This window comes from Zalophus californianus, chromosome 6 (genome assembly GCF_009762305.2).
Source record: "Zalophus californianus isolate mZalCal1 chromosome 6, mZalCal1.pri.v2, whole genome shotgun sequence".
NCBI lineage: Eukaryota > Metazoa > Chordata > Mammalia > Carnivora > Otariidae > Zalophus > Zalophus californianus.
This window is the reverse complement of record NC_045600.1, coordinates 145,707,600-145,849,115: the sequence shown is the minus strand read 5'-3', so window position 1 is coordinate 145,849,115 and position 141,516 is coordinate 145,707,600. Positions and strand designations below refer to the sequence as shown.

The following is a 141,516-nucleotide window of genomic DNA, read 5'->3' as shown; positions in this document are numbered from 1 at the left end:
TGAGTCACATTTAACATTTATTTTGTCTTGTCTTAGCTTTGCTAAGAATTTTTAAAGTAATTTTGTGTTGTGAGGCTTTTTCTTTCTTTCCGTTTCCCCCCCTTACTCCCTGGCTTCTGGCAACTACTGATCTGCTTTTAAAAAGTGATTAATTACAGATAATTTGAAGGGAGAGAATAGTATAATAAATCCCCACTCAACTTCAACCTAAACTCTGCTGCACCTTCCTGCCTCTCCCTCGACACAGTATTGTGTGTGTGTCTGTTTGGTTCGTTCTAGATCATGTTAAAGCTGTGTTTCTCTAATGTTTTGTTTTCAGGACTCCTTTGCGATTTTAAAAAATATTAAGGATCCTAAACAGCTTTTGTTTGTGCGAGTTAAACTTGATACTTATCATATTAGATATTAAAACTGAGAAACTTTAAATTATTTACTTATTGATTCATTTAAAAATTATAACAAACCCATTACATGTTCACACAAATGATGTATATATATATATTTTTAAAGATTTTATTTATTTATTTGAGAGAGAGAGAGAGTCAGCACAAGCAAGGGGGTATGGGGAGAGGCAGAGGGAGAAGCAGACTCCCCACTGAGCAGGGAGCCCGATGCAGGACTTGATCCCAGGACCCTGGGATCATGACCTGAGCCAAAGGCAGACGCTTAATCAACTGAGCCACCCAGGCACCCCTGATGTATATATTTTTAATGAATAATAACTATATTAAAAAAAACAGCAAGAAGAGTGACATTGTTTTGCATTTTTACAATTCCTTTCAGTGTCTGGTTTAAGGCAATTGGACTCTCAATAAAAGACAGCTAGGTTCTCACATCAGCTTTTGCGTTCCATGGTTACATTATGTTGTTTGATGGGAATATGTAAAGGGAATCTGGCCTTGTACAGATTCACGTTTGGCAAAGGAAGGTATATTTTAACAGTCTTTTGGGATCTTTGTGGATATTCTTTTTTGATACTCTACTGAAACTTGATAAATACTAGTTTTTGGATGTTAGTTACAATGTGGAATGTGACATTATATCAACGCACTTTTTTGTGCTTTGTTACATTAAAATCCATTGTTCTCTCTTGCACTCTGAGTGCGTCTTCCCTCATACATAATTTTGTTTCATCACGCCTCTGTCATTTGGAAAGCATCGGTTACTAAGTTATGCAGATTTTCCAAATGTCGACCTATTTTATTACACAATATTGAAAAATTACATTTGTTAATATCATCACTAGTTTTTCCGAATATCCCTACATTCTGGCAAGCTGGCAGATACTTTTCCTAAATTCTAATTTTCACTTGAAAGCTCAAGTTTTATGATTGGCAACAAATTTGGTCCATTTTTTCACTTAAAGAGACACCTGACTTTGTTCATTTTGGGGAAAATGTCTGCCAAATACCCAAAAGGATCATATTTACCATAATTGAATGGACCATAATTTATCTGTTAGTTGGTTTTTCAAGTAAACATCATCATGCTCCATGGAAGAAGCAGCTAGTTCAGCTCAAAATGCAAATGATCCCACAGGTGCTTCTCCTTGAGACAATCATCCTCAGGTACAGGGCAGAAGGTGCTTGCTGGGTACTTGAAACTGAATAAAGGAAACCTCATTCAAAAGGAGCTGGAAGGCCAGCATGGGGAGCTCTGACACCTGTCACTCTGTAGCCCTTTGCAGAGCCAACCTAACTAACCCGGGCAGGAGGAAAGGTTTCCTGCCGACCCAGCAACAGCCCAGCCAATGAGAAGCCACTACACTTGGAGCTCCCAGTTTACTCCAATGGGATTTTCGTTTACATCAGGCCCTCCCAGCCCCGCCCCCTTCCTTCTATGAAGGAGCTTCTCTGCTCCGTTCTCCCAGTATCCTAGCACGGGGCATGGCTCGGTCCTTTCCGGGTGCTCTTCCCAACCAAACCCATTTTGCTGGTAAGATAACTGGCTCTTTTACTTTTAAAGTTGGTTGCACTTTGCATTTTATCACATAGAACATTAAAAAGATGTATTCTAAAAGGTCAAGATTTAACAAAATAGTTTTTATTGCTTCCTATAACAAGTTCTTCAGTGAAACAGCTTTTTAAAAATTTCTTGTTATGACTACGTGGCGGTAAAGAACACAGTGACTAGAAGAGTTTGGTGCCACTGCCTTGATTTGTGTCAAAGCACCATCACTTTGACCTACTGTTGCTTCTGCACATCCTGGATGAACCTCAGGGAACCCCTTCCGGGTCTGCCGACCTCACACTGAGAACTGCTGTTTTTAAGCAAATCCCAGACATTATATCATTCACCTGTAAGTAACATGTATCCCTAACAAATGCGGAGTTAAAAACACGTAATCTCAACATGGATACCATATGTGATACAGGTAATAACATGCTCTCAGTATCCCCTAAGATACTGTGTCCAGCCTGTGTCCAAATTTCCCCTAATGGTTTAACACTTTTTTTTTTTTTTAACAGTTGCTTTATTTGAACCAGGATCCAAGTTATGGCTGCACCTTGCATTTTTGGTTTTGTGTCTAAAAAGTTGACTTCAGTGTCCCTTCCTCCCTCCATTTTTATTCCATGTATTTGTTGAAGAAACGGGATGATTTGAGCTGTGGAATTTGCAGCATCCAGGCTTTGGCTGAGTCCATCCTCCTGGCCTCATTTTACTGTTTGGCCTTTGTTTCCTACAGGCAGGTTAGATCTACAGCAGGACCTCTCAGCGCTCCTCTGCTGACGTTTTGGACCAGATCGTTCTTGACTGTGTGGGGGCTGTCCTGGCGTGGTGGGGGCGTTCAGCAGCGTCTCTGGTCTCTACTCACTGGATGCGCCGAGCATCTTCTCCCCACTGTCCCTGCGGAACGAGGGACCCCCAGCTGAGAATCACTGCTCTCTAGAGGTTCAATCGGATTCTGCGTCAGCTTCTATTTTGGCAAGAATAAGTCAGAGGTGGTTTGGAGCGCTTCTCATTACATCTTCTCAGGAGGCACAGGGTGACTGCTTGTCCCACTTTTGGTTATGTGAAGATTGGCCCATGAGGTCAGGTGTCGCCCCCTCCTAACCCACCATCTTTAAAGCCCCCCAGCAGCCCTCCTAAAGTTTTCCCACCACTGATGGTCGCAGCCTGGATCAGCTGTTTCACTGGGGATGGAAAGTGGTGATTTTTTTTTTTTTCTAATTCAATCATCCGTTTCTGTCTTTACTAGCTGGAATCATTTTCTAAAGGAGAATTTTCCCTGATTAACTATTTACTACCCTGGAATACTGTCCCTATAGAATGAAGCTGGATGAGAGTCTAATTTTTTCTCTTTATTTACTAATTTTTGGAAAAATAAGTTCGTGCCTGTCATGTAATATAAAAATATATTTGGTCTTTGTCCCTGATGGTTCCTGAGGGACGGGAGTGTCTTTTGTTCATAGATCTCTGATCACATCAGAGTTGAGGTGAGTGAGGTGACCTGGGGGGGTCCTGTGCGAGGGTAGGGCTTGTGCCAGAAAGTGATTACAGGGGGGAGCTTTCAGCCCCCTGTAGGGCCCCCTGTACCCCCCCCACACCAGCCTGGGGCTAGAGATGGAGCTCTAGAAAAACTTTTGAACAGAGGTTCCAAGAGCTTCTGGGTAGCTGTGCAGGAGGGCGGGTGGGGAGGGTCTGAAGCTCTGGGCTTCCCCCCAAACCTGGCCCGGAGACCCTGGGGTCTCTTCTGTGGGGCTGTTGCTGAGTCACATCCTTTATAACACAGTGGCAATAGCAGATACAGTCCGGCCAGAATCCCCACGTCCCCCTCCCTGGGCTCGGGTCACTTTGCGTCCTCATGGGTAATCTGTGAGTGGTTTTCCACAGCCCTGCCATTAGCATCTGTTACTCAGCGTTTGTGTTTGCATGAATATAACAGGTAAGGGATATCATCTTAATGTAGATTTAATTAGGAATGTTCTTCCCTGCTGTGTCATTTCCTTCCTCCCTTCCTTCCTTCCGGGATTCATGGACCCGTCCCACACCACAGAGGTCGCATGCAAAGGCTGTTGCTATTGTCACGAAAGCCAGGTCTAGCTCCGAACAGGCAGGAAAGAGTCCTGCCACCTTGGCGCCGACTTCTGATGGGGAGAGACCATTAATGCACCGTCACTACGTGGTGAGCGGTACCCGGATGACAATTGAAAGGGTGAGTGACGGGTCAGTGGGTGACATCTGTTGGTGCATTTGCTGAGGCGCCAGGCGCTGGGTGAAGGCATGGCCAGAGTCTTTGGTGAAGATGGTGGGGTGAGTGTGTAGACTCCATTGGTCACGCAGAGCACTGAGCACCAGGGGATGCACGTGTCCTGGGCCCTGTGAACATGGCGAGGGTCCGATGTGGTCTCCGTTCATAGGCCAGCAGGACAGGAAGACAAGAAATCCAGCCATACCATAAGAAAAGTGCCCTCCTGGCCACACAGGGCTTCAGAAGCTGGGTGCTAGGCAAGAGGGCACCACCCTCAGGTGGAACCGTGGAGTGGCAAGGGTCTCCTCGGAGCAAGGCCCTCATCATCCTCCTGTTTGTCCATCAGCACAATCTCTCGGGCCTGGTGGCTTGTGATCTCGGGCACTTTACTTCTCTCTACACTGGTCACGGGCAGAATAATGGCCCCCAAATATGTCCACATCCTAAACCCTGAAGCCTGTGAAATGTGTGGCGTTCCACAGCAAGAGACTCTGCAGGTGGGATTAAGGATCCTGAGTTGGGAAGGGTATCCCAGGCTACCTGACCGCTGGAACTGGAAGGGTCCGTATGAAGGAACAGGGAGGCAGGGGGTCAGAGTGAGACAAACAGAGCCGCCAGGAGCCAGGGAGGGTGGGCAGCCCAGAGGGGCCGAGGCAGCAAGGGACCAGCTTTCCCTGGAGTCGCCACCAGGAACGCAGCCCCGCCGGTGCCCGGATTTTAGCCAAGGGAGGCCCATTTCTGCCCTCTGCCCTCTGGAACGGTAAGATAATAAATCCGTGTTGTTTTTAAGCCCCTAAATCTTGGTAATTTGTGACATATTGGAAACTAACACAACCCCTCGATAGGGATCACAGCAGTTCCCGTCTGTGGCGTTGCTGTGAGGAATCCCTGAGTGGTGCACGTGGGGTGCTCCCAGCTCAGCAATGACTCACGGGTACTATTCCCCGTGTCTTGTCTGGGGCCCTGGCTCGCGTCGGCAGGCGACGTCCTGACCACACACAGGCCCGTCTGGACGCTGCTGGAGACCACAGAAGGTCAGGTCCCTTGGGGACGAGGGGTGTCTGGGAGGCGAAGCCGTAGCCCCCGGCCCAGCCACCCAGTGGGCTTCAGGTAGTGTCCTCAGTCCTTTCAGTTTAGAAGTTTTGGGCCTCGTGTGGCCAGCTTGGCCGATCCTGTGCCCTTCCCTCCCCTTTGCTAGATCAGTGACGGATGGGGCCCAGCCCTGGTGCCCCTGCTGTGAGATAGCCACATCCCCGAGCCCGGCCTCGGCCCCTGCCCCCGGCCCTCTTGAGCCCCCTGCCAGGAGGGGCCTCTCTGACCAGGTGCAGGACACACAATTTTCCTCGCCTTTGGTGCGGCATGTTGCAGAGCTTCCCAGAGTGGGTTTTCCGGAACCCCTGCATCAGAACATCACCCCGGGCCTTGAACAGGATACAGAGTCCAAGTGTTTTGGTTGCAAAATGACGTTCTCAGTAAGTACCCAGCTTCTTCCCGAGCTCAGCAGAGTTTGAGCATCACTCCAAGGGTGGTCCTTGCACCAGCCTCCCCCAGCAACATGGTAGAAATGCAAGTTCTCAGGCCTCGGAGACACTTCCTGGATCAGGGTCTCGGGGGGTGGGCCCGACTGTGCCGGGATTCTGACACACGGCCCAGTGTCAGGACCCCTGGCTGAAGGCAAGGGCCCTCAACCGAGGCCGACTTTAGAAAACTCCTGAGGAGCTTAACATTCATAGGTTGCCCACTGCTCAGGCCCCAGAGACCCCCGTTTATTCAGTCTGGGGTGGAGTTCGCGTGATTGTAAGTGCATCCCTGGATGAGAACGCCCAGGACAGTGGTTATATCTGGGGGCACGTTTGCATCCATGGGAGGCTTGGCAAGGTCTGGAGACATTACTGGTTGTCACAACTGGGGAGGGGGTGTGGCTGGCATCTGGTGGGGACGGGCCAGGGACGATGCTAAGGTCCTGTGGTGCACAGGACGCCCCCCTATCCCTTACCCCCCAGCCTGCATGCCTCAGCCCTTCTCAGCCAAGCCTTTGCTCAAACATCAAGTCACTGAGAAGTAACCAGCTTTCCTGACCCACTTTCACTTGGCTTAAAAAAATACAGAGTATCCATGACCTTTCAGCATAACATACAATTTGCTTTCTTTTATCTCTTACCACTTGACTATGCTTCATGAGGGCATGAATTTTTGTCTGCTTTCCTTTTTTTCTCGTTGTTTCCCTAATGACAAGGTCTGGCATATAATAAGCCCGCAATAACTATTTGCCGAATGAATGAATGAATGAATATAATGTAAAGGTAACAGATTACAAGATAAAATTGCACCTGCAGAAGCACCTGGCTGGCTCAGTCGGTGGAGAGTGTGACTCTTGATCTCTTGGATGTACGTTTGAGCCCCACGTGGGGTGTATAGATTACTTAAAAATAAAATCTTTAAAAATAAAAATAAAATTGCACCTGTAATATAATTGTAGTTTTGTAAAAAATGTATGTAAAATATTTAGTTTTTTTTCCCTAAAAGCTGTTATGTGACAGGCATTTGCATATTTCATGATACTTTTATTGTTCCTCCCCTTGAACGTGAGGGAATATTCTGCCTTCCCCTCCCCCAACCTCTAGGGGAAGCAAGGGGTCCGCTAGCCCAGACTCTCTCCCCGGGAGAACTGGGCAGATGGGTAGAAAGAAAGGATGAACTGCACGTAGTGAAGCAAGTCCACCTAATTTAATGCTGGGAAGGGAGCAGGAGGAGAGACTCGGGGACACCTTGGTGTCGGGGTTGACAGACTGCTGGCCGTGGCTGGCCGGGGGTAGGGGACGCAGGGAGCTGCAGGTGTGCAGGTGTCCAGAGACTGGGAACGGGAAGGGAATGTCTAAGAAGTGCTTGTATGGATTATAAATTGGATTCCCTTTGTTTTTCTTTGAGGTTCTCCAGGGAAGATCTCAGTTGCTTTCAATTACTCTTGGAAAGTGACTTTCAAAACACATAACGGGGCTGGGACTGGACCGCAGGGAAAAAAATGTATGGCAATATTACAGATGCAGGTGGTTTGTTCAAGGTGGTGGTGTCAAGTGAGGGTTTAACTTCCTTCTTTATATACACTCCTGTACTTTCCACATTTCCTCACTATAAGTGTCTTCCTTTTATGATAAAGAAAAACATGCTTTAACAGTTTTCTTTTCCCTTGGTCCATTAAAGAGTGTCTGCTCCCGTAGCAGCTGGTAGCTGCCTGGGGCCTCCGTCCCCTCCTGCCTGTTGGGCGGCCCCGGGGTGGGACAGAGAGCAGGCCAGCTGCCGGGGGTCTCCTCACGACCATGGCTCGGCCCCTCTTCTGACTCCCACACGACTCCCCCTCGGGCTGGCCCAGCTGGGGCTCGCCTCAGCTCCCCAGTGCCCTCGGCAGCCCACTGCTCTGGGTGGGGCGCCTCATCTTAGCTCCGGAGCCAGGAAACTGCGGCTCCATCTACCCTGTCTCCCCCTAAAACGGGGGTTTGGTTAGTGGCTGTCCCCATCTGACTCATGTACATGTAAGCTCTGTTTGCTTATCTGTTTTAATTTTAGATTTTATAAAATTCCATCATGACACTCAGCGGAGGCTCCTTTTCCAGATCATAGGAGAGGGGGCTTTGGGCTGTCGCCCAGGGTGACCAGTGCTTCTGCTTTGCCCAGGACCCAGAGGGTTTTTGGGACACGGGCCTTTTCCGTGCTGGACCAGGAAGTCCTGACAGATGGGGCCGAGCTGGGTGCCGCCACCGCCACAGGCACCCACAGACGTTAAGGCTGCTGTCTTCACCCACTACGGCCTTTAGTGTGACAGGGACACCCCTCCCTCTGGTACAGGTGTGCTCTCCCACACCAGACGCAGAGCCACCCCTTGCTCTCCCGGATCACAGCAGGAACCAGGTTAAGACGCAGGAACTTCCCTCCGTATCCGTTGGCCTGAAGGCAGTGACAGGATGTCAGAGACAGACAAGGGGCCTGGGAGGAAAGGGGCGCAGCGTGCCTGCCCACCCCACGGCAGGGACGCAGCCCCAGGGAAACGTCGTGGAGGGGCTCCAAAGTGTCCTCTGCTCAGGGGCCGCCCCTGGCACAAGCAGTCCACATGCCGCTTCTCCGGGGTCTCCACGAACATGTCGCCGGGGCCCCCGTCCCGGAACCCTGCACGTGGGGAAGCTCCTCTAGGGGATGAGTAGGGTTCTGAGACCAAGAACCACCAGACAGCTTCTAACTAGGTTAGCTAAACCAGGACGCTCCTCGGAGGAACTGCGGCGCGCACTCTATTTTGGGCTCTTCAGAGGAACGCTGGTGATCATGACTTACACTGGATAGAGCGCCTATTTAGGGACATTCGTTTTGCTGAAATATTTGCTGAGTATTTTTGTAAAGTACTTCAAATCTGAAAAGATGAAAACAGTTTCCGCAGGAGGCTTCAGAGTGGGGTGGGGGGGAAGCTGGCGATCACAATGCTGTGGCCTCGTGTTGCAAGGACACTTTCAAGACGAGCTCTTCAGAGCGAGGTGATCAAGAGCAGAACAGAGGCGGCCGCAGGAGTCGGGCATAAAATGAAAACTGTGAGCTCGCTGCCTCTGCTGGTTTTCCCATTGCTTCCACTTTCCCGAAGGACGGGGTGGTGCTCATGACGTCCAGGGGTTCCTCACTCCTTCTGTCGGGAAAAATGTGGGCGGCGTCGGGAGCTGTGGGGGCGCCCACTTCCAGCCCCCCGGGCCACCATCCTGCATCACCTCCAGGTGCAGCCACCTTCTCCCTGCTTCTCAGAAAGACTTGGTGTCGGAGCCTCGGACGTCCACAGTGATGTTGTGGCTGGGGCGTCGTGGAGGGAATGTGGTGTACCCGAGCGTCTTAGTCCGGGTTCTGCCTTTAAAACCATCACCATGCTCGGGCTCTCTTCCATTCAGTTAAATAACTTCTGGGGATAGGACCCAGGTTACTCAGCATGCTTCCAACCTTCCTGTGTTTAGAAATCACCTGGAGGTTGTATTTCCCTGAGTCGGCAGGTCTGGGAGAGGCCTGAGATTTTGCGATGCTGGGAACTGGAGGGTGTCTCTGATGGTCACTACCTCTGCTCTCGGGTAACCCTAAGGCTGCCGTTTCTCCATCCACACAGACTGTGAGTGGACAGCGTGTCATGATTGAGGCCTCATCCAGCCCAGCGGTTCCCCGATTGCAAGGATGTGGGGCAGGGGTGCTGGAGTCTGCTTGTACCAGCTCACAAGAACTGGTTGTTGCATTTCCTAGCATTTTCCGAGCCTTTGTCAAACACAACTTTTACTAAAAATTAATATATAAACTTATAATTAAATTCCATTAAAAACAAACGTGATAAATACTCAAGATTCATCCCTTCCTAATTATTTAATACCTTTTACTATTATCCGTGCTTGTGAGGTTCTTCAGCTCTGTGGTGTCTGTATGGCGGGAATACTATATAAGGGTTTGTCTCTCTTCCCAACTCTGCACTCAGTGACAGCCTGATGGCCCCTTAGAATCGGCCTCGGTGCAAGGGTCTACACAACCTGACTGGCAGGTGTAACAAACCAACGCTTCATTTAAGATGGTCTACACTTAAGAAATCATATGGAGGAAATTATGTATATTACATACATAGTGGAGGAAAATTATAATACTGCAGACCAAACTTAAAGTTAGTGTGGAAACTGTGGCAGGTTTCTGTTTCATGAATGTAATTTGTATCGGGTGAGAAATAGTTGACAGTAGATCACATATGTGACGGGATGGTAGTACATTTTGGGGGGAAGGACTTGGAGGACTGGAGCACAGCTCCATTTGTGAAATCATGGTTGGCTTGCATTCATAGATTGGCTGGGGATATAAGAGTTTGTTAAAAAATCAACGAAACCATTCTATGAAAACCAACTGATTGTATGGAATTTACAAAAAAATATTGTATGTTTTATTATTATTTGTAAATAGCTTACCGCATGTCATTTGTGTTAATCCAGTTTAGAATAAACTTTTATACGTGTGTCTGTATATATGTGCATATACACATCTATATACATCTATACGTGTATATATTTATAAATATATACACCCATTTTCCCAGCAGGAAACCAGTCGCCTTTACTAGCACACCGTTAGATGTGAAGATGCCAGTTTTCCAAAATATTTTCCCAAGTTGCTTCCCAGGTGACAATACCTTTGAGCTCACAATTAGAGATAAGTTTTGAGAGGTAAAGTGCCTTAGAGTCTGGTCCCAAATTTCCACTGAGGTGTTTAGGGTTTGATGCCAGAGCCTTTTGATGACGTACACTACATAGAAATGTATATATATGCACATATATAGTGTGAGTGTATACGCACGTGCACACACGTACAAGCACGCGCACACACGTACATGCGCGTGCACACGCATATACACCTGTACTTTACACTTACACACACACATAAATCTATGAGTCCTCACTGGGTACCAACTTGAATCAATATTACTGCTTTACATAGGCTGGTGCCCAAAGTTTTGAGGGGTTTCAGGAGGGTCTCACTGCTTAGGAAGCCATGTGCCATGATGGTACCCCATGATGGTTGCTTTGAAGTATAATGTCCCCTAGGAGGGCTTATTGCCATCACCAGGTGGGGAATCCAACCAATCTTGCTAAGTGTTTCCATGCTTATAGCACAGACCTGAGGAAATAAAAAAGACTCTAGGAGTTACAGTCAGAAAATAGCTCTTGTTCTCCTAGGGGTCTCATCCAGAGAAATAAGCTATGAGCACTGTGGGGAGAGAATCATCAATGAACAGACTCAGGTGACTGAACTCAGAAAGCTTATGGCCAAGTTTGTGTAGATTGTCTTTTCTTGGGCTGCCATAACAAGATACCATAGATTGTGTGGCTCAAACAACAAATATTGATTTCTCACAGTTCTGGAGTCTGAGACCAAGACCAAGGTGCTGGCTGATTTGGTTCCTGGCGAGGGCCCCTTATCTTCTTGCGGAGTCCTGATATGGTGGAGAGAGAGAGGAAGCAAGGTCTGTCTCCTCTTATGAGGGCACTAATCCCATCATGAAGCCTCCGTCCCCATGACCTCATCTTACACTAACTACTTCCCAAAGGCCCACCTCCAAATACCATCACACTGGGGGTTAGGCATCGACATATGAATATTGGGGAGGGGGGAGACCCAATTCAACCCATTGCACAGAGTGAGCCTGGAGGCGTATAGGCTTCCCTGTGGAGGTCTGCAGCGTGGTTCCACACCAGACTGTGCCTGATGAGTCTAAGAAAGAATGGAAGCTTTTTCCCTGGAAATATGGAGCTTACATTTGTTTTCAGCAATAAGAAGATTGTTCAGGAGTGTCCTAATGATTAGGAAAAAAAACACTATTTGATAAAAAATGTAGTCTTTAGAATCTAGGATGATTCTAAAGTTAATCTGAAAGAGCAAACATCTAACTGTGAAACACCAAACCCAAAGAGCTTCAGTAGAAGCCTGTTTTTTTTTTTTAAAGATTTTATTTATTTATTTGACAGAGAGAGAGTGTGAGCACAAGCAGGGGGAGGGGGCAGAGGGAGAGGGAGAAGCAGGCTCCCCACTGAGCAGGGAGCCCAGGACTCTGGGATTGTGACCTGAGCCAAAGGCAGATGCTTAACTGACCGAGCCCCCCAGGAGCCCCAAGGCTGGGTTTTCATCATCTTCAGGTCAGAGCATTCTAAGCATGATGCCTTAAAGGCAAGACATTTAAAGGAAAATAAAGTTAGATTTAGACAATTTAAAAATTAAAAACTCATTTATGACACAACACAATAAAACTAAAATAAAAATAAAACACTGGAAAATATTTGTAATATGTATGACAGATTAAGAACATAAACAGAAAATATGGAGAACACTTCAAAAATTAATAAGACAAGTCAAAGAGAAAAATGGGAAAGGATATCAGCAATCAACTCACACACACACACACACACACACACACACAAAACACAAACTAATAAACACAAGTGAATCAACATGATTAGTAACTGAAGAAATGAAAAAAATAAGATTTTTTTTCTTATCAGATTGTTAGGGATTAAAAAGATTAATGCTATCCAGAACCTATGAGGGTATAAGACAATGGTTAGTCTCGTGCTCTGCTGGGGGTGTGTAAATTTTTATAATCTTTCTAGAAGACTGTCTGGAAATATTTATTAAAATGTTTAATATTTTCCCCATATTCACTCAGCTATTTCTTTTGTAGGTGTTTAAGAGGATAGCTGGGCAAATGTACTAAGGTATGATAGTTGTTTATCATGGTGAAAAATTAGAAATAACTTATAATGTGCATCTGTAGGTTGTTTGAATAAATGATAATATATTTATTTTTTAAGATTTATTTTTATTTATTTGAGAGGGGTGGGGGCAGAGGGAAAGGGAGAGAGAATTCCAAGCAGACTCCCTGCTGAGCATGGAGCAAGACACGGGGCTCAATCTCACAACCCTGAGAGCATGACCTGAGCCAAAATCAAGAGTTGGAGCCACGTGGGCGCCCCGATAATATATTTATTCAATGGACTCATTGAAAGCTATTATGTGTGTTACATTCATTAAGAGAAAAACATTTTCATTTTACAGTATATTGTTAAAAGTATGGTAGGACACCATTTGCACAAAATTTTTATATACATTTATAAAACAAATTTCTGGAAAGATGTTCCCCAAAATGTTAACAATAATTAACTCTGAAGTGTGGACTTTTCAAGTGATTTTCTGTGGGGTTTTTTGTACTTTTCTGTCTTCCTTAAAACTTCTAATATTATTAAAGTGTCATTTGTTTCAAAAAGTTATTTTCAGTTTGAAGAAAACAAAAGAGAGGGGGATTGACAAAGTCGTGCCCTGAGGATAATTTATATCCTTAAAAGAATTCAATTGTGTGTAGAGAAGAGTAAGGCAGAAATAACTAGGAATTCAACTCAAAAAGCTAAGAAACAAACAGCAAAAAATAAACAGGACAACCAATGGTAAGGACTTAATAGGAATAAAAGTAAAATGGTGAATTAAAAATAGAAAAATGCTACAATTCACTAATGTCAAAGATCTGTCTGTGGAAGAAAAGCAAGGAACTAGATCAGCCCTGATCAGGTCATACTAGGAAGAAAGAGAAAAGAGGTTCCAAATAGCCAACATTGGGAATACCAAAGGAAGATATGATCACAGAGAAAACTTAACAAGCTTGCCTCTCCAATTGGCAAATATTAAAAAAAAATAGTATTACTGTAGGGCTCATGAGGGGGTATCATGAATTTGATATATCTGTACCACATTTCAGGGAGCAATTTAACTATTATTTCTTAAAACCTAAACATTTTTGTTGTCTATGAACTCAGAAATCTGACTTTTGGGTATTTATCCAAAGGAAATAATCACAAGATACATAAGTAGATAGATGTGAGACATGAGAGAGAGAGACAGAGAAACAGAGAGAGATAGAGAACAGAGAGAGACAGAGAGACAGAGAAAGATAGAGACAGAGAGACAGAGACAGAGAGATGGAGAGACAGAGAGAGACAGAGACAGATGGAGAGGAATATATAACCCATGTGAGCTTGCATGACTGGTGAGTAATAGTGATCATCTGGGAAATAATGAACAACCTTAATTTACTTTTATGTCCATTTCCTACTCAAGTGTGAATCACCAACACCAAGAGAAAATTTAGAAGATACAAATGAGCAATTACAGAAAACTAGGCAATAAACATTTAAAAAAAATTCAACCTGACCGGTAATAAAAGGAAAACAATGACCTGATACATTTTTAATTATCATACTGGCAAATTTCTTTTAACGATGATATCTGGTTGAGGATGTGCTTAACCATGAGCAAGGGGTAATGAAAATTGGTACAATCTTCATGGAGGATACATTTGAAATCTGCATAAAAATGGTAAAATTTTACCTATCTTTTAGTCGAAAACCTCAAATATTTTGCTCTAAGGAAATAATTCTGAAATTTGAAGATTGACTAGAGGATCTTCACACAGTGTGATTTACAATGGAGAGAAATCATGTGAAATCTTTACATCTTCAACAGAGAATTGACTCGCACATGCCCCAAAATATACTGTAGCCATTAACAATGAAAGCAGAAAAATCGTGTGGGATGATGTGGAAATAACCACAGAACAAAAAAATATCTAACTTGATAGCTTGGTGGCTGATTTTTTAAGGAAAAAAGAAGGCATTACAAGATTAATACAAAGTACTCTATTGCTTAATTCTAGTTTTATAAGTTACACCTATATATGATAAATGTTATCGATCACTTCTTTTTCTTGCTCCTCTGCATTTCCCAAGTGTTTTTAACAAGCCTTGTGACACTCACATCATTCATTTCCTGTGTTTTCTTGCTAATGGAATTCCATTTCATCTGGGGTGGTATTAGACCAGACCAGAAAGGAATCATTTCTTGGTCTAAGCCAGTCACAGCAATCTGGCTTTCCATTCTCCCGATATCCCTCACACAGGTCCCATTTCACATAGATTCGAGGAGAATCTGGTTGTGCGATGTACTGCTGGGACAGGTTTGCTCTCCCGATGAAAGGGACAGAGGTGATCGGCTCTTCTCCTTCCTCGTCCTCTGTCTGGGGTATGGATGTCATGGCTTGAGCTGGTGGCAGCCTTCTGGAAAACTCCGGGGAAATGTCACAAGCCTGATTGCTGGCCCCGGAAGTTTTGAGCTTCTGTTCCATCATCAGCAATGGCCCACCTTCAGACATTCTGTTATGTAAGGTCAGTCCCTCTTTGTCTAAGATGGGTTGTTTCTTTAAGATTTTATTTATTTATTTGTCAGAGAGAGAGAGCACATGCAATCAGGGGCAGGAACAGAGAGAGAAGGAAGCAGGCTCCCCGCCGAGCAGGGAGCCCGACACGGGGCTTGATCCCAGGACTCTGGGATCATGACCTGAGCTGAAGGCGGATGCTTAACTGAGCCACCCAGGTGCCCCAAGATGGGTTTTCTAATACTCGCAGCTAAAACTTCTCTGATTTAAATGTGCAGTGAAAGCATGTGAAAAAAACTATTACTTAACATTAAGAAGTGTAATAAAAGGACAGGAAGAACACATCCACATCTTACCTGTATTTTCTAGATGATAACTGTAACACACTTATAATAACAATCTAGTAAAAGTTATTTAAAAATTTATAATAGTCTGGAACACATCCAAACCCACAATGCTGACCTCAAGAGGCCTGGTAGCCCTGGGATTGACTTGCTGTGTGATCTTGGGGGAGCACTTCATGGCTCTAGAACACAGCCTCCCAGTCTGTGTAAAGACCATGAATGCAGTGACTTCTGGCTCCTCGCTAAGAGCTCTAGTTAAGCCGCTCAGTAGTGACCCCTGAGTCTGTCTTCCCTACAGACAGCCTCTGCCTGGAAATATAGTCTGCTCAGGAGTGTGAGACAAACACCATCCCTCCCCTGGCTTAGAAGAGAGTGTATACCAATGAGACTGGTGATTAGCAGAGGCGGGAGGGAGGGGTGGGCGAAATGGGGGAAGGGGGCAACAAAGTATAAAGTACAAACTCCCAGCTATAAAATATATAAGTCACGGGCACGTAATGTATAGCATGGGGACTATGGTTAAGAATTGGTACTATACAGGGGGGCGGAGCAAGATGGCGGAGGAGTAGGAGACCTGGATTTCGTGTGGTCTCAGGAATTCAGCTGAAATGGGATCAAAGCATTCTGAGCACCGACGAACTCAACAGGAGATCGAAGAAGAGAGTAGCAACAACTCTCTGAACAGAGAAGCGACCACTTACTGGAAGGTAGGACGTGCGGAGATGTGAATCCGAGGCGATATTCGGGAGGATAGACGGCGGGGGAGGGGGCCTCCATCGGCCGCTTCTGGCAAGTGCTAGAGCCGCGGAGCACAAAATCGGACCTTTTAGAAGTCGGCTCCGCGGAGGGACGTCGCTGCAGTGGCTAAGCGAGGGGTGGAACCCTCGCGGGACAGTGTGGTCTCAGGACCCTTGGGGTCACAGAGAGACCGGGGGTGCCTGCGTGCGGCAGAGCTCCCAGGGATCGGAGCGGGGAAGCCGGCTGCAGAGACGGAGCCAAGGCTCGGGCTCTCAGCTCGGGGTGGCCATAAACTGTGATCCGCGGCCCAGTCGGGCCACTGCTCCTCCAACAGGGACCCAACAAGCGGCAGATCCGGGGAGACTCCCCTCCCTCCCCCAGGAGGAGCGGCGCGGGAGCGCACCGCAGGGATCTGCTGGGTTTGGAGACTCCACACGGGGTCGGGTGCTGAAAATAGAAACGCTCGGTCACAGGCTGGGTGAGCACGGAGTGCGGCCAGAGACCGGGGACACGGGAGTGACTGCTTTTCTCTGGGGGCGCACTGAGGAGCGGGGCCCCGAGTTCTCGGCTCCTCCGGGTGGAGATTGGGAGGCCACCCACCATTTTCACCCTGGTCCTCCAAAGCTGTACCGAGAGCTTGCAGGGAACAAAAGCTCCTGAGAGCAAACCCAAGCAGCTTGCTTAGCCTGGACGGACAAGGGCGGGGCAATTCTGCCTCCGGCAAAGACATTTGGGAACCACGGCAACAGGCCCCTCCCCCAGAAGATCAGCACGAACAGCCAGCCAAGACCAAGTTTACCGATCAAGGAGAACGGGAGAACTCCAGCGCTAGGGGAATACTGCACATAGAATTCATGGCTTTTTTTTACCATGATTCATTAGTTTTTCAAAGTTAATTTTTTTAACTGTTTTTTTTTTGAATTTTTCTTTTTCCCTTTTTCAACCAACATCTTATCAATCCCTTTTTTAAAAAAGCATTTTTTATTTTTCATTTTAGAGTCATATTTTATCCATTCATAGTAGTTACCCTTATTTTTGGCATATATATATATGTTCTTCTCTCTTTAAAATTTTGATATACAGTTTCTTTTAATGGATCAAAATACACCCTAAATCACTAGTGTATGGCTCTGTTCTAGTCTCCTGCCTGATCACATTCTCTCCCTTTTTTTTCCTTTTTTTAAATCTTCTTCTTTCTTCTTTCAAACAACTTCTTATCAATTCCGTTTATAAAAGCTTTTATAAGTTTCATCTTTACAGTCATCTTCCATCCCTTCATTGTTTCAACCCTTATTTTGTACATATATAAGTCTTTCTTCCTTTAAAATTTTAGGAGGCACTTTCTTCTAACAGACCAAAATACACCCAAAATCTAGTGTGTGGCACTGATCTATGCACTAGCCTGATCATATTTGATCATATTTTGGTTTTTTTGTTTTGTTTTCTTCTGATTTGGGTTGTTTTTATCTTTATCTTTTTCTTTTTTTTCCTCTTTCTTTTTTCTTTCTTTCCCTTTCTTTTCCCCTGGCTTCAGGTCTTTTCTGATTTGCATAGAGTATATTTGCTGGGGACGTTGTTAACCTGTTAGCATTTTGTTCTCTCATTTATCTGTTCTCCTCTGGACAAAATGACAAGATGAAAAAAATCACCTCAGCAAAAAGAACAAGAAGTAGTACCGTCTGCCAGGGACCTACTCGATACGGACATTAGTACGATGTCGGACCTAGAGTTCAGATTCATGACTTTAAAGATACTAGCTGGGCTTGAAAAAAGCATGGAAGTTATTACAGAAACCCTCTCTGGAGAAATAAAAGAACTAAAATCTAACCAAGTCGAAATCAAAAAGGCTATTAATGAGGTGCAATCAAAAATGAGGGCACTAACTGCTAGAATAAATGAGGCAGAAGAGAGAATCAACAATATAGAAGACCAAATGATGGAAAATAAAGAGGCTGAGAAAAAGAGAGATAAACAACTACAGGATCATGAGGGCAGAATTCGAGAGATAAGCGATACAATAAGATGAAACAACATTAGAATAATTGGGATCCCAGAAAAAGAAGAAAGAGAGAGAGGGGCAGAAGGTATATTGGACCAAATTATAGCAAAGAACTTCCCTAATGTGGGGAAGGAAACAGGCATCAAAATCCAGGAGGCACAGAGAACTCCTCTCAAAATCAATAATAATAGGTCAACACCCCGACATCTAAGAGTAAAACTTACGAGTCTCAGAGACAAAGAGAAAATCCTGAAAGCAGCTCGGGAGAAGAGATCTGTAACCTACAATGGTAGAAACATTAGATTGGCAACAGACCTATCCACAGAGACCTGGCAGGCCAGAAAGGACTGGCATGATATCTTTAGAGCACTAAACGAGAAAAATATGCAGCCAAGAATACTATATCCAGCAAGGCTGTCATTGAAAATAGAAGGAGAGGTAAAAAGCTTCCAGGACAAACAAAAACTAAGGGAATTTGCAAACACAAAACCAGCCCTGAAAGAAATACTGAAAGGGGTCCTCTAAGCAAAGAGAGAGCCTAAAAGCAGCATAGATCAGAAAGGAACACAGACAATATACAGTAAGAGTCACCTTACAGGCAATACAATGGCACTAAATTCCTATCTTTCAATAGGTACCCTGAATGTAAATGGGCTAAATGCCCCAATCAAAAGACACAGGCTATCAGATTGGATTAAAAAACAAAACCCATCAATATGCTGTCTGCAAGAGACTCATTTTAGACCCAAAGACACTCCCACATTGAAAGTGAGGGGGTGGAAAACCATTTACCATGCTAATGGACACCAAAAGAAAGCTGGGGTGGCAATTCTTATATCAGACAAATTAGATTTTAAAAGAAAGACTGTAATAAGAGATGAAGAAGGACACTATATCTTACTTAAAGGGTCTATCCAACAAGAAGATCTAACAATTGTAAATATCTATGCCCCTAACATGGGAGCAGCCACTTTTATAAGGCAATTAATAACAAAAGCAAAGAGACACATGACAACAATACAATAATAGTGGGGGACTTTAACACCCCCCTGACTGAAATGGACAGATCATCTCAGCAAAAGATCAACAAGGAAATAAAGACTTTAAATGACACACTGGACCAAATGGACTTCAAAGACATATTCAGAACATTCCATCCCAAAGCAATGGAATACACATTCTTCTCTAGTGCCCATGGAACATTCTCCAGAATTGATCACATCCTAGGTCACAAATCAGGTCTCAACCGATACCAAAAGATTGGGATTATTCCCTGAATATTTTCAGACCACAGTGCTTTGAAACTAGAACTCAATCACAAGAGGAAAGTCGGAAAGAACTCAAATACATGGAGGCTAAAGAGCATCCTACTAAAGAATGAATGGGTCAACCAGGAAATTAAAGAAGAATTAAAAAAATTCATGGAAACCAATGAAAATGAAAAGACAACTGTTCAAAATCTTTGGGATACAGCAAAGGCAGTCCTGAGAGGAAAGTATATAGCAATACAAGCCTTTCTCAAGAAACAAGAAAGGTCTCAAATACACAACCTAACCCTACACCTAAAGGAGCTAGAGAAAGAACAGCAAATAAAGCCTAAACCCAGCAGGAGAAGAGAAATCAAAGATCAGAGCAGAAATCAATGAAATAGAAACCAAAAGAACAGTAGAAAAGATCAACGAAACTAGGAGCTGGTTCTTTGAAAGAATTAACAAGATTGATAAACCCCTGGCCAGACTGATCAAAAAGAAAAGAGAAATGACCCAAATCAACAAAATCATGAATGAAAGAGGAGAGATCACAAACAACACCAAAGAAATACAAACAATTATAAGAACATATTATGAGCAACTCTATGCCAGCAAATTAGATAACCTGGAAGAAATGGGTGCATTCCTAGAGATGTATCAACTACCAAAACTGAACCAGGAAGAAATAGAAAACCTGAACAGACCTATAACCACTAAGGAAATTGAAGCAGTCATCAAAAATCTCCCAACAAACAACAGCCCAGGGCCAGATGGCTTCCCAGGGGAATTCTATCAAACATTTCAAGAAGAATTATTAGAATTATTAGAACCTATTTTTCTGAAACTGTTCCAAAAAATAGAAATGGAAGGAAAACTTCCAAACTCATTTTATGAGGCCAGCATTACCTTGATCCCCAAACCAGACAAAGACCCCATCAAAAAGGAGAATTACAGACCAATATCCTTGGTGAACATGGATGCAAAAATTCTCACCAAAATACTAGCCAATAGGATCCAACAGTCCATTAAAAGGATTATTCACCACAGCCAAGTGGGATTTATCCCTGGGCTGCAAGGTTGGTTCAACATCCGCAAATCAATCAACGTGATACAATACATTAACAAAAGAAAGAACAAGAACCATATGATCCTCTCAATAGATGCAGAAAAAGCATTTGACAAAGTACAGCATCCTTTCTTGATCAAAACTCTTCAGAGTATAGGGATAGAGGGTACATACCTCAATATCATAAAAGCCATCTATGAAAAACCCACAGCGAATATCATTCTCAATGGGGAAAAGCTGAGAGCTTTTCCCCTAAGGTCAGGAACGCGGCAGGGATGTCCACTCTCACCACTGCTATTCAATGTAGTATTAGAAGTCCTAGCCACAGCCATCAGACAACAAAAAGAAATCAAAGGCATCCAAATCGGCAAAGAAGAAGTCAAACTCTCACTCTTTGCAGATGATATGATACTGTATGTGGAAAACCCAAAAGACTCCACCCCAAAACTGCTAGAACTCATACAGGAATTCAGTAAAGTAGCAGGCTATAAAATCAATGCACAGAAATCAGGGGCATTCCTATACACCAACAACAAGACACAAGAGAGACAAATCAAGGAGTCGATCCCATTCACAATTGCACCCAAAACCATAAGATACCTAGGAATAAATTTAACCAAAGAGGCAAAGGATCTGTACTCAGAAAACTATAAAATACTCAGGAAAGAAATTGAAGAAGACACAAAGAAATGGAAAAACGTTCCATGCTCATGGATTGGGAGAACCAACATTGTGAAGATGTCAAAGCTACCTAGAGCAATCTACACATTCAGTGCAATCCCCATCAAAATACCATCCACTTTTTTCAAAGAAATGGAACAAATAATCCTAAAATTTGTATGGAACCAGAAGAGACCCCGAATAGCCAGAGGAATATTGAAAAAGAAAAGCAAAGCTGGCGGCATCACAATTCCGGACTTCCAGCTCTATTACAAAGCTGTCATCATCAAGACAGTATGGTACTGGCACAAAAACAGACACACAGATCAATGGAACAGAATCGAGAGCCCAGAAATGGACCCTCAACTCTATGGTCAACTCATCTTTGACAAAGCAGGAAAGAATGTCCAATGGAAAAAAGACAGTCTCTTCAACAAATGGTGTTGGGAAAACTGGACAGCCACATGCAGAAGAATGAAACTGGACCATTTCCTTACACCAAACACAAAAATAGACTCCAAATGGTTGAAAGACCTAAATGTGAGACAGGAGTCCATCAAAATCCTAAAGGAGAACACAGCCAGCAACCTCTTTGACCTCAGCTGCAGCAACTTCTTCCTAGAAACATCGCCAAAGGCAAGGGAAGCAAGGGCAAAAATGAACTATTGGGATTTCATTAAGATAAAAAGCTTTTGCACAGCAAAAGAAACAATCCACAAAACCAAAAGACAACTGACAGAATGGGAGAAAATATTTGCAAATGACATATCAGATAAAGGGCTAGTATCCAAAATCTATAAAGAACTTATCAAACTCAACACCCAAAGAACAAATAATCCAATCAAGAAATGGGCAGAAGACATGAACAGACATTTTTCCAAAGAAGACATCCAAATGGCCAACAGGCACATGAAAAAGTGCTCAACATCGCTCGGCATCAGGGAAATCCAAATCAAAACCTCAATGAGATACCACCTCACACCCGTCAGAATGGCTAAAATTAACAAGTCACGAAACGACACATGTTGGCGGGGATGTGGAGAAAGGGGAACCCTCCCACACTGTTTGTGGGAATGCAAGCTGGTGCAACTACTCTGGAAAACAGTATGGATGTTCCTCAAACAGTTGAAAATAGAGCTACCATACGATCCAGCAATTGCACTACTGGGTATTTACCCCAAAGATACAAATGTAGGGATCCGAAGGGGTACGTGCACCCCAATGTTTATAGCAGCAATGTCCACAATAGCCAAACTGTGGAAAGAGCCAAGATGTCCATCGACAGATGAATGGATAAAGAAGATGTGGTATATATACACAATGGAATATTATGTGCCATAAAAAGGAATGAGATCTTGCATTTGCAACGACGTGGATGGAACTGGAGGGTGTTATGCTGAGTGAAATAAGTCAATCAGAGAAAGACATGTATCATATGACCTCACTGACATGAGGAATTCTTAACCTCAGGAAACAAACTGGGGGTTGCTGGAGTGGTGGGTGGGAGGGATGGGGTGGCTTGGTGACAGACATTGGGTAGGGTATGTGCTATGGTGAGCGCTGTGAATTGTGCAAGACTGTTGAATCACAGATCTGTACTTCTGAAACAAATAATGCAATAGATGTTAAGAAAAAAAAAGAAGAAGAAGATAGCAGGAGGGGAAGAATGAAGGGGAGTAAGTCGGAGGGGGAGACGAACCATGAGAGACGATGGACTCCGAAAAAGAAACTGAGGTTTCTAGAGGGGAGGGGGTTGGGGGGATGGGTTAGCCTGGTGATGGGTATTAAAGAGGGCACGTTCTGCGTGGAGCACTGGGTGTTATGCACAAACAATGAATCATGGAACACTACATCAAAAACTAATGATGTATGGTGATTAACATAACAATAAAAAAGAAAAATATAAAAAAAAAGAATTGGTACTATACTGTATATTTAAAGTTGCTAATCTTAAAAGTTTTCATCATAGGAAAATAATTGTAGCTCTGTAAGGTGATGAATATTTTAGTATATGTGCTGCCGAAGCGAGCACTGTAAGATGATGGATATTAACCAGACTTATCATGGCAGTCATTTTGCAATATAGACTTACAAATATTGAATCATTATGTTGTGCATCTGAAACTAATATATGTCAATCATCTCAAAAAACGGAGTGCATGGGAAGCAGGGCACCAAGGATCACTTTATAATTTTCTTTGTGGTGTCAGAATACTATCTGATGTGATTCTCCTCTGTTAAGAGTGGACCAAACGCTCTCCCAAACCTCCCAACGAAAGCCTTAATTCTGTAACATGTTCTAACGCTTTTTTACTGAGATGCCCAGTGTTTTCCATGGTGTGCATTCTCCCTTGCTGCAACAAGTAATAAATCCAACTTGTTCAACTACAGGTGTGTTCCTACACGTCTCTGGGTGGAAGGTATTGACAACAGTAAGGATTCAAAGCTGTTTATTGCTACTATCAGTGATGGTTATTTTTGAAAATTATTGCTATTATTAATCAAGTGGGTCTGGCATATAGGGTACATCTCTGGGGAAGGGACTGAGATTCTACCAGAAGGCAGATTTGGAAGAGGTTGCAAAATGTTTACCTCATGTTCTCCTGCATGGAACGGGGGGCACGGAACAGCAGAACACTGGCTCATATACACACACTAACATACCCCAAGAGATGGGACAAATCAGGATTTTTAGAAGGTCCCTGCATGAAAGCAGAGAACTTGTCTTTCTTGTTCACAGTTGACTCTAGTGCATACCAGAAAAATGCAGGTCTGGTCACAATGCCCAAACTCAATACGTTTTTCTTGAATAAATGAATCCGGGCATCCTGAAACACCTTTACAGTTTACTATGAATGTTAATGGATCAGGTAGACAAACATAGTGCTTTCTCCTTACCAGGCAGCACACTAAACATTGTACATGTGTTAACTCAGCTGCCCCTCCTCTCTGGTCCCATGAAGTAGATCCTCGTTGACACACCATTGTTCCCCTAGTTTCAGGTGTATGACATAGTGATTCAACAAGTTTATAGTTATGTTATGCTCACCATAAATATAGCTACCACATCTGCAGTAGATACTATTATTAATTCAATTTTATGGAGGTAGAAACTGAGGTACAGACCGGTTTGAAGACTCACCAGAGATCCATGGCTGGTAAGTGGTTTAGTTGGGATTTAAATCCATGCCTGGGTGGCTCCGACAGTTGAGCGTCTGCCTTCAGCTCAGGTGGTGATCTCAGGGTCCTGGGATCGAGCCCCACACTCAGCTACCTGCTCAGCCGGGAGTCTGCTTCTCCCCTCCATCTGCCTCTCCCCCTGCTAGTGCTCTCTTTCACTTTCAGTTTCTCAAATAAATAAATAAAATCTTAAAAAAAAATAAATCCACGCAGTCTGACTTCAGACTCTGCTCTTAACCAATATACTAGTAAAGATGTAGAGGGTAATAACTATGCAGTTTACTTTAAAGGTGTATTTGTATGTTTGTATGCAAAAACACAGGATGCTCATTTTTTTCTTTCACTGAGTATGAGGAAAAATGGTTTTTGCGTTTAAATTGGTCATTGAATAGCTCACAGAATGGAAATTACATAGATCATATAATTCAACCAAAACAAAGTTAAGGGTACATATAAACACCAAAAATAATAGGGAGGAAACGCAACAAAATCAGGGATGAAAAGGGTATGATATAAGAACAGATTTAGAGGAGATGAAAACTTATAAGGTAATGCTAATTGTAACTTTGTGCCTGTGAATTTGAGATTGTAAATGAGATGGGCAATTTTCTAGGAAAATGTAAAGGATTAAAATCGACTCAAGAGGTAAGACCTTTTTCGTAGGAAAAATGGCACTCACGTGGGCATGTTTACCTAGACCAGTGCACCAGCAGGGCTGTGGTTTGTAAATGCAGGGCTACCTCCCTGGAGGTGGAAGGTCTCCGGAGGCTGGGGCGGGGGCTTCACTTTGTAAATATAATGCCTCGTGCTTTGCCCCGCATGCAGCAACCATGAATTACTTCGGTTATAAAGGAAACAGAACTGTTGGAGAGTGGCTGCTCGGGAAGTCCTGGGAATAAGGAGGAGGTGCGCGGAAGGAGCTGGGTTGGAGACCAGATAATCAGGACCCCACCACACCCCCAGAGCCTTACAGCCACAGTACCCCCCTTCCCTTCCTCTCCCTCCCACGCTGTGGGCGGACATTCTGGATCCGAGGGCGTTTGATGAAGGAAACCAGAGGAAGGCAGAGCCACGTGGAGGGGAAAGGCGACACGAGTTCAAATCCCTCCCCGGGGCCCCCAGGTGCAGCGTCGGAGTCGCGGAGCGCGCCCGTCCTTCTTCCGACCCCGGGAGTCCCCACCCGGCTCCGGCAGCGAGGCGGTCTGGCCAGTCTGACCGCGGCTCTCGGGGTGCGGGCTGGGCGGCGGGCGCCTCTCCCCGCCCCCGCTGCCCCCGCGGTGCTCGCTCCTCCCCGGCACACACACCCACACAGCCCGCCGGCATCGCGGCTGGAGACTCGCTCGGGGCGCGGGCGGGCAGCGCGCTAGCCAGCCGGCTGGGCCCCCGGACGGAGCGCAGGGCCGGGCTGCGCACGAGACCTGCAAGGCAGAACTGGGCGCAATTCTCAGCTTCTTCCACGCTTCCTTCTTTCTCTTAAAGAAAAACTCCCTTGCTCTCACTTGAACTTGGAGGAGCAAGGGGGTGATCAAAAGGCACTGACGCAGAGGTTTTATTTGTGAACCTTGACGAAGTTCTGGGCAAGTCACTCAACGGGACCGGCGAGGCCAGGGGTAATCCCAACTCCCCGGCGCGGTTCAGCCTGGCAGTGCCCTTTGGTAACCAGCCCGAAGCCAAGGGCGGGAGTGCCAGGCACCCCCAGACTTTGCTTTTGGAATAATGACCCTACAGGTGGCCTGCGCTCAGGTGGCCTTGTTTGGTGAGCGTCCCCACCAGGTAAGCGCACCCGCAGGGGTCTCCCCTGGTTCACCGGGTGGGAGGGATCTTGAGCTCCCTAGAAGTAAGTCCACGCGTTTAGCCAAGGCAGGAGTGGGAGGCTGGAAGGAGAGTCTGCTTTTATCACAGGAAATTGTGGGAGAAGGGTGTGGAAGATGGATTTACATTTTTCATTTTTGCATTGACGCGTGGGGGTGAGATGCGTAGGGGCCTGGATTTTTGTAGGAAATGGTTGCGGAGCGGGGCTGGGTGATAGGCGTCTGAATTTCTGCAGGGACTGGAAAGGGAGCAAAGCCTACATTTTTGCAGAAACCTGTGAGGATCGGGTGGTGAGAGGTTATGATCCTGAAAATGTTCGAGAAATTGTAAAGAGTTTGAACGTGAGCATTTCAGAGCAATGATGGAGAAGCACTTACCGCGCGGGTTGCACCTGACGCCGCCACGCTCGGCCTTCTGGAAGATGCCCAGGGACAGCGGCGGCCTTGGAGCGCGCGCCGCCGGCGTCCAGCACCTCGGACAGCGCCGGGCCGCGAGCCGAGCCGGGGCCCCATGCGCGCCGCCCGCTCTCTCTGCCCGGGCCGCTCCGCGTCGCCGCCTCCAGGGCCGGGAGAAGGGACTCGCGAATCGCAAGCGCTCAGCTCCTGATCTGCCTCTAACTGCTTCCCGTGCCTGCGGAAGGAAGAGGCGGAGTATAAAACATCCCCACGCTTCCGCGAACTCTACCGCCGAACGGTGTGGCCGCCTGGATTTTGAAAGGCGTACCCAAACTCCAACAAAATCTAGCATTTACTGAGCCCTCACATGTGCCAAGGCCCTCTGCTAAGCGCTCTCCATGCGTTCTGCTGTTGTTACGCACGCGGAGAGGTTGGGTGCTGTTATCCCTGTTCTGTGGATCTGAGAACCCGAGCAAGAGAGGCTCAGTAACCTGTCCACGTCTGTACAGCCGGCCGTGACGTACCGCCCCTGTCAACCCCGCCGCAGGGGGAAAGTGTGCCTGAGTGCGTGGAAGTCCCCCCTGAAAGCTCTGAACTTGGGTTCAGAGGGGCAGAGTTTGAATCAAAGCTGTACCACTTACAAACCTGTGCTTTTGGGCAAAATCACCCAACCTATCTGAACTTCAGGCTCTGTGTCTGTAAAATTAGGCTAATAATGCTTCCTTTGCAAAAGTGCAGGGGAAGATGGTCAAAGAGATCATGTATGCGGAAAAACTCTGCAAACTGCAGATTGTGGCCGGGAGGTGGGGGCCAGAAAGAGGGGAGCAGGTGACTGAGAGGAAGAGGGTAGGTGATGGATGGCAGTGGCACTGGGGTGGGGGCCGGGCACCCCAGAGCAGGGCTCAGAGGGACGATCCTGGATGAGTTTGATTCAACATAATTCCTTAGATATTCACAGGACTTTGTAGAGAGTGTTCCCATACGGCCTACGTTTGATCCTTATAGCAGTCTTGTAAGGCAGACTTGGAGTTCTTCTATTCAAACGATACTTGCCAGTAGTTACACAGCCACCTACCTAGTAGCAGGGCTGAGATGAGAATCCACGTCGCCCGACTCTCTCCTTTGTAATCTTCCTGCCACAACTGTACATCCACAGGAGCTTGGATCGTGCGACGATTACAGACCTAGAGTGCATTTAGAGAAGCGCTGTAAATATCAGGTAGAACCACGTGAAAATGATTTTGCAAACCACTGTTTGACCTACGGAAGCAGCAAGTTCATATAGATCAACTGAATACATGCTCATCGATTTCTATTTTATTTTGTTCCACAAAGACTTTAAGGCAATTTATAAAGATCCACAAGATGTCAGTTTGACACATATCAGAAGTAGTTGAGATTCATTAAGATATAATTTGTGCAAACTTACGTGTACAAACATAAGAACAGCCATATGCTTATCTCGCTGAAATTACACTGTGTAAAACATGTCCCTCAACAGCAACCGAAGAAGAAGAAGAAGGAGAAGGGGAAGTGGAGAAAGTAGGCAAGAAACAAGATTAAGGCCATAACCAGAAGTAAGATGAATACAAAACATGTGGATTACAGAGTCCGGGAAACTTCTCTGGGTCACTAAGTACAGTAATGTGTATGTCCAGTGCCTCTCTTGGGAACATAAGACACTTTGTGGACGTTTGCAGGAGTTTGTTGGCCCTCTTCCTTTTGCATAATTTTTCCACTAGGGTCAAATACAAGTAGTATTGAAACTAAATGCAGTGCCTCAACCCTCTGATTTACCTTGGTGCCAAACAAAGGAAGTTTAACTGGAAACTCGATGCCAAGGTGACTCAAGGAAGAGAGATAAAGCAGATGGTTTTTTTAGCTGCACTGAAGCAATTGTTGGTTACCTTATTGGTAATGGCCCACGGAAGCACACCCCACTTTAAAGTTTATGAAAAGGGCTTCTCCATCTATTAGCTCGTTGGATCCTCCTAACAAACCTGTAGAGGTGAGAAGCTAGGAAGTGATGGAAAGAACGAAAACACAGCATCCTGACTTGTATTCCAAGTATTTTTACTTTTATGCCTAGTGTCATAAACCCATATACCTACAGAGGCTAGGTAAGCAGCCTGAGTGTAGGCCTCAGGCCAGCTGTGGGACCAGAGAGGATGGCAAGGCCTTTGCCAAACTGAACAATGAATGATTCATCTTAAAACATTCACATTTAAAAAATTAAAACACTGTGCCAGTCAAGCAAGGTGGCCCCGTGGACCACATTTGGCCCTCGGCCCTTTACTGTGCAGCCTTGATCTACGCTGCTCAGGCTACGGACGTGGGGAGGCACAGGAGGGAGAGAGCCTGCATTCAGCAAGATGAAAGACTCAGTCTGTCTTTAAATTCCCTATGTCTAAACTGGGAGCGATTGGACAAGATGGCTCCTCACAGCTTCAAAAATCTTAGACTTTTATAATTTTGTGGACAGTAAAAGAATCCAAGGGTTTCTGGACAAAAAAGGCATCTATTTCCACCCACCCACCCCCTCCATCAGAGAAAGCATCATTTTATTTTTTCGGTGTTGGTGATGTTTTAGTTTTTGGCATTTCTCTTCCAGTCCCTGTGCCTTTATTATTTTTTTTTATTTTTTAAAGGTTTTATTTATTTATTTGACAGAGAGAGAGAGAGAGCACAAGTAGGCAGAGTGGCAGGCAGAGGGAGAGGGAGAAACAGGCTCTCCGCCGAGCAGCGAGACCGATGTGGGCCTCGATCCCAGGACCCCGGGATCAGCCACTTAACGAACTGAGCCACCCAGGCGCTCCGTCCCTGTGCCTTTAGAAGGTGTGTTCACCCCATTGTGGTGGGGTTGAGGGAGACAGAAAACAGCCCTGAGGAGTGAACGGGAGAAGGGTGGGTTGGAGGGGCACGGAGGGCAGACAACAGGGAAGGAACCAGGCAAATTTTGCTCACTTCTCAGATAACTCTGTTTCGGAAACACATGGAAAAAAAACACCCCACTTTGGGGTTGCTGATTTTAAAACATGGTGCCTAGCGCAGTCAAAGTGCTTGGGGTTTCAAAATTCTGGGCATGTGTCAGCCCCATTCGGTCAGGATTGCTTCCTTCCCTCTGACAAGCTAAGAAACCATGAAAGGCATCCGATCTTTCCTGCGTTAGCTGCTCCTAATATTCATTCTCTGCCAAGCACAACAGGAGATAAATTCCCAAATTCAAGTAAATTAGACCTTGGTTGACTCCCACCCTCCAGTGGATCACTATTCAGTTCTGCCTACAGAATGCCTTTCCAGCCTGATGCTCCTTAACCTCCCCCACGCTGGTGCTTCTGACCCTCTTCATCCCTCAGTGGCTCCTAGTGACCTCCAGCCTTCAGCCAGACCCTTCCATGCCCGACTTCTCCACTTTTCTCCATCCTCAATGCCTAGCATGCATATTGACACTCAGTATATATTTGATGGTGAATGAATGAATGAATCAATGGTCAGGGAATGCCAGTGTGTCAGCCGCGGTTTACTTTATTATAAGTAATATAAATTCATTCAAGTTTCATAAATAAAGACATGTCAATTTATCAGCACTTTATGGAGTGATAGCACCCTGGGGAGTAGGAGTGAGGGAATGAAACGCGGAGGGGGGAACGAGGAGGAGCAAATACAAGGGGGCCACGGAGCCAGCCGTAGCCTGACAGCAAGCTCAGTCTTGTGGAGGTCACATCACCTCCTGCATCTCCCCCAAATCCTTGAAACCCACCAACAAGAGGCTCTCGGGGGAAGAAAGGGAGAAGAGTGCCTGCCGTCTACCCCCCACCCCACCTCCTCTAGTCAGCATCCGGTCTACAAAGGGTCAATGCGCTCACACTTCCGCACCCAGTGGCTTCCTTGGGGAAACTGTTGGTCCTGGTCAGTTGAAAGCAGGGGTGGGGCTCGGGCCACCTGTCACCTGTAGCGCTGTCCTGACCTACGGCGGTGGGAAAGGTGCACACCTGCCAGGTCCCTCAGGCCGGAAAGCCAGGCGGGGGGCCAACACCCTGAGATGGGCAGCTCGGCCTGACCATGTCAGTCTGGGGGATGCAGAAGGCGGATGGCAAGGCTCTTGTCACCCAGTGTGAGGCTGAGCTAAGGGTCTGAGTCTGTCCTCACTCAAAGCTCTTGCATTTTTGTCATTCAGGGATGTCAGCTGGGAGGTGCACGGTGAAGAAAAAAATGGTTGTAGACAATATGAAAAGTCCTCCCTACATGCAGAGCATGTCATGCCCATGGACGTGTGTCTGTGGATACGTGTCCATACACGAATGCACACATCCATAGGCATGACAACCAGAACGCCTTGTCTCCGTTCTGTTCTCTCCTTAGGAGCTGGGATTCGGGACAAGGCCTGAGCTCGGGGGAGCAGGGAGCCACTGGTTCCAAGTGCAGGGAGAGAAGCATCTCCTAGACATCCCGTCCTGCCCCCTTCCCTCCCTTCCTGCCCCCTTCCCTCCCCACCCCGGACCTTCAAGGAGTCTGGAGGGATGTGATCTGCCCCACACGCGACACAGAGCCATAACCCGACGATCCACCCTCATGTGGCCTTCCCACTCTCCTATTCCTGTCTCTTTCTCCTTTCCTCTGACTCTTCCTTTACCCTCCTTCCGATTATGGTACAGCCAACGAGGGAGAAAAGACCCCGTGCCTGCCTCGGGGGCTCAGGGGGCTCAGGGGGCTCAGCGCGTGGAGGAGGAGGCTGACCCAGAAGATCAACGAGTCAGTGCTCAGCAGAGAAGGTTGCAAAGTACTAAGGAGCCCAGGGGAGAGGCAGTATCCAGTTTTTCTTGTGTTGTATTGTGTGCGTGAGTGCGACAGCGAGTGTGGGTCTGTGTGCCTCTGTGTTGTGTGTGTGGGGGGATGAGCGTCTGTGTGCCGTGTCTGAGTGTGAGAAAGAGAGAGAATGCAAAGATCGTGTAAAGCATTCCAGCATATGAATACACTACAGTTTCTTTATTTTCTTCTTGGTGGGCTGTTTCTAGTTTTTGCTTTTTATGAATAGTGCTGCTGGGAACATTTTTGTACATGTTTGGCTACACGGATTTACTGGTAATTTATTGATGCGAACGAACCATCCCAAAATGAGTGGCTTAGAACAATAACCACTTATTCGTTCCTGTTTCTGCAACTTGGACCAGGCTCCGGAAACTTCTGCCGGCCTCACCTGGGTTCCTTCCCACAGTTGTACCCAGCGGGGGGCCGGCTGGCTCACACCGCGGCGGTCAGCGGGGCTGGTCAGCTGGGGCTCCATGTGTTCTTGCCGGCAGGACAGCCCACATGTCTTTGCAAGGTAGGAAATCGGAAGCTGCAAGAAGCCTTGCCTCGCAAGTCACACACGGTTACTCTGGCTGTTTCCTTGGTCAAAGCAGGTCTTGACGGGAGGAGGGGCAGTAACTCTTTGCAGGCGCTCTGGGATGGGAGGACTTTGTGGCCACGCTTTTCCGTCTACCACAGATATAAGCCCGGGCACAGAATCACCGGGTCGGAGGGGGCTGGTTTGTGCCCCCACCAACAGGTTCCTGTTGCTCTGCGCCCTGATCCATCCCTGGTATTAGACCAGCCGGTCTAATTTCAGCCACGTTGAATTAGACACCATGTGTAGTGGTATCTCTCTGTGCTTTAATTTGATTTTCTCTGACTACTAATGAGACTGAGCACCTTTTTGTGTGCTTATTGGCCATTTGCGTATCTTCTTTTGGAGGAAGTGATTTGTGGGAGTTCTTTATATAGCCTGGGTATGAGTCAGTTGTAATCTCACTCCGCCCTGCTGCTTCGATCCTGAGTGATTCTCCTCTTGATTAAAAAGGAAGTAAGATTTGAGCTGAGGTTTGCAGGATGATGAATAATTAAAGAAGAGCAGGGGGCCTTGCAGTCAGAAACATGAAGAGTGCTAAAAGGGACAAAAAAGTCGGGCATTTGAGAAGCAGCCTGATTTGAGGTAGACGTGTGCAGGGGATGGGAGCAGCAGTGGGTGATGCTGGGGAGAGCTGAGCCGGAGGCGAGGGGCCTTCGATGGAGCAGGAGACAACGTCTTCACTGCTCATTCCCTCTCCCTTATTCACCACGTGGAAATCCTGCTTCAAATGGCCAGCGTGTGGGGACAGACACACCTAACACGCCAGACCTTCATGAAGTGCTCTTATTTATGTAGGACCAGAGAGGAGTGGGGATGGTGGAAACAGAAGAGAAAGGCCATACCTCACGCTCGCACACACACCCCCATACACACACCCACGTGCACACACACGTCAGTAGGAGCCTGAAGAAGGAAGCACAGAGATGGGGAGACAGTTGCCATGCAGTGTCCCTGGGTGGTAGCATTTCTAGAAAATATCCTGTGGGGACACAAACACAACTGCAACGTGATCGCACTGGGGTGTAGCTCTTAGGACAGTGGCTTGTGAGAAGCGGAGGGACACCCTGGACGGTTAACCACAGTCTCTTCTTCTGGAGAGAGTGGCTTCTTGGAGGCGTGTGCACACGTGTGTAAGGACACCTCTTCTTTACGTACTTAAGTGTGGTTTGGGCTTTCAAGAAAATCGCAAGTACCTATTAATGTGTTAAGAATTTATAAAGGATATGGATCCATCTCTCAACTTCAGCCAAGAGAGGCTTTTGACTTCCAGTGTAATAGAGGACTGTAAACTGATTACGGTTTACAGGGGTCAGGGGAGGAATGATGTGCCTCAGGTGAGGAGCCATGGCCATCTGCTCAGCAGGGGCCTGGAGGGACGGAGTCCCTGTGGAGGGGCTGTGCCGGCACAGATGTGGGCCAGGGAGGGGCCCCCGCCTCTCCTTATCCGCGGAAGGCCTCCCCAGCAGCACCGGGTCTGGGGGCTCCGGGTGCAGGAACTCAGGGACGGACCCGGGGACAACCAAACCAGAAAAGCCGGGTTTGGCAGAACTCAGCTGAGGGGGCTCCGGGGTGGGCAGGCGTGCGGTCCCGTCCATCCTCTGCCCCCTAGCTGTTCACGGGAAGGATGTGGTATGGCATCGTTCTGGAAGACCCTAGTCTTCCAGAAGTCCCTAGGACGGAGAGGATTCTGACATCTGCTGGAAAAGTAGAGACTGCAACCCGGAAGGGGGTAGCGAGGTTGATTTTGCTTTACAATGATTTTTTTTTCCCCTGATTTCTCCCCTATTACAATAGTAATGAATGCTTATTTCAGGAAGTACAGCAAAAATAAGAAGAGGAAAACCGTCCATAATTCTATTACCATTCTGCTGTGTTTCCCACTGGCAGAGCGATGCACCGAGCAATTATTTACGAGGTGACCCGTGAGGTGTGTATCGCTGCTCAGTGCTGGGGCTACGGCAGCGAACAAGGCAGACGCACACCTTTCCTCGTGGGGTGTGACGCTGGTGGTGCCCACAGGCATGAAGCATGGTCTGCCACACGACATTCCAGATAAGCATCAGGCAGGGACCCCAGCGATGGCTGTTTGTCTTGCTTACTCCGCGCTAGCCTCGGCTCAGCTGCTTTACTGTGGTGAGGGTTTTCTGTACATGCTCTCGTTCGAGCTCCACCCTGGCTGTATGAGGCACTGCCACCATCCCCCTGACACCCCCCCCCCCGACACACACACATCACAGATGAGGAAACGGATGCAGACAAGCCAGATCACCTGGCATCACTTGGGACCAGGTGGGATACGACTGCATCCAGCCGTGTACCAGCCACACCACTCAGGTCACCTACAGAGCACACGACATTCTTCTCTCTTCTTCCCTTGCTAGGTCTGATCGCCACGGTGGCTCGGAGGTGCCGAGGCCAGCATGATGGACGACGACACAGAGCTGAGGACCGATGGAAACTCACTCCTAAAGGCGGTGTGGCTAGGGAGGCTCAGGCTGACCAGGCTCCTCCTGGAAGGGGGCGCTTATATCAATGAAAGCAATGACAAAGGGGAGACAGCTCTCATGGTGGCGTGCATCACCAAGCATGTGGACCAGCAGAGCATCAGCAAGTCCAAGATGGTAAAGTACCTGCTGGACAACAGGGCAGACCCCAACATCCAGGACAAGTCTGGCAAGACGGCGCTCATCCACGCGTGCATCAGGAGGGCTGGGGGAGAAGTGGTGTCCCTACTCCTAGAGAACGGGGCGGACCCCAGCCTCGAGGACCGCACTGGGGCTTCAGCCCTGGTCTACGCAATCAACGCAGATGACAAAGACGCCCTGAAGCACCTGCTTGACGCCTGCAAAGCCAAAGGGAAGGAGGTGATCATTATAACAACAGATAAATCCTCATCAGGCACCAAAACCACCAAGCAGTATCTCAATGTCCCTCCTTCCCCCAGTGTGGAAGACCGGCGGTCACCACCACTGTGCCTGTCTCCTTCAGAGATTGAACTGAAGGCTCCAGGCCTGGGCTCTCCACCCAGTGAGAGGGAAGATGATCTCTTCAGCCTCCAAACAGGGCATCTGAGTGGTTGCAACACCGCCAAGTCTCTGAATGAGCCTGGGTCACCCACCAGGAAGGGAGGGAACCTCAAGAGGGCCCGCCTGCCCCAACTGAAAAGGCTCCAGTCTGAACCCTGGGGCCTGATTGCGCCGTCTGTGCTGGCTGCTAACATGCGTCAGGACGAGACCCATGGCCCCAGCCCGGACAGTGAGGTCATCAAGAGCATCAGCGACGTGTCCTTCCCCAAAAGGGGGCCGCTCTCCAGAACCAACAGTATCGATGGCAAAGACCCCACCCTCTTTCCCACAGTCACGGAGCAGGTTCTGAAGATCGCAGCCTCCCCGGCACCAGCATCCTGGAAGGCAGCCTATGAGAAGGGTCAGTCTTCCCACCCTCGTCTGGCCCGAAGGGGAACTCTCCCTGTCGACCAGGAGAAGGCGGGTGTCAGTCCAGCAAGCCCCCCTGCTCTCAAAGATTCAGTGTCCCTCAAATGGCTAGAGAGTGATCTCCATGATTTAGAGTTACAGGCAGGGGCTGAGCAGCTCAGCTCGGGTTCCCTGGAGTCAAGCAAAGGGCCCTCGGACAGGAAGAGGCTCAACGGCTCCCTCCTGGCTCTCTTCCATGGCCCGCGGGAGTCCCTGGACGCTGCGCCCAGCACGTCCCCCAGCTCGGCGCGCCGCAGGCCACCGCATCTCCTGGAAAGGCGAGGTTCTGGAACTCTGCTGCTGGACCGAATTTCTCACACCAGGCCCGGCTTCCTTCCGCCTTTAAATGTAAGTGTGAACCCACCTATCCCTGACATCAGATCTAGCAGCAAACCTGCTCCCCTTGCGAGCGGCTTAAAATCCATGGTTCCCATTGCTCCAAGTTCACCAAAGAGAGTTGACTTGAGAAGTAAAAGGAAGCTCCTCAGGAGGCACTCTATGCAAGTGGAGCAGATGATGCAGCTGTCGGACTTTGAAGAAGTCAGGACCTAGAAGCTTTCAGAGGGGTTTAAAAAAACCAGACTCTGTGTAGTTAACGAGAGGCACCACCATCTAGAGCAGCATAGCCGGGCAGACCCTGTGCATCCTGGGCGTCCCTCGGCCCTGGTGGCAGGGATGGAGCGGGGTGCAGCTTCCCTGCTGAAATGGTCTCTGGGTTTGTACAGCTTTACTTGAAAAGAGCTCAGGATAATTGGGTTCTAGACACAAAATCACCAAAACAAAATTCTCCAATGGAAGGAAGCCTTCGGGGTTTGGAGGGAACACAGCAAGTACAACGATCCAGGCCCCTGACACCAGCTCTTCTCCACCAGACGAATAAGAACGTAGATCCCAAGACAGTATTCAAAGCACGCCCTTTGTAGTAAATCTATAAAGTGCCTACAGAGAAGATGAAGCTTTCACGTGTGTCAGGATGTGCAGAAGCTCAACACCACCCCCTGAGCTCTGAAATCTGGTAGCTGTGTTCCGTTCGAAGGAGACAAGCAGACCTCCCCCATCAGAGAGGCTCTGGCGGGTGGAGCGCTGTCCAGCACGGTGCGCTCAGGGGCTTTCCCCACCCCAGCCACACCCTGCGTTCACGCGTACCCGTGGGTGTGCGGCGGGTCCCCAACTATTGTAACCATGTGTCCCCCGAATCCTGATGGGCCATACTCGGGGGCGCCTCAGAGACACAGCCTGTCTCCCTCCCCCCCGGACACTAGCTCTGTGCCAAAATCTTGTGAAAAAACAGTCAGGGGCTGTTAATTAATTTGGAGTTGAATGTGATACAGTTTCCAGAATCGACCCGTTTCTTGCTTGTTCTTAAGAAAACTTGACGAGATTCCCCCAAAGCCAGAATGGTAAATAATGATGGGACAGGCAGACGCAAAGAGCACAAGCGGGTGCTTCTCAGGCCGGAAGCTGTAGGACCGCACTGAATTCTGTAGCCTGAACATGTTAAGGGGCGCGGGACTGTCCTTTCAGCTACTCTTGTCTAGGTAATTCAAGGAAAATCCAGTTTCTGCTTTGCCTGAATTATCCACATGATGGGAGGTTTGTAGAAATGACCCGAACGACCCTTGCTAGCCACGTTGCACACACCCAAGAAGGGAAGCAGAGACTCAGCACATTTGGAGTGATGCAGGCACATTTCGGATAAAGACGTTCCCGGTTATCTCCCAGTTACTTTACCTTTCCTGTTGCTCAGATACGTTGGTTCTAGGGTTAGAAGAATTCGGTGGCCCCTGGGGGTTGTGTCCCTCAGAGGCATGAGTAAAGGCTCGGAGATTCGGGTTTGCATCCCTGTTTCATCATTCACCAACTTTCTACTCCCGCATTGGCAAAATGGGGCTGGCAGTGCTCCACCGTGAAACGGCGAGGGGGAATGAAGTGCCCGCTGCTGAGCCCGACGCGGACAAGTAACTGGATAGCAGGTAGCTAATTCTGATTCACATCTTCAGAACTCTGAAGCTTCCAAGTTTCAAATAATACATAATACCCCACACAAGGTGGAATTAAGTCCAGCTGAAAAATTCAAGGGTCTCCTTGAGATCTCCAGTCATGCCCAGTACTGAGCCCTAAGTACGTTGGTAGAGTAAACTACATTCTGCCACATCAGCTCTACACATTACAGCATTTCTATAATGACATCTGCTAGACGGTTATCTGAATATCCCAAACAAAAGTGCTGACGATGCTTACAAATAAACCGAATGTTTATTTTTTAATCATTCCTCCCGGGCAGGCCCATACTCAACCTGGGCACTTTTGAAATTTTAGGTGGATGAGTCTTTGTTATTGGGGGGCTGTCCTGTGTGTGGTAGGAGGCTCAGCAACATCCCTGGCCTCTACCCACCAGACGCCAGGAGCATCTTCCTCCTAGTTGCGACAACCAGAAATGTCTCCAGACATGCTGCTGGGAGCAACATCACCTCGGCTGATCACCGCTGCTCGAGGAGGATGACAGTGTACCTGGCAGAAATCTGTCAAGACCAACAAAGCTGCACGAAGGTGTGGGTCTGGCTGGGTCGGCCCTCCCACTGACTTGAAGCCAATTGAACTGTGCTTTAGTAGGATGACTAATCGATCCATAACTCGGGCCCTTGGGGTTCTTGGCCAGCACACATAGGGGAGTGCTGGTGGCCTTTTGTACTTTGCAGGGAGGGAAGCAAAGCACATAAGCTAGTGAAAACCTAGGACTCACGAACTTGGTTTAGGGTGGAAAATCCATATGCTTCTCGGGACCACTGAGTCACGAACGGTTCTTACCAAATGGACGTGATTGCAGGCAAGGAAACAACTCTCCAACGCATTAGAGAGAATCATACCGACAACAGTTGATCTCAGCAGCTCATTAAACACACACACGTACCCTCCAGCTGTTGTTGCTGCCCGCTAAAGCTAACCTCTGCTAGTAGATCTAACTGTGGGAATCTACTAGATCTCTGCTAGTAGATCTAATGCTACACACATGCATTTTTCCAAACCTTTAGCTAAGATTCGAAAGCCTAATTTATGCTAAGTAGTGAATGAGGCACATTCATAGCAATTAGCTCAGGCAGAACAAGAAACGTGATGGCTACTCATCCAGAATAACCTGTCGGTCCCACGAATGCCCACAGCAGGTGCTCCAGGGCCCTCATGCCTGCCTCCGTCACTTGTGACCTGTCCATTGGTCTTTCTCTGGACAGCCTCCAGGACAGTACCTTCATCCCTGTTTGACGTTGCATCAGCTGGATCAGATTGTCCCAGACTAGTACGACCATAACACTTTATCCCGCTCAATGCAGAAATAGGCGATTTTTGTCCACGTTAATGAACCTCACAAGGATGCTTCTTAAAAGCATATTTTAGATTCAACTATGTTTTCTAGATCAGAGATGAGCTTTTCTTTCCAGAACCCTAGTGTCACTACAGGAGTTAGCTGCAAACTGTAGTTAAGACTTTCTGGAATGTTTATCAAAATGTATTCTAGAACAGGAGTCTGAAGTTTAAAAGTCTGGAGCAGCAGTTTAATTTCTAGGCACCCCGAAGCTGGTTTTTGTTTGTTTGTTTAAACCCACTGTCTTGATTCTCTTAGAATTTCATCAAGTAAATGGTGTCCTGCAAAGTGCAGGCTGTGTCCGACCCTCCTCCTTTGTGCGTGTTGGTGCTTCGGACCTACTGTGTGTTGCTTGCACTGGTTCTCTGTGGCATTAGACTCTGGTCTCAAGTTGACGACGTGCTCAAAGATGCGTCCAAATCCAAGTAATGGAACTGTCTAGATATTTCTAACATGTCAATAAAGGATATATTGCAGTCCTTCAATAGCATGCCCCATTTTTGGTAGTGAAATCTCAATGACAAATATTACTTTTTCCTTATGATGGGGTTGACACGACTTCCTGGGAACATCAACCTTAGCAGACGCCTGATATTTTACGCATAATTTTAAAAATTAATTCTTACTTACACAAGTATTATAGTTTCTTCTTGGTGAAACCAAAGGCAAAGGACAAGATGGTGCATTTCCACGGTGAGAGGTGGGTGTCTCTTCTCTGCCCCCACTGCTTGGGGTCCCTGGGGGGCGGAGGGGGTTACCACACGCTGGCGTCGCTGGATCTCCCTCCTTGGGTCCTACGTCTAATGTCGATGAGTGTTAACATAAGCTCCTGCGCAAGGACAGGGCATAAGTGTCAAGTGTCTAGCCCTTGTCTCTTAGAGTCCGGGGTCTGAGGTTCACATTTCTTCTGCACTCCCTGATTCTCTGGACAGTTCAAACCTTACCTTTAGGTTCTCCCCTACTGAAATAACTTACGTTAACAAAAAGAAAAGAAAAAAGGACTAGTTTCAGTATGTCTGTTTCCCACGTCTGTCTTCAAGAAAGGCAGGCCCACGTCATTTCTAAACCCCTAGAGGAGAGATTATGAGGGACTCTACCGCGGGAGGGGAAACTGATGGGAATGGGACTGGTGGTGAGGGATGAGGCCACAGGGGTCCACCTGGAGGGAGAGGGGGCACTTCCAAGACCGACAGAAGGCTAGAAACTTGGGATCGCTTGAGTGGGACTTGTCTCCTTCCGGAGCAAAACCGCAGAGGGGAGAGGCTGCACGGTGCGTCCCGGGCAGCTGGGCGGGGGGTCAAGCTGGGCAGGAGGGCACGGGAGCTGCTTGCCCTGAAGGAGCGCTGCAGCCTGGACAGCGCACACGTCGGCACGACTGCTGAGCCCGAACACTGTGCACTGTTGAAGGCCGCCACAGAACGGGACTCCTCCATGGCCGAGAGGGACATTCTTATTGTCTTCGTTAAGGTGGGGGATGGGGGGCAAGATCCATTTTAATTTGATTTAGGAAAGTAAAGACGTGTGATGCTTCTTACATTCAATGGTAATGAAATGAAATTCACAGGAATCCGTGCTCTAGGGCCCATGGCATGCACAGCTGGGAAGGAAGAAACTTGTGTCACACTTGGAATTTGCCAGAGGGGGCGGAGTCCTCAGACTTCAGGGAACAAAAGGGAGGTAATTGTTCTGCGGCTGTAGTAATACTAGGTCAGGTCCACAGAGGGATTAGTGTTGACAGTTCTCACTGGGAATCCTTGGGTGTAGGTGGTTCTGGGATCGACTAAGTGTGGACAGGGGGTCCGAAGTCCTACAGTAGAAATGTAGCACTGCCCACTGGTGACAAAGGTCTGCATTATGAGGAAGGATGGGGAAGGAAGAGGAACAGAAGGGGAGAGGGAATATGAAAGGACCCAAGAGGTCAAGGTCCTGCCAGTGTGAACCAGCCCAAAGCAACAGCCCGTGGAGGAGTACCCCCTGGGATCTCCATTCTGGAGTCCTCTGCCTCACCCAGGATGATGGACCCAGAATCACAAACACTCCTGATCTAGAGCACAAAGGATTTCTCATATGGTGAGAGATAAGCGTCTGAATTAAATTTTTAGTTATCCCATTAGAATAAGGACTTAATCTTTTTTTTTTTTGCTGCCGTAGGCACTGTTGGTTGCCTATCTGGTTTGATTTCTCCCTTCTCCTCCTTTCTGTTAGATCCTGATTTTGTTCATGTAGTCACTCAATATCCTTGCCTCTCTTTTGACTGAAGCTAAGCTGCTCCATCCCCGGCTCCCTCCAAGGGAAGTCCTGATTGGCCTGAGTTAATCATGACATTCTCCTTATCAGCAATTGGCTAAAGGATCTAGCCTAAGCCAGCCACCATGCGGCTTTCCTCCTGTCAGTGCCTTAGATCCAGAGATGGATCCATGGCCTAATTGGGCGAAGTGGACTGAAGGAAAGGACATACGTCCCATGGTTGAAAGGTTTTCTCTTCCTTCCACGAGACATGACCAAATAAACATAGTGTCTCAAAGCTTATTTGTTTGGTTTGACAACCCTCTTTTGACAATGAGAGAATAGAGTCTAAGGATAAAGCCAACATGAAGAGGAGGGTAGAGCTGGGAGGAAAGTGGACCGGAGCCTTGATCGTGCTATGCCTGCAGCCTGCATCACATCTGAACTTTCTGTTACATGAAACAAGATATTCTTGTGTCATTTAATCTAGTTAGAGTTGGTTTTTCATTTACTTGGGACACCACGTGAATCGGTTGTTTATTCAGTCTCTGCTTGAATATTTTAATACGACAAATACATCAGTACCCCCTGTTCATTAATTTTTGGAAAGCCCTAATTGCCAGAAATTCCTTTCTTATGTTGAGTTGAAATGTACCTCACTGTCAGATTCATGCTTTGTCCCAAGTTACACAAGATGGGACATGCAGGACAGATGTACCCCAGGTACGGGCGGACACAGAGTGCTTGGTGGGAAGCATGCTATCTTCAGAGTCAGGCAGATCTGAGTTCAGTTGCTTCACCATTAATAAGCTGAGTTGAGTTTGGGCAATATGGCAGTTTGTTTAACGGCCACAAATTCCTGCCATCCCAGTACGCTCTTCCTCTGAATGTGACTTAGAGCTCCTCCCATCCAGAGATGGAGTCTAATTCTTTACCTTGAATCTGGGCTGGCCTCGGGACTTGCTTTGGCTGACAGAATGTGGCAAAAGTGATACTGGAGGGTAATTCTTGGGGGCGGGGCTTGCTGTTTCTGCCCTGGCTGTCTTGGGATGTTGCCCCCTGCCTGCCATATAAGGAAATCAGGTACACTGCAAGCAGCACAGGATGCATGGAGGGCTGAGCGCTCTAGCCAACAGCCCCCATCAGTTGGCACACATGTGAGTGGGACCGTCTTGGACCTCCAGCCCAGAAGACCCTCCAGCTGAAGGCAGCTGCGGGAATAAGCTCAAGCCAAACTAGCTGAAGAACCATCCAGCCAAGCGATGCAATCATGAGAAATTGTGAGTCATTGTCGGTTTAAGCCACGGGGTAGTTTGTCACACAGCAAAGGCCGACAGAAGCAGAAATGTGATTTCATTAAACATCTTCTGTGTCTTTATTGTCAAAGGAAAAAAAAATACTTCTTTTGCTGGTTGCTAGTGAGAATTAATTAATGCAAAATACGTAAAGTGCATATGTAGCTAGCATTGCGTGCTAAATAAGAGGTAGCTGTCATGATTGCTGTTAATGCAAACTGTTAATGCAAAGTTAACACTTTCTTCACCCTTAGATTTTTTATTCTTTGAGGTTCAATCCTGTTTCCTCTGACTTTACCTGGTTTGAGAAGTCTTCCTGGCAATTTACTATACTGGCCCCCTCCTAATTGCCACCCCCTCCCCATTTTATTGCTGTTCTTCCTAAAGTAGTACAACACAGGTGCTCTGATCATTACCTGTGACCGCCCAGCGGTCGCCTCCAGCAACAGCACCTTCCACGGAGCAGGTGCTGAAATAGTGCTGTTCCTTTATTAACCCCGCGCAAGTCAGGGCTCCTTTTCCAGTTCATCCATTTCCACCGTCTGACATTCTGCCACCTGTCGATGATCAGTCTTCCAATGCTTTGGCCTGAGCGACTGCCAAGTCAGGATTCCCGCCTCTGAACTTATGCAGGTGTTTTCTTGGAACTTAAACATGGGACTTAACATTAAACCCGGCAAAATTCCTTTTAGTTAGTCTTAGCTGAGCACTCCAGCTGGCCAAGCTCATTTTGCTCTTACATCTGTCATTTGTTTCCTCCCTTGGTGCGTCTTACATGTTTCCTTAAATCAGGAACTAAGAAATAATGTTCAACAGCACAGAGCCAGGGAAAGAGCCTCAAGGCACACCCCTCCACACCTTCTCTGAGTATGGTACAGAGTCAGTAAATATTAACAACGACATTATGAGTACGGATTGCTTTCACATCGCTTAGCACATTAATGCACAGTCCAGTGTGCCGGGTGGCAGCCCCTTCCCTCTCATCCACATGGAGGTCTATAAGGGCCGTACTGTTCTTGGCTGAAATCAAGACACCCGTCTGATACCGCTGTCCTGAAAACATTCTTAACTGAATAGCCAGACCACAATCGGTGTTTTTCTCTTTGTTTTACCTGATCATAGAATATAAAACCCTGTAGTAATGATCATACAAAATATCTTCTTGGGCCAATGGTAATGGATTAAGCAGTGAATCAATTTATCAGCTTTCGGGGCTTTTGAGAAGTCAAAGGGAAAGAAAGAGGGTTTTATCCCAGAAGAAGCTTCACCTTGTCTTGATCGTTGGACATCTGCGTCGCCGAGGGTAAGACCCTTGTTGGCATCCACCTGAGCGCAGGTGTGAGAGCGCGGGGTCAGCTCCCAGCACTGGCCACAGCCCCTGCACCGGGGAAGGAATGGTGTGTTCACTGGGCTCCCAAGCTTGGTTCCTGCAGCCTCCTGCGGTGCGGGCACGCCCACTTGCTGCACCCCGAGGCCGGTCCTCCCGGGTGGTGCGGGACCTCCGCGGCAGAGCCCCCCGCGTTTCCCGCGGCCGCTGTGGCTGGTGGGGCGGGGGGCGTGTGGCCCTGGTCCGAGCCCAGGGGACGCTGCACCCCGCGGAACCCGGAGGTGCGGACAGCGTCTGCTGGGCCCGCGCGCAGGGTGCTGGACTGCCCCCCCCACCCCGCGGCGGTCCCCCGTGCTTTGTGCCGCCACTGTGGCTCCTAGTGGTGGTGGGGGGGGCGTGGACCTGGGCCGACCCGGAGGGACGCTACCCCGCGAGGCCCCAGCCGAGGGCGCCCCCACGCCACTCCACCCACTGAGGCCCCCCGGCCTAGCAGGGCTCCGCTGGGGGGAAGGGGCGTGGCCTGCCAGCTCAGCCAGCGCGCACGCGCAGCGGGGAAGGGGCGGGGTGCCTCTCCACACGCGCGGCTGCGCACCAGGGCCCCCGTGCTCCCGGAAGCGCCGCTGCCGCGCCACGTCCGCGCCCCGCGTGCCCCGCCTCCCGCAGCCGCCGCCGGGCGGGGACCCTACGAGACCCGAGCGGAGCGCCATGGGCCGCGCGGCCTCGCACCCGGCCTCGGCGCCGCTGCTGCTGCTGCTCGTGCTGCTCCGGGCCGAGCGGCTGCCGGGCGCCGAGCTCACCTTCGAGCTGCCGGACAGCGCCAAGCAGTGCTTCCACGAGGATGTGGAGCGGGGCGCCAGGTTCTCCCTGGACTACCAGGTGAGGCCGGCCCCCGCGGCGCCCCGCTCGGTGGCCGGAGGGGCGCGGGCCCTGCATCCCGGGCAGCGACCACACTGGCCGCCGGCGCGCCCCGTCCCACGCGTCTGGGGTCCTTTGTCCCGTGTGTACTCACATGCGCCAGTGGGGAGGAAGTGGGTTCGGGTGTCGTTCCCACGCTGCTCCGCGTCTGCAGCTGGGCGTGGGGTGAGCAGAGCTGTGGTGTTGCCACACGCCGCTGCCAGCTTCTGCCCTCCGCTCCCCTCTCACAGACCTCAGGGCACGCGGTGGGGGCGGGCCCCGGGGGCGGGCAGACCTAGGGCTGGGGGCCGAGGGGGAAGGGTCCCCAGGGCAGCCCCCTGCTCGTGGACACTCCGGGCGTGAGGTGGCCTGGGCAGCAGGAGTGAGGGCAGGCCGTCCGTGGGTCCTCGCCGTCCAGAGCCGTCAGAAGAGGCGTGTACTTGGGACAGCGTGGTGTGGGATGGCCCCTGGGTTGCACGGCATATAAATTGTGGCTGGGTGAACCCCACCCCCACCCACCCAGGCACAGTCACTACAGAATGGTCATTATGAGACTAGCGGGGCCTGGGAGGTCGCCCGGTCACTGCTTGGTCAGGAATCCCCTGTAAAGAATGGTCAGCACGGTGTAAACACCTCCAGCAACAGGGCACTCACCACTTCACAAAGTAAATTCTCCTCCCATCTGCACAAAAAGGAACTTGTGAAGTTTGGAAGCAGATAGAGGCTGCTTTGGTTCAAGGGACTGTGTCCCTTGATGGACCTTGGTTATAGCCCTTGACCGCCTGTATGACCCTGCTGTATGACATCTTTCTTAGGTTTATAAAGCTCGTTTGAACTAGGTAATTCCCGAGGACCCTCTCAGCTCTGATTGCCACTGAGTCTATGAATGCTTTAATCTGTATTTGCCTTCTTGCATTCGATCGGTAATAATAGGAACGTTTACTAGACCCCCTCTGCAATCTACTTGAGCTTGGAGCCTCAGTCTCCTCTTCTGTAAAATGGGAAGGATCAAGCTCCTTGCACCCTTGCAGAGCAAAACCTTTGGGAGTCAGGCAGTCAGGGATTCAGATCTTAGCCCTGTTACTTTCAAGCAGTGTGACCATGGCCGATTTCCTGAATCTCTCTTAGCCTCAGTCTAGTCCGCAGTAAAACAGAGAGGGCCCTAGCACCTGCTTTAGAAAGTTGTGAAGATTACGTGGAAAAAACAAAAAAGTTCGTAAAGTCTGATCCCGGTGTCGGGCCGGCCGCCCCGCTGGTCGGGGCAGACTGAGAGTGTCTTTGTGGCTGCAGGTCATCACCGGAGGCCACTATGACGTGGATTGCTATGTGGAGGACCCCCTGGGGAACACCATCTACCAGGAGACCAAGAAGCAGTATGACAGCTTCACGCACCGGGCCGAGGTCAAGGGCGTTTATCAGTTTTGCTTCAGTAATGAGTTCTCCACCTTCTCTCACAAGACCGTCTATTTTGACTTTCAAGTGGGCGATGAGCCCCCCATTCTCCCAGACATGGGGAACAGGGTCACAGCTCTCACCCAGGTGAGTGGACGTGGGCCGGCCTGGGCCGGCTCAGCCTTCAGCCTGTTCCTCCTCTTCTCTTACCGTCTTGGCCCACGCTCAGCATCACCACCCCCTCCCCTCCCCCCAGCCGCCGGGCTGGGAGACTCAGGGTTGCTTCACCTCTTTGCACGTCCGGTCCTCAAGCACACCTTCCCCTTCTGAGCCCCCTGCACTGTTTTGCCGCATCCCTGCAGGACCTTCCTCTGGAATTCCTGGGTTCCGGCTTCGTCTTCCACACAGCACCGCTGTGGAAGGGTCTTGCCGTGCCCCCCTCTGCTTACACCATATGTCTGCGTCATTAAGACCAAAGGCCTGCTTCGTATGCTTGCTCAGGTAACGTGAGCCGCTACGCCCCAGGTGTTGATGGCCTAAGGGACTGACTCAAGAATTGGGGTTTCTCTTTCTTGTCATCTGTCTGCTGTCTGTCAGGGCTTCAGGCCCCTCTGCGTCTGGCCACCAGAAGAAGGGAGCAGTGAGAAAGCTCCAGCTGTTTCTTAAACACCCTGGCCCAGAAGTGATGCACAGCACGTGCACTCACGTCCCATTGCTGACAGATGGTGGTGTGGCACATCTGCATGCAGGGAGGCCTGGCAGATCATCATCTCTGTCATGTGTGGCTCTCGGGGTCAATGATAATCTGATCCCAGGCTCCTTCACCGGTCTCCCCCCTGCTAGTAAAGCTCCTGCCTCTCGTGTGCAGGCTCTCAGCTTCCCGAGGCTCGCATTCCGTGTCATGTCCCTGAGTCCCAGTGCTTGGAGCTTGGCACGGAGTTATTTGTCAAATCACTGAGAGGCAGGGCCCAGGGAATCCTGCAAGACAGGAAGGACTGTGGTGGCTGCACTGCTCTTGGACCAAAGGCAGAGTGTCTGAGTCTCCAGGCAGGGCCAGAGCACCTTCTGGGCTGCCTCCAGGGGCTCCCCACTCCGTTCCTCTGTGGCTCTGCCCGTGGGTTCGTCTGCCCTCCCCATGCATGGTGGAAGGTTAGTGCTGCACGCTCCAGTATCATGGTCTGGCTACATAAGGCTATTTTAACTTAAATGCATTAAAATTAAATCAAAAGCTCCCTTCCTTGCTGGCTCTATAGCAGCATTTCTGGTGCTCAGTATCGCAGGTGGCTAGTGGCCACACATGGACAGTCCTGCTGGGCAGCACTGGGTCTGAGCCTGGCCGTGTGACCTCTGGTGGAAGATCCAGCCCAGGCGGGTTCTGTGCGGGAGCTTTCACAACCTCTACTCGAGAGTTCTGTTGTCGCTGATGAAACAGCCTCCATGCTGGAGATTTTGAAGCTCTCTAGAAGCTGAGCTCAAGGGCTTCCCTCTTACCAGTGGAAAACAGAGCGGTAGAGAAAAGCCTGCATGGTTGGTCAGTGCAACAGAGAAATTCTTTCCTGGAGCCTTAGAATTAGATTTGGTTTTGTTGCAGAAAGACTGATGACATTTCCCCCCACTACGTCGCTGGACGTCATGTTTTCCCCTGCTCAGCCTCAGATGAGGGGTTTCCTTCCACTGTGTAACCCTGGACCCCTCTGCCTTGAATGGGAGTCTGTGCCCCCAAGAGTTCTCACCCCCCCGTGGTGGGCACTTGAGCCGTCTACGCGAGGTGCTGGCTGGGGACAGCCTGAGATGAACGGTCGTGTGTCTGGCGTGGGCAGCTCCGCGGGGAACACAGCCCTGAAAACCAGTTAGCCGCGGGGCACAGTGATCAGAGCTGTGGGTTATGGGAGGGCTCTCGGGAGGGGCCGGTTGATCCCAGGGAGTCAGGGACCAGCAGGTGCAAGTGTAGGGGTGTAACTTTCATTTTCTTCCCTGGTCCTTATTTTCCTTGCTCGGCGTGGGTCCCCCGTTGGCCACCGAATTCTCACTTGCCCCCAGACCTCTTCGAGCTCAGTGGTGGCTTAGGGGCCATGTTTTCTGGCCCCAGAATCCATACTAGGATGAAAAAGCAGGATCCAGAGTGACCACGGTCCAGGCTGGGGCTGTAGGCCGCGGGGACTTGTCTCCGGCTTGGGCTCCAGCATGACCAGGCTCCCAGGAGAGGCATGGGCTGGGAGGATGCCCCCAGGGCGGCCGAGCTTCCCGTGCTCAGGGCATCCTGAGGGTCTGGGCAGATCCTAGCAGAGGCCGAAGCTCTCCAACGGAGGTCAGAGGCCCGGGGCTGCCTCCGTGGTGGCCTGGGGAGGGGTCGGTGTTTCCCTATGTCTGCTCTGAGGTCAGCTCATGCTTGCCTGTCTCTGCGTTCTTGAAGTCTGTAAAGAACCAAGTTCTCCTGCCAGTGGAGGCCCTGAGGAGGCGAGGCCTGGGGGAGTTTGCTGGGGGTTGCATCGCCAGGTGGTAGGGACAGGGTGGGGTGGTGTGACAGTGGAGGAAGGGGACAGCCCCGGGAGGGGGACAGGTCATGGCGTCTCCAGGGACTGACTGTCCTGATGGAACAGTGACCAGAATCCCTGGGGGGGGGGGCTCGTAGACTCTGGAGAGCAGCCAGGGCTGGTGGTCTTGGCAGAGTGGAAGGCTGCGCCCCCGCCCACCGGGGCCCACGGCCCTGGGAAGGCAGGGCTCTTCCAGGGACAAGCGATTCTGCTGGCCTCCTGCCCGGTGGGAAGCAGGCTGGACGGGTTGCCGAACTGAAATGTTGTGGTAACAGGCCAAGGAGTGCCTTTCAGACAGTAGGTCCGGTGGAAGATCCCAGTGGGTGGGACGGAGCCCGCTCTTAACGGGAGCGGGACGCTGCCGGGGGTCTGTGAATCTCGTGACGTGTTGCTCTCGGGTCTCCTGTGGGGCCCGCGCCGGGAAGGCTGTGTGAGCACCTGTTGCCCTCTGGGAACTGGCCTCCTTCCCTGTCATGGATCTGATCTGAGACTTTAAAGTCGCCGCGGCTTGTCTTCCCAGAACCGTGGTGCGGGTCTCTGGCCTGTGACCTCTGACCCGGGCTTGAAGGTGGTGCCTTACATGGCATCTGGCGTGTCCTCTGCACCTGTGACTTGTGAGTCCTCCCTGTTCCTCTTCTTCGTCCCTCCCTCCGTTTGCAGTGATTCTGGACCCTGGGAGGAGGCTGGACATGCCGGCCTGCACTGCCAGGCCCCCAGGGTGCTCCCAGGTCAGGTGAGCCCAGCGTGCGCAGAGTTTCTGAATGAGCTTGGGACAGAAATAAACTTAGTGGATTTCTAGCCTGGAGACCCAAACGAGCCCTTTTCTTGTGTTTAAAAACAAAGTCTGTGTATTTATGCATACTAAGTGCATGTGCATGTCCATACGCTCACACACGAGCACATGCACATATGTGCGTGTGTGTCCCCATCCAACCCCCTATTTCAAGGATGACCTGCCTGTCGCTGGGTCCTCTCAGTGCCCAGGTCCGCTCTTCTGCCACCATAGAGCACAGCCCCCTCCAGACTGGCTCTCTCCGGCCCCTCTCAGTGTCCTGGCTACTGGGGGCCTCGTAAAGTGGGGTTCTGAACTTGCCATCCTGCTCACAGTACTTTGCAGTGAGGGGTCCATCCTGAGGCCTTTACTGTGAGCCCCTCCCCCATGCTTCTTCGCACACATCCCTGAGTCCGGCGGCCCTCCCTGTGCCTCACCTGTGCTTCTGTCGCTCGGCTGCCTTCTCTCCCCTGCCCGTCCACCAGGCGCAGCCTCGCCCGTCTTCCCCTTCCCTGCCCGTCCGCTGGGCGTAGCCTCGCCCCCCGACCTGGGCACTTTCCGTGGGAAGAGCGCCTCCCCCTCCTCCTGCAGGATTAGCAGCTGTCCCTGGGCGGTCCCACAGCTCTGGACGCCCTCCTGCTGGCTCCTTTCGGGATGCATCCAGTCTGTTCTCCTTTAAACTTGTTGACATTCAGGACTGTGTCTGTGACCCATTTGTCTCCTCGTTCCTCGGGCCCCGCACAGCGCCTGGGAGCTGAGGAGGGATTGCTGTGCATGTGAATGAACATGTCAATGGACGTTTCGGCCATGAGAGAAAACCCCGCGTCATCTGAAATTCCCGTCTCGTTCTTATAGGCGCTCCTGCGGAGCCCCCGGCCCCTGTCGGTGATTGTGGCCTTGCAGGGATGGGCAGGCTGATGTGAACACAGGACCAGTGTGACCCTCCACATCTCCCTGTGTCCTAGGTAGTGACCGCAAGTGAGCAGAAGGAGGCTTCCGGAGATGCCGTATCTAGATTTGGCCTGGACACAGGCTCACAGGGGTCAAGCCTGACCTCACACTGCAGCCGCTTCCCCGGTCCTTCCCGGGTTGGTCCCCCATTCCCTCTGTGATGGTGGCTGTGACTTCCTGAGCTCTGGAGGCGTCAGCGGAAGAGCTGGGGGAAGCGCGCCTCCAGCAGAGAGCTCTGTGCCCTGAGTGGTCCTGCTGGTGGCTGTCACTTGGAAGTCTCCTTCAGGGTCAAGTCTGTGATGTCAGGAACCCTTCTGGGATCGGCTGGCCATCTCTCAACATCAAACAACTATAGGTATGAGCTATCTACTAAACGTGGGGCAGGTAAAGATACCTGGCACCGACCAGTCTGGGTGTGAGCCCTGGCCCACGATCACAGGGCACGCAGGATGCCACCAAGAATGCAGGATAAAGGCACCCCTTGGGGGACCCACTGAAGCCCAAATGGGCCTGTTCTTTCCTGTGGATTCTGCCCTTCCACCCCCTGTCCCGTGGAGCCCCATGAATTCCATGTTCTGCACGGTGACCTTGTCACTGTTCCATCTGTGTGGCTTTTCCCCATGGGCCAGAAGGACAGTTCTGGCCCCTGTGTTTGGAGGGAACCCGTGGCCCTGGGAGGTGGGCCGCTCATCAGGCAGATGCAGGATGTGGCCTTGTAGGAAGCCCTCATCCTTCCTCACGTGGTCCAGAGTAGGGAGTGCCCAGCCGGGAGAATAAGCCAACAGGACTGCTTGGCCGGGGTCTCTCATTGGTCTCCTGGACACTGTTCAGTCTGTGAGAGAAACGGGGGTCTTAGGGTCGGTCAGGTGGTGGCGCAGTGACTCGGTCTCCCCTCCCTTCTCACGCTCACTGTATGGATAGGTCACCTCTGCAGTCTGGGGACCAAGGCAGGTATCTCCTGGACGCTTTGTGAGCTTGTCTAGCCTGAGAACGTGTTTTTGGCGCAGAACTTTGTAGGTTTTGCATGAACTCATGACCTCCCATGGGCGCATGGGTTAGTTCTTCGCTGACTAATGACGGCCTCAGACAACATCCCTGTATTGTCTCTCGCCTGGCAGGGTCCAGGCCGGGTCAGGGTGTGGCCAGTGGGATTTCCTCATGAGGCTCTGGGAGGGATCTGGTACCACACCCGCCGGGTTGTTGGCGGGTTCAGTTCCCTGCAGCAGAAGGTGCTGGGGTCCTGGGGTGCTGGGACGGTTTTGGCGTTCTGCCTGGCACGCGTGGTGTTGGACCAGGGAGAGGAGGTTGCAGGTTAGCATGTGTCCCGCGTGAGCATCTGTGTGTAAGCACGTTTGTAGGTATATATGCTTTGGTGTGTGTTCCTGTGTGTGTGTGCATATGTGTGTACGTGAAACTGTCCGCAGCAACTGTAGCGGAATGGGGCGTCCCGCACGATTGTGGTTTACTTCTCTGCTGTTAGCTGTGTGACCTGGGGCCAGTCCCACGGCATCTCTGAGCTCCAGTCCCCTCGTCAGCACGTGGGATGAGCGGGCTGTGGGGAGTCAGGAGTGTCAGCACGGGGCGGGCGTGAGAGGCGGTCAGGGCGGGTCCTGATGCTGCCACCTGCCATGGGACGCTGGGCAAGGGCCCTAAGCCCCCCGAGCCCCAGGTAGGCTGAGTGCAGAGGCTGAGCTGAACCGTGGCCTCCCTTAGCGCACACACACAGTGCTCGCTTCAGCATGGGCGCCGGGGGCCACGGGGGCTGCGCGTGGATTCCTCCCTTCCTGTCTAGCGGAGACTGGGACCGCCTCTCTCTTCCTGCCCAGATGGAGTCCGCCTGTGTGACCATCCACGAGGCCCTGAAGACGGTCATTGACTCCCAGACACATTACCGGCTCCGCGAGGCGCAGGACCGGGCCCGGGCCGAAGATCTCAGTAGCCGGGTCTCATGCTGGTCCATCGGCGAGGTGATCACCCTGCTGGTGGTCAGTTTCAGCCAGGTGCTGCTGCTGAAGGCCTTCTTCACGGAAAAGCGAGCCAGCCCCCGGGCGCTGCACTCCTAGGCCCCGGCTTCTGCCCCGGGGCCCCGCCCCCAGGCCCCTGCTGGGCCCGAGGGCCAACCTGGGGTGGGGCCGAGCCCCTGGGGGTGGCACCCAGCTGTTTTCTCCTCGAGCCCGGCCGCCGGCGATCTGGAGGCAGCTAGCCGCATTACGTGGGTCACACCGAGAAAAGCGTACAGTCAGGCCCTGACTGTGGTGGGGGGGGGGGGGTCTGGTTGTAGGGGAAGCCCAGGTGCCCCGGCCTCATGGGGCGGCTACCTCTGCTCCATGGTGCGTGGGTCGTCGGGCTCGGGTATGTCTCCCTCTCTGATTTCATCTTGTTTCATTTTTCCCTCCCTTCCCCTATGATCCTCTGTCTTGTTTCTCAAATTCCTCATATCAGTGAGATCATATGATACTTGTCTTTCTCTGACTGACTGACTTCACTTAGCATCGTACTCTCTAGTTCCGAAAACACTCAGATATTGAAAATAAAAGGATGAACGAGACTTGCCAGGAAAACATCGGCCAAATGAGAAATAAGGTAGTAAGCCTAGCATCGGACAAAGCATAGTTCTTGGGCACACTATCTCACTAAATGGGAGCATTACACGCTGTAGTCATGACACAGTAAGAAACACACGGACGTCTCCATCCCCAGGCCCTGGCATGGCTCCTGAAACTCTCACAACTCTCACAACGTCTAATGAGGCGACTTGGGGGGGCTCCTGGATGGGGAGCCGGTCACGGGAAAGACCCCCGCTGTGCTCAGAAGTTGGGAACTTTCAGCCCCATGCCCCATTCTCCAGAGGAGGGGGTTGGAAAAAGGTCACTCCAAGGATGGATCGTGCCTACGTGGAGAAGTCTCCATGAAAACCCCAACAGTAGAGGGTTCAGGGAGGTTCCGGGCTGGTGCACAGGCAGGGGTGCTGGAGAGGGGCGCCCCTGGGGAGGGCACGAGCTCCACCCCTCCCCACACCTCGCCCTATGCCTCTCCCCACTGCTCACCTGCCTCCTTTATCATATCCTTCCATAACAAACCGGTATGCAGTAACTAAACTGCTCTCCCGAGCTCCGGGAGGCACGAGCAAATCAGTGGAGCTTGACAAGGGGGTCGTGGGGACGTCCAAGCTGCAGCCGGGGGTCAGAAGCGCGGGGGTCAGAAGCACGGGTGACAGCCTGGCCTTGCGACTGGCGTGTGGCCCAGGGACGGTCTGGTGGGGCGGGGCCCGTGGCCTGTGGGATGTGGTGCTGTCTCTGGGTGGACGACAGGGGAGTGACGCCGTAGGACACCCCGCTGGTGCTGCGGAGTTGCTCGTGGGGAACCACCTGCCATCAGAATCTGAGTGTCTCATGTGCTAGAGCACAGCAGACGCGAGGGAAGACCGGGTGCCCATCATCAGCGGATGTGGCTGAAGAGCAGCATGCAAGCACCTGCAAGGACTCCCCTGCTCAGAAGGAGAAGATCTGGCCCTTTCCCGCCAGAGCCCCACACGCCCGAGGCCTCAGGCTCCAGAGGGACGGGTGCAGGAGCTCTCCTGCTGAAGCAACGGGGATGAGCTGGCGGGGGGGGGGGGGGGGGCCTCAGGGCACACGAAGCTCCTGTTTTACTAGAACCTTCCTCCCTTTAAAACTCTTGAAAAGGATCGATTTTCTCTTAAGGATGACAGTGCTCAGTTTTTATGCCCGGATACGGACAGCAATCACTGGATAGCTGATTGTCATCGGGAACGCACTGCCTTCGGAGAGGGTTGGCCACTGTTCTGGGGCGGGACGGGCAACTCCCCAGACAAGTCAAAGCCTGCGCCCCGTTCCTAGCTGTCACTGAGCTGCAAGGGGTCAGCGGTTGCCTCCTGTAGGCCCCGGGTCCCAAGGGTCCAGTCTCTGTCCTGGATGAGGTTCCAAGCAAAAGCCTCTGGTCTACTGTTTATGGTGTTTTATTCTGGGCTTTCACGGTGTATGATACGGAGCAGGGAGAAGCTTCATTTTCCTCACTGTCCGAGTTTCGGGTCCATCTGGCCATCGGGAGAACTGTGGATGATGTGGATGGAGCCCGTGGGCCTCCCGGTCTGCCGGGCTGCCACCGCACCTGGATGTGCTCCTTCTCAGCTTTAAACCCCGCATAGCCCCATCCTCTGTATTCTAGAGAGTCCTCAGCTCTGGAGAGCCGCGAGCCAGGGTGCACACATGCTAGGACTTCACCTGCAGCGCATCTGCGGGGAAAGCCACTCCCCTATGACATTTCTTTATGCAGAATTACAAGAATGCAGACAGAACGTTCTTGGCCAGACTCACACGCAAGCACAGTCTAACACAGGCGAACGACAGGTTACGGAACAGGTTTGGGGAGCATCTGCTTTTCCAGTTCTGGTGCAGTCTTGGGCTCAGCTCCTCCCTGTTCCCCTGGGACCCGCCCATTGGACCTTCTGGGTTACGTGGGACACAACCGTCTTTCGCTTCATGTAACTCTAGACATCAGCCTTTTTCACCCTCAGAACTGCTGAGCCGTTGCAGTTCCTAATTCTGACACAGCTTGATGCTGTTTTGCTTCTGCTGGTTTGTGTTTCTCAGTCCAATATTTGGCCACAGGAGAAAACAGGTTTCACATATGGCTTGCTTCTTCACATTCGCTATCACATCCTGGAGAAATCCTCCAAGAACTTGATCAGACTGTTTTCATCATTTGTAGGTCTATTTTTGGCTTTCGATAGCACATAGGAACCAATGCAGTCTCAGCTGAGCGTGTTCAAGCCAGACTCTGGTTTTTCTGAGGCTCCCAAACCTCTGGGTTTGAAACCTCGCTGAGCATAAGCAACGGCAATAGAACATTCTCAAATGAAGTGAAACAGGGTGGCGTCTCCTTCAAGCATGGTCCGGTTTGAAACCAGTCTGGTTAATCGATATGCACTCTCCTGAGCTCTAAGACACTGGAGAAAATATGTCCCGCTAAGCACTTGCGATTATCGCGAGTCAGGAGCAGGCTTGTAGATGACACACGAGTTTACCTAGTAAGCTCTTAGTAGAGGTCATGGCGTGAGAGTAACCGTGCTAAGAGAAGGGTCTTGGACTTCTGACGTAAGAAGGCGGACTCCTTCCTCTTCTCCCTCCCACCCCCTGTTGTGTGAGATAAACCCAAGCAGATGAGAGTAAAATAGAATTTAAATCCCTGAAACCAGAGAGAGGTCACAGTCCCAAATTACTAGCTGTCAAATTCGGTGATACACGAAAGGGTTGGGGGAGGGGGGAGATGCCTGGAGCGGTTGTAGCGGGTTGAGACTTTCCTAAGAGAAGGAGGCCTTATCCTGAATGGCTGAGCAGCAGAGCCTGGAATGGTATTTCTAGGGGCCGTGTGAGCGGCCGAGGTGGCCCCCACTCGAGTCCTCTCCTCCCAGGGGTGAGTGGGTGCGGTTGGAGGAGAAGCTGGTCAGACGGGTGGGCAGGAGACGGGGCAGGTGGAGGGTGGGGGCCCTGGGGGCAATCTGCTGTGTAGCCAGGATCACACCAAATCTGCCCCCCGGCAGGAAAAAGGCAACGGGGCTTTAGAGAAGAGTTACAAGAACTCGTAGACGAGGTTATACTACAGCGGAAAAGATGAGAAAGAGCTGTCAAGATTCAGGGAAAGACGTAGAAGAGGAAAAACCGTCACAGAAAGGGTCATCAGTTTGCAGATGCCAGGGGAACAGGTGTGGCTGGAATCTCAGGGAGGGAGGCTGGAGAAAAGCCTGGAAAGACTGCCCTGAATAAAGCGGACAGAGAACTCAGAGCTGGATGTTACTGGGGACAAACGGGGACAAACGGAGAGATTTGTACACCAGAGCGACTCCATCATGCAGGTCTGGGTGTCCCTGAAGAAGAAAACAGAACCACGACAGCAAAGACCAAAGAGCAGGTGATCCACGAGAAGAAGAAATCTGTGATTTCCAACGTTTCCAGGACATTTACTGGAGAAGACTGTGGAGTGGTGTCCAGGAAACTGCAGGAAAGAGTGCAGACCCAGGAAAATCGGAAACTGCTCACTGCCATCCAGATACAAAGGCAGCAGGTGATGATTTTAGAACTGGAAAGTCCGAGGGGGACAGCGCGCCTCTTCTGGAATAAACTGCCGGGGAGGAGCCCCTGCGAGCCAGCGCAGGAGAGAAGCAGCACACAAAGGGCACGCGCGTTTCTGCTAGCGCTTCGTCCATGATGACGCCCACCCGGGACCAGGGAGCCGGGGAAAGTCTGCTCAGAGTACATTGTATCAATCTCCATCACCGAACAGTGATTTAAAAATACAGCAAGTTGAGATTGAGAACTAGAGAGTGAGGGGAGATGGGCAGAGGTGCAGATGCTCACTTCCTTATTTTTCCTGCTGGGAATTTAAGAAATAATCCTCATTATGACAACCACAGAAGAAATTACACTGCACTCTTACTGTGGGCCAACCATCATTTGAAGCGCTTGAGCTCTCCAGACGGCTCCATGACATGGGGACTATTACCATTCCTGTTTTATAGTGGGGAAACTGAGGCACAAAGAATTTATTCAGCTTCCCCTGCAGCCATCTAGCTCATAAGAGTAAAATGAGGGATGCTCTTTAGTTTTCTCAAGAGTCCTTGAAAAAGAAGCTGGATTCATAAATGGATTGATAAAATCCATTCCTTTCTTCTTCTCTTTTTTTTAAACAGAGAGAGCTCCTGATTCTATCCTTTGTGAGTCTGGTTCCACTGAGGTGGGACATTTCTTGTAGACTGGCTCATGAGAAACAGAGAAATGGAAACAATAGGGTTCATTACAGGAGATTTCCTATAGGAATTGGCTCACACGGTCATGGAGGCAGAGAAGTCCCCGGACCTGCCAGATGCAAGCTGCAGTAGCAGGAAAGCGAGGGGTGTTGGTCAGTCTGAGGCCGAGGGGGCCGTGCTGCGAATCCCGATGTGAGCCCGAAAGCCTGAGAACAGGGAGCACCGTGTCTGAGGGCGGGGGCAGGCTGAGTGTCCCAGCTCAAGCAGAGAGCAAATTCACCCTCCCCCACGGCGGGGTGAGGGTGGTAAGTGTGGGGAGCAGAGTCAGACCCCTGTCTGACTCCACCACACCCCACGTGGCCGCGGGGTCATGCACCTCTGGGTTGAGTGTCTTACTTCTGCGGTGAGAATAAACTCTCCAAAGGGAAATTGCACAAATGCTCCCAGCAGACACTGTTCTAAGTACTGTATTTAGCACCTTGATTGTTTTTTTCCATAAATTCCAAGTGAATTTCACCTTTTTCTTAAAACTGCAACGATGTGAGAAGTGACCACAAGAGGACAGTATAGAAACACCAGTGAAGCTCCGTTTTCCTTTTAAGGGTCTGGCTGGTATAAACCGGTCCACTTCTGAGCAAGGAGAAATGTGTCTGCAGAGAAACTCAGTTGACGGGCATTATTCAGGGCTCTTCAGTGTATCACAGAATATCAGAGGATGTAAGGGTCGTTGAGCAACGTCTTGGCTGCAACTTCGTGGTTCTTCCTGAGCCAGAACCTCGCAGCTGAGTCAGCCTTGAACTCCTGACCCCTGGAAAGTGCGATAAGCACGTTTGTGTTTGCAGAATCGGAGATTAGTCTGTTAGGCGGTAGTAGGTGACCAATACACCGGGCATGCCGTCAACAATGAGCCAGCTGTGCAGGTGCTGCTGGGTACAAAGGAAGTCATTTTTCTAGGTTTTCCCTCATTAAGTGTGATCATTTTTCTCTATCTCAGTTTGACATAACTTGGAAGCGACATCATTCATTCATTCATTTTTCAGTAAGCACAACTGCTGGGAAGAACGGCATCAGTAAGAAAAGCCAACCATTCCTTCATGCCCCTGCTCACTACTTCATGCACCCGTGGATTCATTGAGGTCGGGGCTGGAGGCAGGGCAGGGCCCGCTGGGTGGAGGGCCAGAGAACCTCATTGGAGCAGGTGGCTCCTGGGCTGAGGCTGGGAAGCCAGCAGGGAAGGAAGAGAGCGGGAGGGAGCAAAGGCACAGGGGTGTCCTGCAGCCTGAGTGCTCCGGAAGCCAGGACTCCAGCTGCCCCGACCATGGGAGGGGAGAGGAATGGGTGTGCGAGCGGCAGTGGGGATGAGGGGTGGGCGAGGGCCAGCAGGGAGTGGGGCTTCATCCTCGGAGGGATTTTAGGGGCAGGCTTTGGGAAGTCCGCTGGCTGCCCCACAGAGAGGCTGGTGGAGGAGAGAGACGTGAGCAGAGTGGTAGCTTCCAGGCCCAGGAGGCTGGAGAAGCAGAGTGCGCGGGCACTCGCTCGCTCCCTCACCCTGGGCCGCCGGGGAAGGTCCTGCCTGACCTGAGCAGGGCTCATCCCCACGCAGGCGGAAGGCACCTTTCTTTCTCACAGATGAACAACAGAAGGCAGGAGCCCCCTATCCATGCTGGGGGGTTCTCAACAGGGAGGGGCTTTGCCCCTCAGGGGACATTTTGGCAAGGTCTGGAGATAGTGTTCGTTGTCAGAACTGAAGAAGAGGCTTCTAGTAGGTGGGGTCCCGGATGCTGCTGAACATCCGACGGGGCACAGGACGGCTCCCACAGCAAAGCCGTGGATGACCCAAGATGCCGGGGGTGCCTAGGTTGAGAAGCCCTGGTCTATCCAAAGATACAACGAGATAAAAAGGAAGGAAACCTGGAAAAACACATTGAAAATGGAAAACACCAAAAACGTTGGCAAGGGGCAGATAAAATTTATGGCCAAATATGTCATTATCAATTAAAAAATAATGAAGCAATTTCCTTTATAAAAGAAGAGTTTGAAGCAGAGATACAAGTGATAAAAGAACTAACCGCATCTATCTGACAAAGGTAAACGGGCTAAACTCATCTATTTGAAGACAAAAGGTTGGCTCACAAAGCAAACATCTCCTACAATTTACATTGTAGACAATGTGTGCTAGAAACACAGCTGGAACAAAGTTATCCTGCAAACTTGAGAATAGAAGGATTGCCAGAGGTGTACCATGTAAATAAAAAACAGGAAAATAAAGTGATGGTCCCAAGTTCAAGATCAGAAAAAGTTAATCTTTGCTTCCTACTTTATGCCAAACAATTTCCAGAGAGATGAAAAATTTAAACATTAAAAAGAAAAAAAATTAAAATAAGCTTGGCCTGGTGGGTGGGTGGGTGACATGACATTTTGCTTTTTAAATGTTTTTATTTTGAAATGATTATAAATTCACAGGACGTTTCAAAAGTACTACAGAACACCTATGAGAATAGCCGAATCCAGAACCCTGACGACACCAGACGCTGGTGAGGACGTGAAGCGTCGGGAACACTCGTTCGCAGCTGTTGGGAATGCAGCGTGGTGCGGCCACCTGGAAGACAGGGTGGTGCTTTCCCACGGAACTACACACACCATCCAGCATCTTCCCTCCTTGGCGTTTGCCCAAAGGAGTTGAAAACTTACATCCACATAAAACCCGGCACACGAACTTTATTCACAGTTGCCAAAACTGGGGAGCAGCCAAGATGCCCTTCACGGGCATGGAGAAAAAACTCTAGTGCACCCAGACAGTGGACTATGAGCCAGCACCGAAAGGAGATGAGCCAGGAGACCTTAAAACCGTGTTACCAGGTTAGAGCAGCTATTCTGAAAAGGCTGTGTATTGTATGATTGCAACCATAGGACATTCTGGGAAAGGCAAAACCGGAAATAATAAAATGACAAGTGGTTGCTGGGCTGGGAGGAGATGAACAGGCAGGGCATGGAGGATTTTTAGGGCAGCGGAAGTAGGGTAATGATGGATATAGGGCGTTCAATGTTTACCTGAACTCATAGAACACAGAGCACCAGGAGCGAACCCTGAGGGAAAATGTGGATTTGCGGTGATTACTAAGGGTCAGTGTAGGTTCATCCTGGGTAGAAATGTAATCATTCTGGTGAGTGATTTGATGATGTGGACGCCGTGCATGTATAGAGGTGGAGGGTCTGGGGGAAATCTCTGGATTTCCCTCTCAATTGGGTTGTGAACCTAAAATTGCACTAAAAAAAAAAGAAGTCTAGAAATATAGTTTTAGGAGAGATCTGGTATCCCCTTTGCTCAGTTTCTGTCGATCGTCGCATCCTGGGTAATTACAGGAGACTTTCAAAACCGGGCGTTGACGTCGGCGCCGCGTGTACAGCCCCAGCCCATCCTGTCACACACGCGGAACCACCACCATCACCTGGATCCAGAACTGTTCCCTCACCACGAAGACCTCCCCCCTGCCCCCCCACCATCTGTAACCCCCAGCAGCCACTTACCAGTTCTCCATTTCTGTAATCGTGTCATTTTGAAGATGCATCAGTGGAATCATGCAGTTTGTTGAGCTTGGCTTTTTTCACTCAGCAGAATGCCTTTGAGACCCAGCAAGGTTGGCAGGTGCCTTTACTGGTGCTTCCGTCTGACTCTGTGTAGTAAGTATCCCGTGGTGCGTGTGTACCACAGTTTAACAATTTACACACGGACAGACATTGGGCTTGTTTCCAGTGTGGGGCTTTTTCCAACAGAACTGCAGTGAACATTCCCATTTCAGTGGGATTATATTCCAAGGGGTCCCTCTGGTTGTGCTGTGGGTGGATGCGAGTTGGGGGGCTGAGGCCACCATATTAGTCTGGGCAGAGGTGGCAGTGGCCTCAGCAGGGTGGGGGTTAAGGGTCGGGCTCTTGGGTTGGGGGCACCAAAGCAGGAGAGGAGGGGTCAAGGACAACTTCACGACTTTGAACGACTGGGTGCAAAGTGGTCCCGGTTATGAGGTGGGCTTGCCCGTGGGAAGGAGAGTTTTCGGGTGGGAGGTGGTGGGGGCAGACCCAGGGTCTGGGGCCCCGTGAGCTACTGAGTGAGACGTCGACTTGACAGTGGTGCCAGGTGGCAGTCAGGCCAGAGGGAACTGCGGGACTCGTATACGTGTAGAAGACCGTGTGCCAACGCAGGCCATCGTGGGCGAGTGTGGAGGGAGAAGCAGGTCTGGAAGCTCCGGCCCTCCAGCTCCCAGGACCAGCTGCAGCGAGAGGGACACCCCCCGAGAAGTGGCAATCCATGACAGGCGCAGTTTTAGGACTGGTGGTCAATTCAGTATCTGCTTATTGAAAAGATGGAAAAAATCTATAATAACTAGGGCTTCACAATAGATTCTCTTCTCTTCCACTGAAGAAAATACTTCATAAAGTGAAATGGGAAAATTGATTTAAAAAAAAAACCCTTTTTGGCACAGACTGTTGGTCCCCCCCACCCCCCCCCGCCCGGAACAATCAGTAAACTTCCCCTAGGCCTGGCTTCACCCCCATTCCCAGACTCTCCAGAGGGCACCCCCGGAAGGCTGGCGTTCCCCTCGTGCTCTGATCCCCGGTGAACAGTCCGGCCTTGGCGCTCACCTGCTGCGAATCTGCGGCCATTTTTCAGGAGACAAATGCTGCCCGGCGCCGGAATGTAGGGTGTCCTGTGGTCAATCCCAAATCAATACGGTCTCAGATGCAGCCACGCTGGGGAACGCTTAAGACATTTACTACTGGGTCACATTCCTTTCAAGAACTGATTTTTCTTTCTGCACTCAAGCCCTCCAAAGAAAAGAAAAAAGTCATGATTTTAAGAGAAACAAAATAATCTTTATTTGTCACTGAGATGATTCTCGTTGTGGAAAACCCGTAGTAATTAACTAAAAATCTATTAGGACTAATAAGAACAAAGAGGCTGTTTAAAAATGTATACAAAATCAATATCTTCTTACAAATTACTAAGGATAGCTGGTTAGAAAACTTAATGGTAAAAAAAAAAAATCCCAATTGCTGTAACAACAAAAAATTATATCTATTCTACCACTAGAGGAAAAAGCTTTTTAAAATGTGCAGGAACTTTATGAAGAAAACAACTTTCTTGAGAGCCAAAAAGAAGGATATAAAACATGGTCCAGAGTGTGGTCCCAGTTGGGGTTCAAAGTGCACACATACACATTTTTTTTGCAGAGACAGAAGTCCAGAAAGAATATCCTCAAGACAGCACCATGTTTTGTTCCTCGATGGTAGATCACGTGTGATTTGCAGATTTTGTGTTGTGTTTTGCTCATCTAAGTTTTCTACTCTTTATAAAGTTTCTGCTCTTTATAAAGTGAACATGTTATTGTGTAATAGAATAGAATCTAAAAAAGGAAGAAACAAGATCGCTACCTTCAGCAAAGCCTGACAACTCCACTGTCTCATTTTGCTGGCCCCCAAATCCATGTGTTGTCACCTGCTTCTTCGGCCTCTCAGCGAGAAGCCAGTGACCCCGGCTTTCCCACGGATCCTCGCCTGGATGATCACGAATCCGATTTGGAAGCGTGTGTTTGGGATCCCAGAGATGGTGGGCGGCCCCTCCGTTTCCCCTGCACAAGCCCGAAGTGACAGCGAAGAACCCGACTTGCAGGAAAAGGACTTCCCCTGGACAGCTGGGGTGTGTTTTCTGAAATTTCAAGGATTGGGGCTCATAGCTGCTTGGACAGTAGGAATGTGTGTGAAACTCTTCGTGGGCCTATTCCAAAGGCCCCAGTGTTGCCGTTCATTTCTGTCCAGAAAATGAAAGTCAGGGTTTGGTGGTTCTTGGTTGGAGCAGGGTGGGGGAGGGGGAGGGGACAGGGAGAGAGATGACCAGAAGACCCTGTCCCCTGACCAGCAGCCTCCTCGAGTGCACTGACTGCAGCTAGACAGAGCCCAGGGAAGGTTTCTGCCCAGCGGGCAGGCCCAGGACATGCCCGTCCCCCTCCCACCCGACGCCTGGGCGTGACCCCCCCCACGGAAGCCCGACAGCCCATGGCGGGCCGTCGGCCTTTGCTAAGAGCGAGCCACCTGGACTCTTGGCCTCTTACTCATGCTTCACATTCCCTGGAAAACCGTTCCAGTGACAGGAAGAGAAAAGAAAGGAAAGGAGCACACAGGAGGGGGGCCTCGCCGTGCAGGTGCAGGGAGCCCCAGGCCCACCCCGCCGCCCGCCGCAGGGAGCAGGATGGAGGCAGAGAAACCCCATGCGGTGTCACCCTGCAGGGGCCAGAGCTCCATGTGTCAGTGGGCTCCGTAGCTTCATATTTGGCATATTCTGCTCTCTCTTTGGGAAGGACCTCTGCTGGGGCAGAGGCAACACCAGACATTTCATAAGCGCCCTCCACGAGTTATCTTTCCAAAGGCTGTGACGGATCTGCGGGGGGACCGGGTCGGTGTGGCTTCCCTTTGCGACCCCTGTCCCTGGGCCTGCGTCCCTACCTGGTCTCAGTGGTGCGGGAAGTAAGCCTCTGCCAGTATCCTGTTGCCGAGCACCCCAGGTCCTCTGAAATGAGCTGCAATCTTGGATCAATCAAGTCAACAATGTGCACGAGACCAGGAAGTCAGCTGTGACTTCAGAGCCCACCCGGTGGGACGATTCAGCTACCCTGCGATGCTGTGGCTCACTGGTACGGTGACGGCTGCCCGAAGGGCCCTGTGGACGTGTTTCCAAATCCGGAGGTGGTGGGGGTGGCCAGCACCGGGGGTCCAGTCGGAGGGTCCCCTGCAGCCCAGGATCCGGGTCGGGGGTAGGTGGCCAGCCCGGCTGGAGGCATGAATGCCACGCCAGCCTATGCCAGCCAGAAAGAAGGTTCTCAGAGTCCCAGAAAACCAGTCTGCCATCAAAAGCAGGACTCCAGTCCCCAGGGGTGCTGGCAGTTCAGACCTGCCGCAACCAGTTTTCTGCCCGCTGGACCTCTCCAGCGTCTGACCCTGGCCTGGAAGCACACGTGGAGCCCTGCCGAAGACACGGCAGGTGTGAGAGCAGGAGAGACGGTGGTCATCGCCCCATGGTCTGCCCCTGGCTCAGGGTCTGGGGTGGGGGGGGCGCCGGCCCGTACGCGCCACCCGGGAGAGTCCGCTTCAGCGAGCCGGCCTCGGCCCTCACCTGCCCGGCTCGTCGTCCCCTTCCCCGAGCCCGTCCTTTACTTGCCCAGCTGTGGTTTTCAGGATGGCATCTGCTGCCCACATCCCAGCTGGGTTTGTTTTTTTTTTTTTACGAATTCACTGAGTGTTTGGGAACGTGCCATTTACTTTTTACATTTTAAGTGTGAGGTTTAACAGTCTTCTCAGCCCGCTCTTCCTCGTTGTCGGGAGCGGTGGCCTTCATGGAACATTCTGGTGACCTGAGACAGCCCGAGCATCCGCCGCTGAGTTCAGTAAGGGAGGGCATGGCAACACTGTGGATTTCCGTGTAGACGTCACGGAAGAGGGCATCCATACTGCCGACAGGCGGCCGAGCCTGCGTGCAGACTAAAGCAAACTGCGGAGTGGAACGTGTCCTCTGAGCCCCGTTGTAGGAAAACCACGTGTACACATTTATAAACACACCCCCGCTCTGTGTATGTGTGCGTACGTATGAAATGTCTGACAGGACGCAGCGCCTATTGGTGGGGACCCCGGCAGGGGCGGTCGATGTCCCGTGTTACACGCTTCCACACTTGAAAAAATAACAAGTGTGTTATTAGTTTTAGAACTTGACACATTTTTTAAGCAAAAAAAAAAAAATTCACAAAACATGCTCTTCTTGAATTCACGTCCTTATTTGCCTTTGTCCTTTGGGGTCCTGCTGTCTGTGAGGGTACCCTCAGCCCCTCCCAGGGGGCTGTCATGCTGGGCACTCACGGTCCCCTCGATGTCCCAGGCAGTTGGAAGGACACTGGCCTGGACATCAGGAACCGTGGGATCCACTTCTTAATGATTGCAGAGCATTGCAGAAATCCCTTCTGCTTTCTGAGCCTCAGCTTCCCCATCTGGGAAGTGGGTGTGTTGGTCTGTCTGTGGTGTCACTGAGGTCCCTTCATGCGGTCACACCCCAGGATTCTGAGTCTTTGACTGTCCTCTTTGAAAATTTTGCATCCATGTCCTTCTTGGGAGACACAGTGTTTTATTAGAGCCCTTGTCCCAGCTTCCACAGAAGCACAGGTTTGCTTATCAACCATACAGCAGACCCCAAGGGATCAGACACTGAAGGGTGCCTGTTTCTATGGACGGGGTGGGGGAAAGACTGGGGTGCGGGGGAAACCCCGGGGGAACAGGCCTGTGCTCTGTCCTCCACCACAGGCCCAGAGCACAGGCCTGTGGGTCTGGGCTCCCTCTGAACAGCCAGGAGAGGCAGCGTGGCCTGATGGACAGGGCCCAGGGCTAGGAGCCACGACGAGTGGGTGGGACGCTCATTTCGTCCCTCCCAAGCACAAACCTTTAGGTGTGTCCCTCTATTTCTGGGGTAATAGGGACCAGACCTACAGGATGTGAACAGGCAAATGACCCACAGATGGGGGAGTGGGGGCTGGAATCCATCTTTCATGACTGTCACCTGTGGCATTCAGCTTCAAGGTCAGGAGGTCAAGGACAAAGTCATCCCCAGCTGGGCCCAGAAGGAGATCGTGGGTCTACCCCAGAGCCTCTGACCACTGCCCCCCCCCCAATATTTCTATCGGTGGGAGATACATTACTTGCAAAGATCACAACATTGACTTCTCTCTGCTATACCAAGAAGGTAGCCCCATGCAGCCTCCCCTGGGTGGAGGGGCTAGGTCTGTGAGTGGGGCAGCTCGTTCTCATGCTGGAAGGAGGGGTGGCAGAGGGAGGGTCTCCCCTGTGCACACGCGCCCGGCCCCTCTGTACTCCTCCACGGGTGAGGACAGTGCAGGGGACTGCGTGCCTCATCACACGGGCTTGTGTGGTTTCCCCAACAGAACCCGTGCCTTACACTCATCCCAGGGTCAGGTTCTCCACGAGTGGACCCTCGTCCTGCAGATTTCCTCCACTCCAGAGCAGGTGTGGCAGCCCGACATGCAGAATGGACTCAGTGCTCGAGTGATTAGCCTCTTCTGTGCACAGGGACCATGCTTGCTGAAAGCCGTGAGCAGTTCTTGGTCCTTGAGAAGGAAATAGGGAGTGTCTTCATGAATATTAATGATATCTAGTAACGAGCAAATGACATTATTGCTTTCATTTCTGTGTTTGTCACAAAAAGGACAAAAATAAAACCTTCCATGTTGTCAAGTTCCTAGACAAATAATTTGGTCTAGGTGGCTGAGACGGCGATTTTAATATTGCGATATGTCTAGGGGAAAACACCCCTCATCCGTCCTCAACTTCCCAGGGTTATCCTGCGGTTCTGGAGTTCTTTACCTTGTTCTGAATGATAAGCCCAAATACCAAACATTCAAAAATAAAATATGCAAATATAGAGAGAGCCAGACCCGACAGTCACCTGTTACCCTGGGAGGGGCATGGTGGCAACCGCATTTTGGAATCCGTCAATGACCATGACAGAGCTGGGTCGGCGCTGAGGCTGGGGACAGTGACCAGTAGAAACGTGGCGGTGGCGTGGGAGGGTCTGCCCTGGCGTGAGCGGTGGCAGGAGGCCTAAGACAGGAACACCCAGCCGGGCACCCAGTGTCGGCCTGCTAACAGCAGCCGCCGTGAAGGGGGCTCTGGAGGACACACGATGTTCCAGGAGAGCTGGTGTCAGGCTCCGCCTTCACCCCCTGGGCTTCTGGGTCCCGGAGCTGCCAACCTTCCCCGGGTGGAGGACATGGCTGGGGACCTAGAGGCATCTCTCGCCAAGTAGGTCTCACCTGGCACCTGGCAGAGTCCTATAGGATGCAGGTGCCGCAACAGGGCTAGGCAGGAGGTCACACAGCTGAATTAGTGAAGCAGAAATTCAGCACTCAGATGGCGAGGACAGAGGAGACACGCGGAAACGTGGTGAGGCGGAGGACCATCCCGGCGAGTTACAGCTACCCTGGTAACGCGGAGATAGCGGGCTGGCCAGTCAGCCACCCTGGTTCCCATCTGGTGCTTGTCAGGTGTCCCGGGCTGGGTCCGATAGCTGGTCACCGTGCCCCCACTGGCAGCAGGCCCGAGACCACCAGGCACTCCCCTGGGGTTGGCCAGCTCCATTAGTACCTGGCTCGGGGCGGGGATGGCACACGATGGCAACGCGGGCGTCTCAGCAAGGCGGTGTTGGAGAGAACCCACGGCAGGGACTGGGCTTGTGGCAGGTGGTTCTGGGGCGAGTCTAAGGGGCTTTCTCTGGGGTGGGTGCTGCCAGGAAGCAGGGGTAATTCTGTGATTGGGGTGTGTGAACGAGTCTGTTCTGGGAGGAGAGCACGTGAGGCCACAACCATCCCAGGTAACGGTGTCGGCCAGCACGGGGGGTGGCCAGGCAGTCTGTGGCTTGGGCCGTGCTCAGGGTTGGTCCGTGTTCACACCTGCTCACGGAGTGGCTTGCTTTTGTCCTGCCCCAGCCTGGCCCAGGTGAGTGGCCTTGTCTGATGTGGGTGTTCTGTGAATGGCTCGCGTTCAAGGGCAAGCTGTGAGTGCCAGGCCTGCATGCCGCGTCAGGAGCTCCTGCTCTCCTTCTCAAAAGGAAGGGAGAGGCCCCCGCCTGCGCCCCTCTCTCCCCCTGCGTCTGAAGTCACGTCCAGCAGGTGGCAACAGCCGCTTGCAGGCCCAGCAGGGTGGCGTCTGGCTACCAGGCTCCCAGGCACCCCCAGCTTCCAAGGGAGCGCACATTCCTGGCATTCTGCAAACGGCCTGGCTGTCTTGGGGGCTCCACCAGCCTCACTGCTCTGGCGGGTCTGGGGGGACTCCCTTTGCCCCTGCAACCCTTCTCACACCCCGATTTCCCTTTATAACCAGCCCTGCTATTCGATGTCAAGTGCATGCCCCTACGTTTGTGACCTCGTTCATGACGGAATTTAATAATCAAGGCAGTGTGTTGCGGGTCGAGGCCGTGGATCTGGAGGAACCCATAGGCATCCTCTGGGGTTGGTCCAGCCCTCTGGCTCATGTGACACCGTGCAGGCCACCATCCTCACAAGCATCTACCTGTGCACTCAGCTGGGCATGGACACGTCGCCTCCGCTCCTTTGGGCTTCTCCTGCAACCCCTGAATGTGCGTGCAGCCCCCCACTGATCAGAGCTCGGTCACAGGGATGGGAGAGGCATCTGACCCCCCCTAGAGAGGCAGGTGGACTGTTAATGGTTAGGTGGTAATCAGATTTAATCAATATCCACTGGGCTCTCTCAAAGCCACCTTACATTTTACTCTAAAACAGTGGAGACGGTATCTTTTAATTTGCCAAGTTGGCCCTACTTCCAGAAAACCAAACATGCCAAAATGTGTGTCCTTAAGGGGATCAGTTAGGCTGCATGTTTCACCACTGAGCTCCCTGGGTAGGGTCCGAAGATGGGATGATGTGTACAAACGTATTTCACATCTGAGTCTTGGGGCTGCAGCGTGTCGTGCAGATCCATATGAAATGCCGTCTGTTGGTGATAGTTGGGGACTGGGGGCTTTTGGGGTAATGCTGGGACATGGAGGAGATGCCGCATCGGGGCCCCAGGTGGGGAAGGGAGCCATGGGGAACGGATGGCTTACTGGCCCCGAGGAAAAGGGGCAGCAGGTGGGGTAGAGAATCTGCGATACAGGCTCCATTGAGTGTGGGGTACAGACACGTTGAATTGAATGACGTTCTCTTCCTGTCCCGGAAGCTGTTCCCTCCCCTCCAGAGCACCGTCCACACCCCAGCACTCCTGCCCCTTCCCTCCCCATCCCTGCCTCCGGGATTTTATCCTCACTTCCAGCTGGGTGACTAGAGTTCAGTAGAATCCTTCCAAATCCCTTGTTCTCATCACCGCCCCGGCTGTACCCGTGATGTGTGCCGTTTTGAGTGAAATTGCCGGGTAAGTCTGAACAAGGAGCTTTCTTCCGGTTTGATCTGTTTGAAAGGACACATCCACCCTTTCTTGATTCCTTCATCTGGGATTCTTCAGGACCCAGCTCTGGGCCAGTCGTGGACCCGTAAAGGAGAGGGGGATGGCGGAGAATGGAGCTCATGTGTTGCCCACGTTCCATCTGCACACAAGCTTGCACCAGACATTCCCTGGCTACACAAGGCATGTGTGTTTTGTAAACACCACTAATCAGGCAGAAAAGACCAGTCCTGGGCTGTTTTCTCTTTTATCCATAGATTCTCCTGGTAAAGAGAAGGAAAGGGTTGCATTTTCAACGAGATTGTACCAGTCTGGGAGCATAGTCAAGAACCTTCCATCAAGGCATCTTAAATCTCTTCGGTTTCCCTCTTGGGCTATTTTCTTTGGCTGTTCAATTGTCCTCAACTGCAAAAGGTTATAAATACGGTTTAATGTGAGCAAGCCCATCTTCCAGTGAATTTAGCATGCCTCCCCATGGTACTTAATCATCCGTCCCTCTCATTGCTGCAAACGGACACGAGATGAAGTGCCTGCATGAGGACAAAGTCTGCTCCCAGAGCCATGGCAGGCGACCTTCAGCTGTGCTCCCGCGGGTTCCGTGGCCTCTGCGGTTGGTCTGAGGCTTTTCCTGCCTAAAGCAAGAATCTGTTGGGCAGCTGGACAATGCATCAGGGTTAGGTGGATCCAGTTAAAGACTCCCCCAGGGAAAACAGAGTCAGAGCATGCTTTGAGATGCAAATGCACGCTTTCCTGTCCCCGGCCTCTTTCTGCTGCGCACCTGCCCAATCCCCTGCCTGATTAACAAGGGTCTGGGGGCTCAAAAAGGATGAAATACCTCAGTGTGAAACAGGAATCCATCAAAATCCTTGAGGAGAACACAGGCAGCAACCTCTTCGACCTCAGCCGCAGCAACTTCTTCCTAGAATCATCGCCAAAGGCAAGGGAAGCAAGGGCAAAAATGAACTATTGGGACTTCATCAAGATAAAAAGCTTCTGCACAACAAAGGGAACAGTCAACAAAACCAAGAGACAACCGACAGAATGTGAGAAGATATTTGCAAATAACATATCAGATAAAGGGCTAGCATCCAAGATCTATAAAGAACTTAAACTCAACACCCAAAAGAACAAAGAATCCAGTCAAGAAATGGGCAGAAGACATGAACAGACATTTCTGCAAAGAAGACATTCAAATGGCCAACAGACACATGAAAAAGTGCTCAACATCGCTTGGCATCAGGGAAATCCAAATCAAAACCTCAATGAGTTACCACCTCACACCAGTCAGAATGGCTAAAATTAACAAGCCAGGAAACGACAGATGTTGGCGGGGATGTGGAGAAAGGGGAACCCTCCTACACTGTTGGTGGGAATGCAAGCTGGTGCAACCCCTCTGGAAAACAGTGTGGAGGTTCCTCAAACAGTTAAATATAGAGCTACCCTATGACCCAGCAACTGTACTGCTGGGTGTTTACCCCAAAGATACAAATATAGTGATCCGAAGGGGCACCTGCACCCCAATGTTTATAGCAGCAATGTCCACAATAGCCAAACTGTGGAAAGAGCCAAGATGTCCATCGACAGATGAATGGATAAAGAAGCAGTGGTATATATACACAATGGAATATTATGCAGCCATCAAAAAAATGAAATCTTATCAATTGCAACAACGTGGATGGAACTAGAGGGTATTATGCTAAGCGAAATAAGTCGATCAGAGAAAGACAAGTATCATATGATCTCACTGACATGTGGAATTTGAGAAACAAGGCAGAGGATCATAGGAGAAGGGAGGGAAAAATGAAATAAGACAAAACCAGAGGGCGCCTGGGTGGCTCAGTTGGTTAAGCGACTGCCTTTGGCTCAGGTCATGATCCTGGGATTCTGGGATCGAGTCCCACATTGGGCTCCCGGCTCACCGGGGAGCCTGCTTCTCCCTCTGACCCTCTCCCCTCTCATGCCGTTTCTCGCTCGCTCGCTCTCTAATAAATAAATAAAATCTTAAAAAAAAAAAAAGACAAAAGCAGAGAGGGAGACAAACCGTAAGAGACTCTTAATCTTAGGAAACTGAGGGTTGCTGGAGTGGAGGGGGGTGGGAGGGATGGGGCGGCTGGGTGATGGACATTGGGGAGGGTATGTACTATGGTGAGCGCTGTGAATTGTGTAAGACTGATGAATCACAAACCTGTACCCCTGAAACAAATAATACATTATATGTTAATAAAAAAATTAAAAAAATCACCAGGGTCTGGGGGCTTAGGGATGTTTTTGAAACAAGTATGGCTGATTTTGAGGACCTTCTTGTTTAGGCTGATTTGCACATGGACCAGGTTGAACAGGTAGATCAGACCATCCCGGCTTTGGGCCCTGCCTCCTTGTCAGGTTGCCAACCCGGCTACTGAGCCTCAAGAAACAGGGTCTAGGGGAAGCTTCAAACAGACCAGTGCCCTCTGTTCCTGGAGGGAGCATCTTCTCCAAGCCCTGCCCTGGTTGCTGAGGTCTCATGAAGGGGTCCTCTCCATAAGCCTTCCCAGAGAACCAGGAGTTTACAGTTGGGGATATCTAACCCCACCAGACGCCCTCCTACCATAAATCCTGTACTTACCTCTTCCAAATTAGGGGGACTCACTGTTGTAAAACTTTATTTACTTAACAAAAGGTGTTGTCTTACATTAAATGAAAATACAGCAGCCTGTAATTCCTGTAGACCATGCTGTGAAGACCAGGACCTTATGTGTGATCACTTTTGGGGTTCTTGGGTAACAAATCAGAATAGCAGAGACAGAGGCCTTTTAGAGCTAGGTTTTATGGTCGTTTTTCATGTTGTGTTTCAGGGGAGTTACACAGTGTCAGAAGTTCTTGTGAAACCCCAGCATTGGAATAATGTGCCCGGCTACCCATGTGCTGGAGTGGGGTCGTGGAGGGAATTTGTCAGGGTTGCGCACAGAGTGTGTCACCCAGAACAGAGGTGATCTGACCAGCACAGGAGGATCAAAAGCAGCCCCTCTTCAGATTCGGAATGAAGACTTTCCTTACGGTCTCTGAAATTGCATTGATCTTCCGGCAGGCTCCTCGAGATGCTGGTGTACTGAGTTAAACACCAGCCATAATCTCGAAATATTTTCCGTTTAGCCCCTTTTGTTACTGTTTGTTGGTTTTGCTGTTTTTAGTGGGGGCTCAGACTTCTCCCCGCTTCCTGGCCTCATCGAGCTGGCCGAGATCGGATCAGTTGTATAGTTCTGCAGAACTCCAAGCCCGCCATCCAGAAAAACCTCAGGCCACCTGGCTAGGCCACGTGTGAATTGTTTTCAGTGGCTCAGGGGGAGTTGGGGTGGAGGCTGTGACTGCAGCCACTAGGGGTCTTCATGAAGCCGAGGAGCCTGGGATGGGCCACTGGCTTCACCACTTTGGGGAGAACTGGAGAGATACAGGGGACTCGGGATCACAGCTATGAGGACAAAGCATAGGATGTCCAGACGAACAAGGCAGCTCTTTTAACGATTTTGAGTCGGGCCATTTGCTTGTTTCCATAGGCCCATTTTCTGGGAAGGAGTGGATGTGCCTTCTTACTTATTCAAAATGATGACCTCCAAATGGATAAAAGACTTAAGTGTAAGACCTAAAGCCATGAAACCCCTAGAACAAAACAGAGGGAAAAGCTCTTTGACTTTGGTCTTGGCGATGATTTTTTTCTGGTTATGACACCAGACACAGAGGCCACCCAAGCAAAAATAAACGAGTGGGATCATATCAAGTTAAACAGCTCCACATGGCAACAGAAACTTTAAGACAACTTTTAAAGGCAACCCACTGAATGGCAGAAGGTATTTTCAAATCACATATACAATAAGGGGTTAATATCTGAAATATATAAGGAACTCTTACAGCTTAATAGCAAATAAATAAATAACCTTTAAAAATGAGTAAAGGACCTGAATAGATGTTTTTCCAAGGAAGACGTACAGATGGGCAATAGTTACATGAAAAGATGCTCAACATCACTCATCATCAGGGAAATGCAAATCAAAACCACAATGAGACACTCACCTCACACCCGTCAGAATGGCTAGAATCAACAACACAAGAAACAATAGATGTTGGCGAGGATATGGAGAAAGGGGAACCTCGTGCACTGTTGGTGGGAATGCAAGCTGCTGCAGCCACTCTGGAAAACAGTATGGAGGTGCCTCGGAATGTTACACGTAGAGCTACCCTATGATCCAGCAATTGCACTTTTGGGGATTTATCTGAGGGAAATGAAATCACAATCTGAAGGAGATAGCTGCACTCCCGTGTCCATTGCAGTGTAATTCACAACAGCCAAGACATGGAAACAGCCTAAGTGTTCACTGATGGGTGAATGTAAAGAAGGTGGGAGATATATGTATATATATATCTCATATACATGAATATTATTCAGCCATAGAAGAGAAGGAACATTTGCAGCAACACGTGTGAACCTGAAGGACATTGTGTTAAGGTAAATAAGCCAGACGGGAAAAGACAGATATTGTGTGATCTCACTTACATGGAATCTAAAAACGTCAACCTCATAGAACCAGGGAGTAGAATGGTGGTTGCCAGGGCCTGGGCTGGGGAGATGTTAGCCAAAGGGTATAAACTTTCAGGTAGAAGATGAGTAAGTTCTAGAGATGCAGGGTACAGCATGGTGATTATAGTTAATGGTATTGTATTGTATGCTTGAAATTTGCTGAGAGAGGAGGTCTTCAGTATTCCCACCACACACACAGATGGTAACTACACGAGGCGATGAATGTATTAGTTAGCTTGATTGTGGTGATCATTTCACAATATAGACATACATCAAATCATCATGTTCTATACCTCAAAAATCATGTTGTACAACCCAAAAAAAATACAGTTTGTATTTGTCAAACCCACCTTGATAAATCTGCAAAAAAAAATAAGAACATAAAACAAAATAGGGGCGACTGGGTGGCTCAGTTGGTTAAGCATCTGCCTTCGGCTCAGGTCACGATCCCAGGGTCCTGGGATTGAGTCCCGCATCGGGCTCCCTGCTCGGCGGGGAGCCTGCTTCTCCCTCTGCTGCTCCCCCTGCTTGTGCTCTATCTCCATCAAATAAATAAATAAAATAAAATAAAAATAGCAAACTCTAAACGTGTGTGTGTGTGAGAGAGAGAGGGAGAGAGAGAGAATGCGTGGGGTATTTCCGAGTGTCGGTGTTAACTCTTACCTTTGTGCCTTTACAAACCTCTAACACAGATTCATGCACATAGAGAGTAATCGATGAGTGCATGTGTAGTGAATCATTGTAAAGGTATCCCAGCTCCAGACATAGATTCACCACTTACTAATTCACGCTTTCATAACATTTTGTGTCTTTACTACAGTACGTAGATTTTTAAAGTATTGAACAATTTTAAGGAAGCTGTAGAGGCGATTCTGGTAGTAAGTCAAGGCAAGCCACCATCGGTTAAAAATTGCATATGAACAAACTCTTTTTTAACATTAGGATATCTTATATCATCCTTTTATCTTCTCAAATTCATTCTGCTAGTTCCCTTTCATTGCACGATTTTATTTTATTTATTTATTTTTTAAAAAGATTTTATTTATTTACTTGACAGGGAGAGAGAGAGCACAAGTAGGCAGAGTGACAGACCGAGGGAGAGGGAGAAGCAGACTTCCCGCCAAGCAGGGAGTCCAACGTAGGGCTTGATCCCAGGACCCCAGTATCATGACCTGAGCCGAAGGCAGACGCTTAACCGACTGAGCCACCCAGGTGCCCCATCATTGCACAATTTTAGCCTAATATATTTTTTATTTGTTGGTCAGTCCAGCCAAATTCTCTATATTAAGATTATGAATATAAATGGTAATTGAATTTTTAAATGATTTCCCATGACCACAAGGCTCTATGTGGTCCAAAATCTCTCTGGACTGAGTTTTCAATATAATTCATTATTAACACACATTTAAAAAAAAAAGCACAGATGTATGACGAATACGATAAATAATGATTAAATATAAGTGGTGATGGCTGCTTAACCAAATCCCGGAATTCCAGTGGCCCGACACCACGGAAGTTTGTCTTTTGCTCACCTGCCAGGCTCAGGTGGATATTCTGGTCTGTGTGCACCGTCTGTTCAATGATTCGGAGAGCCCAGCTTTGCTCCGTTCTGGGGCTCCTCTTTCCTCGAGGGGCCGAGCCAGCAGGGGGAAGTGATGGGGACGTGTAGGGGACACACACCCCCTTTTCTGAAGCCTTGGCCTGGAAGTGACAGGCCCCAGGACCCCTTGCTTCCCATAGTCCAGCACTCCGTGCACGGGTCCGTGGTGAGCCGCGCTTCCCAGGGACAGCCCCATGCTGAAGGACGGGGCACGCGGGGGACACATTTTGGCTGCACACACAAAGCAACACACATACAAAGTACAAAATACAAAGCAAAGTGTGTTGAAAACACATCTCTTAATGTGATGGTTGGCTTTTATAAAAAATTAGGTCCTATTCCACTGACGAGTTTACTTGTTGCTGAAATGTGACATGATTTGGCACCTCTTCTGTTCCTGTTTTCCATTTCTACAGACCCAAACGCTGAGAAACCTTGGTCTCAGAAATCACATCCTAGAGCTGCCACGTGATTCTTGGAACTCCGTCTGAGTCACATCAAAAATGGCGCCCTTGTTTTGTTGACCGACGTTTTCTGTTCAATTCAGAGCCGGCTGGAGACGTCCTTAGGCCCGCCTGCAATACTGTTTCAGTCCAACTCACTGGAGCCCCCTTTTTTTGCATGTGAATGTCACCCATTGATTAAAGTTATTCCTTATTTAAGCTTCTGGAAGTATAACCAAAAACACCTTTGTAATACGCAGGAAGTGACCGTTTGTGACAACTGTTAGCTCTTCACTCAGAGGCACCTTGTTGAATCAGGAACAGGTGGGAGAATTTCAATTCCTGTTTCAATATAACTTTTCAGTACAATATTATTTTATGAGATGTTTTCTTCGCTTTGCCTGCTTTATAACTATTTTTATTTTGGGTGAAATGTTGGAAGGGCGCATTTAACTTTATCAAGCTCATGGAGAGTATCTGCCGCGTGATGTAATCAGCAAAGCCAGTCCTCGCTGGCCCACCAGTCCGTCCCATCAGCCTTGCTTTCTTTCTTTAATAAAATTAGAAAGAACCAACTTTATTTTCCATGTGTTATAAAGAATATTATTTTAAAAAGAACCATTAAGAAATCCCTCAGAGCGCATCTTGTAGGATATATTACTAAAAGCCGTCAATAGCCAAGAACATATATGGAGTAAAATTTTTCCCCTTTATCTAGTAAAGTGCAGTGTGAAGTGTAGTTTCCATACTGTGATTTACGAAGCCGGGCATATGAAGCATGGTCTTCGGGAGATGCGTACGTGCTTGTGGATCAAACACTGGCATCTGGCTTCTTAAGATCATTAAATAAGAATCACGTATAAGAATCAGAAGTGATCAATCACATTAGAGACCACAGTCAAATTTTTCCTACGTACTTAATTAAAGTGTGAAAACGAATCAGCCTGACAACTAGCACATAGTTGTTTTTTTGTTAAAAGGAGACAGAAGAGTATCAAACATTTTCTGAAGTGAAATAAGAGGATGTCAGACTCTAATTGGAATAAATATCTCGTGAGACTATGTATTAAACAGGCTGTAACTCCCACTGAATGAGGCACACCAAACTGGAAAGATCGCAGAAGGTTTTCATCAGCGTCTGCTGAAGACCCCCATGCTGGGAGAGTGTCCTGGCTGCGCCGAGGGAGGCCAGTGCCGCTAGGCCGCAGAGGCCCTTGGACCCAAACGTCTCAGAAAAGATCGGCTTACCTGAAACGTGGAGAGCGGACGCACCCTCTGTTCTGGGGTTCTCCGTCACGTTTGGGGATGGAAGAGATGAAAGCCTTCTCGCTACCTAGCTCTACAATACATCCTGCCCGGCGACAAGCAGGTGCCAACGGCACGAGTCACCCTCAGCCGGGCGCCTCCGGGCCCCATGGATGCCGGCCAGCCCCAGGCCCGGGCAGGCCCACGGCACCTCCGTCTGTCATCAGAGGAACTGCCTCCACAGACAGGTCCGTAAGATGTCTCTTTGCTCCGCACCTGCAGGTTTTCACAGCTCAGAGCAAGGAGCAGTAGTAAGACTCAGGAGGCGAGTGAGTGCCTTTCTCTTTTGTCAGAAAAGCCCCTTGTGCACGGCGTGGGGGGGGTGGAGGGGGTGGGGGGGTGGGGGTGGGAAGGAGCTACGTGAGCATTCTGACCTGTCCTCGGGCAGGTGCACACGGCAGCGGACACGTTAAACTCTCTGTGCAAGGGGTACCCCCTCCCCTTCCCTTGCTTCTCCTCCTCCTTCCTGGACCAGGGGAGAGTCTCATCAGGACATAAAGGTCCACACCCTTGAGGAGGCAACTTCTGGGGCATTTGAACATGGTTTGCATACCTATCAAGTTGAATTCCTTAAGTTTAACAGACAAGTTAAAACTTTTAAAAACACTTTCTGTAAAATAGAACTTCTAAATTCCAGTATCACGCAGAGAAATGCTTTAATTAAAAGATCTATTTTGCTTGATCAAGGATACCTGAATTTTCAGATCTTCAAGAATATGTCCTTACAATTCCCTTTTCAATCACGATAAGGAATGAATGCCCTAGTCAAAGGAAGAGGAGAAATCTGTACCATATACTAAGCTTTTGCTTTTCTTGGCCAAATAAGCATCACACGAATGTGCTTTCACCGCATCTGCCTGACTTTGCCGACTCACTGTTTTGTTCACTCTTGTTCTGGGAATTTTATGTTTTATTTTTCTTTTATCACATTTTGATGCTCAGGGGCCAATTTCCACCCACGCAGTTCCCACCGCCGAGGGGCGGCATTCTCCGGGTGTTGGTGAGTTTTAAGCAGGAGGAGAAACCGGTAGGTCTGTAATCTCCGCAGCCTTGAACGCGTGGGCCAGAGCCCAGCTGAAGTGCACTCAGTCCCCCCGAACCAGGAGGAGAGACCCCAGCACAGACGGGAGCCGAGGTGAACGCATCTGGGTCTCACTTTCTGCTCAGCTCAGCTCTCACTTTCTGGCTCAGGAGGTGCACACATAGCAGAATGGGATGAAGGTTAAGTTAAGGTTCTCTGAGCAATGGGGAGGGAGCCGGTGATCTGCAGGAACAGTCTTAATTCTTCTTGTGGGCAAGCTCTGCACCTCGAGCACATTACTGACTCACTTGGGCTCCTTCTATCCAGGACAACTGCTCAGTGTCACCGAGGTCTGTTCCGTGGCACCGGGGTGCCCAGGCTGCGGGGCCAGATGTGGTCTTCGTCATCGGAGGGTTGGGAGAGAAAAGAGCAGACAAATGAGGCCACAGCCACGCCCCCCGCCCCCCCTCGGGGCTGCTTGCTAACCCTTGGGGGTGACAAATGCTTCTTTGGCTGCTTGAAAGTCTGCCTGAGCTGTGTTGCTGCAGAGTCAGCCCAGACTCCCTGACCTGCCATCCCACAGCACCTCCCCTTGCTCCCAGAGCCCACCCGGCTTGCCATGCTAAGAGCGGGAGCTCTGGAGCCAAAACACTGCCACTCACTGGGACGTGATTCAAGTTTCCCATGCCTCAGTTTCCCCACCTGCAAAACTATCCGCACTGTATCCAAGGAGAGCTTTCATCCTCTTCGCTAGGATGGAGGCTTGGATTCCTTTGGACGTTACCAGAAGGAATGTCCTCCCTCCCTGGTTTTGTGTCCTGCAGCTGGTGATGTGAAAATCACCGGAACGCCTGGCCACCCTCAGCGATACGAACGGCAGGCCTGCCCAGGAAAGGCAGAAGGCACGGCTGTGGGGTCGCGGCGCTGCTGGGTTCTGACTCTTCACTCAGGAGCCGGAATGAAACGAGCAGCCCAGTGGGCAGAGCTCCTGGGGGGAACTTCTTTCTAGGAAGGCAGGCCCCCCCAGCCATGGATATGTGGTCCACACGGGCCAGACCTCCCCGACGGGGGTCTGCAGGCCCTCCCCAAGCTTGCAGAGGCTGCTGTGGTCTGTCATCTTTGCACACTTCCTCTTGGTACTCAGCTGAGAAGGAGACTCTCCACACCACTCCCCTCCCCTCCCCAATGTCCCCCACCTCACTCTGAATGTCTACCGGCATCGCTCACGGCTTTGCCAGCCTCCTGTGCCGCCTGCCACCCCAGGCCTGGAATTGTGGTGGGATCTTCTGCTTAACGAGTAGTGTTTTCAGACCCCACGGCAGGGAACTAGCTGATCTTTCATGGGTGCTTCCTGCACTCGTTCCTACCAAGAGAGGATGTTCTTCCTTCCCATGGACCGAAGTCAGCCACGAAGGTATCAATATGGTCCATTTCCTCTCCAAGGGCCCCCCGGTTTTGCCAATGCCGAGACCACCACAGGGGGTTCTGCTGCAATCATCATTGGGGTTTCCCTGTTCTGGCTGCCCGTTGAGCTCCTGTATGTGCTCCTCCGGGCACGGCCTCTAGGAATTAGGTCTCTAGTCAGTGACAGCTTTAGGCCATGGTGTCCCCATAAATGAAGCTTCCGTACGTTTCGACATTCGGGAGACCTGTCCTCTGTTGTTCTTCCAGGGTGTTTGGCTGTCCTTGGCCCTTTGCATTTCCACCTATAGGTTGAGCTGGCCAAATGAAAAACGAAAACCTAAAACCAATGTAACCCTGTTGGGATTTTCACTGGGAGTGCCCCGAGTCTACAGGTGGATCAGGCAGAAACACATGTTGGTGAAATAGAGTTTCCTGATCTGTTCCTTTCCCGTGTATTTGAATCCTCCTTCAGTTTGTCTCAGTGAAGTTCTATATTTCTCTCCATATAGGTTTTATACATTTTTTTTCATTCTCTGTTATTTCTAGAAACTTGATATTTCTTGGTGCTATTATAAGTATTATTTTTGAAAATATTCATTTTCTGTTTGTTGCTGGCATATGGAAATAAAATAGATTTTATTTCCTAAATTTTTTTTTTTTACTCATCTTACTAGTTTTAGTAATTTATCTGTAGAACTTCTGGAAATTTCATAATCATGACCGCTGAAATTATAGACATTTCATTTTTCCCATTGCAATCTTTATATATTTTATTTCTCTCTCTTAACCATTTTGGGCTGGCCAGGCCCCCAGCAAGATGTTGAATAAAAGTGGTGATAGTGGGTATTCTTGTCTTTTTCCTAATTTCAGAAGGTAGACTTCAGTAATTTATCATTATGGAGTACAATGTTCTCTGTGGCCTTTTCTGGTTTTTCTTTTTTTCTTTGTAAATCTATCACGTAAAGGAAGTCCCTTTCTCTTCCTAGTAAAACTTTGGAAGGCTGGGCCCCAGTGATCTCGTCTGCAATTACCAGAATTGGAAGCTCTTAGTAATTCTAAGCCTGGATTCCGTGCTGGCCCTGCCCCGCGCGGGCACCTCCGCTCAGCGCCGGGGGACGGGGCAGGAGAGGACCAGAGTGCCGTCCGCAGGGCACACTGCAAGTGGGGGCCCGAGGGACACTGTGGACACGGGAGCACAATGCCACACAGGAAGCGAGGCATTCTCAACAATTTACGTATTTATGTAGGCCAGGTTGTCTGGAACTCACTTCTGCCGGGCGGTGTCTGGGAAGGCTCCAAGCGGAAGTAGTATTTGAGCTGGGTCTCAAAGGATAGATTGGGTGGGTGTACTCAAGATTGGAGAAACAGGGAGAGCAAGTGAGGAAGGCCTGGGGGGCACAGCGGAGCTGTTGGGTTCAGTGACGTATTTCAGTCTCCCGCCTTCTCTCTGCTTTGATTTACTCACAGTGGCAAATGTAGGTCTGGTGCCTAAGGGGAGCTCACTGCAAAGAATGCTTAATCGTGCTCTTGAAAGCTCGCAAGCCGGAGAGGGGTGACTAAGTCAGGGTTCTTAACATATGCACTCGGAAGCGTATGGAGGCGATCTGGAGGAGCCCCACAAACTGGCGTCCACAGGCCAGAGACCCGGGAAGGTTCAGCTCAAGTCCGAAGGCCTGAGAACTAAGCTGTGCACGTGGGGCCCTGTCCCCAGGACAGCGGGGCTCCCTTCTCCTGGTCTGCCCTGTTTGCTTCTCTCTTCCTTTGCTCTGCCTTCTGTTGGCTTGATCACATTTTCTGTTTCTTTTTTTGTTTTCAGTTTCTTTTGGTGTGGAAACTGAAAACTTTCTGTGCATTCAGCACCTACTCTCAGTTTTTTAAAAAATGCCTATTTAATTACACTTAAAAAAAAAAACCAACAAACCATATTTCCACTCTTCCCCCTGATCATGGGTTTGGGATTTGTGTGTTCCAATACCCATGGAACACCTCCACTGTTTGCTGCTATTATTTAGAATTCTGCTTTTATTACTTTTTAAAATAAAAATATCAGATATTGAAAGTAGATGTTGAGTCAAACTTACCAACATCTTTACCAGGATATTCACCATTGTTTCCCCCATGGCCTGCTTTCCCATGTGTTTAAATATTTTATTTATTTACTTGAGAGAGAGAGAGAGAGCACATGAGAGGGAAGAGGGTCAGAGGGAGAAGTAGACTCCCTGCTGAGCAGGGAGCCCGATGCGGGACTCGATCCTGGGACGCCAGGATCATGACCTGAGCTGAAGGCAGTCGCTTAACCAACTGAGCCACCCAGGCGCCCTTCTCATGTGTTTAAATATGTCCTTCAATAGGCTTTTTTTTTTCAATGCAATCTATTTTTTTTAAGATTTTATTTATTTATTTGAGAGACAGTGAGAAAGAGAGAGCACATGAGAGGGGGGAAGGTCAGAGGGAGAAGCAGACTCCCCGCGGAGCGGGGAGCCCGATGCGGGACTCGATCCAGGGACTCCAGGATCATGACCTGAGCCGAAGGCAGTCGCTTAACCAACTGAGCCACCCAGGCGCCCTTCTCATGTGTTTAAATATGTCCTTCAATAGGCTTTTTTTTTTCAATGCAATCTATTTTTTTTAAGATTTTATTTATTTATTTGAGAGACAGTGAGAAAGAGAGAGCACATGAGAGGGGGGAAGGTCAGAGGGAGAAGCAGACTCCCCGCGGAGCGGGGAGCCCGATGCGGGACTCGATCCAGGGACTCCAGGATCATGACCTGAACCGAAGGCAGTCGCTTAACCAACTGAGCCACCCAGGCGCCCTCAATAGGCTTTTAATGAAAGTCTGCGTATGATAGTCTTTGAGTGTTTAAACATGTCTTTGCTTTGCCCTTTCTCCTGAAGAAAACTATGGTGAAGAATGACATTTTAGGCGCGCACTTGGAACACACCACTGGGTTTTCTTCTGGCTCAGTTGTCATTGATGAGAAGTCGGTGGCCCGTCCAAATGTCAGTCGGCTGCTGGGGAAGTCCTTCCCCCAGGGCTCCGCTAACGTTGCTTCGATCCAGACCCGCGTCACGGCGCCAAAAGCCAGGTGTCTCTTCACCTTCTGACTTTATATCTAACATCTTCCTATAGCTCATCTCTTTCGTTTTCTCGGAATTCCAGAAGCTGTTGTGAGATCTGGGGGAAGCGGGACTGGCCCTGCAGGAGGGCCGTGAGTCCCTGCGTCCACACCCAGCTTGTAATGAAGGGCTTTAAGCCAGGGAGAGGCACAGTCTGACTTGCATGTGCGAAAGGTCTCCGACCTGCCTCCCGTCGTGGGCAGAACACTCGTGGTATTCATTACTCAAATGCCAACCTAAACGGGCTCTGGAAAGGCTCAAGAAGAATGGCATCTGCACAAATTGTTGAATGTAATCCTGCTCTTACCGACAGAGACAGCTGAAGCGGGGGGCGGGGGTGTGTGACTCCAAGCCAGTGGGGCTGGTGCGCGCTCTGGGCCCCCCTGAGGGCAGGGCCTCCCCTGCTTCTCCAGCTCTATTTATGCCCATGACCCCTCTCCACCAGCACAAGGCAGGCGGCAGTCCAGGGGAGCCTTGCTGCATTCCCGGTAGAATTCCCTTCCCTGCTGGGAGTCGCCGCTGATGGCCCAGCAGGACCGAGAGTGATGTGGATGCAGGAAGCACACATTTTATAAGAAAGTCACTGGGGATGGTGGTGAGATCAGTGTTGCTTCTGCCTCCTGGTTCCTGAACGTGCCCGTTCTAGATCCTGGGGATACGGCAGTGGGGTGGGGGTGGGGGGCTGTCCAGGGCATATAGTGCCCTCTGGAGGGAGGAGTCCCAGTTCTGCAGGCCGTCTCCACTGTGGCACTTCGGTCTTCTGGCATGTCACTGGCACCTTCCAAGAATGTGGCATATATCACGTGTGCATGCACCTCCTTCGTCCTAAGTGTATCCCTTGGTCTGAAGCAGTGAATGTTCAAGATCTTATGCAGGGGGTCTGTCCTCATGTGGGGAGCCGGCAGGGGCACCCTGGGCAGGAGAGTCAAAGCCCTACATGGCCTCGGTGGCAGTTCCTGTAAGGTCACATCACTGCCCCCACGAGGGTGCCTCGTTCTCTGCCCGCCACTGTGGGGCTGGTTGGTCTTCTGGAGGAACGGTGCCATAGCAGAGGCTCAGTGTCGGCCTTTGCTGGTGACAGGACAGACATTCAGTGGCAGCCGTGGTTAGACTCATGCGGGTGACAGGGGCCCAAGAAGCCTGCCCCCCGCTTCTGCAATGTCTCCGTCCATGGCCCATGTGGCCCCCACAGGACCATGCCACTGGATGCCTCCTGTGCTGCATGCTTACGGGGGGGGCCCGGATGGGAGGTGTCTGTCCACCCCTCCTGTCCCCAGGCCTCCTCCTCAATCTTTCTGCTCTCTGGTCTCCCAATCCTGCTCCCTCCGGACCCCTGGCCACTAACCAGCACCGTTTGCCACCACCCAGAAGTTCATGTCCATTCTTCCTTCGGCTGACTTCTCCCTCTGTGCAAAGTTGACCAGCAAGCGTGGTGTGCACAGGTCTGCTCACTAAGATTCCCTATGCAGATGTCCTTCAGACCAGCCCTGAGTGGGGTGTGGACAGGAGCATTCCTGCCTTGGTTAGCACCAACATAAGGGGGCCGGCCCATTCATGAACGAGGCTGAGCATTTCCTGCTCTGTCAGCCAAGCAGGTAAGCTTCCTCTGCTCCCTGCGGCAGCCCGTGGGTACAAGTCCAGAAGGAGGCACTGGTGCTTCAAAAGTGAGAGATTTGGGGTTTGGGCTTCCCATCGAGGCCACCGCTGAACCAACTTGGACCCAATTCTGAATCTGTGACTTCCGCTATGACTTTGTGCAGCCGAAAAACCAGCTCGTGATTGCTCAGGCATGCCCGGCAGTGTGCCAGAAGGTGCTTTCCAAGGGCAGTGGTCCCCTGCTGCAGACAGTGTGACCTTGAGCTAGAGTTGTAGGGGTGTCAGCGGCAGCTCTCCTGTAGGGCTTGCCAGGTATCCACAGAGTATCCTTCCCCAGATCCTTCCAGCCCCATCTGATCCTCCAGTCATACAGCCCGAGTGATAGGAGCTCAGTGCAAATTGGTGTCAATGCACCCTCGGATCTGCTAGAGAATCCTCTCTTGCTCTCGCCTTGCTCAAAACTGGAAGCCTCCCAGTATGCCTGATAAATTGGTTGGAGTAATTCCTAAGGGCTGTATATGCTGCTTTCAAAATCCAAAGAAGCCTGCAAAACATCTATGTCGGTGGAGGGGATGCAAGATGCACCTTAGCGGGGATATCCTGGCAAGCCTCAGACCACTGAGTGCCTGGAAACGGCACCAACGTGACCAGACTCTGAATTGCCATGGATTTTTCTCTTTTGGCAGCACACGTCGGTGGAGAATCTAAAATAGCTCCATTCCCTGCTCGTTGGGTCCCGATAGCGTGATGTCCTCTGTACAGGGCGCCATCCTGACATTTTGTGAATGCCAGGATGATCAAGATCTCCAGGTTCTTTTGAGACAGGAGAGCCCCCCAGCCCGAGGGCGAGGCAGTGTGCACGGACTCCTGTCCTTCCCACGTGAAGGGGAGCTGCTTTTCATTCTCGTTACTGAAGGGGCTTGAGAAGAACGTGTTTGCCGGGTCTCTGGCAGCCTTCCTGGTTGCTGAGGCTGTGTGTCTCTCTCCCAGGAAAGACCTCCCCTGGCAGGCTATGGTCTGGCTCCGGTCATAATAGTCTGCCCCCAACCACTGAAGCCGTCCAACTCTCGCAGAAGCCACTCGGATGGATTGAAGAGCAGACGTGATGAGGACCACCGCCCTTGCACTTCTGAAATCTGTCGAAGGGGAACTAAGATTTACCATCTCACCCCGGAGGCGGTCAGCTTGTCACTCACTATCTTGGTTGGGGCGAGGGGCTATTTAGGGGCTCCTGCGGCGGGCCAGGTGCCGCCCCAGGTCCTGGAACGTTTGAGTACGTACATGGCTTCTTCCCAGAGGAGGAAGCCTGTTTTCCTGTCCTGGCCACATGCCGGGGGTCTGGAGGCAAGGAGCGGAGCTGGGGGCAGGTCTTGAAGAAAACACGGCCTCACAGGGGTTTGTGCCCGGGATTGGCAGACGACAGTCTGCAGACCCAACCTGGCTCACCCCCTGGTTTTGTAAATAAAGTTTTATTGGAACGCATCTCTGCTCATTTGTGTAGGTATTGCCTAGAGCCACTTTCAGGCCAAAACAACAGAGCTGAACCGTTGTGAGAGACTCTCCAGCTCACAGAGCCTCAAAGATCTACTATCCGGCCCTTTACAGAGAGTTTGCCGGCACCCACCTTTTCCTACAGCCGATGCGTAGTCCATTCTGGATTTCTGACACCTGCCCGACCCAACAACTCGGGAGTTATTAGGCGGGCCGGGGTAGAGAACCAGACCCGGCACTGCCGTTTTCCGTGAGGTCTCGGGCAAGACCGAAGACGACCATGGATACAACATCCGCTGACGAGCTGCCATAAAAATGGGAAGCATCAGTGTATGCTCCGTGGCGTGGAGACCTCGGTGGGCCCTGTTCCCATGTGAACATTTGTGTGCGAAGTCCTGTGTGCCCACATCACCCCACTGGGGCCCTGCTCGTGCAGGTTTGGTCTGCAGGCCCTCATGGGGGATTCGGAGCACCCGGTTCCCGGCCAGCCCTGGCCTCACCTGCTTCTGCTGGCTCCCATCGGAAACCTGTTCAGAGACCCCCCCCACCCGCAGTGTCTGGGATAGGGGCACAGAGGAGGGCTCTAAGCTTCAGACACAGGCTTGGGGCCGTGGGAGGGACCGGGCATCTGCAAAGAGCTGCTATCTGACATTGCAGAAGGAACTGACAACAGCATTGGAGGAGAGAAAACAGAAGTGAGCCAGGAGAGGAAGTTCAAGGATGCCTGCATTTCAGCGAGTGTAAGGAAGACAGGATTGTGCCAAGCAGCAGGAGAAGGGTGGGAAATGCAGGGGGACTCAGAAGGGACGGTACCTGGAAGCTGGAAACCCTGGCTCTGATTCTGGGATTGTCATTCCTTTGCTGTGTGGCTTTGGATAAGTCACTTGACTTCTCTATGCTTCAGTGTTTCTCACCCTTACAATGGAAGTGGTGGAAATTCCTGCCTCCCAGGTTTGTCATGAGATTCAAAAAGGAAAGGACGTAGTCTTGCCACAGGCAGGGTTTTGAAGCTCAGATCATTCCCGGGGCAGGGGAGGGAGGGTGCATGGCCTCACCGGGTTTGCGTTCTCATCTGGCTGCCAAGCTCCCTGTTGGTCTCTGGAATTACATTGTTGTCACACGACCTAAGTTAGAAAGATAGGAGAGAACTTGACATTGTATAGATTTCTTTGTGAGTGCATCGCTTCTCTTGATTCTGTGATTGCATTTTCCTGAAGCCTCTACCTTGCATTACTCAGAAGGCAACAAGATGTCCCTAATGCCTAGCAACCCGATTCCAACTCGGTGATGCATCCTGTGATAAGGATGGGTCAAGGTGTTGTTACAGGCTGCAGGTGCAGAAGAAGGCTTTCCTTGAGGGGCAAAGGTTTATTTGTTCACGGTTGGGAGGTACCACTCTGGAACATCCCATTTCCCTCAAGGTTTTCAGATACTCCACGCCAAATCTTGTAGCCAAAAGATGTCCTCACAAGTTTCTATAGATAAAACCATTATAGGAAATCAATGTGTTCCTGCAGCTTCCATTATAACTCAGCCGCAATGCCCCAGATATGGCCTGGTGAACCGAGGGGTGGCCGCCGGGCTGGGGCAAGGGCAAGCTGCAGTGTTCGCAAGGTTGGGAGCACTGTGAGGAGCACCTGCCCGAGGGTCTGCTCAGGTCGGTTTCCCAAGTGAGCCTCGGCTCCCTCGTCTGTAAACCACACCGTTGCAATAAATGGAACGGACATCCTGCAGCTTTTACTGAACGTTCAGCCAAATGAAAGCACTTCGAATGTTGCCGTCAGCTTTCTGTTTCATGAGAAAGTTTTGGTTTGCATTTTAGGAAGCGAATGTGTTTCGTTTGCCTGGGGCTTGCTGACGAGCCCGTACTATGGGGGAAGACGTGGTCCGGCGGAGGGGAGGAGCCCGGGTCCTAGTCCAGCAGCAGCAAACAACTTGCCCTGGGACTTTGGATTGATCATTTTGCTGTTCTTAGCTGGATAAGCTCTGGGTTACACAAGAAATCGGTAACTTTAGTTGCCCTTGGAGAGAGAAACTAAGTAGCTGGTGACCAGTTTTAGGACTGAACTTGGATAAGAGCTATACTCAGTCGGCTTTGTACTTTTCACTGCACCCTATGCATTTTACACACATACACCCCCTGCTCCTTAAAGACATAAATGCCTAAAATTAAATTAGCCCCCAGACCTCGGAAGCTTATATATTTCCTTCCAGAAACAAAAACATACCATTGTATCTCTCGCCCGTGATTCTGTAGGCTCTCAATGGTCTATAGCTTTCTCCTCCTTGATGGCCCGCGTGGTGTTATAAACAAGACTTTAACCATTCTGGCTCTGCCAACCTAAGCGAAATGACAAAGGACCACCCCGTTCCGATTCAGGTCGTTCTCGAGTGTGCAAAGGCCCAGGTCTGTCTGTCAGAAGCAGGCGCGGCCCTTCTCGCTGGCTCCCACAGGGACAACCCGCACGCCACACAGAGTCCGTCCCGCACTCGCATGGAAACTGGTTCAGTTGATGTAATAAATTCCATCACCAACCTAATTTAACAGGAAATGCTTGCTGTGTGGGACATATGAAACGATGCTTGATGATTCCCCATAGACTTCAGCTTCAGGATGTGGGGAACACGTCGGATGTCTGTGGGACCTATGTGTGTCCTCACAGATGAGCACGTGTGGGTGACGGTACGAAGCATGAGGGAGGGACGAAACCGTGAAGATCGGCAGCGCCAGCTCGGAAGCGATGATTGGCAAGAGAGCCGATCTAAATTGTGATTTCCTGAGTCCATCACAATAACTATCCAGAAACACGTCCTGCCTTTTTCATGCAGAATGTGTTGACAGGAAGATGGTACCTGAGGTGTTTTCTGTGAGTCTTTCTGGCCCCTGACCCTGAAGCATCCTCTGTGTATTTGTCTTTTGGATGTGAGACCTGAGTGCTGCTGGTTGTTCAAGCAAAGGGATCTGCAGGACTCCAGAGCTCATACTTCTGTCTAATCACCTCCTGTGTGCAGAAACAATCTCAGAGAGGTTGGCTAACTCACCTGGGGTCACCCAGCCAGCAGAGGCAAAGCAGGACTAAGGACCTGTTCAATATACTTTATGGTCGCCTAGAGCGCCCCACCTCTGGCAGGTGGGTATGCATCCTTCCCAGCCAGGGGCGGCTAATCTGGGCCACCACTGAGGGTGAGTTCTTCCTCGAAGAAGCTGGGCAGCCAATAGAAATGCAGCATGTAAGTCGAGGGCTTTATCCTGGGCTGTTCATGGTTCTGAATTTCATTGTTTGAATCCTTTCATCCTTTCTGACAATTCTGGGACTCAGGGAAGGGCCGTAGCTGTAGACCCCAGCTCACTGGCAAGTCAATCGTGTGCATGCAAGACAGCCTAAGTCAGCGTCTGCGATTGCACAAGGAGCCCTGACATACACGTTAAGATCCCTGTGCACCGAATCCACGCCCAGCAGCAGCTCGACCTCTCTGCATGCCTCTGATGTTGCTGTCTGCACCCCTCTGGAGCATGGTGCCCGTTCAACAATTCTGTTGGAGGGACGGTAAGTGCAGGGAGGGGAGGACGCGTCCAGGCATGTGTGGGGACGGGCACCGCACAGGCGGAGGGACAGGACAGAAGGCCGTGGGCGAGAGACACACCGGGGACACGTCCAGCAGGGAGGGCCTTTGTGTGGAGTTTGGGTGGGACATGGTTTGGAGTAGGGCAGAGGGACAGTAAGGCAGGGGATGAGAAAGAGGGTGGGGGGCTGTGGAGTGGGGGATCCTGGCGAGGCTGGAGATGCAGCATGGTCTCCTAGGACCTGCCATCTTCAAGCTCACAGACACTTGTTGAGGACCTACTGTGTGGCCATGGGTCCCCGTGGGGGCACTGTGGGTTCAGGGGTTGAGTGAGACCCAATCAGATTGGGTGGGATGGGAGATTACACGGAGGACACCAATCATCATAGCTCCTGGCAGAGCACAGTGGGTCAGTGGGTTCTTTTTTTTTTTTTAATATAACTAAAGAACATTTATTCATTTTTCACTAAGACTTTATCTTGAGCACGTAACTAAACTGTCACTACCCCCCCACCCCAACCTGAAGGGTCAGTACAGCGAATGTTATAAAGCAGATATGGACAGTTTGAAGGACTGGAACCAAGATTAACTGACAAACAACTTCCGTCTAAATTATCATAAAAATGTTTAAGTAAAAAAAAGGGGGGGAGGGGAAGGGGGCAATGGGGGCTTCAGATTGAACAAGATCCTCACATTTCATCTAATACCTTCCATCCTGGCTAGAGTACACCAAGATGGAGACAGGATTACTATAATACAGAGCCGCCACTGCAGCACGCTGTACACACCTGTGTTCCAAGCCCACCCCCAGCCCCCACTGCTTCTAACTCAGCTATTTCCCGGCCTGTTGGGCCTGCCGACGAAGCAGCACGTAGATCTTCTCTTTAATCCAGTCTTTGTTATAGGGCTGGTATGTCTGGGTATCAGCTCGGTAAACAAGGCAGCTGAGGTCTGCCAGATCGTCACTAAAATCAAACAGCTGGCTGATATCATATGTGATAGAGGGGCTGTTGGGATTCATTCTCTTCAGATGTTCTTCATACATTTTACAAACACCTTCCATGCATTCATTCACAGATTCATAGTCAGCATAAGTTCTGCCTGCTGGCCTCTTGGTAGGCTGTACCAGCAAAATGGTGTGAGACATCGCGCCAAAGTCTCTCGCTGCAGCCTCTGCCGACACCGCCACCGCGCACGAGCTTAGCCCGGGTCAGTGGGTTCTTAAGAGGGGTGCAGGCCAGCACACTGGGGTGACACTGGGGTCCAGAGCTTGAGCCGGTCCCATCCAGGCTAAAAGGCAGAGCTTTCCAGCAAGTCTAAGAAAATTAAGTCACAAATTTCAGCCCTGGGCCTGAGAACGTAGATGGAGTCTTCGAGGTTGCTCATGTCAGGATGGGGACTCAACGGAGAATCAGTGTTTGGTCCAGTGAGGTTTCAGGAGGGGCCTTTCAGGACGGCGGGACAAGGGCAGGCAGAGCAGAGTGGGCAGAGGGTGGGAAGACAGGGTTCATGTGAGGAGCGAGTCTCCTGTGGCCGGAATGGGGGTGGGCACGGCCAGAGACCAGCAGGCTCCCACGGGGGGCGCCCTGACTGGGGGCTGCAGGCCCTGACACCGTCAGCGGTGGGAGCCACGGACGCGCTTCCGGCCGGTCGGTGCCTTGACCAGACTCGTGTCATTTTTAATAAAGCAGCAAATGTAGCTCCTCACCATTATGCACCAAAGCATGAGGAGCCTGCCTGCTGGGCTCTGGCCCCTTGTTACTAGCAATTTCCCGGTCACATTTGTCATAACGATTTGGGGATGGATTTAATTACTTACTATTATTCTACCTTCGGTGGTGGAATTCTTCCAAAGTCACAAACCCAAATCATTAGCAGTGGTAGAAAAGCTTTGCCCAGTGCGCCTGGTTCTAGAAGATTCTGTGATGGATTTGGGTAAGGTCTGTGCTCGATTGGGCTGCAGACGAGGGGACAAGGCAGTGCAGGCCTGCTCAGACCCGGCTCCGGGGCCGGGGCCTTCCCTCCACGCTGCTCCGCGGTCTCTCGTCCGCGTGTCAGAGCCGTAGGAAAAGGAGGAGAGGAAGAAAAAGTCGGAAAGCCATAGGAGAAGCTCCCACAAAGGTCAAGAGACACGAAACACACATTTTAATTACAGTCCTGGAGACAGCTCCTGGGATTTAATAAACGGAGGCACAGTGACATGGCAGGAAAATGTCTTTTTTTGTTGTTGTTCCCTTTCGCCCCCCTGTGGTAAGGTCATACTCTTAAAGAGGTTTTTTTTTGTTTTTTTTTTTTTACAATACCTATATTTTTTCTATTAGTCTCAGAGGTAGAGGTCAGCGATTCCTCAGTCTTATGTAACACCTAGTGCTCCTTCCTTTCTGGGCCTCCTTGATGCCCATCCCCCGGTGACCCCATCCCCCCACCCCCATCATGGAAAAAAACTGACAACTTCTATCCTCCGCTCCCCACCTTCCAATTCTTGTCCATACACAGAGGTGTCTTTTCTGCGGCAATGGTAATATGCAGGGTTCCTTCCGTGGTTTTTAAATAGAACATATGACAGTCTTGTTTCTCTTTCAGATTTCTTGTTAATTTTATTTTAGTGGCTGAAGGACACACCCGGTAAGCAGGCGTACCACTCTTCCCAAACGCCTCCCCTTAACCCTGGAGACTTGTTCCTGTTGTAGATGAAGCTACCACGGCATCATTATGGACAGCTTTTGGGAACTGTCTCTCTTGGCTTCCTCCTCTGACGTTTTATAAATCAGTCTTAGGATTCTCAGCTGAGCCCAGAATCTGGCAGGGGGGAGTGAAATCTCCAGCCTCTGGCCCGTTTCTTGCCTGCACATCTGGGAAGAAGGGCCTCATCTGTGACGGGACAGACTTCTTGGCCAAAAGTCCTGGCCAGCCAGGGTCGGCTGCCTGTCCCTGGACGTCCCCAGCATGCCAGATGGGCACCCGCGTCCGGGAGCTGCCAGTCTCATCTTCCCGGGAGACCGTCAGTTTGCCGACCGTGGCGACGGTCTCCGCTGGGGTCGTTTACTTCAGCTTCATGCCGCAGAGAGACGGCCCAGTGCCTCGTGAAGTTTGATCTTCAAGGCAGACCTGGGGACGGGGACGGCAACCCATGATGGAAATAAGCCAAGACACTGGGGGATATAAAATGAGACAGGTGAGAGTAAATCCAACAACATAGCCCTGCCTGGCGCACACGCACATGGTGGGGAGGACCGGGGGCCTGGCAGCTGGCCCGCAGGGAGCTCATGGGTTTGCCTTCTTAGCCCACAGGGGTCCACACCCAGGTCCATGCAGTCCGAGGGCCCGTTCATGGACGATGCACACTCCCCCACCCCCCCATCTGGATACAGGGTGGTTTGGAGCACCAGCTGCCAACGACCTCTTTCCACGGGGAATCTGGGACATCCCCATCTTCCCGGGACACTTAAGGTGTCCCTGTAGGGCACACAGCGGCCAGATGGCACATGCGTGTTACAGGCGGCTTCCGTGGCTCGCCTGGCCACGTCCTCCTGCAGAGAGGGCTGGTGCGCCCGGGGCGGGCAGGTGCTCTGTGCAAGCTCGCTTCCGCACAGGGGCCGCTTTTGTCTTTTCTGCCCACCCTGGACACCAGGGTTTGGGCTGCAAATATGTTTGGGTCCACGCGGCGCAGCTGAGTCTCTCTAACCATAACGAGAATGTAAAATACACCATTTAGGAAACTGAACTTGAGTGTCCGTGTCATAAACTGCAGATGAGTCCCAGGGACCTTTGCAGCCTGTGTCTCATTAACCGCCAGTGGATAATCCCTCCTCAACGGGCGCCGCCTTTCTCAGCCAGAGCACCCACTGCTCCTGCCGCGGCATCGTCTACGTGGGGATCCCGCGGTCGGGATTCTCCCCCAAAGCTGCGAGGCTTCCTGCTGGAATGGCGTAGCGGCGTCTGGCCATGGGTGGCACAGGCCACCTGCACGGGCCGGTTTCCCCCTCACCTCCTCTGTGTCCCCTTCCATCAGCTGCAGTTAGAAACTCTCTCCTTGCTGCTGCAGGACCAGAGTTCCCAGAGCGAAAGTCCCCCCTCAGCACGGGCCACTCACTCTTCTGCACGCGCGGGCTTTTCCCCATTTTCAGAAGTGTGGTGCAGGCACATAGTGGGGCCACCGTTAAGGAGCCAGGCTTCACACACACGAGCGTCCCGGCCACCAGGCTACTTGCTTTTGATGCTCTGGGTTAAAAGCTGGTTCCTGGTAGATATACGTGCACCTGTTGGGGGTGGGGCGCCCGGGTGTCTCAGTCGTTAAGCGTCTGCCTTCGGCTCAGGTCATGATCCCAGGGTCCCGGGATCGAGCCCCGCATCGGGCTCCCTGCTCAGCGGGGAGTCTGCTTCTCCCTCTCCTCTGCCCCTCCCCCTGCTTGTGCTCTGTCTCTGACAAAAAAATAAATAATAAAATCTTTAAAAATTAAATCAATAAATGCATGTGTTGGACTGCTTGCAGGGACTTAAAAGAGAGCTTTTTCTTAAGGATGTTGAACACGGGTTTGGCAGCACCGTTGTCCCCGTTTATCTGCACGTTCCACGGAAACAAAGATAAACGTTGGTCCAGTTGTGGGCTTATCCTACACTCTGTATTAGTGTCGTCCAAGTAGTGAGGTTTTACCCCAAAACCAGGGGCAAAGGCAGGGACCGGGAGGGGCAGGACTAGCTGTGGGCTCTCCTTGGAGGTAAAGGGCGGGGAGGCTGGGGGTTGTTTATAGGAACGTGGGGGCAGGAAGCCTGGCTGTGGAGGTCTCACAGCCGCATTGAAAGCGTTAAGTATGGGATTTCAGATGGAAAGAACTTAAGAGCCTCTGGCCAGATCCTTCGTTTGCCCGAGAAGAGATGGAATCCGGGAGGCGAAACTGTCCAAAGTCATGCAGAAAAGCCAGGTAAGAGACCCAAATAGATGTTATTTAGATAAGATGTTTAGGTTTAAGCTGGCTTTTAAGAACACCTCTGTGAAGCTTGGCTTTCATGCCGCCACCCTTGTAAGCAGCACTGGATGCTCTCGGTCTAGAACTGGGAGGGGCCCTGAGAGTCCCTCACAGAAGCTGGAGCAGCCGGCGGACATGCGTGAGCGCTGGCCCAGAGAAGGGGACCAGCCAGAGGCTACTTGTCGTCAGGCGGTGGGAGAAGCTGGGGCAGTGGGGAGCCTGACACGCCCGGCGGGATCATGCAAACCTCGCCTTGCCCCAGGCAGCAGGAACGTTCTCCTCCAGTGGGAGGAATGGACTGGGAAGGCCAGCAGCCCGGGAGGACAGAGGACACTTGTGCCCAGATGCCCTGGAAGCCTGCAGGCACCGTGCGTTCTGTGGGGACAGGTCCTCCCCCTCCTTCCAGTAGTAGCTGGTCAACCGACTGAGGGTCTCAGCTAGCTGGGTGGGCACCCAGTTCAGAGCCAGGGAACACTCGGGGAAAGCCAGCCCCCTGCAAAAGAGAAGGTACGTTCCAACCAAGGAGGGCGTTAGTGCTAAGGTGACCCATCTGGCCGGGCTGTGGCTTTGGATGTGGTGAGACTCTTCTGCTGGAGACCCTTGTCCTCACCCTTTGTGGGGAGGGGGCCGTGACGTGGGGACAGGCTGGTCAGGAGCTCGGGGTGGTATCTGGGCAACACTGAGCTACACAGTATGAGACCAGCTGATAAAGGGGCCTTAACTAGCCAGGTGGGGCGGGGGGCGGGGGGCTCCTGCAGCCCTACAGGTCTCAAAAGCCACGTGACTCAAAGTAGCCTCCACTGCTGTTGAAACCCAAGGGCAGACCCCTCTCAGGTGGGGCCAACTTCCCGCTGGGGCCTGGGCGGCCTCGGATCCTGCCCGCTCACCTGTGCCTCTCAGCCGGCTGGCCCAGCGGCGCGACGCAGCCCGAAGCCGAGGGGGCTTCTCTGTGCGTGTCAACAGCTTCCTATCCTCTCCCCCGCCCCCAGGAGCAGAGGCCCTCTGGCACAAGAAAGACATTTATAACAAGGACCTTGTAAATAATAGCAAAACGCTAAAATAAAACCCCCAATAAATGAGTTGAGCAGGATGAAAAGCGTAGGGGCGTGACTGAGTGACCGTAAGCTGAACTGAGGCATTCTCTCTGAGCAAGAGAACAGAGAAGGGAGACATTCAGGAACACAAAGGATCAACGTGGAGGGGAAAACACCCATCCAGTGGCAGTTTTAGGAGCGGAGAGTGTACAGAACGGGGCGGGGGTGGGGAGGCAGGCTCTGGAAAACACGAAAGCTCGGTGCTTTCTACAGCAGGGGACAGACGTTCGTACTCAGACCGAAAGGCGAATTAACAAGCGAGTCCCCCGACAGCATCTGTCCAGGTGGTAGCAAAATGTCAAAGCTGCAAGGATATAGACAGAAAGCTCTAGGAATCAGGAAGATACTAGTAGGAAAGAAGAAAAAAAAAGAATCAAACATGAATATTTGCACATTAATTGTGTAATTAGGAATAATTTTTATAAGATAGCTTTTAAAAGATAGTCTTAATTAAACTGGAAATCTCAAATACATTATAGTGGGAAAGGAAGCAACCATACATTTGATGCTAAGAGCCTAAGCAATGAAAATTTCAAACAAAGTGTTTCTGAACACATACACATGAATGTTCTGGTTGGTGTTCAGTGGGCCGCCTGCCCCGTACCCGTTGGTCCCGCGGGCACGGACTGCTTGGGAGCACCTGCGGTAACTGAAGGAGGAGGGATGGGGTTCACGTGCATTGGTGTCGCACAACCCTGGTCCATGGAGGGGAGCGGGGAGCACGCGGGAAGTGCTCTGAACATGGGGGGTCCCCGCTGGGGTGGGCTGCTTTCACCAGCGCGAGTCCGCCTTGTCTCTGGAAAGGGGACCTGGTGAAAACACTCAGTTACATGTTTTGCTCAATGGGTTTAAGCAGAGAGGTCGTCTGTATCCCAACTCGAATATGTCTTATTTATTTTTTACAGAAGATATTCATAAATCCAGTTCTATTAGCAGGTAAACTAAAAGAAGATGCTGATGCAGTGTCTGTCAGGTGTTACAGAAAGATTTTGTCTTGGTGAATGAATGCCACCAGAGGTGACTGCAAGCCAGTTATTTTAAATATTAGACAAGCTAACTGAGAGCGCTTTTTTTATGTTTTAAGATTTTTTAAAATTTTATTTATTTCCCAGCGAGAGAGGGAACACAAACAGGCGGAGTGGCAGAGGGAGAAGCAGGCCTCCTGTTGAGCAGGGAGCCCGATGCGGGACTCGATCCCAGGACCCCGGGATCAGGACCTGAGCCGAAGGCAGACGCTTAACAACGCCCCTTAACCGAGAGCTCTTAAGGCATTTTATGAAGTGAAACATGTTATGTAAATTTAAGTATTGTTACTGTGCAAGCACTTATTTGAAAATAAAGTACTGTTATTCCTAGTATATGTACCGGTATGCATATGTACACACAGCTGTGTCCATGTGTTGTAAGTATACTGGTGGTAATACATGTACGTATGTATGTAAGTACGTGCACACGTGTGGCTGCCAGGGACCGGGGACAGAGGTGGAACAGGGGAAGCTCAGTGAATTTTCCGCGTGATACTCTAATGGTGAACCACGCGACACGGTGTGTACTTACTCCTGGGACTGCCTGAGACAACAGGACCCTTCTCCCACGCACATCCGTGGGCCCCCCCCCGGAAGGAGCTACCAGTGGCTGAAGCTGGGACAGCTGAGCAGTAAAACCAGCCACATAGTGGTGGACCATGACCCAAAGCATAAATACATATTCCGGAGTCCATAATCCCATCAACATATGACTGAGTAGATAAATCAGTGTGGGAGGATTGATAATTTTCTTTGTTATTTGGAAGAATTAAAAGGGTGGGCTGCACGTGGTGACCTCCTTCTAAGGAATAGAAATGGAGGGGGGAGAGGGGGTGATTTTGCGGTGGACAAACGTAACAAATGTGACCGCAGCAGGTGCCCAAATAGCACCAGCGGCGATGCATCCTAGGGATGGCACGTCCCCGCAGTCTGATGCAACGGGAAAGGGACTTCACCTCTGTGATGTCCTCCCCCAAACCCAGAACCCCAGTCTAACTAGGAGGAGAATACCAGCGAACCCCGACTGAGGGACAGTTTACACTATATCGGACCTGCACTCCTCAAACTGTCAAGGTCACCCCAAACAAGGGAGGTCTGAGAAGCCGTCCCAGCCCAGCGGAGCCCAGGGAGAAACGGCGAGGAAACGTGGCGCGGGGTCCGGATGGGGTCCTGGGGCAGATCCAGACAGTGGGTACAAACGACGGAAGCCTGGATGACGTTGGCCAACCACAGTTGACAAGGACGCATTAATAGGAGCTCATTATGCATGACACGTGAGCCGAATCAGTGTAAGACGTTAACAGTAGCCGAGATCGAGTCCGGGGTGTGGGGACAGCCTTTGTACCACCCTGCAAATCTCTGTGACTCTAAAACCGTTCTTTAAAAGAAGCTTACTAGAAAATATAGAGCTCAAAAGAAAGCTTGTTTCACTTGTGGGTTTCTTTTATCCTCACTCAGATAATAAAAATACGAATAAGTAACTAAATAAATACACGCGGAAACAAGCAAGAGGCCCGGCTGTGGGCTGCCCCGGCGTCTCCCCCTCCCGGGATTCCGGGCGTCTGGAGCCCGGGCTCACATTGGAGGACACACTGGGGGGTGCCTGTGCAGCCCACAATGACCCTCCAGGGGCATCTCAGCACCAGGAGCGAACCGTGGAAACGGGCGTTTGCTGATGAGGGCTCGGGGACCAGCTGTCCCGGCAGCACCTGGATTCAGCGGAGGCTTCTGTACTGGAAGAACGCACTGCCACGCTTCATGCAACAGGGACGGTAATATGACCTTTGGATCGCGCTGTGCGGTGTTCATATTTAATTTTCCCACCCGATGCTCCCGATCACCACGGATGCAGGTGGAGGTTGCCTGCCGCCCTGCTTGTCCCGTAACCCACCCCTGGAACAACTGTGCTCGCCACGCACAGACCGAGAGCGAGCAGGCTGAGCCCACCCCCGGGCAACACAGCCCCTCTGGGCAGGTGTCCCCAGCCAACCGCTACTGCTCTGGCCCCCAGCTCCAAACCCTGCTTGTGGACTCTGTCTGTGGCCCCCCAACTTGGTCGGACTGGCAGGCCCCCCTCTTTGTGATATCGGACCACGTTTAACACCAGCTCTTAGTCTGGCCCACTCCCCCAGTGTTAGCATCCCGAGTTGGGGTCCCCATCCCTCCCCTGCTGGCCTCGTGGGGCTTCCCTTGGGAGGGCTGGGCATTTCTCCGACTGTTCAGTGTGAACTACCGGTTGTTGTTTTCTGGTTTTTGTTTTTGTTTTTTTTTAATTTCCATTTTGTTTAACACTTTCACACAGTAAAATAAAAATAAATTGCTGGGGGAAAAATTAAGAAGGGAGAAAGGGAGGAAGGAAGGAAGGGTCCTTTGAGCAGCCCAAAGAGAAAATCAGATCATTTACGAAAAGAAAAAGTACCAGCCGCCTCAGACTTCTTCAAGAAAATGACCAATTCTAAAAGGCAGCAAAGCAATGCCAATAAGGTGCTCCAAGAGAGAACATGTCTAGGGATTTCGTAGGCGATGCCTGAAGCTCAGTGGAAAAGCAGGAAAAAGTGTTTAACATTCGAGAATATAGGGTGTATGGTTTCCGTGAAGCATTCTTGAAGAGACTTCTGGAAGATGAGTTTTCACTCCACAAGAGATGAATGGAGTCACTATTAACCAGCACAACAAGGGGGTGAAATAAATTAATTTTTACTGGACAGCAGGGTGTCTATAGGGTAAGTGCGAGGATTACGCCGAAGGAACAGAATGCACAGGTAATGCATCCCCGTGACACGCGTCTTATGTTTCTAATAAAACCTGCGAGTGGGAGACAGGCTTGGGGTAAATGACATGATTTAAAGCTGATAATCAAGTCATGAAGATATGCACGTCTCCCCCTACTTTGCAGAAGTTGGCGTGACCCCACTTTGGGTTTATGAAAAACATGCCTTCCTACCCATTTTCGCTAACTGGGAAAACCCAAAGACGATTTTTGCTTTTATGAGAAGAGGCAAAACCAAAATAAAACGAAAATGGTGTTCCGTGCTGGGTTTGCAGCAAGCTTACAGAGGCAGTGCCCCCCCAACCACGAGAGGTCCCCCCCCAGCTGTGACCTCCTCCCAGCCACCATTGCCTCCCTCCAGCCGTGAACGCCCCCCCTTGCCAAGGAGCGGTTCCCACCAGCTGCGAATGCCCACCCACCAGCCACCAGCGCCCCCCAGCCACGAAAGCCCTCCCTAAGTCCCAAGGGTCCCCACCAAGCCCCGAGCAATACCCCCAGCCAGGAATGGGCCCCCAGCGCCCCCCCCAGCCACAAGTGCCCCCCCCAGCCGGGAGTGCTCCCAAACCTCGAGGATAACCCCCCCGCCTCCACCCCATCTCCTGAGCTGCACCCAGCACTGCAGGTCCAACCGCCAGAGCTTGGACTGTGTGAGCATCTGAGCATCTGAGCTTCATCTCAGCTCGGTTCCTGCACCCTTTAGGAATATGTGTCCTGAGGTATCAGAAAAGCCTAAGAGAGGTTATTTTTTGGGTCTGGGAATGCTTAAAAAATTTCTCATATAAATGAATGGTGATTGCATTTTTGTTTTACACCAAATTGTCCAAAAAATGGAAATCGTGCAAATAACTTTTTCTGATCTGTTGGGAGTGTGTACTGGTATAACCTCACTGGAGAGTAAATTTTTAATATCAGTAAAGTTACATATTCATTTTGACTCCTTGGTTCTACTTTTAAGGATTTATCTTACAGATGTTCACTCTTAAGTATGTGTAATGACACGTATGAGGTATACTGATTGCATTAATGTTTATAATAGCAAAACTTTGGCAATTACCTACATATCCATTCATGGAGACTCATTAAATATATTATGGTAATCTGTACAGTGGAATACTATGCAACCATAAAAAACAACAGGCCAACTACAAGCAAATCTACATATATCTCAAAATAAAAAGTTTACCTGAAATAAGGAATAAACAGCCTTATAAACACTGATATGGAGTGATCTCCAAAATATCTTGTCGATGGTGACAAAATTTACGCATAAAGTAATGTGTGTAGAATGTTGCTATTTTGCCAAAGAAATCCTGATACATGTTTACTTTTATAGTCTGTCCCTGGAGGAACTGGGAAGGCAGGTGTCTCTAGACAGGACAGCTGGTTGTCATCTTTGGGATATTGTTACAGTTTCTACACTGTGTGTATTACTAACACATAAACAAAGTGGATGGCCTGGCCTCCTGAGTGTCCCCGGGGCCATCCTGCACTCACAGGCCACCCTGAGCTAGAAGGACTTTCTGGGCACCCGTCTTTCCCACGGACACTGAGACTTCGGAGCCCAGCACCACTCGTCCCTATAACACACAGATGAACACCCTAGGCTCTAGAGCCAGACCGCCCGGGGATGTTCCTGCTCCAGCTCTTACCAGCTGTGTGATCGCAGAGAAGAAGCTAAACTTCTCTGCTCCCCAATTTCTGTCTATAAAATGGGGATAGCAGCATCACCTGCCTTGTAGGATTTCTGTAAAGCTTAAGCAAGCCAAGCCTCAGACACACGCCTGGCGTGTAGTAGGTTCTTCATGTGTATTGGCGCTTGGTGACGTCTCTGCTTTCGCCTGGTGCATTGTGGGGCTTGGCGTTTTCACGGAATAAGCAGATGCAGGCTGTCTGTCTTCTGCTTAGCTGGTAGATAATTCTGGATGATTCAGGTTGTCCCGTAGCCTGACATTCCTGACATGAGAAAGGAGAGGGTTGTTTCAGTAGAAACTGGCAGGCATGCCCGTTTGCCAACCCTAAAAATATTTTTGTTTATCTCAGGGATCCAGATAACTCCAGGGAAATACTGGGACCTCTGAACGAGAGGCCGGCCTTCTCTGGTCGCCAAAGTGCCCCCGCAGCCCTGGCAAGTCTCCGGGCTGCCTCATGCATATTTGTAAGTGCTCTTCTCCCCGGGGCTTCATCGAACTCTCCCTTGTCAGCGGTATCCCTTAGGCATGCTGACCGACATCCACCTCCTGTTCGAAGCTCCGTCTCGAGGGACGTGTTAGATCAGCGGGAGGCAGTGCCCACTTGGCGAGGTCATTTCCTTTCCAGGGTCGAGGCCTGGTTCTCCTGTCTGTCCAGTAAGGGTGAGAAGACACGCACATGAACCAAAGCCGCGCTCCGGGGCCCTGTGTGGATGTGGGGACGCTAACGTCCAGCTTGGGCTGGCAGCTTCCCCGGGTGAACTGCTGGGAGACAGAGATCACTCTGCCAACGTGCCAAGAGCACCTGCTCCTAAGGGCCAGGCCTTGCACTTAGAAAAGATTCGTGTTATGCCATGTTGGCAAGAACACCCAAGTTGTTGGACGTTTCCTGAGCCCCTACTATGTGCCAGGCATTGTGTCAGGGGTCATGCTCCACAGAATCTCCTCCATTCGTTTCCTGAGCCACTTGCCTGCCGTTGAGAGAACCAGGGAGGTCTAGTTACTTCTGTTGGGGACTCATGCTTCATCTTCTAACGTAAGCAATGCCGTCTATGGATCCTACGGTCTCAAAGAGGAGTCATGGGTTTTCTGCAACAAAGTGCAGAACAGCAGGGAATTCGGATGAACGGTGCCCCCAAACTGCAATGCCCAGGACTTAGGGACATCCCCATTCACCTGGCCCCAGGTGGCACCCCTCACTCCTCTCCCACCCCTCACGATGAAATTGAAGAACTCAGAGCATGGACAAAGCTCCTTCTCCCTCCCAGTTCTCCTCCAGCAGCGCATCCCAGAGCCCCGCTCATTGAGAGGCGAGGGCTGGGAGCTCACGTGTTGTTTGCAGACTCTTCTGCGGGCATCCCAGGATCCTGACCGCCCGGCCAGGGCGGCGAAGTTCTCTAGGGACAGCCTGATGCGAGCTCCCTCTGCAGGGGATGAGGAAGCCAGACCCAGAGGGGGCAGCACCGTGGCCAGGTGCCAGAGCCCAGGAGAGGGGGGCGGGACGGGACTCCCCGGTCACCCCCCACACCCACAGCTCACGTGTTGTCCACCACAGCCTGCACCTGCAGAGCAAGGAGAGGGGGCTGCCAGACGTGGCCGTTGCCTGGTGAGTTCAGCTCCGGTGTGACCAGACACTCTGAGCTGGGTCTCACCCTCGCCTCCTGTCCAGGATTTCTAGGGCATGAGAATATCCGAGCGCGGAAAACCAACCTCTCGCTGCCCGTCAGGACTCTGGGTTGCCAGCATCAGACCCCGACTCCAGTCTACAGAGACACCAAGGGAATTTATTGGGAGCATCCCAGGAGCTGACTGCATCAGTGGGAAGGCCGGAGAGTCAGGATGGAGAGTGCACCGGCGGAAACTGGTGGGGAGGGGCTGGGGTCACAGTCAAGGTCACGCCACAGGAAGGGCTCCGTGAGGGCCCCGCTGTTCCCACGTTGGGCCCTGGATGCCACTGCCGCTCGTGATGGGACACTTTCCGAACTGTCCCCAGAGTCTTTGGCTTCAGACTCTGCCAGGGTTCGGGAGGAGAGGGGACGTTGAAGTTTCAAAATGGCAGCTTTCTCCAAAATAAGAAGAGAATTTAGAATCTGGGCAGCCACAAATGACACATGTCCTCTGCACCTGCCAAACATGCCACCACAGCAGCGTCTGCCTGGAACAGGCCACGTGCAGAGCAGAAGAGTAGAAACCAAGGGTTCACGTTCAACCGGGGATGTGTCCCGCCCGGGGCCTGCCTTCTGGAGGTGACCGTGGGGCTGCCGGACTCGCCTTGGCCCGAAGAGGTCCCAAGTCTCCAGCTTCATCCAGGATGTTCCCGCAACACACAGCATTTCTGGAAATGCGGTGGTAGCCCTCCATGGACACTGAGCTAGGATTCACAAGAGCTCGGTTCTGGGGTTCAGATCCGGTCCTAATTCACAGCACGACTGACAAGTTCACAGCCCCTTCCGGGGCTCATCTTCACGCCCGGCAACCTGCTACGGCAGCCTCCACCCACGAAATTAATCCACAGCCGAGTGTTTACAGACGCTGAGTGGCTCTGGACCCCACCTCACCCCAGATTTGTCCCAGAAGCCTATGACTGTACCCGAAATCCCTGCACTGATGAAATTCCTCCGGGAACAGACAGTATATCAAAAAGGTTTTCCTTGGGGACTCGAGGGTAGAGGCCGCTGTTCTCCTACAGTTGGAAAACCAATGTCTGAGATGATCTCTGACACTTATTTCTGCTTGATACAGAGCTCTGGACGTCCTCGGATAGGAGCCTGGACTAGCGAGGCTGCGTAGGATCCAGAGAGCCCCGGGTCAGGGGGAGGCTGGTCAGTGCTCCCACGCAGGTGACAGCCTGGGGTACACGGGAGCAGCAAGGTACGGAGTCTTGGATGGCTCAAGGGGAGTCAGAGCCTGCGCCCAGGCCCGGCCCTGGCTCTGTCGGGTTGAGCTGCTCACCGTTTCCTCAAGCCTGCAAAGCAAACCTCCTCCAAAAGGAGATTTGCTGCTGGGACTTTCGCCCTGGGGAGGGAACAGGCTCCCCGTGCTTCCAATCCTTGTTCATCGGTACAGTGAACCTTCTGCCTGGATGCTCAAGATGCACATCCTCCCTCCCTCCCTCCCCCCTCCCTCCCCCCTCCCTCCCTTTCTCTTGTCATCTTACGAAGCCACGAACACCTGCTGAATGCCTGTCATGAGACTTAAACTGCATTTACCCAGTCTTCCCAATGACCCTGTGAGGGCTCCTGCCCCAGTTCTAGATGGTGAGCCTGCGGTCAGCAGAGGTTACAAAGTTGTGTCAAGTGCCCCCGGACAGTCGGCAGGGGAGCTGGAGACCAGAGCCTTCCGTCTGCTGCACTCTGTCCAGGGCTTTCCTAATGCTTCAGGAAGCCCAGACGCGCCCAGAGGAGACCTAGTTATGATGGACCCAAAAGTGTTCTTGTGTGGGTGTTCACGGCCTTCTCCCTACGTCTGTCACTAAAGGGCATTCTGATTCTGACCAGTGCGCCCCTTCGCCTCTGGAGGGAGGACAGCGAATGTGGAGATCTTACAAAGCAGAGGGGGAAGGGAGAGAAACAGAGATATGGCGGGGGGGGGGGGCAGGTCTGGGAGAGACAGGCTCTGAAGCAGTTGAGGTGAGAAGGATGATGAAGAGAGAGAGGACAATGCTGTCCCCGAGAAAGTCAAAGGATTTGACGACGGATCCATCTCTTTGGGCTGCTGGGCGATATTTCATTGAATGGGACACGTTACTGAGACTGGATCCCATGGATCCCCATAGATTTGCTAGGGTTTCACAATCAAGCTCGGATTCTGTATGATGGAAACCATCCATGTGTTTCAGCCCAGATATTAAACTTCAGTAAAACCCAACATTTCAAGTGTTAAAGGACTAAAGATAAGCTGGGTAATCTGTCTGTGTTCATTTGGTGGTTCATACCCTTTAATAGATGTCTACAATCAGATCTTCAGATTCCAAATTCAGTGCTGTTCTGCTTACTCCGCACTGCGTTCTCTCCTGTTTATGAATGGTATTACAAGGTGGGATGCGGGGGTCTGGGAGGGACACCGTAGAACGGGGCACTGGGGGCTGAAAGCCACATGATTGCTGGGTGCTGATTCCATTCCTGTCTTCATGGTCCGGTGCCCTGTCTTCCACCTCATCCCCTGTCTCCTTCTGTTCTCCAGACCAAAATTAAAATTAAAAAAAAAAATCTTAGCTTATCCTGGGAGTATAATGCATGAATTTCCATCATTTCCCCCCAACCTTTATGTGTTGGGTCCATAGATAAGTGGGCATGATCCGATGGCGCTCTGGCACGGGGGTGGTGGAGGGAGATGACCCTGGAGGGTGAGGACCCTGTCCCAGGTGGGCAGGATGGGGCAGGTCCAAGGACATTCGCTGTGGGTGCAGAAAAGTCAAGGTAGTCCCAGGATGAGTGCCACTTCCCAGAGAGGGACACGGGGAGAGCGGCCAGCTGAGGTGCTCCTGCATCCGTGCCTCTCCTGGGGACGGTGAGTAGCCAACCGGAAGGTAGGAGGAATACGTCCCAGGGCTTGCAGGGGGGCTTCTGGGACAGGCTGAGGGAAATCAGGAGTCAGGACCTGGAAGGGACAATATGTTGACTTCTTTGGGACTCTGACCACCACTAGCAAACTTCTGGGTGGAATCCAGTGATTTTAGCGTCTGTGTGTTCATTTTACACGGCTTTAAATTGAAAAGGTTTTCCAAAATGGTTTTTCAGAAGAAAAAAATCAAATAAGCCTCTAACCTGCCTCAGCTGAACTAACAGGGAACGAGTAGATTTTGGCTCCTTCCGAGCTTTAGGAAGTTCTGGATTTTCCCTCCTAGAACCTCTGTGGTGGTCCTTGGCGGAGAAACCAGAGGGAGAGTAAGAAAGTACAACTTAGAGCGCAGGGAAGGCAGACGCCTCTCCACCTTCTGTCTGATTGCTCCACAGGGTGCCTCCATTCTTATTTGGGGAGAAATCCATCTATATGTTGCTGAGGTCTCAAATAACCCGTCCTATGAAGGCAAAGGGTAGAAAGTCCCTGGGAGTCTCCGGATCTCTTTAGCTACCCCCAGACTCCTCATCTTGACCCCTTTATTCTTTGGGTTTATGCCTTTCTTTGTCACAAACCATATCCAGACAAAAGACAGAGGCAGTACCAGTTAGGAATTCTGAGTCCCCGAGCAAGGGGTAAAGGAATGGCACACACTTGACTCCCATCTCCGAGGTCAAGTCCTTTTGTTCTCTCGGCAGTCCAGGTTTGCACCTGCCTGGCGAAGAGATACTAAAGGCAAATACATGTAAAAACTCAAGCAGAGAGGAGCTCTGGGAGAAATCAAGCTGTCCACACGTATCACCCGGATCAGGCATTATTTAAAGTATCCGGTTATTAGCAGGTTCACTTTCAGAGCAGTGCGGCCAGCCACATCCAGGCAGCGCAGGGAGGGAGGCTGGGACGGAGACCCTTGTCCCGCCCCGCCCCCCAGGCCGGGGCTCAGACCACAGGTAGGCATCTTGACTGCGCTGGGCGGGGAGCGGGGACAGCCACCGATTGCAGCCCAGGGAGAGGGCCCTGGCCCCGCCGAGGTACCGAGACTTGGTGGAGGGTTTGCTTTCCTTTTGAAATGGGATCCCACGGGTCTGGAACGACGACTTGTTTGTGCTGTTGTCGACGAGGGCACCCAGAACGCTGTGGCTGTGAGCTTCGCCAGCCGCAGGGACAGGTCTGGCTAGAGGCAGCTACCGCGCCTCAGACCCACTGCGGCGCACAGGGCCACTTGCCAAAGGCCGCCAGGGCTGATCGATGTGTCCAATTTGACTCTTGCAAACCCACCCGGGGTTCGCTGGGCTTGGGGTGTGTGTGAGTGTGTGTGGGTGTTTGTTTGTGTTTGGGGAGGGGGTGGTCACATGACCTCCAATCTCCAATCTGGGTACCAATTAAGCCGAGACCCGCCAAGAGGGAAAATCAATGAGCGAAGGGACCACTTCGCCCTGGCCTTGCAAAGACTGCGGAGCCGGAGGCCCGGAGAGGGCGAGCCCAGTGCGCCCGGAGGAGAGGCGAGGACACTGTTCGCCCCGGCTCGGCCACTGGGGGCCGCGGTCACCTTCAGCTCAGGGGAGCCCGGAGACGCGAACCCAGCTGGCCGCTCCCGCCGCCCGGCTGCCTCCAGCGCGCAGCCTCCGCTCGCTCTCCCCCGGCGCGGCAGCCGCGATCCGGGACCGAGCGACGTCGCCGTCCCCGAGCTCTGGCTGCGCCCCCACGCCCGCTCCCGCCCCCGCCGCAGCCTCCAGCCGCGCCCCTCCTCGGGCCCGCCCCTCCGTCCCCGGGGTGCGCGCAGTCCCCGCCCGTGCGCCCCGCCTGCTGCGCGCCCCGGGCGGGCGACCGCGAGCCGCGAGCCCGGCTCTCCGCCGCCGGCTGCCCGGCCCGCGCGGCTCTCTGCCCTCAGCCCGTGACGCGGCGCGCCGGCCGAGACAAAAGACCGGGGCCGGGGCCGCCCGGGGCCATGCGAGCCCGAGCCGGCCGCCCGCTGCCCCGGAGGAGCCCGCGCGCCTGTCCCGGCCGCTGCGTGTCCGCCCCGGCCCCGCCCGCAGCCCGGTGGGCGCCGCGCGGCTGAGGGCGGACCCCGGGCCGGGCGGCGGGAGCTGCAGCCGCCCCGCTCCCCGGGCGCGGACCCCGGGCTGCCCCAGGAGCCGGGCCGGGGGCTCGGAGCCTTGCCGAGGCGCGGCGTTGGAGGCCGAGCGCAGCGCCGCCGGAGAGCAGCGGGAGCCCCGCAGGGGCCTCGGAGGTAACTTCGGAGAGCCCCGGACGCGCGGGGCTGGGGCGCACGCGTGCGGGTGTGTGCCCAGGCGACGTGGGTCCGCGAGTGCCCGCGGCTGGGGCGCCGCGCGCGGGGGGCAGTCGGGGCCGGCGGGCGCGCCCCCCTGCCTCGGCGGGACTCCCAGCTCTGCGGGCCGCGGGGCGCGGGGCCCTTGGCGCTGCGCCCTGAGCTTGGTGGAAAAGGTGTTGGGGTGGGGGTGGGGTTGGGGGTGCCGGGCTTGGCCAAACCTGGCGGTGAGATCAGGGATCCGGGAAGGGACCATGCAGTTTGGGCCAAGTTTTCACGGCTGACAATTCGCTTCTAGAAAACGATATTTTTAGGGTTAAATATGTGAGCCATGTGTGCAAAAAGCCTGACACATCAGAGGCGCAAAGTAAGACGGAAAGCTGGACAAGCCCCAGGTGGACCGGCCAGTGCATCCAATTCTTACATTGAGATTTCCAGTCACGTAGAGGTGGAACGGGATCGTTGTTCTTCCCGGGGAGATGAGGATGTTCAACTTCACCTGCCAGAAAGCACAGAAGCCAGGCCTGGGTGTCAGGGAGTGTGCACTCGTATCCTGTCTGATTCATGCATATGCAGCATCCCTACCTGCTCCACCATCCCTGCTAAATCGAGGATTCCGAGTGCTCCTCGCGGGATCAAATCCAGCCAGAGTGATCATCTGTCTGCTCCCCGGGAGTGCCCGGAGCTTCCGGTAGAATTGGAGAAGCTTAACTGTAATAGCGCTCGATCAGCACTGTTCTGCTGGGAAGATTGTAGCTTTGTTAAACTGTTGTGCATACGTTCAATGAAGACCTAAGGGGAGGGAAAAATCCCGAGTCTCTGCTGTAAACAGTAGAGGTCTTAAAAAGCTTTCACCCCATTTCTCGTGTGGATGGGGTGCTTTAACTGGGAGGGGGCAGAGTTTTTGCTCCTGCCCCCACGCTGCGATCTGGAGCTTCGTTGGGGGGGCTCTGCTGTGATTTTATGTATGATGTGAAGAGTTGCCAGGAGTCTGGCAGCAGCTTGTGGGGCGAATTAGGCACCCCTTCCTCCAGCAAACAAGCCGCTGCCGTCACCTGTCTGGATGGACAGGGTCGGTAAATGGCCCTTCTTCCCCTTTCTGGAATCACCGACATCAATGGAGCCTGCCCTGCAGGTGGGAGCCAGCTGACTACTGTGGCCACAGATGTCTTTGGGAATGAGCTCTGGGCCACCGGCTCATTGAGAGCCTGGCTGCAGTATTTCGAGCACTGTTGAAGTGAGAGAAGAGAGTACGAGAGAGCAGGTCGCCTGGCACTGTAGAGAGACTTGCGCTACCCCCGGTTAATGGGCTTTCTTCTTGGGTAGCAGAGGAGGGGGGAGCGGGAGGGGGGAGGCGAGTCTGCAGAAAGAGCAAATGTACAGATTCTTCTTCACTTACGGGAGCCTGGAGGGAAAACCTTAAATGTCTGGTAAATAAAGTCTGATTTTTATTGTGTGTGTCTGAGGTTTGTAGAGATCTGGGACTATGTGGAAATAAATATCAGTTGCCAGGGAAAGAATAGATCAAACAGTTTATTTGCATTTCTGATGCGTTTGGTGAGGAAGTGTTGTACAGCACTTAATACGTGGAAGACAGACAAAGAGTTCTTTGTTGGTGGTATGTTCTTTCTGAGTTTTACATGTATAATGTCTTTTTCCCTGACTAGTGCTAGAGGTAACACTGATGGGACTTTCCAGCTTCTAAAAGCCTTCGTATTTATTAACTCGCTGATACTCCCTCCAAAGCATTTTTGCTCCCCCGAGGTTGGGCTGTCTGTCCTGTCTCTATCCATAGCACACAGGACTGGTCTGGGGGGGGGCGGTTTCTCACTCAGGATTCCCAAAATCAGCCCTGTCTCCAATCTTGACGAATGTGAAGCAGAAAACAGCGTTCCAGCGATGCAGGGCCCGCATTTGATGGCCCTGCTCTCCGCTCCAGCCACGGGGTGATGGGCATTCTCAAACTAGCTGGGAAAAGCTTCCAGATTCCTCTGCAGATCTGTTGCTAAAGCCCCACTCATTCGATTTTCCCACTGACATTTAGATTGTAGTTTTTGGAGCTTACCTATAGACTCAGTGTCCATTAAAAAAAAAAAAAAAAAAAAAGACAAAGAAAAGGAATAGGAACAGCGCTGCAGAGTTTCGAGACAAGCAGAGGGAGTTACCGGCCAGTCTCAGGCACTCTTCTAACTCCTCACATGACCTTGATGAGTGACTTCACTCTCCTCCATGTTTATTTTCATATGTATGAAATGAGAGCGCATCAGGTCAGATCATTAATCCCCCCTCTCTTTCTCTTTTAAAATTAAATCTTATATGACAGTTAAGTACATGGAACAGATTAAAGAGCGGGGAGCAACCTAGCAGCCTGCTCACTCCCAGCCTGACTCCAGAAGCACCCTTCTGGAACCGCTAACGGCTCCCCAGAACACAGTTTGAGGACCCCTGGAAGGCTTCTCTCTAGAACATGGCATATTTTCTCTCTGAGTGCTTGAACCAAAATGGTGTGGTTATGCCGTTCTGTAGGATCAGTGTGTCCCTGGCACCCGCTCCTTCTGGAGGGCTAGCTGTGTCCCCACAATGTGAGCCCCAGAGGACCCTAACTGTTGCAGCCCTAAATTTCCCGAGTCTAGCACTGTGCCCGCCGGGCGAGTGGGTGCTTAGTAGGTCCTTGCTGGATGGATGAGGAGATGAGGAGTTATTTTGGCCGAACGATGACTGATGGATGGCTCGGCTCCACCACTATGTGAATCGTAGGGGGGCGGGGGCTTGGATTTATTTGTTGCTGTCTCTGGTGTCTAGGACACTGGCTGGCTCGTTGTAAGAAAATCTTTAATGGAGTTGGAGCTGTTAATGAGGTCTTTTAGAGTTCCAGCATGGAGGGTGTGGTCCTCCACACACACACCCGCCGTTCCTGGACATCGGGATTCGGTTCACTGCTGACAGTAGCAACTGGAGACACTATCAGATCCCACAGCCTGAGGGCTCACATTCTGGTTCTTCAAACATGGGAGCTCTCTGAGAAAGGGCCAGAAAACTCTCCTCTTGGGGTTTTATGGAGACTTCATTACATAGTCACAATTGACTAAGTCATTGGCCATTGACTCAAGCTCCCAGCCGCTCTCCACTCCCTGGAGATTGGGGATGAGACCAAAAGTTCCAACCCTCTAATTACATGATTGGTCCTCCTGGCAACCAGCCCCAGCCCTCGGGTAGGGCCCAAAAGTCACCTTCATTAATAACAAAACACCCATTTCACTTTTATGGCTCTGAAGCCTTTTCAGGGTCTATGGATGAAGGCAAATATATCTGAGAAATATATATTTTGGTTATCTGAATGACCAAATACATATATATTTTTAAATGATTATATTGCACCTAGGAACAGGATATCTCCAAGAGGTAATAAGCAACATACGTGTGGTTATCCATTCTGTTCATAAATATTCTGACTCTTTCTCTTGCTGAGCCCGCGCGGGATTGCGTTTTCCTGCCTACATGAAGTTAGGTGTGGCCGCGTGCCTTGCTTGGCTAGAGAAGTGTGTATGGGAGCTTTAGGATGTAGAAGCTCCCTCACCGTGCTCTCCCTTTCCCTCTGCTCCAGTGGTAGTGAAAGCTCTAGAAGGTGGCTGCTTCCTCAGTGCGCATTGAAGATGATGTGGAGCACAGACCCTAGCTTACTCATAGTGGACGTGTCGTGTGGAGAAGAGGTAAACTGTTGTGGTTTTGAGCCACTGGAGTCTGGGGACTGTTTGTCACTGCAGCAGAACCTGGCCTATCCTGACGGGTGCAGCACGCACAGGCCTTAGGCTAATGCTGGCTTTGGATGTGATGAGAACCCATCAGAACCCATCAGGAGGGCCAGTGGGTGCTGAGACAGGGTTTCGTGGGGGAATCAGCCACGGGGGTGATCACTGCACTGAGGATGTAGTCATTGGTAGCTAGTCGGAGAGCTCTCTGGTGATATACCCAGGTCGCTCTTTTAGAGAAGGACACTTGATGACCAAAAGCCTGGTGCATAAGCCATAAAATGCTGGTTTAATAGTTTAAGGGGAAGAAAGTGGATCTGATGAATTTGTTCACTGATCAGGGAGATTAGAAGCCAGATAACAAAAAGAAGCTGCTTTGTGATCTTAGAATTAAAGCTGAGGGGTCTGTGGGATGAGCTGAAAGGCCGGTGTCATATGGCTGCGACAGGCTGACACGTCCTTCTTCATCCAGGGTCGAAGGCTGCCTGCCGAGCGGACCACACACGTGTGCACGTGCGTCATTGAATACCATCCTGAGAGTGTGAACTGTCGAACGTGCTCACTGTGTGATTTTTCTGGTGCTCTGGGGGTTCGTTCGTGCATGCCCTCCGCTAATGAGAGCTTTCGTGGCAGCCTTGCCCCCTGGCGTGGCCGTGGGAGCAGCACTGGACCCACCTGCGTCCCTTTGCCTTGAGCGGCTTCCTCCGTGTGTCCTGTCTGCGTCGTCCTTCCCCTCTGCCGTTCCCGTTCTGTGCTGGGAGCCGTCGTGACCTCCCGTGGCTGGTGGGCAGGAGGGCCACACGGAGCCTCTGCGAACACTGGGATTTCGAGAAAGGGAAGTTTTCTGTGGGAAGCTAAACATGCAAGTGTTCTGGTTACTTAAGAGACTTCAGTAAACAGCTGAGAAAACAAACCAAAAAGATCAGCAGAGCAGTAGGGTCGGTGGGAAGCCTGTGAGTATGACGCCCGGAGACGTCGTGGAAGCCGGCCCGGCGTCAACACTGCTGAGAAGCCACCAGGAGACACGAGGAGCGGGCAGTGCACCGAGCTGAGGAAGGTGGGAAGTCGTTCCTCAGTGTGCGGGCGGCGGGGGGCAGGGGGTGGATGTGGAGCGGGCAGCGAGTGGGGTGGGCACAGATGAAGAAGGGGCGTGGACGGTGGGCTGTGGGCTCTTCCTCTTTGTCCCCATGGCTGTCGGAGCCTGCCCTGCGCCGTGCTAACAGCCCGTCTGCTGGGCTGCCCCTCCCGCTAGGCTGGGAGACCCTGGAGGGCTGGGACAGCCCCGGTCATCGTGTTGCCCTGGGACTAGCATGGTGTCTGGCACAGGCTGGGCAGCTCGGGGCGCGCCGTCAGGTGAGGGAGGGAATAGATGGCCCGCCGCAGGGACTCGCAGGGCTCTCTGCAGGGATGCGGAAGGCCTGACTCTCCAGCGGCCACAGGAAGGAAGAAAGTATCATGATTCTGTCCCCCCACAAGCTTGGTCTGAGTCTACTGCCTGGTGTGGCCACCGGAAAGATCCTCAGATCCAGGCTGAGGGAGGGGCCGTGTGTTCTGCCCGCCAGGGTAAGGAAGCTTTACTTGAGAAGCACGTGAGCCAATCGGGAATTATTTAAAGGAGAACCACGGGTCATCGGCAGCAAGGTGTGACTCGTCCAGAATTCCCAAGCAGCTGCCTACCATCCCAGAGCCTCTTGGGGATCTTCATGAATATGGACTTCCAGGCTTTGCCCAGTCGGAATGTCTGGCCTAAGAACTGAGCCTGGGTTTACCCCACATTTTACGAGTGTGGTGGTGAGTTGCCTGAGGAGGGGCACCCGGGTTTGAGCGGACATTATGAGTCACGGAACGCACCTTGCAGCCGCGCCCCATCAACGGGAAGGATGCGGTGGTTGCAGAGCGCCGCGGAGTGGCTGGTCGGGGGAGGGCTGCCCTTGGCAAGAAGGAGAGGCTGCCTGCTCTCAGGGGCCACCACGGCCACCGGCTCGGGTCAGGGGTGCCGTGAGCTCCAGGAATGGGGAGGGGGACGAGGCAATGCGGCCGGCCATGTGTCTGGGATTTTAGGACGTGTATCAGGATTTCGGCCCGGGGAGTCCTTACTCACATCCCCAGCAATATTCTCATTCCCCTCGGTTGGTGGTCAATAGAGGTACCCACTCTATTTTAGGATGTATTTTATCCATTAAGGCAAAGCATTCGCCTTCGGAGAAGGCCGGCAGGCTTCCAGGGATGTCTACTGTACGTGCGAAAACGTGGAGGGGATGAGCCTTCCCTTCCCCCCGTGTGCTCGGGTGGCTGGGGATTCAGGGCCCCTGGTCAAGGCCCCGATGGGAGGCCCAGTAAGGAACAGCCCCCAAAGCTGCCTGCGGGCCAGCCCCTAAAACTTCTGACCACGTTACCTTACACGCAGAAGGGGCCTCGCAGACGTGAGGAAGTTAAGGGGATCATCCCGGCTGTCTGGGGGCCGGGGTTTATCGCTACAGCCTGTGAATGGAGAGGAGAAGGCGGGGGGGGGGGGGGTCGTAGACGGAGCAGAGATGGGAGCCATGCACTGCTAGCTTTGGAGATGGAGGAAGGGGCCCAGAGTCCAGAAACCAGGGAGACCGCAAGGAAAGGGATTCTTCCCTGGAGCCCCGGGGAGAAAGGCCGCCCTGCCGATTGGTGGATTTTTGCCCCGTGAAGCCCCCTGTGGGCTTGTTACATCTGACACTCTCAGATGGCAGATCCGGTGGTGTTAAGCCACTTGTTGTGGTGATGTGCTAGAGCGGCAGAAAGAAGCTGATACAGGACGACGTTCGAGATGATCCGTATTTGCCACCAAAGTAGGGGGAGGCAGAACCAGAGGCGGAGCTTTACCTGACTTCTGGAGAATCTGCAGGGATCTTCACCTTGGTCAGTGTTTCTCGAATCCTAGAACTCTACCCTCTTGAAAGGGCTGAACCCATGGATCCCCGTTTGGGAGACACAGCGGCAGAAGTTCAACACGGTCGCCAAAGCACGTCAGGCTCAGAAAGCACAGAGCTAGACCCGGTTTTCAGGCAGCCACTCATGGGATCCGGGATATGCATTTGGATTTATCGCTGGAGTGAAAACAAATAGTTAACACAAATTAAAACATAGAAAGTGTATTCAGGGAGTATACGCAGGGAAGGTTGGAAACACTTTCCTAGGTAAGAAATGAACTGGGGATGTCTTGTACCAAGAGGCAACATTTTGGCTTCCCAGCCTCCCACCCCACCCCGCCAAATGCTGTCTGTCTGTACGTCTCCATTCGACCGCCATCATCTGGTCCAGGGCCTCACCTCTTCCTGGAAGGTCAAAGGGAGAAGGCTGGTCTGGGGACGATTTCAGGCAGAGGGCAAGTTAAGGGACCTCCTACTCATTACTAATATTTTGCCCTAAAATGAGACACAAGTGATGCGTGAGCATTAGGAAGCTATTTTTGGAGACATTTTGATAAAGAAAGTAATCATCTTGGAGCTAAATATTGTATCAGAGATAATATACTAATACATCCTGTTTCTTAGCATACCATATTTTATAAAGTGCCTCCATAAGCAGCCAAACGTGCCACTCATGCTTCTGCCCCAGGGCCTTTGCACTAGCTGTTCCTGCCAACTTGGACACTCGCCTTCCTCCCTGCGGATGGAAAGTCGGTACATGGCTTGTTTCATCCATATCTGGGGACTTCATTCAAATGCAGTCTTTCGTCCGAGGACCTCTCTGACCATCTTCTTTAAAATTGCCCCGTTCTTTCTGCTCTCCTCTCTTTTTCTCCATAACACTCTGTACCTCTACCGTACTGTGTGTTTTACTTGTTTATTTTGTTTATTATCTATCTACCCACCTAGAATATAAGCTTACTAGGGTATTTTTGTTTTGTTTTGGTCTGCCCTGTAACCTGCTGTATTTCCACTAAAATAGTGCCTGGTACATGCCAGTTCCAAAACGAGTATCTTCTGAATGAAAAAAAGGATGTCTCATTTGACCCTCTTGGTGATCCCAGGAGGAGGAAGTGATACCTTCCTTTTCTAGATGAGAAAGCCAAAGATCAGAGGTGCTAATTTACTCCCCAATTTATGTGTCTGGGATCCACCTGCAAATCTTTTCCTCTTTATTTTTCATTAGAAAATGAGATATTCAGAACATTTAAATAATACGGACCTGAACAAAAGGAGGAAAAAAGCACCAGGGACAATTATTACTAGTTTTGCCATATAGAAGGTGTTATATATAGACAATTTTACATCACATTACAGTATACCATTAGTTGCATGCTTTTTTTTACTTAAGAATATGCCATTAATATTAAATGTGTCAATAAACATATATTTGCAACATGATTTATTAATTGCTGCATGGTATTTCAGCATATTGATGTGCTACAATCTTACACGACCAGTTGGATATAAAGTTTATTGGTGATACTTTCTTCTTATAGGCAACATGGAAGAGAATGTATTTGTAGCCTTTTTTTTTTCTTTTTATACATATATGATGATTTCCTTTGGAGAAAGCCTTAGAAGTATGGATTTGTTTCATTTAAAAATAGGTATATTTTCATTTTAGGTGTTAAGTTTTATTTTGAATTTTACTGCGGATTACTTCCTGTAATAGTCACACAGGTGTGTACCTCTCCAGTGATACACGGGGGTGCCTTTTTTCCCACAACCCCCCATAATGGTATGAGCCTTCTTAACCATTACCAATCCAGCAGGTGAAAAGCCCATGTCTTGTACTGTTTCTCCACCTCATAAAGAAAATATCATTTAAAATACTTTCTTTTGATTTATAAATTATAAGGTAGTCAAAGTGCTGTTTTAGTTTGCTTTACTGATTATGATGTGTATTATTTTCTTTGCCTTTCTTTCTTTGTAAATTCACTATTTTTTCTTTTCGGCTGTTGCTTCTTTCCTATTAGTATTTAGAGCTTTCGATAAGATGCCAAAAGCTTCTGCATTCTGTTTTTTTTTTCTTTCAATTTTTGTGACGTTTATTGGCATTGTAAGTAAGTCATTTCCATTTATCCTAGCTGATCAGTCTTTTCCTCCCTGATTTCAGATTCTGGAATCTCGTACGGAAGATGCTTACACGACTTCGCATTATCTAAATCCCGACTAAAATTGCCTTCTTTTTATTTTATCCGTAATTTCCTTTTGTGTATGGCAAGGACTGAGAGCCAACTTAATTTTTTACCAATTGGTTAACCAGTTATTCCAATAATACTTAACTATTGATGCATTTACGTTCTACTGAATAAACCATGGTTTTCTCATTGACTTGAAAGGCTACCTTCGTACCTTCAGTCCTTACGTACCTTCAAGTCAAGAAATCATTCTCCAGTGATTTGTCTGTCAAATCATAATTACAAGGGCTTGTAGTTTGGCTATCCGAATAGATTGCCACTGTACCGGAACAGTTAACTAAGTATCGCAAAGCAAATAACTTGACAGTGTTCCCTCCAGCACACGGGCCCTCTCACCATAAAAATGCAAAGACAATGAAGCATGAACAACAGCAAAACACTGTCCTGTCGATTTTCTTAGTTACTCACCTTTACAGTCTCATTTATAAAAATTTTCTTTTGGGAGCATCTGGGCAACTCAGTCGATTGAGTGTCCGACTCTTGATCTCAGCTCAGGTCTTGATCTTAGGGTTGTGAGTTCAAGCCCCACATTGGGTTCCATGCTGGGTGTGGAGCCTACTTACATTTTTTTTTTCTTTTCTTTTGGCTCCATTTTTGACAGGTCTAAGTGGGAACCTGTTTTCCTAGTTTTTAAAATGTACTTTACCTTTTAATTAATACGTATTTTTAAAAAGTGAATAAAAGGACTGAACATAACCTAAGAGATGTCCATCTACCACTGAGATTAAGTAGGAGTTCACATTTGATCATTTTTGCTTCCCTGCTTTTTTTTTTTTTTTTTTTTTAAGGAAACAGTATGTGAAAGTTCATGTTCTACTTGCCACTCCTTGTGTTTCGATCCCCTGCTCTTCACCCCACTGGTGAGGGAGATTCTCCTCCTAGGGTTATGGGGATGGCCATGTACAAAACACCTGATGTTGGCCAAATGAAATTGAGAGCAGTTTATTAATCACATATTCACAACCCAGAGGAGGAGGACTCAGGGCACACAGTGTCTGAACTTGGGTCTTTGCAAGGCTAGGCGTTGTAGTGACAAGAGGGTGAAGTGACCCCTGGATCCTGTGGGATGCTGTGATTGGCTTGTTTGAATAATTCCGTGGCTGGCAAGTTATTAACACTTGCTCCTCAGCGACACGTAGATGCTGTGCCTGATCCTCTTGATAAGGAGGGCTGTTTGGTTAGGGGATCTTCTCTGCAGGAGCAGAGTGTGAAGGCCATCTGAGGCCCTCCTGGTTTCACCAGATGTCAGGGCAGCACATAATGCTGGGCCTTCATTTTAGGCCTTATACCACATCTTCCTACCTCCCCTCTCTTTCTTCAAAGGAAACCGCTATCCCAAACCTGACATATTTCATTTCCATATATGTATTCATATTATCCTTTTTCTATAAATATTCCAAAACAATCTATTTTTTTCAAATTACATCAGTGATAGGACACATCCATTTGCAACTTTCCTTTCCACACACTTTTGTGTTTTTGAAGTTTATCCTTAAATTTATTGTAAATAAATTCATTCACATTAGCTGCTGTACAGTATCAATTATATGAGAAACCCATGTTTACCTCTTCCCCCACTGTACCCTTTTGCTATTAAAAAGTGTTTTAATAAGCAGTTTTGCTGCCTTATGAACCCATGTGAATGTTTATCTTGGTATATAACTAGAGGTAGATTTGGAGGGCAGTAGGATTTGCTTATCTTGAGCTTTATCTGTATTGCCAAATTGCTCACCCTTTGCCAGGCACTCATGCATACAACTCAGTCATGTGATGTTGGTACTATTATCGTCCCCATTTTCAGCTGAGGAAACTGAGACACAGAGAGACTAATAATGCTCAAGTCACCCAGCTAGTAAGTGGAAGAGCTTGGATTTAAATTTGGGTAACTTGGCTCCAGAGTCTATGATCTTTAACTATTGTACCATTCTGCCTATAACAAATACCAACTGTATTCTGATTTGGTTTTGGCTGATATTGTCTTATTTCATCCTTATACTTTCAACCCTTCTGTGACAACATGTTTAGGTATATTTCTTATAGGTGGCATTTGGCTGTAATTTTTTTTTAATCCAATTTAAGAGACACAGTCTTTTTAACTGGTAAATTTAGCCTGTTTACATGTATTGTGATTTGATGTATTTGGAAATATTTCTGTCATCTTGTGATTTTTGCTTATCTTTGTCATTGCTTCTTTCTTTCTTTGATTTCTGATCTTCTATTAATTGATTGAGCTTTTATTTATTCTGTTTTCTCTACACTAGTTTAGAAGTTCTTCATTAAGTTCTATAATTTATTCCTGTTCTATTGGTGGTTATCCATAAATTGTTTTCTAATATACATTTTTTTGAATTAACATCTAAATTTATTTAACATCCTTTTCCTCCTCTGGAGAACACCAGATAATGCTTAGGGAGTTTTAACCATGATCACCATCCCCCTTCCATCTTAGCTTCAAAATTAGTCATTAATATGGTTTTATACAGTTGGTATGTGTTTAGCATTAATTGCATGTTTACTACTTTCTTTTTTCTGGATTTGTTTTTTTTTCTGAAGGAGCTCCTTTAGTAGTTTTTACAGTGAGGAATGTGTCTTCAGTTTTAATTTTTATTTATGAATAATGGGTTTTTCTGGTGATCGAATTATAAACTATAAGTCATTTTTCCTTAGAACTTTAAGAATTTTGTGTCTATCTCTTCTAGTTTTTCCTTTTTTTTTAAACTCTAAAGGGACCAAGAATTCTGGACATCTGTTCATGGACTACACACACAATGTGGATTTTATAAATAGACCTCAGTTTATCTAAAAGATGCCCCAAATTACAATCTCATCTTTATATAACAGAATAATCCCTTTAAAATTTTTCTTATTTTATCATTTTTTAACAAGATTTATTTATTTCAGAGAGAGGGAGAGCAAGAACATGAGCAGGAGGGGCAGAGAGAGAGGGAGAAAGAATCCCAAGCAAACTCTGTGCTAAGCACAGAACTGGATAGGAGCCTTGATCTCACAACACTGAGATCATGACCTTAGCTGAAACCAGGAGTTGGACACTTAACTGATTGTGTCACCAGTTGCTGCAGTCCCTTTTTTTTTAATTCTTGAAAAAATCTGTTTTTAGTTTTATTCTTTTCTCGGTTAAGTCATTCCCTCCTCGCACTGCCTCAACCATTTTAAAGCTTTCTCTCTGCTTCGGGTATTCTTCAGTTTCAATATGGTATGTTTTGCTGTTTAAGGGTAAATTTATTTTTATAGGTCTTATTTGCAGTTTCTCTTTGAATTTGAGGATTCATGTTTTTCAATTCTTGAACATTTCTAGACATTGTTATTTTGATATTGACTTTACACAATCCTCTCTTATCTCTCCCGGAATTCTTGTTAGGCATTTGTTAAAATTTCTCCTTTGCTCTATGTCTTTTCACCCTGATTTCGTATTTTTAAAATCTTTGTATTTTTCTATGCTACATGCTGATTGATTCCTTTAGATCTGTCTTCCAGTTTACTATTTTTCTCGTTGCTTATGCTAATATGTTATTTGATCTGTCTATTGTGATTTTTATTTCAGTGATTATTTTTAATTTCTAGGGGTACTATTTAGTTTTTTCCAGGTCTCTGTGTTCTTTTTTTTCACAATGTCTTATTTTATTTGGATTTCCAAAGATTTTAAGATATCTCTACCTATTCAAAATATATTTACAGCTTTTTTAAGATTGGCATTCCATTTTGTGACATTCTTAAGATTGCTATTCCATTTTGTGAAGTTCTTCGAGTCCTAATGGTCCTGATTATTTTGTATTTGATGACTCTTACTCCCTGTTGAATATTTCCTCTTGTGTGTTGTAATTTTTTCAGTTAGTGTGTGTGGCTTCTTATCTCTGCAGGGCATCATCAATCGTCCAGAGTGGTTTTGCTTTTGTTTTGCTTGCATCCAAGGATATCATCAGCATGGAGCCAATATCATATTAATTTCTTTGCTCAAGAGTTCTTGAACCCTATGGCAACATAAATTTTGGCCCCAAAGCATTTAAGGCAATGCCCTGATTTACATTTTAGGGAGTAACCTTTTACTCTATTTAACTCAGAGGCTGACAAGTTTCCTTGTTTCCTGAGCTCATGAGCAGGTTTTCTCTGTATTTCATATTTTCATGCAGAGTTAGAGAATAGTCCTTCAGGGGTCCTAGCTCCAGGCAGACATCCATTTTCCCACTCGCCATCTGGTGGAGGCCTCTTCTATCCTAACTCAGTGGAAACCACCTGCCCCACCTTTCCCACAGCAGCCACATTACCAACGCTCCTGCTCACCCTGTGATTTTTCTCTGTTTCTGGCACCTGGACATTTACCTGGCTTTCTCCCAAACCTAGCTGCACATGTTTAAAAAAATGTATTTTATTCAGCATTTGTAGGTGTTCATAATGGAAGATTTTTCACATTTTCTAAGCTTGCCTTCTCACCAGACCTGGAATTTGCTTCATAATGTCCTGGCTTCTTAGTCAAGGACTTTGCACCAGGGTTGAGCTCGGGGTGGGGAATACATCTGGGCAAACAGAAGGACAGCCCCTCCCAACTCCTCGCTGCCCTCTTTAGTAGATTTTGTGGAGGAAAGCTGCCTCTGGGAGAGAAAGGGGTCTCCATTCAGTTCGACATTTTGTTATAGGTGACGCGAGGAAATGTGGAATTTCCCAACCACACGTTTCCAATTCCTCACATAATGCCTCCCTTTTACAGTTTCCCTGAATCCATAATTATATTGAATCACAGCAGTAAACACCATCCTGGAAACAAACAACATCCCAAACCACAAGCAGGCCAACACTCAGGCAGGAATTACACAGAGGCTGCAGGGAAACTGTTCTGTGTGTGCTCTCCATGCGAGTGAAGTGGGAACACCGCCTCTACTTTCCATCGCTGCCTGCCATTTTGGCTTCTGAACCATCGATATATGACTGGCGTGTGGGAAAGCCTGAATCAGAACACTTCATAACAAAGTTTTGCTAATCCGATTGAAGGTCTGTATCATTCGTTCTCACCAGATTTGAGGGTTGTTGGCAGAAGGGAAGATGAAATCTGTAAAGCAGTTGGTGGAGTCCAGACAACTGAGTTCTGTCCAGAGCTCCACACAGCAACCCTGTGAGCTGTGGCCCCAGAGCGTACCTCCTTTTTTTCTGCTCTGTTTTGGTCAACACCTGATGTCAGCACTATGAGCTCTGAAAAATGCATAAGGCTATGAGAAGGTGAAGGTTCACTTTAGCCTCACGGACCAGACAGCAACAACATTCATCATGGCCAGAGTGGGACATGTGAGGGGGTGGGGAAAACATCAGGCATCTGGGTCCTGCCCTTCCCAGAACCACAGACTGGAAACAGCCTTGGATCGGAGTCAGAAGAGCCTAGAACAGGCTGTGTAGATCAGGTGGTGTTCAAGGGGAAGACAGTGTGGGTCCGTCTGTGCATCCTGTGGGCTGAGTGCTCACCCCAACACGCAGGCCTGGTGTTCTCAGCTCCCACTGCCCACAGGATCAAGTCCATAAGCCGCCCGGTAGCCCAGCACCCGCCTGCTCTGAATTCCCTGCTTGTGCAGCTTCACCTCCCTCTCTCCATCCTCACCAAACAGACTCTGCCCTGCCGCCACTTTGCACCTGCTGTCCTCTGCCTGGAACCCCTGCTCTGTCCCCTCCCAGGCCAGCAGCCTCCTCCTCAGTCTTTGTGGCTATTGACAATGGCCTCCTCCTCCTCCTTGAAGCTGGCTTTCCCCTTTCCCCATGGCTGGAACTCACCTCACCTAGGCCAGGCTCCCAGCCCCTTGTTTATGCTTCTCTGACACCTGACACGATCACAACTGGACACTTGTGAACACAGGCTAGGTGTCAGGAGCCCCGCATCCTGGGGCCAGTTCTGCCACGAATTCCACATGCCTTTGAAAAACTATGGCAGTGGGCTCAGTTTTCCTGGAGAGGCTTAGCCTGAGCGCTGGCTGTGGTCCCACCAGCCCCAACCCCAATGGCCATGGGCTCCCAGCTATGTGAGCACACAGTCATGTTCACACTGGTGCTCAGGGGTGTGAAGGGCTGCGTGCCTGCAGAGTCCTCCAGGAGACTTGGGGCAGGTGCGCGGGGTGGCGGCCTTGCTGTGCAGAGAGTGATGGGTTGAGGGGACACCCCATCTCTGACCTCTGGCCCTCAGAGCTTCCTCAGGGCACCGGGTTATGAACTCCCCTCTTTTTAGAAAAAGGATGAACGATGAGCTCCACAGCCAACTTGTTATTTCCCTTCTGGTGGTGTGAACTCCAGATGGAGGCAGGAACTCAGGGTTTGTGAGGGTCCAGGACAGAGTTTTCCGTGGCGGGAAACTGAGAGTGTCTGGAGATGCTGAGCAGGTGAGGATGGACGTGCCAGATGCTACTTTGGGCAGGCGTGCCTTGCTCTGTGTGTGTAGAATGGAGTCATTGTCAAAAACTATTCATGTCGGCCTCCCCCATGACGTGCAGAAGGCCTGTGGGACAGGAGCCGGCTGAGACCCAGACTCGGCACCAGGCGTTGCCACACCGCCCGTGGGTGACTGTGGTCCTTTGTTGTTGGCTGTCACTTGGAAGGCATGTCATTGTGTCGGGTGCCCTTGTTAATTAAACTTGCTGTTACAGGGGAGGAGACTGAGGCTGGGGGCTGTAGGTAGCCGGCCCAAGGTCACATAGCTGTGGACAGGCAGGGCTGGGATCTGAGCCCCAAACCTTTGGTTTCGCCGCCTCTCACAAACCCAGGACTTCCACTTCCAAATGGGGTTTCTCACCCCCTCGGCCCGAAGGCCCACACTTCAGAAGTGTCTGGGTGGCTTTAAAAAGACCCTGTTCTGGACCCCTCCCTGGAATTCCAACCCCGTGGGTCCTGGGTCCTGGGGGCCACATCTCCGTATGCTTTAATCCCTCCCAAGCACGTCTGTCCCATGTGAGAAATGCTGTCCCCTGGCTCGGGCAGAGGGCTGCTGACCAGTGAGGAGGACCCGGCTAACTTAAACTCTGAGATCAGTGAGGGGTGGGGGAAGAGAGGCTGCTGGAGGGACCCTGGAAGGGAAGCAGGATTCCAGGCCTGGGAGATGCAAAGCACCTGCAGGGATGTAGGAGGGGAGGCCTGGGCCCAGGGGTTGGGCTGGGCAGTCACGTGGGGCTGGACGGGGTCCCCTGACCGGGTCCCCTGATGGGGTCTGATTTCCAGATGCCCAGCTGCTCATGGGTTCCTGTGCCAGCCTCCCTGCCTATGGGGCTCATGGCCACTGCTCTTCGAGTAGCCCCTGGGTCCTGCTTACCGTGACTCATGACACATCTGTGGTTGGCAGGTGGGGGGTCTGCCTCCCAGACGCAAGATGACTGCTGCGTATGTTGGTCTCCTGGCCTTTTCTCAAAATAGGCATTGGGTTGTGCTGGGAGCTAAAAATATTCAAACCCTGAGGGACCTGCCGAGAGAACTAAGAAAGAGCCTGGATGAGCGGTGTGTGTGTGAGTGCATGTGAGTGCGTGTCTGTGTCAGTGTGAACATACGCCTGAGCGTGTGAGTGTGTCTCCATGTGTTTCGGTGTGTTCGTATGTGTGTGTGAGTGTGTATGTGTGTGAGTCTGTGTCTGTGTGTCTCCGTGTGAGTGAGTGTGTCTCCGTGTGTGTTTATGTGAGTGTGTCTGTGCGTACATATGTCTGAGGGTGTCCGTCTTTGTGTGTGTCAGTGTGTGAGTGAGTGTGTGTGTCTCCATGTGTGAGTGTGTCTCTGTGTCTCAGTGTGTCTCCACGTGTATGTTTCAGTGTGTTGGTGTGCGTCTCCGTGTGTGGGGGGGAGTGTGTGTGAGTGTGTCTCCGTGTGTGTCAGACCACGTTCTCCTCCCGAACAGACTGAAGAGCGGTAGTGCCTCCCTCTCTAGGCTGTGGTGCGTGTTACCTGTAGGCCCCGCCCACAACAGGTGCTCAGGTGAGAGTGGCCCTCCCACCTGCCCCACTCACAACTGGCCGCGGTGCTGACGCTTCTCCCACTCCTGGCGCTCCTTCCACCGCATCATCAGCCGCGGGCCCCTAACCCAGCTCTGGCCCAGACAGCTCCCGTCGCCTCTGATGGGCAGTCACCCCTCACAGGGCCTCAGTCTCCTCGTCTGTGAAATGGGAGCGGTGTCCTCACACCACAGAGTTGTGTGAGTGGTCGAGTGAGGTAGCCGGCCCGTGACAGCATGGGGCAGCCAGACTTTTCACTCAGTTACAGAGCCTGGCAGCCTGCTTTCCAGCCAAGCTCCTGTCCCTCCCGATTCCTCCCTGGTTTCCTCTGGCCTCCCGTAGATCGCCGCGTGGGGTTTCCTCTGCAAGGATCAGTGTCGCGGGCACATGCGCCATGCATGCCTTGATGCGCCCATCTGCAGGGGGCAGGCATCTACCCCCCGGCCATTCATAAGCCCCCAGATCCCAGTAAAAGATGAGTCAGGTGTACCGGATCACTTGCAATTCTTCCATCCCCCGCAGGAGACACGGGACCTCAGCTTTCCAAATACCTCTTTGGAGCTGGGATGTAGCCCGGGAAGTGGAGTGTCGAGAAGCTCCCTCAGGGAGGCAGCGTCGGGCTGTCCTGGGAGCCGCTGTGGGTCAGGGTGCTCGCAGAAGTGCGAGAGGTCTCCGATGGCTGTTGGAAGAATTCAGCACCAAACAGCCCAGTACCAGGTGCACGGCTTGCCCTTCCCTCCGTACACTCACCTCTGCTCTGATTTCTGCGCGCACATCTTTACCTGACACTCTAGCGGGACAATCCGTACCCCCTGTTAACTGGGTGCTTTCACGGGACGGGCTCAGTGGCCGGGCGAGGCTGGGAGTTCTGGCTGGCACCTGCTCTGGGCGGGAACAGGACCCCTCGGGGCTGTTGTCTCTTGCACACCGCAGTCTCTGCATGGCCCTGCAGACACGTGTGGGAGAGCACACGCCTGAGCCAGGAGCCCCTGGGAAGCTCTGCCCTCAGGAGGGACGGAGAACCCGTTGCCAGGAGCCACCGAAATCTAACCCGGAGAAAAGACGCCGTTCCCCTAGGAAACGGGTTGAGCCGACCTCAGAATCAGCAGGTGCCCCGTCGGAGCGCCTTTCCAAGTGGGCGTGACCAGGGAGGCGGTGCCATGGGTTTCCACGTTTCCTGGGAAATCTCAGACCCGGTCCAGGTGTATCAATGGGCTTTACTCATTCCTGAATAAAAAAAATTAAAAAAAATAAATTAAAAATTAAAAAAAATTTAAAAAATTTAAAAAAATTCTTTGATTTTGTGGAACTTTTGGTTTGGTGTGTTTAACTTTTCCATCAGGATGGGTTAACGTAGCTTTTCCTTCCATTTTGAAGTAAGTCTCATTATTATTACTGTGTGCAGATTACAAATAGCACATGTCGGAATTTTAGAAAGGATGGGAAATTGTAAGGAGCACGTAACATTCCCCATAACACATAAGAACACAGGGTGAATGGGAAGGGGCACTGGGAATGTTCTGGATCTTTCCAAGGGTTTCGGTTACTGCACAGGCATGCACATTTATCAAACCTTCAGCAAATGCACACTGAAGATTTGTGCATGAGGATCTGATATTCAAAGGAAAACCATAAGCAATTATTGACCAAGGTTAATGATAAGCATGATGAAATGTTCAGATGTCTGCAATTTACTTCAAAGTGTGTTAAAAAAAAGTAAGCTGGCTCGATGAAGGATAGATAGATAGGTATGTGAGGAACCAAATATAGTCAAATGTTAGTGGTACAGTCCAGATGGCGGGTATATGGGTATTTGCTATGAAATTCTTTCAATTTGCTGTATGTTTGAAAACTTGCATCATAAAATACCGAGGCACAAAGATTACTATTCAGGAAAAAATCCGTATTTACCATCCAAACATAACCACTGGTAATATTTTAGTGTACAGTATTTTCTTTAATTTTCATTTCCAAGAATGTGTAACTTTCTGTAATTCAGACCTTCTTGCTTAAAACATTTATTTTCAGGGCACCTGGGTGGCTCAGTTGTTAAATGTCTGCCTTTGGCTCGGGTCATGATCCCGGGGTCCTGGGATCGAGCCCCATATCGGGCTCCCTGCTCTGCAGGAAGCCTGCTTCTCCCTCTCCCACTCCCCCTGCTTGTGTTCCCTCTCTCACTGTGTCTCTATCAAATAAATAAATAAAATCTTTAAAAAAAAAGCATTTATTTTCATTTTTCTCACTCAGGATTTTAGCATAGTTTGTGTATGTCTGTGTGTCCTAAAAAGTCTTCAATGTGTCGTTTTTAAACGAAGGTATAATTTACGTGCCGGAAAACTCACACACGTGAGCACGTGGTTCCATGAGTCTTGAGAGACGCTTGCAGTCAGGGAAGCCCCCCTCCGCCGGCTCACACCCAGCCCCCGAGGCCACGGATATGTTTTCCAGAAGGTCATCGAAGTGGCGTCCCAGTGCACACAGCCCGTGACTCTGGCTTCCTTCTCTCAAGCACAGTGCCTGTGGGCTTCGTCCACGTCCTTGGTTGTACACTAGTTTGTTCCTTTTTGCTTGTGGGAAGTCGTTGCATAATCATTGCATGTTTTATTTATGCATCCCTTGGTTATCTGGATATTGAAGATGTTTTATTTTTTCAGTCTTACAAATGCCATCTCAGCAAACATCTTTACACATAAATCACTGTCATTAGTTCCTGGGAAGGGAATTAGGAAGTTGTAAGCTGGCAACACATTTTTCAATTAAGAAAGTTCTCCTTGCATGTCTTTATGTGGTTCGTAACAAGCTTGGCTCACAACCCCACTGGTGTTAATGACCTCCCTCCACTTTTTGATGTCGTCATTATAGGACGGACTGCAAGACTCCGTGAGCCTCTGACGTCCGAAGTCATGGAGACCAACCAGGACACTTCCCTCTTCTTGATGAAGATCTTGGAGGAGCTGGACAGCAAGCAAAGCACCGTCTCCTACCAGGATCTGTGCAAGTCCCTGTGCGCCCGCTTTGACCTGTCGCAGCTCGCCAAGCTGAGAAGCGTGCTCTTCTACACGGCTTGTCTCGACCCCAACTTCCCAGCCACGCTATTCAAAGACAAGATGAAATGCACCATGAACAACCAGCAGTCCAAGAAGATCATGGTGGCCGCGGACATCGTGACGATATTCAACCTGATCCAAACGAACGGGGGCGCCGCCAAGGAGAAGCTGCCCACCAGCCGGCAGAAGGTGCGCAAGAAGGAGGCGTCCTTTGAGTCGTGCCGGTCGGACACGGAGGTGTGCACCGCCGCTGCGTGCGAGCCGCTGAACTGTGAGCTGAGCGAGAGGCCCTTCCACCGGGGCTACCCTGCCCGGCAGTCGTCCCAGGGCCGGAAGGTGGACCGCAAAGACTGCCCGCAGTTCATGCCCACCTCCGAGCCCAATTTCTTGCTGGGGGTCAGCAAAGAGCTGAAGAGCCGTGCCGCCTCCCTGGACCGGCTGCAGGCCCTGGCCCCCTACTCTGTCACCAGCCCCCAGCCCTGTGAGATGCAGAGAACCTACTTCCCCATGAACATCGAGAACGAGTCCATTTCGGATCAGGACTCCCTGCCCATCAGCCAGGGCATCAAGGAGACCTTCATTTCCAACGAGGAGCCGTTTGTGGTCCAGTCCTGTGTCCAGAAAAGGAACATCTTTAAAGAAGGTTTCCACAACCTGATGACCGTGTCCCCCACGTTGGTTGGCCCTGCTAAGAAGGCAGAGGCTGAGCATGGGGAGCCCCAGGGCCAGAAGGAGCCCCACAAGACTCCCTTCTTCAATCACAGCTTCGAGATGCCCTACAACAGCCAGTACCTGAATCCCATGTACTCCCCTATGCCTGACAAAAGACGGGCGAAACATGAGAGCTTAGATGACCTTCAAGCCTCCACGTATTTTGGTCCCACGCCAGTGATGGGGACGCAGGATGCCAGGCGTTGTCCGGGGAGGCCAGGGAAGCAGACCGTGTGGCCGGCCAAAAGCTGGAGTCTGAACACCGAAGAAGTCCCTGACTTTGAACGGTCCTTCTTTAATAGAAATCCCTCTGAGGAGAAGCTGCTCTACCCAAATTCCAGCAGCCAGAGCCCCAATTTCCCAACCCCAGACAGGCGCCCCACTTACCTGGCGCCAAAGGACCAACAGCCGATCCTTCCCGTTGGCTACACAGCAAAACCAAATGGGCTCAAGTCTAAAGAGATCTCGTCCCCTGTTGACCTGGAGAAGCATGAGCCGGTCAAAAAGTTCAAAGATAAGAGCATCAGCTGCACCAGCGGGCAGCTTAGCTCGGACACCAGCAGTGTGGGCACCCAGACCGAACAGCACGTGCTAGAGCCCAAGAAGTGCAAAGATTTGTGCGCCTCGGGACAGACCAAGTACAGTGACCGGCACGCCACGAAGCAGTCAGATGATGACTCGGAAATCGTCAGTGATGACATCAGTGACATCTTTCGATTTCTTGATGACATGAGTATCAGCGGCTCCACGGGGGTGATGCAGTCCTCCTGCTACAACAGCACGGGGTCCTTGTCTCAGGCTCACAAGTCCGACGGTGACAGTTCCCCCGAGCACAGCCTAACCAAAATTGCCAACGGGTTCCCCGGCAGCAAAGGAGAAAAGGGCAATCGGCCTGAAAACAGCCACCACTCGGAAGAGGAGCTGAAGACCAGCGTGTGCAGACTGGTGCTCCGGATTGGCGAAATTGAACGGAAGCTCGAATCGCTGTCGGGGGTCCGCGAGGAAATCTCCCAGGTCCTGGGCAAGCTAAATAAGTTGGACCAGAAAATGCAGCAGCCTGAGAAGGTGAGCGTGCAGATTGACTTGAATTCCTTGACCAGCGAGGCTCCATCCGACGAGAGTGCCTCTCCGAGGATGTTCCGCCCGCACGACGGCCCCCGGGGGCCCAAGCTGGAGAACGCGGCTGACTGGTACTGCTCGGACGCCAGCGGAAGCAACAGCGAGAGCCTTCGTGTCAAGGCCTTAAAGAAGAACCTCTTCACCAGGCCGTCCTCCAGGTCCCTGACGGAGGAGAACAGCGCCACGGAATCCAAAATCGCCAGTGCCTCTAACTCACCCAGAGACTGGCGCACCGTCACCTACACCAGCCGTGCGGGCCTCGGGGAGGAGGAGAGCGAGGACAGAAGCCCCGGGGAGAGTAATGACTGGCACCGCCGGTCGAAAGAGGTAATTTCACCCACGCCCACGAAGCTGGGCACTTGCGCTCTTGCAGCCCTGGTGCGTGCCCCGGCCCCACACGTCCCAGGAGTCAGGAAGGAGGCCTTGCCTCTGTGCGCCGGCTCTGCTGCAGATCTGGCGGGCTTTCCATGTTAGCACAGGGAGGATGGCCCAGACATATCGTCTGTCCTGCCTGCTCCGAGAAGCGCGTGCCACCAGGTTGCCCGCGGGAGGAAGCGGGGTTTGGATACGGGGTGGGTGGTGGGGGCCCGATTCTCGTAGAATGGGGAGCATGGGGGAGAGGCGGGCATTGCCAAGGATGACAGGGTGCAGGCTGAGGGAACGGGGATGCCTTCAACGTGTGCGGGCTCAGGTGTCCCTTCCCTGTGCCTCGTGGATTCACGGTGCTCTTCTTTAAAAGTTTGAGTCCTTCCATGGTAAGATCGGTAGAGGGTTAGTAGGAAAAGTCAGACAAATAAGGAAACTGTTCCCCGAGCCACCCCTGAGGACAGCAGGTCCTGATAGAGCCCTTTCTTTTTCTTTGTCCCTGTTTTGCATCACGGTTGTGTATTTGGCTCTTTTGGCGCCGGCTTGAGCGTGTTTGCGTCTTGAGAGCTGGCCTCTCCCTGTCAGGGCCAAGTGAGCACACGCGCAGGTGCTCGCGTCCCCTACAGTGCGGTGACTTGTGTCGGCGGCCCCCGGGGCTACTCTTTGTCATTCTCCCTGGGTTCCAGTGACACGGTTACTATGTGCTGCTTTCTCAGTTCCCTTCCCTGATTCTGAAGGTCAGGGGACAGACCGGAGGGTCCGGGGTCAGAGAGTGGTGTGGGCTGCAGAAACGCAGAGCCACGCGGGGAGCTTGGCTTCCTTAGACGGTGCCAAGAAGGAGGAGCTTGGAAGATGGGCCTCTCAGCAGGTTTTCAGTGTCCAAAGTGGGGGAAAAGAGTAAATGAAAGAAGTGATTTTTTTTTTTTCTGATCCCGAAGAATCATCTGTCGTCTGTGTTGGTGGCTGTTCTGTCCTCTGCAGCCGCAGACGGCACGTGGGGATGGAGAGAGTCTGGCGGACATGTGCTGGCGCAGTCCCCGTGCCGGTGCACACTCACGCTCATGCACGGCGTGGCCCAGGCCCCGTGCCGGTGCACACACTCACGTACTCGCACGGCGCGGCTCACCACGTGCTCACGCATACCCTCCCTCTCGGGCGCCCCTCCCCTCCTTCCCTCCCTCCCCTCACGGTCCTGCTTTCCCCTTTTCTGCATCAGGAGCAGGGCTGCATGTGGTTGGTGGTAGTGATGGTGTGAGGGTTCCGTCAAGTGTAGGCTCAGGTCCTCATGACAAGCCGTTCCCGGAGAACGCCCCCCTGCAGCATTCTTAGGGTGTGCGTGTAAACAAGGGCCTTCCACTGGCGGGCAGGCCACAGGGCCTGGGGATGCCGAGCTGCAGGCTGCCTGGTGCGCTGGGAAACCCCACAGCCTCTGGGCTGCCTGTTGGACCGCTCTGTGCCCTCCCCCCCCCACAGGCGGACAGACAGTACGACATCCCCCCCCAGCACCGACTGCCCAAGCAGCCCAAAGACAGCTTCCTGGTGGAGCAAGTGTTCAGCCCGCACCCCTACCCCACCTCCCTCAAAGCCCACCTGAAGAACAACCCTCTGTACACGGACATGCGGCTGACCGAGCTGGCCGAGGTGAAGCGGGGCCAGCCGTCCTGGACCATCGAGGAGTACACGAGGAACGCGGGCGACAAGGGCAAGCTGACCGCCCTGGACCTGCAGGTGAGCCTCACGCTGTTCCCTGGGCGGGAGGGGGCGGCGGGGGGCTGGGGTGGGAGGCAGGGGAGGGGGCGGGGGGGAGGGGGTGGGAGCCCCGCCGATGCAGGAAGGCCCTGGGATGGCCAAGGCCAGCCTGCTCCCTCACCCTTCAGCGCCCCGGGCCCCCGCCACGGAATTCTGAACTTTAACAAGCCCCAGAGCAGAGATTTTAAGGAGGGGAACGTGATCTGGCTTATATGTTTGTAATCATGTGACTGATGTATTTACTTTGGCCGCACGATTTGCTAAGGCTCTGCCCCAAGTGCAGCTTCTCGTCTTTGCTCACAAGACCCGAGCCAAACTGTTTAATGAGATACAAGCTGATTTCTCCTTCCACATGTAGCACGTGGGATAAGCATATTTGTGGGAGCCAAGCTATGGACTAAGTTTCCATACGGAGCAGTCCCCAGGTAAGAGCCACCCCCGGGAGCTCTGTGAACGCCATCATGGCCGGCGGGCATGTGTTCGGTTCCCCACCCGCCGGGCTGGGGTTCGGTCCCCTCGTAGGTGGGTGGGCAGCTCCACCTGCTTCCATTCGCACCGCATCTGCCTGGGTCTCCACGTCACCATGGGGCCCGGGAGGCACCTGTCCCCACCCGCAGGATTAGCTCTGTGGGTGGTGGGGCCCAGCGGTGCCAGACCTCCAGGTCCCAGGATGACCGTGTCACTGAGGGGGAAGTGGGAGAGACGCCGGTGGGGGCTGGCCGGGGCCTGAAGCAGAAGGGGCTGAGGGGGCGCGGTGAGTCGGGAACAGACCCCACGGGCCCACGGCGCGGGGCTCCAGTCCAGGGCTCCTTTGCTGCAGGACCCAGGACGTGCACGCCTCCGCTTGTGCGTCCATCCCTTCACCCGTCCAGTGAGCACACAACACCGTCCTTGCAGAGTCACTGTGAGGAATTTTGCAAAGAAGGTATTTAAAGTACCGGCGTTAGGTAGGCACTGAAAGGGATTTCAGGGGCCAATTCCACAATGCTGAGATCCGTCAATCCAACTCCGCACGTGCTTTTCAGGGCAGGCTGTGAGCACAAGGAAGGCACAGGGACGATTTATAGTCACCTCCAGCTTCCCGACGAGGAGATCGAGAAGCTCGGGACATGCCCGGGGTCGGACAAGTCTGAATTCGTGCTGGACCCCACCGACGGCCTGGGCCCTTCCTCCCGCGTTGCCGTTCCTGTCGGTGGGAGTGTCTGGGAGCCTCATGTCCCCACCGTGACTGCAGTGCAGTGACATTTGTATATATTGGGCCCTGTGTTACAGCAGGTAGGGGAAGGGGTAGCTCCAGCCAGGTCCTCACAGTGGGGTTTGTGGTGGCAGCCCCCCTCGCCCCTCCCGCATGCCACCTCCCATCCTGACCTCGTCCTGCTGGCTAGACCGGGATTGATTCCCGCAGGTGGGCCCTGTGCGGCTTTGCCGTGGGCGCCATGGGCATCAGGCCCCGGGGGTGTGAGCGGCCCCCACCCGTGCATGGCCTGGAAAGGGTCCGATTAGCTGAACGAGTCGTAGATTGAGAAACATCATTGGAGAATGTGGGCGAAGGAAGCTGCTCCCAGGCCCACGTGATGTTAATGTGCCCGTGTTTGTAAAGACGTCACAAGAAATCAAAGTAGGTCTTCAGATTAGAGAGCAGGGGGCGACATCCTTGGAAGTGCATCACAGACCCAGCAGTGCAGAACAGAACAGGAGTGAGCGGGGCTGGCAGCCGGGCCGGGTGTTTGTGGCGGAGCTGAGCAGCGTTGGGAGCGCAAGGAAGGCAGGGCGGCGGGCCTGGTGTGCGCTCCTCTCCCTTCAGAAGCTCGGGTCCTGTGACAGCAGCCTTAGCATCTGGAGTGTCTTTGTGTGGTCCCCTGGTGGGCACATGGGACTCCCTGTCAGCGGGGCCCACTGGCGGGCAGAGCGAGGGTGTGGACTGGGTTTTCGCCGCCAGAGTCTGGTCACAACAAGGCCCCTCGCCTGTGTCCCTGGAAACCTTGGTATCACTGCTCCATTCGTTGTCACTAGAGTACTTACTGAAAAAACTCATGAAAAATCGTTTATTCCACAGGCTGACCCCCAGGCCATTAAGGGTACATGTATGAAGACAAGCCAATTTCCTTCCGTTTGAGCCGGAGGGAAGGCGACACTGGATGTGTGCTGTGTGCGTGGCTTGCCTCCTTGGCAAGCTCGGGAAGAAGGGCGGCTGGTGCAGCCCAGGTGGCCAGAGCCTGTCCTCAAGGTGCACGGCAGGGAGCAGGTCCATCAGCCCTTGAGGGTGGCCCCCTCCGCCGCGGACCAGCCTCCCAGCCAAATATGCCCATCCTGGATCTGTCTGTCCCGTCTGGCATCCAGGAGATTGCTGAAGGGCTTGCGTGGCTGCAGCCACACATCCCGAGTCCCCACGGCGGGCAGAGCTTGGTGGGGAGGGAGCTATGGCTCAAGCATACAGACAGGCGTGTGTCCAAACACCGGGATCGGGCAGCTCCGGGGGGCCGCAGCTCCTGGGACACAGGCGGAGGGCACTGTCGTGGGGCTCTTGCAAAGACGGGGCACCCTGCTCTTAAGGACTTTGCATGACCGAGAGAGTCCTGTTGCTCGGGATGGGCATCAGGTGGTCAGCGCTGCTTTGCAGACTGACCAGAGCCCGTAAATGTTTTGCCTTAGCGAGGGAGGGGGTCTAGAGTTCTAGCGACCCCTGAGCCCCACCCTTGCCATTATGCAGTGTTGTACAGAAAATACTAGAACAGGGGTTGCAAAGGCAAGGGTGACGGGTCTGGGCCTTGAGGGCTCTGGTGCTGGACTCTGCCACCATCTGCCAACAGCCGGACAGGGCTGTGATTCTGTGAAGTGTTATTTTGGACGGCAAGACTTGAATTTCATCTAATGTTCACATAGCATGAAATAGTCCTCTTTGATCTTTTTCAACCACTTAAAAATGTAGAGACCATTCCCAGCCTGGGGGCTGTTGACGGGCAGGTGGCAGAGGCTGGATGTGGGGCCGCGGTCTGCCCACCAGGCTGGCCCGTCCGCAGCAGGCCCCAGTGGGAGGCAGACGGCACGCCCCGTGGGTGACAGCAGAGTGTCAGGGGGTGGCTGGTACAGTGCGGCAGGCAGGGTGAGAGCCCGGGGAGCATCCCCCAGGGGACCAGCCTCAGTGACAGGACGCCGTCACCCTGGGATCTGAGGCCGAGGGAAGGGAGCTGTTTCTGCAACCCACCGGGACCCACGGCTCTGAAGCAGGTGCCTGGTAGGAACCGAGAGAAGCCTCGTCCGCTGACCGGGGCCCCTTTGGTGGGTCCGTGGGGCTAGGCTCTGGGGGCACGGAGCACGGGGGAAAGAGCAGGGGGTGCCCCTGGAAGGACAGGTGGCAATGAGTAACACAGGTTAGAATCACCAGTGTTCCCCTAGTGACACGGGGCAACTCAGTTTTTTAAAAGAGTTTTTGAAGGATTTGTTTTGTGAACCTGCGTATATGAGAGAGAGTTTATTTATTTATTTATTTATTTATTTTTAAAGATTTTATTTATTTATTTGAGACAGAATGAGAGAGAGAGAGAGAGCGTGCACATGAGAGGGGGAGGGTCAGAGGGAGAAGCAGACTCCCCGCCAAGCAGGGAGCCTGATGCGGGACTCGATCCAGGGACTCCAGGATCATGACCTGAGCCGAAGGCAGCCGCTTAACCAACTGAGCCACCCAGGCGCCCTGAGAGAGAGTTTAATGTGCTCATGTTTTGAGCATTAAAGAAGCCGAGACAGTCTTCAAAATGGATATTTTGTTTGTGTTTCAAAGATTGAGGTGACCTCACTTGGGAATCACAATGTGTTTGCTTTTATGTGACACTGTGTTATTAAATGCTTGCCGCTTGCCGTAAAATGAGAATACTGCCTTTCGTGATGGGAAGAGATTGCAACCGTCCCCGGGGAGTGGGACCCGTGGGCAGTATGGGTTAAAGATGGCGTTTTCCCTGCAGACAGTGCATCGGTCTCAGGGAGACGGGAGACGGGAGACACATGTCAGTGCGGCTTCCGCCCCTGGGGACGCAGCGCCGGGCACGGGGACAGCCTTCGCAGGTCTATAGACCTTGACTCTGAGCAGGGGCCTGACCTGCTCAGACAAGCATTTGAAATGGAAATATTTTATATTTTGTTTGAACTGCTTATCTGGGAGGTGCCTTTGATTCTTCAGTGGGCGCCTCGGTGAGGAACTGGGGACGGAGTCACAGTAGAGGACAGCCTTGCTTGGAAGGGCTCTGCTCCCAGGGGCTGCCGGGGGGCTGTTGCTCGGGGACGTTCGCTGCCCCTCCAGCCGTGGGGCCAGTCTGCGCTCGGTGGCAGCCCCATTGGTCCCGGCCCTCATTTGCTTGCTCGCAGAGAGGAGACCGTGGTTTCCCCGTGTCAGGACCCTTAGCACTCGGGCAGCAAGGGTGGGGCAGGTGCGATCCACGGTGCGTAGGAGCTCGGGGCCTCACCAGCGCATCTCAGCCTGGGCTGGTGGCGGTGGATGTCGCGGGTCAGCCCTGACAGCCAGCCTCGGGAACTGGGTTTTACTGTGTCTCTAACACCTTCTCTTCACTTCTAGACACAGGAATCTTTAAACCCAAACCACTTAGAATACTGGATGGAAGATATTTATACCCCAGGCTACGACTCACTGCTAAAGCGTAAGGAAGCCGAGTTCAGACGAGCCAAGGTCTGCAAGATCGCCGCCCTGATCGCCGCCGCCACATGCACGGTCATTCTTGTGATTGTTGTGCCCATCTGCACAATGAAATCGTGAGCCCGGGGCCGCCGGGCGGCAGGGCACACCCGTGACTGCCGGCGCCCCCCTCCGTGGCGGGAGGGCTCGGGGTGGTGGAGTAGGGATGGGGGCCTGGAGGCTCTCTGCCAATGTGTCGTTGCTCTTCAGAAAGTGTGCAGTCTCCAGAGAAATCTGCCCTCCTGCTGGCTTTGACTTCACGACACTCGGAGGCATGTGGGGAGGCACAGTATGGTTTCCCGCCAAAAGAACGTACTGGGCTCCCAATAGATACAAATTGAATTCTAAGGAAAAAAAAAAAGAAATTAATTGGATTCTTTCCATTTTAGTGAAGTTTCATGGTGGGGAATATGTTACACAGAAGATATTTAGTACCTGCCTGCTTAGGGGAGTTAAGGGAGATAGCAAGACGAGAAGGGAAAAACACAAGTTCTGTTTTCCTTCACGTCCTCAGACCATTGCAGGTGAAGTAACAGGTGTCATGCCCTCAAAGGATGTTGCTTCCCTGTTGACTTTCATCAAGGGCTACTGACTTTTCATTCTTGCCCTTCTGTCATCATAACGATCTTCACTGCACATCTTCACAGAACATTCTGGACCTTCCCCCTTGTGCACAGGGTAGGAAGGAGCTGAACTGCCCAGTCGGGCGTGGCACGGAGTGTGCTTCCTCTGCTTACTAGGCTGAGGTACTCAGGCCAGGAGACCTTCCTGTCCCCACCCCGAGGCGTGGGAGAGAGCCATTTGCCAACAGAGTGAGGCCAGTTCTTTGAAAATCACAGCCACCCAAAGGGTCTCCCATGCTCGCTTTGGCGTGTGGCTCCACTCCTTGGTCTTCTGTCTCCTGGTGGCACCGGATGTTCTGCTTCTCACCCCCGAGTTGAAGAGTTTGGAACGTGTCCTTGTGCCTTGAAGAGTAGAGACAGTGGCTGAACTTTGACATTCTAACTGTAAGTGGTGGTTTCCGAGCGCCCCTAATCCCAGCCGTTTCTGGTGGCTTTCACAGGATCTTGCAAGTTTGTCAGTAATACGATAAAGGCACCGAGGCGTTCTTAACCACCGTGACACCAACTCCAGAGTTCTTGTCAGCAGCGCAAAAAAATTTCTCTATTTAACCGTTTATCTATCTATCTATCTATCTATCTAAACACCTAGTCTGGGGTTATTGTCTTCTCTATTAAATAACTTGAGAGAAAGGTTTCTCCAGCGTACAGGAAGCTGTTGTAACTCGATCAGATTTTGATCTCCGTTTCCACCTGTCGAATGGTGCTTTGACACAATTGGACAGAAAGAATCCGTCTTAGCATTTGATTCTAATGTCTCATTACATGTCGAAGAAAAATGATTGACAGATACTAGCTACCTTAATTCTTCTGAGAACAAGGTGGGTAGCAAGAATAATCTCTCTGGACGGTATAATACATTCCTGAAAGAGAGGTTTGGGGTGCATCTCAGATTTTAAAGCAATAGGAGTCCAGCATCCGTCTCAGAAACCTTCAAGTAATGCTTAGCTTGCTCTGTCTAACCCTATAGTTCCCCACACGGGGTCGTCAGAACATTTCCTGCTGTCAACAAGTGAGGGATGGATGCTTTCATCTATAGCAAGCCTTCATTTTTAGGGGTCTTTATGTTACCTGTTTCTATTCTCCTGTTTATGTATGGACTTTCAACTAGGTGACTGAAACTTAAGCCTTAGTATGAAGAACTGAGGATTTATAATTGAAAATGAATATATATATACATACATATATATATATATAATTGTCTATTGTCAGAATTTTAGTCTTCTGGTGCTCTGTTCTGGGTAGGGTGCACTAAGTAAGGTGGTTTCTTTCAGCCCAAAGGGGATACTAGATTCGCACCTGCAAGAGTAGGGAGACGCCATATCCTAGCTTTCCTGCCAACCAGTGTGACCCTGTGACACATTGTCCCTGTTACCACGGATTAAACCAGGAGAGGGTCAGAGAGAGGTAGTTCCCAGCGTCTCGCTCTATGATTTGCAGGGAAGTGGAGATACACTTACCCAGGGTAAGAAAAACTTGGCCAGACCCCAAGCGCTGCTCTCCTTGTCAGATGGGACCGTGGAGGATGTGGACCAAACCACTATTCCCACTGCTCTTGGGTGCACCTGTTCCTAATGGGCCCCGCTTGAGCCATGTGTCTAGCTACCACCAGGGGAGCATGACTGTAAGCCCCACCCCGTGGGCGGAAGAGACAGGACTCTAGAATTTTCTTCTACCCTTTTCATATCTGAGGAGGTAGCAGGGAAATGTTCTCTTGCTCTTAGTCCAGTGTAGCCATAGAGTTCAGCTCGACATCATTGCCACATAATGGACAAACACCCACACCTGCTGATGCCCTGGGAAACCAGATGACCCCAAAGGCAAGGGGTTTCCTATGGGAATGGGTTATCCCCAGCCTTATAGGATGGAGCATGGTGCCAAGTTACGGATCTTTGCTGTGGCTTGAAGCTGATGGATGCTCGGGGTCTTGGGATCTAGAGAAGGTGAAGTTCACGGTTGGGTCTTCTCTCTCCACTGACCCCAAGCTTGTGACAGCCTTCTTTCCCTGGACCCCAGACTCCACCATCCCTGTATTTGCAGAACAGGACACGACCAGAGTCTGGCTGGGAAGGAGACCTCTACCCATCCCTCTAACATTGCCTCTCATCTCCTGCTGCTATGGGCTCGTGGTGGGTGACGCGTGGACTGGCCGGTCTTCTGTGCTGGGCACCACCTTCTACAATGCTCTTTGGCATTTTTTCACACGAAGTACAATTTCTTATGCCCAGGCCTAAAATCTATCAAAATTCACTTCATTTCTCTTGCTTTTAAAAAATGAACAATCCGAGGATGTTGCTTAAGGGATGATTCTGAAATCTGATATCCTCAGCCCCTGGTTAAATTTCAGAATTGTTCAGTTCCTCTTTTCTAGTCTGATTTGCTTTGAACACAGCCTTGCAGAAAAGCAAAAAAGTTCCCAGCTCAGTTTTCAGATGTGTTACAACACTAGCCCCTGCAAATACGGTAAAGCAAATCATATTTTAACCACCCATTACTAGCTGATCATAAACTGTTAGTATTTTAGGGCATGCGGCTGTGTGATTGATATCCTCAAGGCTACTTTAGTAGATACGCGAACTCTCCTTTCTGTGCGCCGAGTCCTGATACCCATATCAGAATCAAGGCAGGGCTGTTTTTGTTTACACTTGATCAATATAAGTATAATATGGCACCTCCTTTTTTATTTTTAACAAAAAATAAGCTCTGCCGATAGTAAGTGATTCTGTTAAGTGGTATAAAAATTTGTGAATGTTGAAATGCAACATGCTTCATACTATAACCAACCTGCAAGAATATTGTGGTCAGTTGTGTGAATACCAAATCAATATATACTGTATATTGTACTATGGAAATTTGTATTTAAAGGCAAAGATATTAGTAATTGTCGGTATAATTGGGGGAAAGGGTATTAGATATTTATTGACTAACAATGAGAAATGCAACAAACTTCCTTATTTATGCCTTATGAATAAAAGGGTGTGAAATGTAAGGCGAAGTTTTATGCGTGAGACTCAAGGAATGGATATTTTTGAAGGCAGGGATTGTCTTTTCTGTGTTTGTTCTGTATAGCTGTCAGCACACTCTTGGTGCTTGATCAATGTTATATAAGACCAATAACTAAGCACATTTTTAGATCTTTTTTCAAATGGCTTGTGTAAAATTTGGTTAATGTACAATGGTTGGTCTGAAGCTATTCGTGTACAATCTGCCTCTCCAAATATAATCAAAAATAAACTGAAAAATTATAAGGTCTCTTGAAGTGAGATTTTATTCTCGGCGTAAATTGTAAGTATTCAGTATTATGCACACATCATAAGTGTCCAACTGGGTGGAATTTTGCACAAATGGACACCATGCACATGTCGAGCACCCAGATGAAGAAGCAGGACATTCAGACACCCGAGAAGCCTCCCCCATGCCTCCTTCCGGTTGAAACCTGGCAAAGAAAAATGGCCATCCTCACTTCTGAGGATGGTGTACAACATGGGCAAGTCTCACAGGATGCTGAGCTCACAAGTGTAACCACGCTCTGTCACCACAATCTTATTAGAGCATGGTCGACTATTGTGGGTGCTGTACCTTCCATCCCGGGACTTCTTCATCCCATTTCTGGAAGCCTGGCCCTCCTGCTCCCCATCACCCACCAGCCCGCCCATCCCCTGCCCGCCCCTCCGGCAACCACCAGTGTGTTCTTTGTATTCAGGGGTCTGTTCTGATTTTTGTTTGTGTGCTAAGTGAAGTAAGTCAGATAAAGACAAATGCCATAGGATTTCACTTATAGGTGTATTCTAAAAAAGCAAATGAATATATACTTTGTGTTCTTTTGTGTCTGTCTTCTTTCCCCCGGCACGATGCTGTGGAAAACATCGTGTTGCCGTGTGTGGTTGTAGTCTTCCCATTTGGTTGCCTTCACCGATGGAGAACAAGGCACAATCTACGTATCCATTCTACCATCGACGGGCGTTTGCCTAGCTTCCGGTTTGGGGCTAAGAACACTCTTGTCTGCGTTTTTAGTGAAAGCACGTGTGCATTTCTCTGGTGGGCGCATCTGGGAGTAAAACTGCCGAACCACGAGGTACGTTCTTGCTCTGCTGGAGCAGATGCGGCCCGGACGTTGCCTCCGTGCTTCCGCCGGCTGACCTTCCCCTCGGCAGCACGCTTGTGAGGGCCTGGTGCTCTCTGTCCACGCCCCAGGCACTCTCTCCCATCTTAGCTATATCATGCAGGTGTGTCATGGCCCCTCGTCGTGTATCTAATTCACGTCTTCCTGAGGATGAATGAGGCTTGCTATCTTCTGTATGTTCATTGGCCCTTTGGACGTCCGAGTTTGTGAAGTGCCTGTTCACGTTTTTTTGCCAGTTTTCCATTAGGCTGGTTATCTTTTTCTTCATGATTTGTAGAACTTCTGTATATATTCTGAAAAATGAGTTATTTGCCAGGTATGCGTTACAGATACTATTTTCCATTCTCTGAGCTGCGTTTTTATTCTTTTAATGCTGTCTTTTTGATCAATAGAGGTTCTCTATTTTGATAGAGAAATACATAATTTTCTTCATTATGATTGGCAATTTGAGTCTAAGAAATTTTTATAGACTCCGAGGTCATGAAGATGCTCTGTTTTCTTCTTGAAGCTTTATTGTTTTACTTTTCATGGTTAGATCTGTACGTCTTCTGGAACTGATATTTACATCTGGCGTGAGGTGTGGAGGGTTATGATATGTGTTTTCCCATGTGGAATATTCACTGATCAGCACTATTTATCAGAAAGATCATCTTTCCCCCTTTGACACAAGTCTGTGGAATGTATATATGGCTTTCTGGACCTTCTAGCCTGCTCCATTTGCCTATTCATCTGTGCTTGTGTGAGCACAACATCAACATAATATTTTTCCTCCCAGAGATATGACGACATCCCTCACTGTGAAGTAAATGAATCATAGCTGACTTGGGCAGAGGCCGTAGGACATCTCTTGCTTGTGAAATCGTATCATGGAGGACACTGAAGAGAGAGAGAATTCATCTGCCTTCTTTTATCTCATTGTGCTATTCACCAATGCCGCTGAGTTCCCTGCCTGAGTCATTAAAGAAAAATGATTAGACCCAAGTCAGAGCACACTGCAAAAAGCAATTAATATCTTGAC

General features: G+C 50.8%; 4 protein-coding genes across 10 annotated transcripts; 3 read left to right on the top strand and 1 right to left on the bottom strand.

The window, feature by feature from the left end:
- Window positions 1-25,529: 25,529 nt before the first annotated feature.
- ANKRD34C (ankyrin repeat domain 34C) lies at window positions 25,530-39,163 on the top strand. Its single transcript, XM_027570616.2, has 2 exons — window positions 25,530-25,946; window positions 34,151-39,163. Exon 2 carries the CDS (start codon window positions 34,190-34,192, stop codon window positions 35,792-35,794), a length of 1,605 nt encoding a protein of 534 aa, XP_027426417.2. The 5' UTR covers window positions 25,530-25,946; window positions 34,151-34,189; the 3' UTR covers window positions 35,795-39,163.
- Window positions 39,164-44,073: 4,910 nt separating this feature from the next.
- Window positions 44,074-76,002, top strand: TMED3 (transmembrane p24 trafficking protein 3). Of its 5 annotated transcripts, none has more exons than XR_003515744.1 (4): window positions 44,074-44,327; window positions 45,636-45,884; window positions 50,009-50,349; window positions 51,821-51,957. XR_003515744.1 is itself a non-coding variant. In XM_027570618.1 (4 exons), exons 1-3 carry the CDS (start codon window positions 44,157-44,159, stop codon window positions 46,205-46,207), a joined length of 528 nt encoding a protein of 175 aa, XP_027426419.1. In that variant the 5' UTR covers window positions 44,074-44,156; the 3' UTR covers window positions 46,208-46,238; window positions 51,821-51,951. The 5 variants fall into 5 exon arrangements, 4 of the variants coding, with proteins under 4 accessions (XP_027426419.1, XP_027426420.1, XP_027426422.1 ...); XM_027570618.1 differs by lacking the exon at window positions 50,009-50,349 and adding an exon at window positions 46,100-46,238 and having other exon boundaries at window positions 51,821-51,951; XM_027570619.1 differs by lacking the exons at window positions 50,009-50,349; window positions 51,821-51,957 and adding an exon at window positions 75,329-76,002.
- Window positions 76,003-89,503: 13,501 nt separating this feature from the next.
- Window positions 89,504-90,000, bottom strand: LOC113910108 (enhancer of rudimentary homolog). The gene has a single exon (XM_035728217.1). It carries the CDS (start codon window positions 89,998-90,000, stop codon window positions 89,686-89,688), a length of 315 nt encoding a protein of 104 aa, XP_035584110.1. The 3' UTR covers window positions 89,504-89,685.
- Window positions 90,001-107,155: 17,155 nt separating this feature from the next.
- MINAR1 (membrane integral NOTCH2 associated receptor 1) lies at window positions 107,156-139,614 on the top strand. 3 transcript variants are annotated; one of them, XR_003515532.2, is made up of 5 exons: window positions 126,368-126,620; window positions 126,942-129,283; window positions 130,796-131,050; window positions 131,430-131,496; window positions 135,639-135,739. XR_003515532.2 is itself a non-coding variant. In XM_027568823.2 (4 exons), the coding sequence occupies exons 2-4, from the start codon at window positions 126,983-126,985 to the stop codon at window positions 135,834-135,836; spliced, it is 2,754 nt and encodes a 917-aa protein (XP_027424624.1). In that variant the 5' UTR covers window positions 107,156-107,187; window positions 126,942-126,982; the 3' UTR covers window positions 135,837-139,614. The 3 variants fall into 3 exon arrangements, 2 of the variants coding, with proteins under 2 accessions (XP_027424624.1, XP_027424623.1); XM_027568823.2 differs by lacking the exons at window positions 126,368-126,620; window positions 131,430-131,496 and adding an exon at window positions 107,156-107,187 and having other exon boundaries at window positions 135,639-139,614; XM_027568822.2 differs by lacking the exon at window positions 131,430-131,496 and having other exon boundaries at window positions 135,639-139,614.
- Window positions 139,615-141,516: the final 1,902 nt, after the last annotated feature.

Coding starts and splice junctions, on each gene's coding strand:
- ANKRD34C (XM_027570616.2), top strand. CDS start 34,190: ATGATGGACGACGACACAGAGCTGAGGACCGATGGAAACTCACTCCTA.
- TMED3 (XM_027570617.2), top strand. CDS start 44,157: ATGGGCCGCGCGGCCTCGCACCCGGCCTCGGCGCCGCTGCTGCTGCTG. Junction 44,328..45,635: donor GGTTCTCCCTGGACTACCAG/GTGAGGCCGGCC, acceptor TTGTGGCTGCAG/GTCATCACCGGAGGCCACTA. Junction 45,885..51,820: donor GGGTCACAGCTCTCACCCAG/GTGAGTGGACGT, acceptor CTTCCTGCCCAG/ATGGAGTCCGCCTGTGTGAC.
- LOC113910108 (XM_035728217.1), bottom strand. CDS start 90,000: ATGTCTCACACCATTTTGCTGGTACAGCCTACCAAGAGGCCAGCAGGC.
- MINAR1 (XM_027568823.2), top strand. CDS start 126,983: ATGGAGACCAACCAGGACACTTCCCTCTTCTTGATGAAGATCTTGGAG. Junction 129,284..130,795: donor GGCACCGCCGGTCGAAAGAG/GTAATTTCACCC, acceptor CCCCCCCCACAG/GCGGACAGACAGTACGACAT. Junction 131,051..135,638: donor TGACCGCCCTGGACCTGCAG/GTGAGCCTCACG, acceptor CTTCACTTCTAG/ACACAGGAATCTTTAAACCC.